The 138,259-nt window shown below is 50.3% G+C and overlaps 6 protein-coding genes and 1 long non-coding RNA gene across 19 annotated transcripts in view; 4 read left to right on the forward strand and 3 right to left on the reverse strand.

The window, feature by feature from the left end:
- Nucleotides 1-10,110: 10,110 nt before the first annotated feature.
- On the forward strand, nt 10,111-18,210 carry LOC109553171 (G patch domain-containing protein 4). Of its 4 annotated transcripts, none has more exons than XM_019953142.2 (9): nt 10,111-10,227; nt 11,187-11,265; nt 13,394-13,530; nt 13,983-14,056; nt 14,164-14,256; nt 14,351-14,437; nt 16,118-16,209; nt 16,439-16,489; nt 17,010-18,210. In XM_019953142.2, the coding sequence occupies exons 1-9, from the start codon at nt 10,197-10,199 to the stop codon at nt 17,761-17,763; spliced, it is 1,398 nt and encodes a 465-aa protein (XP_019808701.2). In that variant the 5' UTR covers nt 10,111-10,196; the 3' UTR covers nt 17,764-18,210. The 4 variants fall into 4 exon arrangements, with proteins under 4 accessions (XP_019808701.2, XP_070640805.1, XP_070640817.1 ...); XM_070784704.1 differs by having other exon boundaries at nt 13,421-13,530; XM_070784716.1 differs by lacking the exon at nt 11,187-11,265 and having other exon boundaries at nt 10,184-10,227.
- NAXE (NAD(P)HX epimerase) lies at nt 14,754-21,029 on the reverse strand. 2 transcript variants are annotated; one of them, XM_070784736.1, is made up of 7 exons: nt 20,803-21,029; nt 20,560-20,668; nt 20,299-20,409; nt 20,107-20,220; nt 19,188-19,335; nt 18,642-18,850; nt 14,754-16,465 (listed from the first exon to the last, which is right to left on the reverse strand). In XM_070784736.1, exons 1-6 carry the CDS (start codon nt 20,982-20,984, stop codon nt 18,648-18,650), a joined length of 867 nt encoding a protein of 288 aa, XP_070640837.1. In that variant the 5' UTR covers nt 20,985-21,029; the 3' UTR covers nt 14,754-16,465; nt 18,642-18,647. The 2 variants fall into 2 exon arrangements, with proteins under 2 accessions (XP_070640837.1, XP_019808714.2); XM_019953155.2 differs by lacking the exon at nt 14,754-16,465 and adding an exon at nt 18,096-18,328.
- Nucleotides 21,030-24,741: 3,712 nt separating this feature from the next.
- TTC24 (tetratricopeptide repeat domain 24) lies at nt 24,742-34,554 on the reverse strand. 6 transcript variants are annotated; one of them, XM_070784754.1, is made up of 11 exons: nt 34,135-34,554; nt 31,621-32,330; nt 31,228-31,410; nt 30,502-30,630; nt 30,254-30,366; nt 29,816-29,914; nt 27,011-27,108; nt 26,777-26,874; nt 26,081-26,177; nt 25,759-25,914; nt 24,742-25,658 (listed from the first exon to the last, which is right to left on the reverse strand). In XM_070784754.1, exons 2-11 carry the CDS (start codon nt 32,324-32,326, stop codon nt 25,577-25,579), a joined length of 1,761 nt encoding a protein of 586 aa, XP_070640855.1. In that variant the 5' UTR covers nt 32,327-32,330; nt 34,135-34,554; the 3' UTR covers nt 24,742-25,576. The 6 variants fall into 6 exon arrangements, with proteins under 6 accessions (XP_070640855.1, XP_070640859.1, XP_070640852.1 ...); XM_070784758.1 differs by having other exon boundaries at nt 30,502-30,573; nt 31,228-31,431; nt 34,135-34,548; XM_070784751.1 differs by having other exon boundaries at nt 29,816-29,911; nt 31,228-31,431; nt 34,135-34,547.
- Nucleotides 34,555-36,879: 2,325 nt separating this feature from the next.
- Nucleotides 36,880-76,266, forward strand: IQGAP3 (IQ motif containing GTPase activating protein 3). The gene is made up of 38 exons (XM_070784780.1): nt 36,880-37,017; nt 39,237-39,324; nt 43,113-43,269; nt 43,905-43,982; nt 45,249-45,325; nt 46,076-46,143; nt 46,234-46,347; nt 46,588-46,766; nt 47,220-47,298; nt 47,855-48,018; nt 48,750-48,837; nt 50,405-50,568; nt 52,014-52,171; nt 53,819-53,940; nt 54,043-54,206; nt 55,531-55,621; nt 56,737-56,904; nt 56,998-57,137; nt 57,246-57,416; nt 60,790-60,873; nt 61,038-61,109; nt 61,211-61,280; nt 64,087-64,295; nt 65,008-65,160; nt 65,454-65,617; nt 65,951-66,175; nt 67,025-67,165; nt 68,601-68,685; nt 69,112-69,344; nt 69,708-69,840; nt 69,942-70,044; nt 70,618-70,744; nt 71,985-72,072; nt 72,835-73,047; nt 73,493-73,659; nt 73,952-74,053; nt 74,464-74,572; nt 75,241-76,266. Exons 1-38 carry the CDS (start codon nt 36,981-36,983, stop codon nt 75,352-75,354), a joined length of 4,899 nt encoding a protein of 1,632 aa, XP_070640881.1. The 5' UTR covers nt 36,880-36,980; the 3' UTR covers nt 75,355-76,266.
- A 5,616-nt stretch (nt 76,267-81,882) lies between these two features.
- Nucleotides 81,883-82,423, forward strand: LOC109556986 (large ribosomal subunit protein uL15-like). Its single transcript, XM_070784789.1, has one exon. The coding sequence runs from the start codon at nt 81,927-81,929 to the stop codon at nt 82,371-82,373; it is 447 nt and encodes a 148-aa protein (XP_070640890.1). The 5' UTR covers nt 81,883-81,926; the 3' UTR covers nt 82,374-82,423.
- A 13,697-nt stretch (nt 82,424-96,120) lies between these two features.
- On the reverse strand, nt 96,121-100,749 carry LOC139181414 (uncharacterized). The gene is made up of 2 exons (XR_011565380.1): nt 100,642-100,749; nt 96,121-96,772 (listed from the first exon to the last, which is right to left on the reverse strand). It is a non-coding gene; the product is annotated as an uncharacterized lncRNA (long non-coding RNA).
- A 5,917-nt stretch (nt 100,750-106,666) lies between these two features.
- MEF2D (myocyte enhancer factor 2D) overlaps nt 106,667-138,259 on the forward strand; it is a 33,025-nt gene continuing 1,432 nt past the window's right edge. The window contains exons 1-12 of one of the 4 annotated variants that reach the window (XM_070784816.1): nt 106,667-106,978; nt 123,290-123,481; nt 124,094-124,297; nt 125,858-125,992; nt 126,834-127,044; nt 127,256-127,312; nt 128,870-129,060; nt 129,555-129,575; nt 130,745-130,874; nt 134,484-134,703; nt 135,162-135,468; nt 135,800-138,259. The exon at nt 135,800-138,259 is cut by the window's right edge and continues 1,432 nt beyond it. In XM_070784816.1, coding sequence (XP_070640917.1) covers nt 123,428-123,481; nt 124,094-124,297; nt 125,858-125,992; nt 126,834-127,044; nt 127,256-127,312; nt 128,870-129,060; nt 129,555-129,575; nt 130,745-130,874; nt 134,484-134,703; nt 135,162-135,468; nt 135,800-135,811 — 1,542 coding nt within the window. In that variant the 5' untranslated portion in view covers nt 106,667-106,978; nt 123,290-123,427 and the 3' untranslated portion in view covers nt 135,812-138,259. Of the gene's footprint in view, nt 106,979-123,289; nt 123,482-124,093; nt 124,298-125,664; nt 125,803-125,857; nt 125,993-126,833; nt 127,045-127,255; nt 127,313-128,869; nt 129,061-129,554; nt 129,576-130,744; nt 130,875-134,483; nt 134,704-135,161; nt 135,469-135,799 lie in introns of all 4 variants that reach the window. The other 3 variants (XM_070784809.1, XM_070784834.1, XM_070784827.1) reach the window with 3 other exon arrangements.

Here is a 138,259-nt window from a genome sequence, read left to right on the forward strand (position 1 = left end):
TTCTTGGCACCTCTTCTTAATCTCTTCTAGTTCTGTTAGGTCCTTACCATTTCTGTCCTTTATCATATCCATTATTGCATGATATGTGACTGTGTGGATCACAACAAACTGTGGACAATTCTTAAGATATGGTTTACCAGATAGCCTTACCAGTCTCCTGAGAAATTTATATGCAGATCAAGAAGTAACGGTTTGAACCTTACATGGAACAACGGGCTGGTTTAAAATTGGGACAGGAGTACGACAAAGCTGTATATTGTCACCCTGCTTATTTAACTTCTATGCAGAGTACATCATGTGAAATGCTGGGCTGGTTGAATCACAAGCTGGAATCAAGACTGCTGGAAGAAATATCAACAACCACAGAAATGCAGATGATGCCACTCTAATGGAAGAAAGTGAAGAGGAACTAAACAGCCTCTTGATGAGGATAAAAGAGGAGAGTGAAAAAGCTGGTTTAAAACTCAACATTCAAAAAACGAAGATCATGGCATCTGTTCCCATCATTTCATGGCAAATAGAAGGGGGAAGTGGTGACAGATTTCATTTTCTTGAGCTCTGAAGTCACTGCTAACATTGACTGCAGCCATGAAATTAAGACACTTGCCCCTTGGAAGAAAAGCTATGACAAACCTAGACAGCATATCAAAAAGCAAAGACATTGCTTTGTGACAAAGGTCCATATAGTCAAAGTTATGGTTTTCCCAGTTGTCATATACAGATGTGAGAGTTGGACCATAAAGAAGGCTGAGCAATACTTTTGAGTTGTGTGGTGCTGGAGAAGACTCTTGAGAGTCCCTCAGACTGCAAGGAGATCAAACCAATCAATCCTAAGTGAAATCAAGCCTGAATATTCATTGGAAGGACTGACACTAAAGCTGAAGCTCCAATACTTTGGCCACCTGATATGAAGAGCCAGCTCATTGGAAATGACCCTGATGCTGGGAAAGACTGAGGGCAGGAAAACGGGATGACAGAGGATAAGATGGTTGGATGGCATCATAGACTCAATGGACATGAGTTTGAACAAACTCCAGGAGATAATGAAGGACAGGGAAGCCTGGTGTGCTGCAGTCCATGCGGTCACAAAGTATCAAACACAACTGAGCGACTGAACAACAACAAAGCCATATATAAAATAAAGAGCCAGTGGAAATTTGCTGTGTGATGCAGGGAGCTCAACCCGGTGCTCTGTGACAGCTTAAAGGGGTGGGATGGGGCGGGAGGTGGGAAGGAGGTTCAGGAGGATGGGGACATGTGTATACTTACAGCTGATTCATGTTGATGTATGGCAGAAATCAATACAACATTGTAAAGCAATTATCCTCCAATTAAAAATAAATAAATTTTAAAAAGTGAAGCCAGAATAAGTCACAGAATAATAATTTTTAAATTGGAGGACCACTTTTTATTGCTTTCTTAAAAACTGATCCCACAATGAGGCTCCTAATTGCAGGCAATTTAACAAACATAAAAACATTTAAAAAGGAAAATCCCTCTTAATCCTACCATGCAGAAAGAATTAAATTTTTACATTTTGTTGTCTGTCCTTCCAGATTTTCAAGGCATTTTTGTTTCTTAAGGCATCTGGTCCCATCACTTCATGGGAAATAGATGGGGAAACAGTGGAAACAATGTCAGACTTTATTTTGGGGGCTCCAAAATCACTGCAGATGGTGATTGCAGCCATGAAATTAAAAGATGCTTACTCCTTGGAAGGAAAGTTGTGACCAACCTAGACAGCATATTGAAAAGCCGAGATATTACTTTGCCAACAAAAGTCCATCTAGTCAAGGCTATGGTTTTTCCAGTGGTCATGTATGGATGTGAGAGTTGGACTGTGAAGAAATCTGAGCACCGAAGAATTGATGCTTTTGAACTGTGGTGTTGGAGAAGACTCTTGAGAGTCCCTTGGACTGCAAGGAGATCCAACCAATCCATCTTAAAGGAGATCAGTCCTGGGTGTTCATTGGAAGGACTGATGCTGAAGCTGAAACTCCAATACTTTGGCCACCTCATTCGAAGAGTTGACCCATTGGAAAAGACTCTGATGCTGGGAGGGATTGGGGGCAAGAGGAGAAGGGGACGACAGAGGATGAGATGGCTGGATGGCATCACCGATTCGATGGACATGAGTTTGGGTGAACTCCAGGAGATGGTGATGGACAGGGAGGCCTGGCGTGCTGCGATTCATGGGGTCGCAAAGAGTCGGACACGACTGAGCGACTGAACTGAACTGTTTTGACTTTTTTCATGATTTAATATGCAATACATCACATAGCCAGCAGGTGGCGGGAGAAGGCTGCATTACCCACTGACAGGCCCTGCAGAGCGAGGGACTCCGCACTCAGCTGGCGTCCTGGGCCCTGATGGAAAATCACCATTTGTTTAAGGCGGAGAACATTCTGAAATGGGAATGCTACAGCAGGGACTTTAAAGTTCTGGGGGCGTCTACCAGACTCAGAGCGCCCTTCAGACTCTTGCTTGCCAAAGCTTAGCTAAGCTTCAGTTCAGAGGGAGAGTTCCAGTTTCTCAAGAGTGTTTTCCTTCTTGATATATGCGGCAGCAGTGTCAAAGGAATGAGGTGTTTCTCTTTTCAGCTCAGTCCTTTTTCCTACCTCTGCTCCCACTCATGTTGGTGTCTTTCATACTTCCCCCGTTCAGAAAATTTTCCATGACATTTTTACTGAAATTTTTCCATTTCATTTTTTAAATATAAAAAGCAACCCAAGTTGGAAGTATCTGCTGTCTTGAAAACTTTAATCCTCTAAGCTGACTCTATAAGGGGCAGCAAGCACTACAGAGGAAAGAAGACCTCTTCGGTGGTTCTCCCCTCACCCATTCTCCCCACCCCCGACCACAACCAGCATGGACAGGCTCTGGGGTGTTCAGGCCCCTTCACAGGGGACACTGAGGCCAGGGAGAGTTAGAGACGAGAAGTATAGGGACCGTGATGCCAGACTTAGAGAAAGGTCTTGATCCAGACCGGAGAGAAGCATGGGACCAAGGAGCAGTGGCAGTGATGATTCAAAGAGAAATAAATGTTTGTTAAGCAGAACACACACTAAACTGCGTCAAAGAACAACCCCCTGTGGCTGAGACCATTCGATTTCCTTTTTCTGTGCTGAATGGCCCTCAGGTTACTGCTAAGTCGCTTCAGTCGTGTCCGACTCTGTGCGACCCCTTAGACGGCAGCCCACGAGGCTCCCCCGTCCCTGGGATTCTCCAGGCAAGAACACTGGAGTGGGTTGCCATTTCCTTCTCCAATGCATGAAAGTGAAAAGTGAAAGGGAAGTCGCTCAGTCGTGTCCGACTCTTAGCGACCCCATGGACTGCAGCCTACCAGGCTCCTCTGTCCATCGGATTCTCCAGGCAAGAGTATTGGAGTGGGGTGCCATTGCCTTCTCATTGCCCTCAGGTTATCTACTTACAAATGGGGAAGATTGTGTACAACATGGGATTAGGCTGAAAATCAAATATATTAATGTTTGTGAAAATATTTCAAACTGTAAACCACTGTTTTAAATGAAATCCACTATTTTTAAATAGCAGAGCACTCTACACAAGAAATTGTATTATTTTTATTGTTATAAATTCCAAATGGTTAATGGAATAGGAAAATTAGAAACTGCCTAGGCCTGAAGATTAGGAAATACTATCAGCCTAAAGAAAAACTCTAAGAGACAGACAGAAAAATAATATTATGTTAGGGAATTCCCTGGTGGTCCAGTGGTTAGGACTCCTCGCTTTCTCTACTGGAGGACTTCTGGTTTCAATCCCTGGTGGGAGAAATAACATCCCGAAAGCCTTGCAGCACAGTCAAAGCGCACACACACACACACACATTATACTAGATAAACATTGTCAATATTTGTGATACAAACTTTTTAAAAATCCCCATACTGTAGTTGCAACCACAAGTTCTTTTCTCTTCCCTCAATCTTGCAGTTCAGTAATAGAACAAATAAATAAATGAGAAGAGGTAGAGGAAAATGTTATATAAGTTTATGCACCAAAGGTATTTGTTAGCAGAGTATGATTTTTATGACATTGGGCAGACTTAGAGTAAAGAAAAATAACCTAATACCTAGTTTTTAGGATTTCATTCTGCTCCAGAAATTTAGAAAGGAATTCAAGTGTTGGTCATCTCAGGGCCACACTTACCTCCTCTTGAAGATCCCCCTGTTACCAATCATGAAAAAAGTGAAAATGTAAGTTGCTCAGTTGTGTCCAACTCTTTCGATCCCATGGACAGTAGCCTGCCAGGCTCCTCTGTCCATGGAATTCTGCAGGCAAGAATATTGGAGTGGGTAGCCATTCCCTCCTCCAATGATATTTCTCCTTATTTTCATACCAAGTTTATTAGCACCAAGGAACTCTGATTTGTATCCATTTGCTGTTTTAAAGTCATTTTTCCTGATAAAATAGGTTAATTATAGTAAAACTAAAATTCAGAAAAAAGTTATAAAGAAAGGGACACACCCACAGCTCTTTCATCTCAGAATGACTGCCTATAACATGTTAGCATTCTTCTCTTGTTCTTTTACTGTATATATGAATTTTTAAAAGATAATTCACATAACATCAAATTTACCCTTTTAAAGTGTACAATTCAGTGAGTTTTAGTATTGTCCCAAGTTTAACCATCACCATTGATTCCAGAACATGTCATCAACCCCAAAAGAAACCCTGTATCTGTTAGTGGTCACTCCATTTTCCTCTTCCCAATTGACCTATGTCAATGGATTTGCCTACTCAGACAAAGGCACGTAAATGGAATTAAACAGTATGTGGCCTTTTCTGTCTGGTGTCTTTCACTTAGTATATTTTCCTAGTTTATCCATGTTGTAGAATGTAGCAACACCCTATTCCTTTTGATGACTGAATGATATTCCACTGTGAATTTACCATATTTTGTTTATCTGTTCATCAGTTGAGAGACATTTGGATTTTTTCCACTTTTAAACTATTATTATAAATAGTGCTTCTATGAACATCTGTGTACAGGTTTTGTACAGACATATGTCTCCAGTTCTCTTGGGTGTATACTTAAAAGCGGGATTGCTGGATCATGCAGTAATTCTACATTTAACGTTGGAGGAACTTTCAAACTGTTTCCCAAGGCAGTTGCACCGTATTACCTCTCCACCAGCAGTGTATGAGGGTTCCAATTTCTTCACATCCTCACCAACACTTGTTATTGCTTATTTTAAAAATGACAATTACCCAGGACTTCCCTGATGATCTAGTAGTTAAGACCCTGTGCTCCCAAGGCAGGGGGCACAGGTTCAGCCCTTGGTTGGGGAACGAAGATCCCACATGCCTCATGGCCAAAATACCAAAACATAAAACAGAAGGAATACTGCAGAAAATTCAGTAAAGATTTTAAAGATGGTCCACATTTTTTTTTTTAAAGTCTTAAATTACAATTATCCGAGCATGTGTGAAATGACACCGCATCGTGGTTTTCACTTGTCTTTCTCTGATAACTAGTGATGTTGGGCATCTTTTCACGAGCTTATTAGCCATTTGCCAATCTTCTTTGGAGAAATGTGTATCCAAATCTTTTACCCATTTTTAAATTTACAAGTATTTTCTTCCATTCTGTAGAGAAATTTTTTACTTTCTTTCTTTCTTTCTTTTTTCTTCCAGCTGCACTGCAACACTTGCAGGTTCTTACTTCCCTGACCAGGGATTGAACCCCAGGCCATGGTGGGATCCTAAGCCCTAGGCCACTGGGGAAACTCCTTCTTTTTACTTCTTTATGGTGTCTTTCGGAGCACAAATGTTTTAACTCTGATGAAGTCCAATTTATCTGTTTTTTTCTTTGGTTACTTGTACCTTTGGATTTATATCTAAGAAACTATTGTTTAATCCAAAGTTATGAAAATTTACATCTGCACTTGAAGAGTTTTAGAGGTTTCACTCTAACTGTAGGTTTTTGATTCATTTTGAGTTAATTTTTGCACATGAAGTGAGGTAGGGGTCCATCTTCATTTTTTGGCATGTGGCTATCCCATTGTCTTAGTACCATTTGTTGAAAAGACTTTTCTCTCCTCATTAAATCGTCTCTGCATTCTTGTGGAAAATTAATTGTGTGTAAATGTATGGATTTATTTCTGGACCCTCATTTCTATTCTGTTGATCTTTATATCAAGCCTGTGCCAGAACCACAGTCTTGATGATTATAACTTTGTCGTAAGTTTGGAAATTAGGAAGTGTTAGTCCTTCAACTTTGCTCATTTTCAAGAAAAAGGATCCCTGGCATTTCCACTTGAATTTTCAGATCAACTTGTCGAGTGATGCAAAAATCTGACTAGGATTTTGATAGAGATTGTGCTGAATCTGTAGACCAATTTGGAGAGTCAGTTTAGTTCAGTTCAGTTCAGCCGCTCAGTTGACCCATGAATCGCAGCACACCAGGCCTCCCTGTCCATCACCAACTCCCGGAGTTCACTCAAACTCATGTCCATCGAGTCGGTGATGCCATCCAGCCATCTCATCCTCTGTCGTCCCCTTCTCCTCCTGCCCCCAATCCCTCCCAGCATCAGAGTCTTTTCCAATGAGTCAACTCTTCACATGAGGTGGCCAAAGTACTGGAGTTTCAGCTTCAGCATCATTCCTTCCAAAGAAATCCCAGGGCTGATCTCCTTCAGAATGGACTGGTTGGATCTCCTTGCAGTCCAAGGGACTCTCAAGAGTCTTCTCCAACACCACAGTTCAAAAGCATCAATTCTTCGGTGCTCAGATTTCTTCACAGTCCAACTCTCACATCCATACATGACCACAGGAAAAACCATAGCCTTGACTAGACGAACCTTTGTTGGCCAAGTAATTTGGAGAGTACTGTGATCTTATTAAGTCTGACAATCCATAAACACAGGTATTTTTCCATTTATGTAGGTCTTCTTTTGCTTCTTTCAATGCCATTTTGGAATTTTCAGTGTATAATTATTGTATTTTTTTTTGCTATATTTTGTAAATTACTAAGTGTTTTATTTATTTTTGATGCCATAGTCGATTAATTTTTTTAACATAGATGGCTCTTACTATTTAGGGACCAATTTGTACCTGCTTTTTTCACTTCAATCATATCATAGACGTTTCCCCCAAATTATTAAGAATCCTTCTTCAAATTCATTTTTTAAGACTATGTATTAGGGCACTGTATAGTTCCACTCTTTGAGCAAACTCTGGGAGATAGTGAAGGATGGGGAACCTGGTGTGCTGCAGTTCAAGGGGTCACAGAATCAAACATGACTCAGTGACTGGGCAGTAAGCAAGAGTGGTCTCACTGTAAGTTATTTAGCCATTCTCCTGTTGCGGAATATTTAGGTTCTTTACATTCCCCCCCCCCCCCATTTTATAAATATTCCTGTAATAAATATTTCTGCTGATCTTTATATGTCTGCATTTCAGATTATTTTCTTATAAGTAGTCATGGCCCCTTCCACTACGAAAGAACACAGCAAGAAGTTGCCAGATATGAATCAGGAAAAGGGCCCTCACCAGAAGGTCATCAACCTGGTGTCTTGATCTTGGACTTCCCAGCATTCAGAACTGGGAGGGGCCAAGACGGAGGAGTAGAAAGACCCCGAGCTTACCTTATAAATAGTCATGTATTCTTGCTTTCTCATAATGGCTTTTATTTTGTACAACTCTTGTGAGAAGTTTGAACCCCCTGAAATTTCAAACTCCTGGAGGCCCATTTCTTCTTTGGCAACCTCACATAGCCCCCAGGGACAGGCCTGCAGGGGCCCTGACTTCTCCTCTTACCCCGTCAGCACTGTGTTCCGACCTTGCCACAGCTCTCATCACTCACTGACATTAATTCATGGTAACTTGTTACACCCCCACATGATCAAGAAGCCCAACAGAACTAGGGCTGGACCTTTAGTCCCTGGTCTATAGAAGACCCTTAATAAATGTTTATCAACTGAGTGAGCCAGGCAGAGCAGGAGTTCAAGTTCCTAGGCCAGACTCGGAATCTCGAGTCAACAAGTTATGTTGTTGTTGTTGCTGTTCAGTTGCTCCGACTGAACAAGTCGTCCCCAACTCTTTGCGACCCCATGGACCACAGCACGCCAGGCTTCCCTGTCCTTCATTATCTCCTGGAGTTTGTTCAAACTCATGTCCATCAAGTAGATGATACTGTCCACCATTTCGTTCTCTGTTGCCCCCTTCTCCTCCTGCCCTCAATCTTTCCCAGCATCAGGGTCTTTTCCAAGAGTTGGTTCTTCTCATCAGGTGGCCAAAGTACTGGAGCTTAAGTTTCAGCATTAGTCCTTCTAATGAATATTCAGGGTTGATTTCCTTTAGGATTGACTGGGGACCCTCAAGAGTCTTCTCCAACACCACAGTTTGAAAGCATCAATTCTTTGGTACTCAGCTTTCTTTATAGTCCAACTCTCACATCCATACATGACTACTGGAAAAACCATAGCTTTGAGTATATAGACCTTTACAGGAAAGCGATGTCTCTGCTTTTTAATATGCAGTCTAGTTTTGTCATAGCTTTTCTTCCAAGTAGCAAGTGTCTTTTAATTTCATGGCTGCAGTCATTGTTTGCAGTGATTTTGGAGTCCAAGAAAATGAAGTCTGTCACTGCTTCCATTTTTCCTCCCCCATCTATTTGCCATTAACTGATGGGACTGGATGCCATGATCTTAGTTTTCTGAATGTTCAATTCAACAAATTATGGCCATTAGGTTTTCAGAATGGCCAACAAAGAGTATACTGAACAGAAATTGTGGGCTGAAAAGGGCCCTTGCCCTATTCATGAGTGTTCAAACTTCTTTTATGACCACAGTATAATATGTAATATTAGATAGACAGGGGAGATAGAGTGAGGAAATGGTGGAAATTGAAACCCTATCTATGGAATTTTCTCAGTGGCTCTTGAGACACTACAATAAAACCAAGTTTGTAAAGATGATTGCACTAGTCCAACATTCTAATTTTATGGACCAGGGAAAGGTTGCTCTTGAGCAGGAAAAGGACTCAGATCTGACTGCCATTCACGAAATGTTCCTCTATTGAATCCAACCTCTGAACAGTATGTTTGAAGCATTCCACATCACTTACGAAAGCATCTAAAAGCCCACTAACCAAGATCCATTGTTTAAGGTATTGTTCCCATGTAGCATATTTTAAAAGTAAAATTAATTTCATGTAAAAAAAAAAACTTACTGGAATGAGGTAGTATGACATACTGAGCAATTGTGACAAAGCTTGAGTGAAATGGCAGCTTTTCTCTTTGAAGATCCTGGGGGGGGGGGGGGGGGGCGGGGGGGGGGGGCGCTAAGTTACCGTAAATATTGATATAGGGACGCAAATAAGGGAAAACTTTTCCCTTCAGATTTTAGTTCCTGGGTGGCTCAGTGGTCCCTAAGAACATTGTGGGGATGAGAGGATGTGCAACCTCTCTTGCTGACTTCTTTGCAATATGTTCTTTCCCTCTCCTGCTCAATGGATTCTCATACTTACAAGCCAAGTCTGAACTCCTCAACCTATCATGCATTCGGGATTTTGCCTCTCCAGTCCCACTCGAGCTTCCAACTTTGCTTGGGCTAGACAAAGTGCTCCTCGAAGTCAGGACTCGTCTCTTATGCATTTTTGTATCACCAGTACCAAAGAACAGGTCCTGGCACACAGTGGTGAATCAAAATGTGTTTGATGAACTTATTGAAACCTCTTACCTCTAGGATTTTATTTAAAAAAAAAAAAAAAAAAAAAAAAAACCACACAAAAAACTGTCCCCGTAGGCTGAGTATTCATCCCCTGAATTATTAATCACCTCAGAGGTACTACCTCCTTCTCTGCCTCCACGAACCTCTCAGGCCACTCTCAATGCTTTCACCTAAATTTTTCCTTTCTCGTATTTGTGCCTGGGACTAGTCAATGTCGGACCCAAAGCTATTCTCCGAACCCCAACAAAGCCAGGTAGGACTGAAGTCCCTTAGCTGCTCAGGGCCTGCTGGGAGGCAATAAGTAGAATACCACTCGAATCTCCAGAAATGGGCTCGCTCTGGGGCGGAGTTTCTATGGCAACCATATGGCTAGCCGGCCTCTCCGAAATAGTTTCTCTGGGAACCACAGAGACACAGTTCCAGCGTGCATCTCTATGGTTTCCACAGCCTAGAAGGGTCGAAACAGCACTTCCGGGAAGATGGCTGCGCACAAGTCACGTTTGTCACATGTTTCTGCGGAGAGGACCTCGCAATGACGGTAAGGGGCTACAGTCCCCCGAATGGTGACTGTCATAGCCCGGGCTCAGGGGCAAATGTGACAGAAAGGGAATAGTTCTACTCAAGTGAAGCTGCGGTCGGAGGGCTGGAGTTTTAACCTCCACAGGAAGGAACCCTAGGAAAAGGAGCCAGCTCTTAAGAACCTCTGTAAGAATGGTAGCCCAGGGCCCCTTCTCCAGAAAACTCACGTTGACTGGAAAGAAGACAGTTCCTGAAAATGTGCTCCCAGCCTTCGCAAAGACTGCGGAGCACAGCCTGAGATCTAGCTTCTGTCCACAGTTACCTGTTCTAGGTCGGTTAAGGAAATTCCTACATGTGTCATTCAGTTCAACAATTAAGGACTGAACGCATTCAGGAGCTGCATTAAGTGCATCAGGGATTGCAGAATAAGACTAAGCATAGGCTGTGGTATATAATATAATTTCGAATTAATGCGACAAGGCATAGGCTGTGGTAAGTCTTAGAGTTGAAAGCGTAAATGGCTATGAACCTGTGTGTAGTGATTGAGAACACCAGTTCTGGAGTGCCTGAGATCCTAGATCTGCTACTTAACCAGCTATTTGATTTGTGCAGGTAGCTAAACTTCTCAGTGCCATTTCTTCAGTTGTAAGTTACAGTAAAAACACCTTCGAATTCGCTGGTGGTCCAGTGGCTGGGACTCTGCACCTTCACTGCAGAGGGCTAGAGTTCAGTCCGTGGTTGGGGAACTAAGATCCTGCAAGGAACCTGGGGCAGCCAAAACAAAAACCCAAAACACCTCCCTGTGGGGTTGTTGGAAGGATTAAATGAGATAATATGCGTGAAACAGCAACATGCTGGCACTGAGTAAATGCATGTTAGTTGTTTTTGTTATAATAGATCAGAAATAACTTATGAGAAGAGGCAGAGTTTTGAAATGTCCTTAAAGCCCTCAGTGTTTGAATTTTATTTCTCTTGCAGTATCAAGAAGCAGGATAGGGCAATTTCTTCACTCAATGCTTCTCTGTTGGGACTCTCAGGGTGAAAGTTATGTTTTCAGGTAATCATCCTTCAAAGTAGAAGTGTGAACAGAAATGTGAGTCACCCTAAATTTGCTACTTTTCATATCTAACCAGACTAGTCATCATTCTTAAGCTTAATATGTAATGTTTAGGAGGGGTAGGTAACTTAACGATGTGTCTGATTTTTTTACTAGCGTACTTAGTAAACCTTCTTAAACACAAATGAAAATTTTAGCTTTCAAAGTCCTCACTTGGGGACGCTAGAGGATTACTCCAGTAGTGCCGTTGTTGTTGTTCAGTTGCTAAGTTGTGTCTGACTCTCTGCAACCCCATGGACTGTAACCCAACAGGTTCCTCTGTCCATGGGATTTTCTAGGCAAGAATACTGGAGTGGGTTGCCATTTCCTTCTCCAAGGGATCTTCCCAGACAAGGGAGCAAACCTGCGTCTCTTGTATTGGCAATCTGATTCTTTACCACTGAGCCATCAGGGAAGCCCCAGTTTTGCCATTAATCAACTTTTAAAATGGTTCTGCAATGCCTCTAATAAGTGATCTTAATACAAAAGTTAACTTTAGTAACTCAAAGCAGCAGTGATTGTCTTAGTTTTGAATGTCTGTGTAATAAACCATCTTAACCATTTCAAGGCAGATTTTGATATATAAGTTCAGTTCAGTTCAGTCGCTCAGTCGTGTCTGACTCTTTGTGACCCCATGAACTGAAGCACTCTAGGCACCAACTCCCCGCGTCCACCCAAACCCATGTCCATTGTGTCGGTGATGCCATCCAACCATCTCATCCTCTGTCCTCTCCTTCTCCTCTGGCCCTCAATCTTTCCCAGCATCAGGGTCTTTTCAAATGAGTCAGCTCTCCGCATCAGGTGGGTTCAGCTTCAACATCGGTCCCTCCAATGATGGCATTGGATAATGGCATTGCGGAGTCCAAAAAGGAGGAACACCTGAATGACTATGAAGAAATGCAGCTACAGTGGGTCCTTGAACAGCATGAGTTTGAACTGCATGGGTCCACTTAAATGTGGATTTTTTTCAATAAATACTACAGTAGTACCATTGTGGTTAGTTGAATCCTGGCATGTGGAAGGCTGAGTGTAGAATTTGGGTTTTGGTATCAATGGCAGGTCCTAAAACAAGTCCCCCGCTGATAACTAAGGGATGACTGTAGCTGGGAATGTAATAGAAGCAGGGCTACTCTACAGTCATGCATCCTGGGCTCATATTTCTAGCTGCATCTCTTACCAGCTGTATAAGAAGCCAGGCAAGAAACCGAGATTTTATTTTTCTCCTCTATAAAATAAGGATAATATCTGTCTTACAGAACTGTCAGGGTTAAATGAGACAGTATAATAGTATGTGTAATCCTCCTGTTAAATATAAGAGCACCTTTCCAAGCTGGACAGTTTCAAAAAGGGTGCTCCAACAAGACGGAAAGACCGTGGTGGTGAAGCCCCCACACCAAGTAAGAGGACAGTGTAAATGCTGGGCACAGGTATAGGATACAGGCTCTATTAAGCACTGCTGTCTTATAACTGGAGGAGGAGATGGCAACCCACTCCAGTAGTCTTGCTGGGAGAACCCCATGGACAGAGGAACCTGGCGGGCTACAGACCAAAGGGTCACAAAGAATCACACAGCTGAGCACAGACAGACATCACTCAGGTTAACAAACATCTCATTGCTTTGCTTTGTTTTTAACATGGTAATAAATCATGGGAGATGTTGTCAGGTAGCGGTAAAGAGTGGGAATTCTGCAGACCAGCTGCCTGAGTTTGAATTCTACGTGCATCAGCTGTGTGACCTTGAGCAAGTCACCTAACCTCTTTAGGCTTTAGTTTCCTCATTTGTACAAAAGGGTAGTAATACTTTCCTGAATGCAAAGTTTAGGAAATCTTCCTGGACTGGGACGATTACATGAAATGATCCGTGCAAAGCTTAGCAAAGCGTGTGGTGCGCTCTCCATAAATTTAGGTATTATCGTTAATATTGGTCCTCCTTGACTTTCAGCATGTTGACCTCTCAGTGGTCAGGGAGCTCCCTAAGGACCAGACCTCCCAGCTTGGTCTCTGCTTCAGCTCCAGGAAAGAATTCTTCTAAGAGCAGTCAGGACGGATTTGGTACATGATTTGAGCACTTTCTCCTCTGCTCTTAAAGGGATGACAGTGACTGCTTCTTCTCCAGTGAGAGCCTGAAGATAGTGACTTTTCTCACCATGAGTATCACCCCCGAGGTCAAGAGTCGGGGGATGAAGTTTGCTGAGGAGCAGTTGCTAAAGCATGGATGGACTCAAGGTGATTCCCGTGGGGCCCCTTCCACATCCCCCAACTCCCTCACTACCCTGTGCCCAGGGGAGAGGCATTATCCTGGATTAACCTCTATGTAGTCTGTTCAACGGAAGAGGAAAAGTTAAAGAGAAAATTTGCAGAAGAAAATTGCTGACATTTCCAGAAAAGGGAAGAAATATGACTGTGGATAGTGAGAAGGAAGTGGCTGAGAGAACTGGGAATGGGAAAGAGATGACCTCTGTCCTGAGAGAATTATGGGAAAAGAGAGTTTGGGCTCAAAGACATGCAGACCGTATGGAGAGGTACTAGAAAGAGTGAACTGGGAGGGTTTCTGAGAGGGACAGGGCACGCCCAATGCTAGGTGTGTGGAATGACAAGGAGTGGCATGTGCCAGGGTTGCTTTGTGAGGGCTTAGGGCAGGCAGTGGAATAAGCCAGGTCATTCGCTGTCTTCTGCAGGCAAAGGCCTGGGCCGGAAGGAGAATGGTATCACCCAGGCCCTCAGGGTGACGCTGAAGCAGGACACTTATGGGGTAAGACTGGACAGACTGCGGGAGGTCAGTGGGGATGGGAGATGGGGGCCTTGAAAATAGGATGAGGGAGGGGAATGACAAGCCCTGAGTTCACATTTCTCTGGCAGGTGGGACACGACCCTGCCAAGGAGTTCACAAATCACTGGTGGAATGATCTGTTCAACAAGACTGCAGCCAACTTGGTGGTGGAAACTCGGCAGGTATAAGCTCTAATAGTAGGCATGTAAAACATGAGGGCCTGGGACACGTCGGGGTGAGGGTGACGTGGCATCCACTCACACATACTTCCCCCAGGACGGAGTACAGATAAGACGCCTATCTAAGGAGACCACCCGCCAGGATCATGCCAAGCCCAACTTGCTGTATCAGAAGTTTGTGAAGGTATTAGAGGCTGGGGGTGAGAGGGCTCACCCTTTCCCCTTCCCTGGTCTCTTGGGGTCTGAACAATTGCCTTGCATGCCCTACCTGTTCTCAGGACTGTCCTAAGTGGGGTCCTGTGACTAACCTCGCTGTTGCTGACCCAGACTGCCCAGATCCTCAGCAAGAATTGAAATCTTCAGGCTGCATGGATCCCTGCCATCTGCTGAGGGGGCTGAAACAGGGAGTGGGAGGTGGGGGACAGTCAGGAGCTGCCAGAGGAGAGCAGGGCGGGGACATCTATTTCAAAGGACTTAGAAGCCAGAGGAGACCTGAGAGATTATTGGACCCATTGTCTTTTATTTTGCAGATGTGGCCAGAAGGGGGCAGGTGGCTCACTGAAGAGCCCACAGGTGGCTAGTAACAATAAAAACCTGTTCTAGCCAAGGACTAGAACCCAGGTGTTCAGACTTCCCTTTTCTGGCGTGCCAATGGAAGGGAGCTGACATTTAACCATCTTCCATTACCTGCTTAAGGGCTCTGCATGTTATCCAGCAGATCTCTCCCATTCATCCTGTGGCCATCTTCAGCCCCAGTTCAGTCCATCATCTCCTGCATGATTTCTTTCACAGCCTCATAACTAGCTAGGCTCCTCACTGTAGTCTCAATCCCCATGCCAATCAGTTCATCCTCCACAAAGCATCCAGAGTGTTCTTTGTAAAACACAAGTTTCACTGTGTCACTGGCTCCTCCTTGACCTAGGATGACACAGTCTACAGGTGTCAGACTGACTCGGATGGCCCTTCAGGCCTTGTCCTCGCCTTCTTCCCTAGCCTGTTTCTTGCCACTTCTCAGGACCTCTATCTACGCTTTAGCCAGATTGATTCTGAATCTTTTTCAGGTACCATGTTTTTTCACCTTCAAATTTTTGCATATGCTCCCTCTGTCTGGGACATTCTGCTTCCTTTACCTGCTGACCTTTTCCTTGTCTTTCAAAGCCAAGTTAGTTGTAGGAACTATTCCCCAAACCCTGAAGCCTGAGTCAGGTACCCCTCCTCTGGCAGAGATAATTGTTGTTCCGTCACTGAGTCACGTCTGACTCTTTGGGGACACTACGGACTGTAGTCCGCCAGTATTTTCTTCATAGTTGCCTACGTTCTGCCACATCTCCTTCCCTGTTAAGCACGTAGGATCTATGTTGGCTGCACCCATTTCATTCTTATTCCACTCTGTATCCCTAGCCTTTTAATCCATAGTAGGTTCTTAACCTGGTTAAATAAAGAACTGTGCATAGGTATTGGGGCAGGGTCAGGGGGCGCACAGGTTGTGAAAAGAACCGTCTTTATTGTCTGTTGCTAGAACCATGAGATGACCGCCAGGGGGCACTTGTCCCACTGTGAAGACCTGATGACCCAAGCACTTGTCCCTCCCTTCTCCTTGTTTTGCCCACTAGCTAGCTGGCTGTGGGCCAGGGAGCCAGGACTGCGCCTGCCCCACCCATTCCCAACTGCAGCCCACTTCCTGCCCAAGTTGACATATGCAGGTTGGCACACCTCTCTGGAGGTCTGTAAGGAATGACGTCGGGGGCTGACAGATTTGTGCCTCTGGCTACTTGAGATGGTGGTTGGGAGTGGTTTCCAGAGGGGAGTGGGATGACGGTGGTGTTGAGTGGGCCTTGTCCATCCCCACAATTCCTCCTTCTAGACGGCCACACTGACTTCAAGTGGGGAGAAGCCAGACAAGGACTGGGAAAGCTGCAGTGATGACGACAGCCAGGAGCCCAAGCCTCCAAATGTGTGAGACTTCTTTCTAGTGCTGGGGCATATGGGAGGAGATGCCTTCAAATCTCAGAAGAAAGGACCAGTATAACGCTTGACTGTGGTCTTCTTGGTGGGTGGAACTGTTGTACTAATCTTTGGCACTTCCAGGTTCTAAATAGGAACTCACTGGTGAATGTTTTAGAGGGAAGGAGAGGTCAAGCCTTTCCACCACTTGTAATTCCTGATTCCCACCCCTCTCCAACAGTCTGACCGATGAGATGCTGCTCCAGGCCTGTGAGGGACGAACAGCACACAAGTAAGTAGTGGTTGGCTTCTTGGGCTCCCTTCTGTTCTCCCCATCACAAGCCCACCATTGAGGGTGGCCTGTGCCACTCTTCACCCCAGAGGAAATGATTCCTACTCTTTGCCCATTTCTGAAGCTGCCTGAAGATAGGTAGCTCCTCCTTACCAACTTTGCCTGATTAGGGAAAGATTAGGCCTCTTTTCCCTGATAGCCTCCCTCTGACTTGCTGCTACTGCTGCTGCTAAGTCGCCTCAGTCGTGTCCGACTCTGTGTGACCCCATAGACGGCAGCCCACCAGGCTCCCCCGTCCCTGGGATTCTTCAGGCAAGAACACTGGAGTGGGTTGCCATCTCCTTCTCCAATGCATGAAAGTGAAAAAATAAAGTGAAGTTGCTCAGTCGTGTCTGACTCCTAGCAACCCCATGGACTGCAGCCCACCAGGCCCCTCCGTCCATGGGATTTTCCAGGCAAGAGTACTGGAGTGGGTTGCCATTGCCTTCTCCCCCTCTGACTTGGGCCCCATCTATTTCAGGGCTGCCCGTCTTGGGATCACAATGAAAGCTAAGCTTGCTCGCTTAGAGGCCCAGGAGCAGGCCTTCCTGGCTCGGCTCAAAGGCCAGGACCCTGGGGTCCCTCAACTGCAGTCTGAGAGCAAGTCCCCCAAAAAAAAGAAAAAGAAAAGGAAGCAGAGAGAGGAGGAAGAGCCTACAACAACTGAAAGGAGTGCAGAAAAGTACTCAGAACACACTGACGAGAGCATCAGAAAAAGCAAGAAGAAGAAAAGACGGCATCAAGAAGAAAGAGTCACAGATGAGAGAGAGGGCACAGCCACAGAAAATGAGGAAGAGACCATAAGAACAGGTGGGCTTGGGGAATTGAAAAACAGAGAGCACGTCGACCGGTCCTTCAGGAAAAAGAAGAGGAGGGGGCAGCACCATGAAGAGGAGAAGGCGGAGCTGGCGGTCTTAGATAATGAGGGAGGCAAGGTGGCTGTCAGTGGAGTTGGGACAGAGGAAGCAGAGAGGAGAGTATACACTCACCCATGTGGCAGAAGCAAGAAGAGGCGGCAGCATGAGGAAGAAGACTTGAACACAGAGGATGAAGAAGTTGAAGAGGCTCTCGTAGATAGTGGGACCAGAGAAGCAGAAAGCAGATCGTGCAGTGATCAGAAAAGGGGGAGAAGCAAGAAGAAAAGACGGCAGTATCAGGAGGAGGAAGTCTTGGATGGACCTGGAGTCAACACTGCGCAGAAAGCAAAAAAGAAGAAACAGAAGAAGAGAGACTGAAGGCCAGGCCACGGCGGGGCCCAACTGATGCCCCTCCAGGAGCTGAGGCCTCAGGGGCCTGAGCTGACGCAGTCTTAGGCACCCTCTCAGCGAGGAGTCCCTCCTGAGGAGGAATCAGCTGCGGAACAGCAGTCCGCTGAGAGGAGAGTGGTAGTGCCGTGTCTGAGTCAAGGGAGAGGCAAGTCCCCCTTACAGCATCTAACCCAGAGATGGTACACTCAGGCACCTGCAGGGGCCAGGCAGCTAAGGGACCAGGATACGGGGAGCTGTGGCAATGGGAATGCAGACATCTGAAGAGACATCTTGGCTAAAAGAAGCTGAAAATGTAGATCTATGGAAAATATACTGACTTGTTATTTTGAAGGCTAAGAAAAACATGTAAATTCAGCCCATAGATTGCCAGTTTCTAACTATACAAAATTGAATAAACATCAGCTTGGTCTTCTAGCCTGTAGATAAGTTGTGACTGTCATCTCCATTCTCAGCCCGGGAAGGTCTTGAATACAAACTAGTTTCCTTAGAGGCCTCTGAAGAAATTCCTTCTAAGTCTGGTAGTCTTGCTATGCTGTTAAGTGAAAAGAGAGAGTTCACAGAACCTCACTCAGCTCCCTGTCTGCATCCCTAATAAGAACTCTGTGCATGTAAAGGACGCATACCTCAGCTGGGAGCCTTTTTCAGCATCTTAAAATCAACTGTCATTGCCCCCAAATGCCATAGAAACCTCTCATGCATATTGTTCTCCCAGAGAGAGTACACCATCTCTCCAGAGTTGCTCTCTGGCTGTGCCATCTCTTAACCGTTATTGTCAGAAGAGCTCCTAGGACTCCACAGTTCTGGGAGAGAGGCACTAAGTCTTTATTGAAAAGAATGCCCCCCACCTTCTCTCACTGCAGACGATAGACACATTCCGTGTCAGGGTAGGGTGGTAGGTTCAGCTGGTACTTCTTTTCCAGAGCAGGTGGCACGAAGCGACCCCCCAGGTAGTGGTAACGACCAGTAAACTGGGTTGCAGACTTTTTGGGTGCTGTCAGGGAGATGAGCAAGTCTGGCTGGATCCCTCCAGAGCTTCCCTTCTCCACGTCCCATCCTGAAAAGGTGGTGGTAGTCAGAGCAGAAGGGACCAAGATGTCCAGTCCCCTTCCACACCTTGCTCTGGTCTAATCTTAAAGGAGTGGGAAGCCCCCTGGGTCACCCCATGAGGAAATCATGTCCTTGGAGCTGCACATACTCCTGGGCTCTGGTCTCACAGTCAACATATAAAGGGCATTCCTAAACTCTTTGTTCCTCAGCCATACTTTGGCTCTGTTCTGCACCTCTAGACTCTGAAATCAGAAACCTTGAATCAGAAACAAGAACTCCTAGGTACCTACCTACCTCAAGACAGGGCAGGGCCCTGATCCCCCCAACCTCCTTGAACCCAGCACCTGATGGAATGTCGATGCTTGCAATGGGCACAGTGAGTCCATTCAGGACACTCAGGATGCTGCGGAATGGCTCCCGAACCTCACCCGTGAAGCTGAAGCCAAAGATGGCATCCACCACCAGCTCATACAGTTCATCAATCAGCATCGGCTGTGGTAGAGCAGGAGAAGGAGATGTCACAGCTAGCAGCTTCATAAAGAACCCTTAACAGAAAAGGGCTGTCCTCTGTACCCAAAGGCCATAGGCACAGGGAGAATTTTTAATCTCATTCTAATGGCATTCTGAGGCCTGGAGTTCAGTGCAAGTCACTGATTGAGGCCAAGCTGAGTCCAGTCACATTTTCCGCTCTGAGTGTCTGCCAACCACTGGAGAGGCTACAGTGTAGGACAGCCTGAGACCTGGAGTCAGGAGGGACAGGCTCTGGCCTTGCCTCTGCTGTGAACTGATGTGTGACTTTGGACAAATCACTTAACCTTCCTTTGCACCTCAGTCTCTTCATCTGTAAAACGTGCTAAGGAACTTTAAAACGTTCTCAAGTTACCCACTCCTAAATCCATCATCTGAAGAAAGGGTTTAGGATAAGGATAAGGTAGTCACTTCAGTTCCCAAGAGGGGCACATAATGTATTTACCACATGCTAGGGGAAGAGGAATTGGCTACAGTGTGAAAAGAGTGACCAGGGGAGATTAAGGGGAAATAAAGCTTTATTTATTTCCCCCGGCAACTCATAAATGGAGCACACCTTATGACACCAATTCCATTCAGGTAGCATACTTTAAGCACCTGTGTCAGGCACTCTCCCTGCCCTCTAAGAGTTAATCTAGAGAGGAAGAGTCCTAAGTGAGCTCAGCCTGGAAAGGTGAGGGAAGAGCAGGATGCAGGCAGCAGTACTGAGGAGGGCAGTGAACAGGAGCCACCTACCTCTGGGGGCATTTCACCAAGGAAGGGGATGTCCATTTTCTGGCACTGCGTCACCAGTGCAGTGAAAAGTGGCTTGTTAGGCCTTTTAGGGTAATAGATGGTTGGCTGGTAGCCCTATGAGGAAAGGAAGGGGGTTAAGTCAAGCCCAGGTCTTGGAAACCTCTCCCCCACAGCCCTTCCCTGCGTACTCACAAAGAGTTTGAGGTGTCGAGCACAGACCAGGCCATCTCCTCCGTTATTCCCAGGGCCACAGATGACCAGGACGGTAGGGGGGCTCCTGGACAAGGACGTGGGGGGATATGCCTGAAGGCAGAGTCAAAGGGGATTCAGAGGGGACTCTGGGCAGTGACAGACCAGGCTTGGCCTGGCCGTCCCTCCCCTCACTTCGTTGTGCCTAGGCCAGGGGAGCTTGTACAATGGCTTGCCCCAAAGGTCGAGAGTTGTGCCACTGACCTTGGCAATGGCTGTGGCACAGCTCAGACCGGCCAGCTCCATAAGTTGGTCCACGCTGAACTGGTACTCATTAAACAGCTCCTGGTCCACGGCTTGGGCCTCCTCCTGGCTGAGGAAACCCACGGCCTGAGTCGCCACCCCTCAGGTGCTCCCTCGCGCGGGCGGCGCTGCCGCCCCAGGTCCCGCCCCCTTGGGTTCCACCCAAGTCCTACGCCCCGCTTGCCCGCTCAGAACCTCGCCTACCTCAGGTACTTCACTGCTGAACTCGCCATGACTTCTGAGTCCCCGCGGCCACCCGAGATCAGTCGCTGCGGTACCCACCAGGTGGCTCCTGCGCGACAGGTGCCGGCCTGGACTCTGACGCGTGACAGGCGCGAGCCTGCAACCAGCAGCCCGAGCCCCAGAAGCGCCCGCAAACCGGACATCCAGCTAGCCAGGAGGGAGCCCTCCGACCCGCCCGGCGCATGCGCAGCACTTAGCCCTGCCCCCGAGGGGCCGGGCCCGCACTCTCCCTTGCCGGAAGTGGTCCTAGGACTGGCAACTCCGCCGCTTCTCCTCGTGTTACCGTGTGCGCCAACGCCCGGGTGCCTTCCCACCCCGGCCCCGCCTCCGTCAGGGCGTCCGGTCTTACGGTCTGGGTCCCTGCCCATCGCCGAAGCATTTTCATATTGCCTCACAAATGACCCGAAGTGCTTTGCTCTCAAGCGCCCGTCGGTATTAATTCGTCATTTCTTCATGTTTTTGTGTAGCAGTTCTGTTACTGCTAAGCTGTACAGCACAGCAGTTAACCCGGGTTCCTGCCCTACCACTTACTGAGTGAACTTGGCTCTCCAGATTTGTTGCCTGTCTATAAAATGGGATACGAGTACATATGGGGCTGTATTCCATGCAAAGCCGTAGACAGCGTCAGGCACATAGGGCTCAATAAGTGAATGTTCTTATTAACACTACTAAGCGTTTCATATAACTTGGGACCCCTCTCCCCACTCAATTAGCCTCGCCTATCTCTGCTTACCTGGCTTCCCAGGTAAAGAACCAGGTAAAGAATGCAGGAGAAGTAAGAGAGGCGAATTGGATCCCTGGATGGGGAAGATCTCCTGGAGAAGGAAATGGCAACCTACTCCAGTATTCTTGAATCCCACGGACAGAGGAGCCTGGCAGGCCACAGTCCATGGGGTCACAGAGTCAGACACGACTTAGCGACTAAACAACAACAGGATCGAGGGGGGTGTTTTTATGCTAGTTTATTCTTTTTCTGTAACATGAATTCCATTCCTGGCTAGTTTACTGAGAAAAGCAAAAATCCCTCCTACTTTAAAAGAAAAAGTTATTTATTTCGGCTATGCTGAGTCTTCATTGCTGAGTCTGAATAAGGGTTTTTCCTTATTCACAGCGGGGGGCTGGGGCGGGGGGGCTACTCTAGTTGGACTTTTCATTGCAGTTGCTTCTCTCGTTTCAGAGTCCGGGCTTTAGGGCACTCAGGCTTCAGTGGTTTGCGGTTCCTGGGCTCAGTAGTTGCGGTTCCCCAGCTCTAGAGCACAGGCTCAGTAGTTTCGGCACGTGGGCTGAGTTACTCTGCGGCATGTGGGATCTTTCTGGACCAGGGATCGAACCCATGTCTTCTGCATTGGCAGGCAGATTCTTTACCACTGAGCCTCAAGAGAAGCCAGAACCCCTCTTACTTTTAAGTATTCCTCTGATGCTGTGTAGTGAGTGCTGTGCTCAGTCGTGTCTGACTCTGCAACCCCATGGATTGTAGCCCACCAGGCTCCTCTGTCAATGGGATTTTTCAGGCAAGAATACTGGAATGGGAGGCCATTTTCCTTCTCCAGGGGATCTTCCCAACCCAGGGATCGAACCAGTATCTCCTGTGTCTCCTGCATCACAAGCAGATTATTTAGTTATCCACTGAGCCATCTGGGAAGCCCATTCCTCTGATAGTCTCCTTTTTTTATTATAAGAGGCTTATGATCGTCTATGGGTTGTACCTTGCCTTCATCTATGTTTATTTTACATGTCTGATGTGGAAAATTGAATGTATCAGACTGTGATTGTGGTGGAAAATTGCTTTGGTTAGACTATGTTTGTGGTTTACTCATTCTTGTTTTTTAGTTTATTCATCTTAATTGAAATAGAGTTTACATTATAATTGCATAATCTTATCTAAGACTTCACTAATTTTGTTTTATAGCTTCACCAGTATATAAGTAGCTTCACTTTTATATATTAGTCATGACTTAGTGACTGAACAACAAGACTCCCTACAGGCCTACTTGAGAAAATTGGTCAATTCTGAAGATTCATTTCCAAAACACAATGTGAAGAATGTGTCTTTGACATAGATAACACTTTGAGTATATGTACCCAGTGCTGACGTGAGTTTTCTCATTTTATCCTTACAACAACTGTTATTATCCCTATTTTACAGATGAGGAAGTGAGAGTGTTAGTCACTCAGTAGTGTCCGATTCTTTGCAACCCCATGGACTGTAGCCGGCCAGGTTCCTCTGTCCATGGAATTCTCCAGGCAAGAATATTGGAATAGGTGCCATTCCCCTCCCCAGGGCATCTTCCTGACCCAGGAATTAAGCCTGGGTCTCCTGCACTGAAGGCGGATTAGGAAACTGAGGCTCAAAGATGTTGAATGATATGTCCAATGATACACTGATAGCTGTCAGTGGAGATAGGACCCAAGCAGCTTGACCTAAAGTCTGAAGTCTTAAGCATTATTCTATGCTTAAATGCCTCTCCAAATGCAGAGCTATATATCTGAAGCTATATATCTGAAGTCAGCAGTTATTAACTGCTGACTTCATTCAGATGAGATGTAACTATAAAATAATAACACAAAATATATCCCACCATACACACTTAGAATTTATGAAACAACCAATGAAGGCTATCTTCAGGAAGGCAGTGCCCAACCTACTCCCCTTGCTGCCTTTCACATTTTGGAGTGTACTCTAGAAAATGCTTTCAGAATCAATTTAAGAAGGGCATGTCGGGCTTCCCTGGTGCTCAGTGGTAAAGAATCTATCTCCAGTGCGGGAGACCCAGGTTCAATCCCTGGTCTGGGAAGATTCCACGTGCAGAGGAGCAACTAAGTCCGTGTGCCACAACTACTGAGCCTGTGCTCTAGAGCCCAGGGGCTGCAACTACCGAAGCCCATGTGCCTAGACAACCCGTGCTCTGCGCCAAGAGGAGAATCCATTGCCATAAGAAGCCTGAGTACCACAACTAGAGCGTAGCCCCTGCTCACCGCAACTAGAGAAAAGCCTGTGCAGCAATGAAGACCCAGCACAGTAAAAAAATAAATGAAAAATTTTTAAAGAAAGGGGGCATGAGGATTGAGTATTTGCTAAGTTCCAGATGCTCTGCCTATATTATGTAATTTGATCCTGTCTATCCTACGATGTATTTTTGTCCTTATGTTATAGATGAGAAGTTGAGTAGCAGAGGGAAGTTAAGTAATTTCCCTAAGGTAATATAGCTATAAAATGGTAGAGCCAGTGATGCTTGATCCTGACAGTGTGGCAGATGCTGCTACGTGTCCCTCAAAATCATTCTCCTTTCTTCTTTCTTCTTTCTTCATTTAAAGGCAGTTTGATTGGCTTTGTTACAGTCATGTAATCTACATCTCAGTCAAGACATCTCCAATGCCTGACAAGATAATAAGCTCCATTGAGATAAGGAAGATTAACAAAACCTGGTTTTGTGCCTGAAACCTAGTAGGTCCTCTATCTACAAGTATTTTAATGAATCCGTAAAATCTCACTGTGAAGTAATTCACAGTGCAGTAGAATGCCTCTTATCTGACACGACTGGGACTAGATTATTTTATTTCAACAAACGTTCATTTGCCATCTGTCAAAGTGTGACAGGGTCTTGCCTTTGAAGATAAGAACAAAGATTGTAGTTATCCATCTTCTTTCTTGCATAAACTTCACCACTTACATATCACCTAACAGTTTGAAGTTTGCTTCCTTAAGGTGGAACAAAAAATTGATGGTATATTTAAAGCAATCTGAGTGCAAAATTCACCTAGATTTTTATGATTTCCCCCAATTTGTAATAGTCTCTCCACTCATATCTAATTCAACAGCAGTTTTTAAAGTCACTCACCTGAATTGTGTCTTCTCAAGAGTCAACTTAGTTGTCATAGAAACAGCTTGTTTCCACACTCTTAGTTCATCAGTTTAATTACGAACAACAATAACACATACAATTGGAATAAACACATTTGGTATCAAACACGAACAACTGTTGGTAAGCAATGGCTTAAGTGGGGGAGTTGAACTGCACAGCATCCTACAAGGTACTCACTGCCTAGGTATGAATCTCAGCTTCACTTACTAGTTGTGTGACCTGGCAGGTAGACCACTTAACCTTTGTGCCTACTTTTCCTCACGTGTGAAAGGGGATTCATCTGCTGTGAGGATTAAAGGAGAAGACACTTGTGAAGCACTTACAACAGGGTGTGGCATGTGCCAAGTTAGCAATGTTACAAAATACTGTTGTTGCAGCAGCAGCAGTAAAGCTGCTAGAGGCCCGAGGGGCCCCGCAGCCAGCATCTGCTTTTATTTTGTGGAGGAAGAGGAGTACATAAAAAGCTCCGTTAAGGTGTATCTTCTGTAGCATGAGATACACATTTCCCATATGAGAAAATGGAGTCAGTGACCCTAAAGTGTCTTAAACAAGATGTCATGCTTTTAAGAACTGGCAAGGCCAGATTGTGAGGTTTGATGCCAAAAAGACAGGGGAGAAATGTACCATCCATTTTCCTTTTTTCTTTTCCCTATTGAATCCAAAAATCCCAATGAGAAGCACCCAGAACGCCTTGGTGCCAAGACTGGCAAGCCCTCGTGCAGCCTGCTCGGGGGCCTACTTGCAGACATTGCATTCCATGCCCATGCAGTGCTCACCAGAAATGACGGGGAAGGGGTTCAGCCCTAGAAGTCCCTGAAGTGTGCATGTTGGGAGGGTACTGCAGAGGCCATGCTGTGGCTAGCCGGGGATGGTCACATGATTATGCAGAAGCCAGACTCCATGGATCTCCTCTGAGGGTTCCTGCCAGGGGGTTCCCTGGGCTGTTTGAATGACCTGAAGGAGGCAGAGAGGGGCTTGCCAGTGAGAGTGACTAGGGAGAGAAGAGAAGGGAGCTTGCTCTGGCTCCAACTTCTGTAACCCTTTCTGGCCCTACCTCTGCTGGTGGGCTCCAGGGCAGTGGGGAGTATGCTTAAGCCATGCGTTCCCCCATTCAGCAGGATTCTCCCTTTCACCGAGGCCTACACTCAGGCCATGCAGGAGGCGGGGGACACTCCGGACCTCCAGAGCTGGGTGAAGGTTATGCAGACTGCTAAAGGGCAAAGTCAGAGAGGCTCAAAGCACCATGTCCCCAAGCAACAGACCACCTCTTCCCCCAACTTTAAGTGATCATGTTCCATCAAAGTCATCCAAATTCACATCCTCTCCTACTTCTTTTATCCATTCTCCAGGCTTCATCCCTCCTCCCAGGTACCTACCTATTGCCACGGGGCACGTTGGGTACCAGAAGGCCAGGGTTCTCCATTCTGAGGGGGCCTTGGCCTCCAAATGAGAGATGGGCCTTGGGTCTTGGGTCTGGATGGAGAGACAAACACATTCATCACGGGCCTCGCTGCCCCAAGAACCATCACGGAGGGAAAGAGACATCTTTGGGAGAAGAACCAGGAGGGTGGGTGTCAGGGGATGTTTTGGTCACTGTATGCAGAGGATACCCCTGTATAGGGCAGGTGCTTAGCAAACTTGGACTGACTGGATGGGAATGATTCACCAGTGTGCCTGGTGCCTGGAAGAAAACACACTGAAAAGAAGACATCAGTGAATTCAAGTCACCAAGAAGCAAGGAACTCTGTCCTCAGAGTGCAAAGCCTTTGGGGGAAGAGCCTAGTAAGCCAAGGTGAGAAAAGCATCCAGTGCCTGGCATGTGGTAGGTGTGGAAACCTTGGTGCTCCAAGATACAGAGTTCTAGATGTTAGAAAAGCCTCAGGAGCAGGTGAGAAGAGGCAGATTCAGGAAAGGGTTTAGGCAAAATGGTCCAGGGCCTTGAGAGAGGAGCAGAAAGCGGGGAGGGCTGGTCCTGGCCTTGGGAATACAACGAGTGGGAGGGTGGGGTAAAGGAAGTAAGAGCACTCGCATTTGGGGGGCGGCGATGCTAGAAGCAGCTTCCTTAGACTCACCCTCCAGCCTTGGTGCCCGAGATGTGGGAACATTCGCGGATTCTTCCTCTTTCCCCTCGTGGTCTTCCTCTAACTCATCTTCCCACCCACCAGAAGATCTGTAGAGGCAGGAAACAGGGGGCAGAGTGGTACTCTGGCCAGCTCCCTTCCTACCCACTGTGCCAGGCTGTGACACCTCCCAACACACCCCTGAGACCACATCCATCCCTGAGGCTCTGCTTCCGCCCTGCTTACCTATGCTGCACTCCTGATGTGCCCCTGCCTACCCTGGCTGGGGTCCCTTCCACCAGGCCGCCTCCACCTGGAGCCAGGGATCTCTCTGGAGCTGAGGTCTAGGAATAAAGAGGGGTAAATGGGATCAGTTTGAGAAAAATGGCTATCCCAGCTGTGGTTGTGGTGTGAATGTACGTTCCTTCCACACACAATGGCCCCAGAGAGACAGAGAAGTGCTAGAGACAGCTGGGCTGTGCCTTGTGTCTAAGGATGAAACTACAGGGCAAGGCCCTTTGTTCTGTTAAGGTCCCCAGGAGTAACTCTCAAGTTAGAACTCAAGCTCATGGACTATCAGACCCAGCCAGAGCTTGATGACCACCTCATCCTTCCTGGGGCCTCCAGGGACAAAGTCATAGAAAGCTGGTGGCCAACTTTGGATAGAACCCAGGTTTTCTGATGCCTAATCCAGTCAACTGCTTATACCAAGATAATTTTACCTGCAAACTATAAATATGATATCCTAGTCTTTCAAATAAGAGAGGACATGGATGAAAAAGTGCAAGTGTTAATCACTCAGTTGTGTCCAACTCTTTGCAATCCCATGGACTGTAGCCCACTAGGTTCCTTTGTCCATGGAATTCTCCAGGCAAGAATACTGGAGTGGGTAGCCATTTCCTTCTCTAGGGGATCTTCCCAAGAGAGGACATCAGTTCAGTTCAGTCACTAAGTCGTATCTGACTCTTTGAGACCCCATGGACTGCAGCACACCAGGCTTCCCTGTCCATCACCAACTCCTGGAGCTTACTCAAACTCATGTCCATCAAGTCCGTGATGCCATCCAACCATCTCATCCTCTGTCGTCCCCTTCTCCTCCTTCCTTCAATCTTTCCCAGCATCAGGGTATTTTCCAATGAGTCAGTTCTTCGCATCAGGTGGCCAAGTATTGGAGCTTCAGCTTTAGCATCAATCCTTCCAATGACTATTCAGGACTGATTTCCTTTAGGATTGACTGGTTGGATCTCCTTGCAGTCCAAGGGACTCTCAAGAGTCTTTCTTCTCCAACACCACAGTTCAAAAGCATCAATTCTTCAGCGCTCAGCTTTCTTTATAGTCCAACTCTCACATCCATACATAACTACTGGAAAAACCATAGCTTTGGCTAGACAGACCTTTGTCAGCAAAGTAACATCTCTGTTCTTTAAAATGCTGTCTAGGTTGGTCATAATTTTTCTTCCAAGGAGCAAGCATCTTTTAATTTCATGGCTGCAGTCACCATCTGCAGTGATTTTGGAGCCCAAGAAAATAAAGTCTCTCACTGTTTCCATTGTTTCTCCATCTATTTGCCATGGAGTGATGGGACCAGATGATCTTAGTTTTTTGAATGTTGAGTTTTAAGTCAGTTTTTTCACTCTTCTCTTTCACTTTCATCAAAAGGCTCTTTAGTTCCTCTTCACTTTCTGCCATAAGGGTGGTGTCATCTGTGTATCTGAAGTTATTGATATTTATCCCAGCAATCTTGATTCCAGCTTGTGCTTCATCCAGCCTGGCATTTCGCATGATGTATTCTGCACAGAAGTCAAATAAGCAGAGTGACAATATACAGCCTTGACGTAACCCTTTCCCAATTTGGAACCAGTCTGTTGTTCCATGTCCGGTTCTAACTGTTGCTTCTTGATCTGCATACAGATTTCTCAGAAGGCAAGTAAGGTGGTCTGGTATTCCCATCTCTTGAAGAATTTTCCACAGTTTGTTGTGATCGACACAGTCAAAGGCTTTGGCGTAATCAATAAAGCAAAAGTGGATGTTTTTCTGGAACTCTCTTGCTTTTTTGATGATCCAGTGGATGTTGGCAATTTGATCTCTGGTTCCTCTGCCTTTTCTAAATCCAGCTTGAACATCTAGAAGTTCATGCACTGCTGAAGCCTGGCTTGGAGAATTTTGAGCATTACTTTGCTGGCATGTGAGATGAGTGCAATCGTGTGGTGGAGACATAAAACCCAGCAAATAAATATAACAAATATTCAACCATAATTTCAATTCCTTGGGTAAGTAGGTTGCCTGAGAAATCTCAAAGTGTGAGGGAAGAGGCAGTTAAAGAGACATTGACCTGTTGAGAGAGGATGGGAGGTAGACAGGGAGGGAGGAGGAGTTCAGAGAAGGAGGCGCACGGGTAGAGACCCACAGAGAACTGTCCCCTAGAGAATGAGAGGAGAGAGAGCACATCCTTGGAGCACTGCTCCCATCCTGTGGCTCTTTGGGGAACTGCAGCTAGAGACAAAACCACGTCCTGCAGGTCTGGCTCAGTTACCTTTGATGGTGTGCATGCATACAAGTGTGCTCAGTCATGTCTGACTCTTTGGGATTCGATGGACTGTAGCCCACCAGGCTCCTTCTGTCCATGGGATTATCCCAGCAAGAATACTGAATGGGTTGCTATTTTCTCCTCCAAGGGATCTTCCAAACCCAGGGATGGAACCTGTGTCTCATGGGGCTCCTGCATTGGTAGGTGGATTGCTTACCACTGAGCCACCTGGGAAGCCCCATCTTCAATGGGGCCTTTGGCCTTCACCCACTGGGCTAGTTACCAATCAGCCAAAGCCCTAGCACAGCCCTGGTGTTGGGGACGTGCCACAATCCCCCACCCACCTCCCCACCCCCAGGTGGCCTCTGGAAAGTGGTATGTGCCCCACACGTAGGCCCTGGGGCAGATGAACACAGATGAGCAGTCAAGTGCAGCATCCTTGACATCAGCTCCACTTATCACCACCCCTTTCTCCGGGTAACCTCCCCCCCACCCACTACTGCTTGTCTCAGGTGTCATCTCACCAGGGTGTGAGTCGGAAGCAGTCCACCCCGGGCCAAGTGGGTCCTTATGGCATCTGTCAGCTTGGCCACCAGCCGCTCTCGCACAGAATCTGACTCCTTCTGGGGAGAGAGTGGATAATGGGGTAGTGGGAAAAGCCTGGGCTTCAGGACCGGGGAGGAAATAGAAGAGGAGGAGGGGAGGGGCCTTTGTCTCTTCTCTTCTCTAGCCCATCCCCATGCCTTTGCCAGCATCCTGCCACCGCCTACCCAGAACCATGGACAGAGGTGGGTTCTTCCTCACAATAGTGTCCCAGGACCCAGCACACTGTGTGCTCAGTGCACATTTGGTGGGTGAATGGATGGTGGGGAGAGACAGGAATATTAGCTGGAGAAAGCATGTCAGGAGAGCAACTGGAGGGCTATTGGGAAACAGTTCGATTCTGGGATGGAGGGTCTCACCGGACTCCGGGCCAGCGCTTCCTTATAGTACTTCAGAGCCTGGTCATGCTGTCCCAGTCTGGCTGCAGCAGCCCCCAGACCCTCACAGGCCTGCCACTGCCCCTTCACGTCCCCTGGGGAAGACAGTCTGAGAAGTCCTCCCCTGGCTCCCAACCCCACCAACCTTCCCCTCTAGAGGTCCTCCCACCAGCCCCAAGGATCCTCAGGCTTTGCCCCACCCCAAGCCGCCTGCAAGCCGCTCCCCTCACCAGTGTCCCGGGCAGCCTGCAGAGCATGTAGGTAGTTGTCTCTGGCGGCCTTGTGGTCTCCCAGCTGGCTCACTGCAAATGCCAGGCTGCCAAAGCTCCAACCCTGCTCCCTCCGCTGCCCCACAGAGCCTGGGGACAGAGCCCACCCCATCCTAAGAGAGGACTTGGCCTGCTGGGGCATCAGAACCCTGCCCCCCAACGAGGAAGGGAGGGTTGCCAGGAGTCCTGGTGTGCAACCCTGGCACACCTCTAGAGGCACCATGAAGGCTTGAACCCTTGAAACCCAGCCTGAGTTTTGGTCTGAATGCCTCCCCAGGCTACTCTGAGCCACATAAAAACCCAGGGAGGCAGGCAAGGCAGGTATTAATAGCTTCATTTTTATACACGTGCAACCTGAAGCTCAGAAAGTGAAGGTAATGTGCTGAAAGTCACACAATCATTTAGAAGAAGAGCTGGGCTCCATTTCAGGCCTCCCCTTCCAGCTAGGTTCTTCTCTCTGCCCATTGCTGCCTTCCCAACCCCAGGCTTCAGCCTCTGGGCCCATAACCCTCTGTCCTGCCTGGCTATACCACCCCCACTCTCTCTTCCCTGGTTCTGGACTTCCCAGTCTAATTAGTTCTAAAGTATAACCACAATTAGCTCTAGAGTTCCAGCCTTGGGGCCCCAGCTGGAACCCCCCTCTTAGCCCCTCGGTCTCAGTCTCACTCCCCAGCCCCTGGTACCCACCGTGCAGGTCGGCAGCCTTCTGGTGGAGCTCCCGGGCTTCCTGATAGTTGCCGAGGGCATTGTGGACCATCCCAAGGTTCCTTAGCACCGTGGCCTCCTCTCCTGGCTCCCGGCACAGGGGCAGGGCTTGCAGGAAGGCCTCTACTGCTAGCGGGAACAGCTGGAGCTGGGAGTAGCCCAGGCCTAGATCGTTATAGAGTTGCCCTAGAGGGCATGGCCAAGGTCACTGGCCAGATGCTGCTGAAGCTGTACTGGTGCAGCCTCTGTCCCACTCTCCCAGGGTTCTCCCAGCCCCTCCCAGCCCTCAGAAAGGCCTCTGCTTCCACCCCATGTCTCAGAGTATCACCCGGTCAGAAATCCCCCAGATCCCACACCTCAGCCCCAAGGCCTCACCCAGCAGTCCCCGCTCAGTGCTTCTCTCAGCAAGCCTCCGACTTTCCTCCAGCACCTGCATGACTTCACCCGCCCCATGCTGCCCGCTCTTCAGCATACACCCCGCTGCAGCCCCCAATGTCAGGGCTGCAGCCTGGGGCTGCCCTGCTTGGGCATAGGCCCGGCTCGCTTCTTGCAGGCAGTGGGCTGCTAGCCCAGGCTGTCCCAGAGCTCGGTAGCAGGCTCCCATTTTTGCCTGGGCTTGTCCCTGGTCACCTAGTGGCTGGTAGTGGCACAGGGCCTTGTGGTACCAGGCCAAAGCTTGAGGCAGGTCACCCAGGGCATGGTAGGCCAAAGCCACATTGAAACACTGGTCGCCATGACACCCGCCCTGGGCCGTCTCTTGAGGTTGAGCACGTAGGAGCAGCTCAAGGCCTCTGGCTGGGTCCCCAGTCTCCACGTAGGCAGCCCCCAGGTTGAAGGCACAGGCCCGGAGAACAGGGGTGTCTCTGGTTTGTGGTGACTTGGAAGCCAGGAGGAAGGCCCTCTGGAAGCTGGTCAAGGCCTCATGGTTCCAGCCAGCCAATAGGGCCCTGTGGCCAGCCCTGGTGAGGGCTTGGATGGTGGCCTCTTGCTGAGGCCACTTTCTTTTCTTCTTTTTCTTCTTGGAGCTTGAGGACAAGAGTGAGGGTTCTTGGGGGGTATCCTCAGTGTTGAGGGAAGACATAGTGCTGACAATAGGGAGCAGAGGGGTCAGTATGTTATCTTTGGTCTTCCAAAGGACCACTGTCCCTCTATAGCAATTCAGCTCTACTTCTGCCCTGGTGTGACCCTCAGGGTTTCAAGGACTTCTCTCTGCCATCTCACTTTGCTCCACCTATCCCATTGGACACCACATCAACTCTCACTCCAATGTCCTGACTAATTGCTCATCCTCCAAGACTCATTTTAAGACAAGGAGGGGGCAGGGCACAGTCTTTAAAAAAGTGACTTAGCCTGAGGACACAACATAAACTGATTAGAACCAACTGGGTCCAAGATGGCGGACTCAACTTCCACTTGACCTTGAGCCTCAGTATATCTCAATGTAACACACCCTGGGTGCCATGATGGTTCTAAGGATGACCACAAAATGTCAAAAAGTGGGTGTGGCCCAATTCCTTGAAATCCCCACCCCTTTTCCAAAACAACTGGAATACTCCTCCCAATCATTAGCCTGTGTAATCACCTCAATACTAACAATACCCACCAAGAGCCTATGTAAAAATTGACAACCCCACACACTCTGTCTATGGAGTGTTTCTTCCCTGAATAAACCTTCTTTCTCTTTACTATGGCTCAACATTGAATTCTTTCCTGCATGAGGCTAAGAACACATACTTGGCATCCACCCCAAGGACTCGGACCTGGGATGTGACCATCCTCTCTCGAACCACTCTCTTTCTTGCAACAATTTCAAGTAACAGCTTCCTTCAGAAAGGCCCTCCCCTCAACCAACTGGGTCCTTCTTCTGTACTCCCATAGTGCTTATCTGTCCTTAGGTCTTTTATGGCATTTTTCACACCGGGTTAGGGTCGTTGACTTTCTTGACCATTTCCCCTAAGAGATTTGGAGCAACTTGAATGTTCTAAAACAGTAGATTCTCAAAATATGTTTCCCGAATGAGACGAAAAAGTTGTGGAGATGGATGGTGGTGAAGGCTGCACAAAAATGGGAGTATACTTAATGCTGCTGAACTGTAAGCTTAGAAAAGGTTTAAAATGGTGAATTTCATGTTATATATAGATTTTTGCCACAATAAAAAAGGTATACTGAATGAATAAATGAATGGATGAACGAACAGAGCACATACAGGGCCTCTGCTCCACCATCTCCTTCACTTGGTGCATCCGAAGACATCCACTCATAATCTACATACTCCTGCTGTCTAATCTCAAGGTAGAGTTCAAGTCAGTTCGACAAAAGCTCAGTGCACTCCTGCTGTATGCCAGGAGCCATACAAGGCACTAGGGGCACAAAGCTGACTAGGCCATGTAATTGGCGACGAGCCAACTTTCAGGATCAAGGCTTCTGTGTCTCCGTTTACTGCCTACTCCCTATCTCAAGGGGAACCTCTCTCCCCGCTACCTCCTTGACTTTCTGTCTGCTTGCTAGTTTTGGTCGCCTAACTTCCTGCTGTTGTCTCCGGGGCACTATTAAACCCAAATATATTTCTCGCGTCAGCATGTGTTTCTCGTTAGTATCTCTCCCCAAGAAAGGCAAAGCCTTTTTCCTGAATTCTTCTCCCAAGAGATGGGAAAAGGAGTGGAAAAGGCCCAAGAGCTCAGTTCTCAGTCCCTCCCATTTTCTTCTTCTTCCCTGCTGCTTTTTTTTTTTTTTTAGGAGAAGCAAGCAAAGGTGATACATTCTCTTTTTAAAGAAACTACCCCTGCTCCTAAGAGCACCCAGAAATTCTGTCTCTTTGAGGCCCTCCTTCCTGGGCATTCCTGGCTACCCCCACACCAGATCTTGGGGCCCCAGGCACAGGCGCCTTACCTTCTTTGATCTTCTCTGTAGCTGACTTTCTGGAATGGTCCCTCTGGCTAGGATTACCTCTCTCAGCTCTTAGCTCAGAGCCCCTGGGGTTACCAGACAACCAGGTACCGCCCTCAATGCCTAGGGAATTCTTTGATTGACAGCTCAAATATCCTATCTTAGTGCTGAACTCTGCTGGTGCTTGGGCACAGAATACCTGGATTTCTTTGCCCTTCCTGCCTCACCTCTCCCCACTCTTGCAGACACATGCTTCAAGTCCTTCACTTCAAGCAAGAATCAAAGCAGCAAGGGCTTGTTGCTAGTTATAGCTTCAAAGATCATCTATCACATTCCCTCATTTCACAGAGGAAGGGACCTCAGAAGAGCAGGTGTGCCTGAGGTCACAAAGCAGTCATGAGGCTGAGATTAGAGCCCAGGTTTTCTGATTCTGGGCTAACTAGCCTAAGGTCCTTTCCACTAACCGTGATTGCAAGTTTTAATGAGGCGTGGGTTGTCCCAGCAATGAACCCTTTCACACACACACGAACACACTCATACACTGTGCTTCTGTGTGGTAGTTTTACATTTGGGAAGAGGGTGAAAAGTTGATGGTCAGGAAAAGCCTGGAGATCAGAGGAGCCTCTCTGCCCCCGGACTCCTTTTCCCAGCTCCACTGATCTGCAACCTCCAGGTTCTGCTTAATGAGAGAACAGAAGGACCCAGGAAAACCAGCACCTCCTGCCCTAACTCACCAAGGGTGGCCTGCATCAGAAAGCAAATGTCCTCATTTATCTAGGAGAAAGGCCTCTTTTAAGTAGAGAGGCCATGGCCAGAAACACAATTATAAGGAAGTAGTTGGGCTCACCTGCATTTGCCAGGCAGACTTGGTTGAATGCCTGCTGTGTGCAAGCCTAGTGCTGTGTGCCACAGATAGTGCCCATGCCCGAGGTGGGCTCTCCTAGCTGCCTGCGGCTTCTGCCCATGGGCTGGGCCTTCAGGATGCTACCACAGCATAACCAGAGTCAAATATGCTGCTCAGTCTGTTGCTCACTGAGCAGCCTCTCTTAAAGGAATAAAAATGATTTGGGAAGGGGGAAGGGACTGACACTGATCTCACCAAGGTTCCAATGACCTCTTAATAATCTAGTGATCATTTCTGGATCATTTTTCTTGTTTGATTCCCTGCTGTATCTGACATATCCTTGCAAATCTCTGCTTACATGGGTCCATGAGCCACTGTGTCCTGGCTGTCTTTCTCCTGTGCTGACAACTCCTTCTCCATCTCCTTTGCTTGCCTTCTGTCCACTTTTTTTTTTTTTTAATTTTTATTTATTTGGCAACAGGTCTCAGTTGTGGCATGCAGGATCTTCAATCTTTGTTGTGGCATGTGGGACCTTTCGTCGCAATATGCAGACTCTTTAGTTGCAGCATGTGGGATCTAGTTCCTTGACCAGGGATGGAAGCCCTGTGCCCCTACTTTGAGAGCATGAAGTCTTAGCCACTGGACCACCAGGCTGTCCACCTCTAAAATACCAGTGTTTCCCAACACTCCGCCCTTTGCTCCTTTCTTATTTTACATACTCTTCCTCAAACACTTACTTCATCCAGTCGTCTGAATTTTTTTAACTGAAGTATCATTTATTTCTAAACCTATGTTAGTTTCAGGTATACAGCATTGTGATTCAGTATTTTTGCAGATTATTACCTATTATGTGCTGTGCTTAGCGGCTCAGTCATGTCTGACTCTTTGAGATCCTTTGGACTGTAGCCCACCAGGCTCCTCTATCCATGGGGATTCTCCAGGCAAGAATACTGGAGTGGGTTATGCCTCTTCCAGGGGATGTATCCTATTATAGGCTATTATAAGATATTGGGTATAATTTCCTGTGCTATACAGTAAATCCTTGTTGCTTTTCTATTTTATGTATAGTAGTTTATATCTGTTTCTCTCATACACTTAATTTGTCCCTCTCCTCTTTGGTAACCACAAGTCTGTTTTCCGTGTCTGTCAGTCTGTTTCTTCTTTGTATATACATTCATGTATTATTTTTTATATTCCACATATAAGTGATATCATATAGTTTTTGCCTTTTTCTATTTGACTTATTTCACAAAGCATTATTATTTCACTGCTCTTAACAACAGCAATTATCTGCTCCCTCTGTGTATCACTGACCTCTGAGTTACTTGATTATGTGTTTATCACTCAAGCAAGTTTCTTTAGGGCATTAGCTGTGTTTGTTTATCTCTACATTGGGCTTCCCTGGTGGTGCTAGTGGTAAAGAACCCGTCTGCCAATGCAGGAGACATAAAAGATGCAGGTTAGATCCCTGGGTCGGGAAGATTCCCTGGAGGAGGGCATGACAACCACTCTAGTATTTCTGCCTGGAGAATCCCATGGACAGAGGAGCCTGGCGGGCTACAGTCCATAGGGTTGCAAACAGTTGGACACGACTAAAGCGACTTAGCGCGCACGCATCTCTGCATCTGCACCACGTTGATCAGCGCATAGCACAAAATAGGCCCTCAAATTAGCTAGACCAAAGAACACTATAGGAACGGGAGTGAGGTTAATGCGACTATTAGGGGGAAATGAAAGTGGCAGGGACAGGAGCAGAGGCTACTCGAAATAAGACGATTTAGCAGCGAAGAAGCCCTGGAGAAATAGCGACCCAAAGTACCACAAGAAGGGTCCTCCCAGCCTTGAGGGGTATCCTTCCTTCTACCTGGTGTCACGCCTCCGAAACCTGGTACTACAAATCCCAGAGCCCCCTGCGGCATAGACCGGAAGTATCCTGTCCGCCTGTGGCAACGGTGAGGGGCGGTGGCTGGGCGGCGGGAGATTCAAACCTGGAAGAAGGAGGAACATGGAGCGGAGAGGAGCGGGCCCAGGCCGGGCGATCTGTGAGTGCTAGTAGGGGCCGAGTAGGATCCGGTTGTGGTGCCCCTGGTTGGGGACACGGCAGTCCTGGGAGAGATTGGGGCTGGGGCTGGGCGCGGTACCCGCTGGACAAGGGGCGGCCGGACTGTGTTCATTGGAGAGGGAGCACCCAGTTCGGACTCTGGCGGGCAGGAGTAAAGCTGTGAGCTGCGAAATGCTCTGACTTCTGTGTCGCGTTTCAAAGCTTACAAAGAGTTTTCTCCCTTATTCCCAAATTCTGGGGCTCCGGGGCTGGGAGAATGTAGGTGGTCTGGTTGGCTCCTTAAAAATTCAGCAGTTCATACTTGCCAAGCACTGTCAGGGGACGAAACGCCTAACAAGACATGAGGGACTTCCCTGACTTTTTGGTGCTTCTTTGAGATAATGCCTCTTAAACTTTATGGTGTCTGTTCTATCCCAGAGCGTTAGCAACAGTAGGTCTCAACTTGTGTCCATAATCTTCATTTATACAGGCACCACTGGGCTTCTTCCATAACCCCACCTAATTGTGATGCAGGTAGTCCATGTACCACACTTTCAAAACACTGCTTTAGAGTGGGGTCGGAAAAATGGAAGTGCAGAAAGGTTTTCATCTGACCTGAGTGAAAGCAAAATCTTCTACTCCTTTCCCTTCTTCTCCATTTGGATTCAAAAAGCAAAGTCCATGTCTACCAATCAGTTGAAAGAAAGCTAGTTTCAGACCTGAAAAGAACAGGAAAACTGATTTTTTTTTTTAAGACTCTGTGTATGTACAAAGTCCCGCCCATCTCTCACAGTCCTCAGTTCATAATTCTGGAATGATGTCATTCACTTACTGGTTTATTTTCCATGCTTAGTAACCAACACTTGTTCCTTGTACACCCCCTCAGAGGAACTGGTGGATTTCCTGCTGTTGGCCAGTGCTTTCAAATCTGAACATGGAGGGGTGTGTGTGTGTTTTAACTTGCTTAACTGCCAATTCAAAGAAGCCCTGCCCCTCCCCCAAGTCATATCATAGGATAAGCGATATAAGGAAAAGAGATAAAGAGTCGGAATGGCATTAAGTGCTGAGTCAGAGACAGATTTGCTAAACTCTCTTTTCAAGTTCTCTGACGTTATTTTCTTGGTGTGTATATGTAGCTTTCTCTCATTTTGTCTGGTTTTGTATTGTCTTCCCTAAGGAGACTGACGGATGGGAGAGAAGAGTTAGGGGAGGGATAAAAGGAGGTTGTGGCTAAGGCAGAATATGAATGCGGCCTCATTTAAGGGATTTCCTGTTCTTGAGTTTGGGAGTCAAATTATTGTCTGCATTTTATTTAGCTTGGAGATTATTTTCTTCCTCAGGTGACCTATAGCAAAAGGTTACACCTTTGTAATCTTTTAAAATTCTCTGTCATTCCATTTAATCCCAAGTTGAGTGGCTTTTTTTTCACATGGTACTCTCTGTTGAGTTGCTTTTCCTTCCTTTCTGCTTGGATTTCCCTGGTGGCTAAGATGGTAAAGAATCCACTTGCAAAGCAGGAGACCTGAGTTCAATCCCTGGGTGGGATCCCAGGGATCCCCTGGAGAAGGGAATGGCTACCCACTCCAGTGTTCTTGCCTGGAAAATCCCATGAACAGAGGAGCTGGCGGGCTACAGTCCCTGGGGGTCAAAAAGAGTCAGACAGGACTGAGCAGCTAAATAACAACTTCTTGAGAGTAGGGGTCCACTAGTCTAGCGCGACATACAGGAGGTATTGAATGAATGAATGGTTGCTGATTGATGCATCTTAGCTGGTTCTGTTAACCTAGTCTCTGGGAGAGTACATGAGGAGGATGACAGAAGTCCAGTTCTTGGAGAACTCAGAGCCTAATTAGGGATAAAATGAGGAGCTAAGTTCCCAGCCAAGGAGGGATCTGGACATCCCTGAAAGGAGGTAACTGAGGGAAGGGCTATGAAGTTTCGGGAAGGAGGAGGTCTGGAAGATGGCTGGAGAGGAACATGGCTGGAAAGGGAAGGAATGCCTCCAAGTAGAGGAAGGATCCTCCCTCTAACAGGGTGCTGACTAGGATATTTTTACTGAATGGTAGCAGAAGAATGGTAGCTCCCAGGAGCCAGTGTCCTAGGAATAGGGGGACAGGCATGTGGGAGCTGCCACCAGTCTCTGAGCAGAGTTGCCTAAGAAAATCTACTAAGAAGAACCTGGCTATGGCCCTCTGTCTAATGCTCCCTTTGACTCCTCAGATGAACGCCTCACAGCGGAGGAAATGGATGAGCAGAGGCGGCAGAACATCGCCTACCAATACCTGTGCCGGCTGGAGGAAGCCAAGCGGTGAGCAGAGGGGCTGCCTCTTTCTGGCCTCTTTTTCCCATCTTGCGCACCCCAGGCATCTGCCCCCAAAGCAAACGGAAAAAGACAAGAGTCCATTCTGTGGGAAAGGGAGAGTTGAAATAGCAGCTTTTATTTTTTTAAAGACTTTATAGAGCCTATTTAGGTTCACAGCAAAATTAAGATAAAGATGCAGAGATTTTTCATATATCCCCTTCCTAGTAACACACATAGCCTCCCCACCATCAACATCCCCCTCAAGAGTAGTACATTTGTTACAATTGATGAACCTACTTTGACACATAATCTCTCAAAGCCCATAGTTTGCCTTAGAGTTCACTCTTTGAATTGTAGGCGTTCTATGAGTTTGAACAAATGTATAATGACATGTATCCTTCCATAATTATAGTATTAGTTTCACTGCCCAGAAAGTCTCTGTTTCACGTATTCACCCCCTCTCTCCCACCCCACCCCCAATTCCTGGCACTGACTCATCTTTTTACTGTCTCCATAGTTTTGCCTTTTCCAGAATTTTACTTACCTGGAATAATGCAATATGTAGCCTTTTAGGATCGATTTCTTTTTACTTAGTAATATACATCTAAGTTTCCTCCATGTCTTTTCATGGTCTCATAGCTCATTCGTTACTAGTGCTGAATAATATTCCATTATCTAGATGTACCACAGTTTATTAATCCATTCACCTATTGAAGGTCATCTTGGTTGCTTCTAAGTTTTGACAGTATGTTTTGCAGATGTAGGTTTTCAACTCCTTTGGTTAAATACCAAAGAGCACAATGGCTGGATCACATGGTAAAAGTACATTAACCACCAAATGGCTTCCCGAAGTGGCTTCCCATCAGTGAATGAGAGTTCCTGTTGTTCCATTGCCTCAGCAGCACTGATGTCAGTGTTCCAGACTTTGACCATTCTAATAGGTGCATATTGGTATCTCATCATTGGTTTAATTTGCATTTCCCTGATGACATATGATGTGCAGCATCTCTTCAGATTATTTGCCATATGTTTATTTTCTTTGTATATCTTTCTTTCTTTTCTTTTTTCTTACGAGAGGAGAATAAAGTTTATTAGAGTGGGAGATGCTGTTAGAACAGCAGGTTGGCTCAAGGGAGAGCCAAACCTGTACATTTTTCTTGGTGAGGTGTCTGTTAAGATCTTTATCCCATTTTTCAGTCAGGTTGTTTGTTTTCTTACTGTTGAGTTTTAAGAGTTTTTGTATATCTTGGGTAACAATCTTTTATCAGATATGTCTTTTTTTAAAATACGAATTTAATTTAATTTATTTATTTTTGGCTATGGGATCTTAATTTCCTGACCAGGGATTAAACCTGGGCCCTGTCAGTGAAAGCACCAAGTCTTAATCACTGAACCTCCAGGAAATTTCCTCAGATGTGTCTTTTGTAAATGTTTTCTTTTGCAAATATTTTATCCCAATCTGTGACTGTCATATTATTTTCTTGACATTGCCTTTTGTCGAGCAGAAGGTTTTAATTTTAGTGAAATTTAGCTTATTATTTCTTTCAAGGACTGTGCCTCTGGTGTTGTATCTAAAAAGTCATTGCCATACCCAAGGTCATCTAGGTTTCCTCCTATGTTGACTTCTAGGATATTTATTACAGTTTTGCATTTTACTTTGGAGTGGATGCTCCATTTTGAGTTGATTTTTGTGCAGAGTGTAAGGTCTGTGTCTAGATTCATTTTCTGCATGTGGATATCTAGTTATTCCAGCGCCATTTGTTGAAAAGAATGTCTTTGCTCCTTTGTCAAAGATCGAGTGACTGTATTTACAGGGGTTCTGTTCGGTTCCACTCATCTATTTGTCTGTTCATTCAGCAGTACTGTACTGTCTTGATTACTGTGGCTAAGTCAGGTGGTGTTAGTATTCCAACTTGTTGTTGTTCTTCAATATCATGTTGGCTAGTGTGGGTGTTTTGTCTCTCCATGTAAACTTTAAGAGTCTCATGCTCTACCAACTAAGCTAGCTGGGCGCACCTTTTGTGAACTTTAGAAATGTTGTATGGACAGCCACAAAATAACTTGCTGAGATTTTTATTAGGATTGAATTGACTTATAGCTCAAGTTGGGAGGAACTAACGTCTTGACAATATTGAATCTTCCTATCCATGAATATGGAATGTTTCTCCATTTATTTAGTTCTTTGATTTCATCATCAGTTTTATAGATTTCCTTATGTAGATTTATACCTAATTTCATTTGGAAGGGGGTGCTAATATAAACAGTATTGTGTTTTTAATTTCAAATTCCACTTGCTCACTGCTGGTATATAGGAAAGCAGTGGAATTTTATATATTAACCTGGTCTCCTACAACCTTGCTATAATCACTTATTATCTCCAGGAGTTTTTTGGTGTCATGCTTTCAGATTTTCTGCAAAGACGAGTGTGCCATCTGTGAACAAATACAACATCACATCCTTTTATCCCTCTTATATACTTTAATATATATCTCTGTATATGGACATTTGCCTTCATAACCACAATGCCATTATAATATCTACCTAAGTTATCCATTAATCCTTGATCAACACTCAGGCCATTTTCAAATTTTCTTGATTGCCTAAAAAATCACATATTTTTACACTTGACTTATCCAGTTAAGGATCTGAAAGAATTCATATATTACATTTGGTTATTATGTCCTATTAAGTCTTCTTTCATCTAAAACAGCTCACCTCCCCTTTTCAGTTCTTTATGTCACTGACTTGTTGAAGAAACAAAGTCATTTGTCTTTTAGAACATCCTACATTCTGGCTTTTTCTATTCATTTCCTGTCTCACTCAACTTGTTCCACTCTACCCCATATTTCCTATGAATGGATGTTGGCTCTAAAGGAAGGATAAATGCTTAATTTTTTCCTTTCAATCAGTAGTGTAATTTTAATGTTCTCCCAAAAAGTAGGTAGGATGGGGTAGATAGGAAATCAGGTGTCTGTGGTAGAGAAAGCATAAAATGAAGTGTGACTTGCTCTTTCTTTGAAAACAGATACTTTCCTATAGATCCCAAAATGTGGAGGAGGAGCCCACATATTGGGCCTCTCAGATGGGAGCCCTTATTCTCTCCCTTATATACTCATCAACCATAATAATACTTAATATTTACATTCAAGGTGTTTTCACATTCATTATCTCATTTAATCATGGCAGCTGCCCGCTGAAGTGGGAAGTACAGGTGGTATCTTCATTTTGCAGATTATGCAACTGGAGGCTCAGAGACGTGAATTTGGGAGAGGGTGTGGAAAGCAGGTCTTCTGATTCCTTTTTGTCTGTTTGTGCTGCTCCCCTTGCTTCAATCCTACTCCCCTCTTCATCATCAAAACCATCAAAACTGGGTTTTGAGCTGTGTAGACATGACCTTTGTGTGCCTGGGTTCTGAGAACATGCAGAATAAGAGAAGTGAGCAGGTTTGGTTCAGCACTCAAATGCATAACCAGACTGAGTGAGAGGTTATATCATGTAACAGGTAAGAGACTGTTTAAGCCTCACTGAAGATGGGCAGCTTCAGTATCTGTCATGGAAGATATATGGGGCAGATGGGGGCTGAGGACTGGCCAATCCAGGTGTTTGAGGCAGCTTGGAAGACTGTGGAAACAGCCAGGCAGTGGGCAGAGGTGGGTGTTGGGGGCAGGGCAGGAGCAGGAGTCAGGAGAGAGCGAGAGGCTGCTTAAAGGGAGCGAGGGAGGGAGGAAGGTCCTGGGATTGGATGTAGTGCTGTGGCCTGCCCGAGCGGGTCACAACTACTCTCATGCTCTCAGCTGGATGGAGGCCTGCCTGAAGGAGGAGCTGCCTTCCCCGGTGGAGCTGGAGGAGAGCCTCCGGAACGGAGTGCTGCTGGCCAAGCTGGGCCACTGTTTCGCACCCTCTGTGGTTCCCTTGAAGAAGATCTATGATGCGGAGCAGCTGCGGTACCAGGTGGGGAGCAGAGGTCTCTACCCTCTACATTCTTCCTCTCAAACTCCCTCTTCTCAAAGCTGTTAGAGTGGGATGACCATACAATTTATTGTCCAGACCTGGTTACTGTTGAGGATGAAAAGGATGCTATTAATCTTTGCACTAGAACAACAGGTTTCAATGGGTATCTGCCAGCCAGGCAATGTGTATCACCCTTAACAGGCATTTGCTAGGTGGGTTTTGAGAGGCCCTAATATGAGAACCTCCAAGCAGGCTTTTCTACCTACAGTCTACACGCAGAGGCTGTGGGCTCTACTACCTTGAAGGTACTTCCAGGGCACGCTTCCCCTTCCCTGTGTTCTAGCCAGCCCAGCCTGCCTCTCCTTCCCATCCCAGCTCTGGACTCCCCTTTTCTCGGAAGCCATACTAGCTTGCTAATCCCATCCCTGTGCCATCCTTCCCAAATGCCCCGCTGGGGCATCCATACCTGGTGGTTTCTGTCTGTCTGTGTGTCTCCATCCTGGGGGCATGGGAAATCCATAGGGCAGGGTCCTCTGCCCTCACCCCTTGAATCTTCAAATTCCGGTCTGGACTCTACCCATAGCAAACCCCAAGAACTGTGGAAATAGATTCTCTTCTCTTTCCTTCCCTTTCAGGCAACTGGCTTGCATTTCCGTCACACGGACAACATCAACTTTTGGCTGTCTGCAATAGCCCACATCGGTCTGCCTTCGGTAACACTGGGCCTTAAGATTGGGGTTCATCTTTGCTCTTTACCAGTACCCCCACCATACACATGCTTTATCTCCCTGGGACCCTTCAGTATTCATCTCCATGTGTCTTTGAACCTTGTTACTTGGTCTCTGCCTCTGTTTCCCTGTGGGTATGTCAAGTGAAGGGAGGTGGAGGCTCCCTGGCCCAGGATGCATTGTTCCCATTAGTCAGTGAGGCCCCTGTATAATGCAGGAGGTGGGCCTTGTGTTGACGGGCTGTCTTTCCACCAGAATTTCATAGTTTGAAGTGAGGACGCACCACACTCCTAGGTGACAGGCTTGGAAGCCTGGGCCAGGACCCCAGCTGGACACATGCCGTGTGTCCTCCGGCTCTTTGACTCCCGGTCTGTCTCTCACCTGTAAAATGGGGATAGTGATCCCTCCCTATCTACCATACAAGGTTGTTAGGAAGATCACATGATCTGTTTGATCTCTTTTTGTAGATTGTAAAGACTATACATATTAAGGCATGGTAAGACTATGCTGTGTTTTTCTGCACTATAGGAGAGAACTATAAGACAAGGAAGTGGCAGTTAAGAAAGAAGCTTTAGTGAGAGGCAGAAACAATAGAAACATGTGTCCTTGATGAGGCTAGAATGCTTTTAAGTCCCAAGATTTGGTCCTTTCTTATGTATCTAAGGTAACCGAGATGTATTGAGGTTAAAGCTCATTACTGTCATCAGGTGGCATGGGAAATCATGCCAGGGGTGACTTAGCTCTTAGAGGGGTCCCCACTGGTTAGAGACCTCTGGCTTGGACACAGTGATGGCACATCCTGATCCTGTGTGGTCCTTGGCAGTGTGTGTCTCACTTGGCCCTTTTTGGGGTCATGGCCAGCTCCCAGCATGCCGCCTCTGGTGAGAGTCCAAGGTGAGGGATAGAGGCTGGCTGTGTCTGTAGGATGAATGGAGGCACCTATTTCTCCTGGAGCATGTGGCCTGCATCCTGTAGACTTGATAGTCTCGTCTGATGTTGGGTTAATGTTTGGTTTGGCTGTGTGTCTGTGGCTGGGCCTCAGCTGGAGTGTGTCCCAGTGCCTTTCTTTTACACTGAGTATGTGGATGAGTGCTGGCTGTAAAGAGTTGGGGAAATTGACCCAGAAGCCCCAGGCAACAAAGGAACACGCATCCCAGGTCAGATAGGAAGACCCATTCCTCAGCCTCTCTTTCCATATCTGGTGCTGCTTAGAAGTCTCCAGTGGCAGTAATTGGGTGGTTTCCCCTCCAGACCTTCTTCCCAGAGACCACGGACATTTATGACAAGAAGAACATGCCACGGGTGGTCTACTGCATCCATGCACTCAGGTGAGAGACCATGACTTTATCATCTGGGTTCCATGGGTGGATGCAACCAAGAGCCAACAGCAACAGACACCGACACAGGAAGGACGGAGGGTGGACCACGGGGAGCACTCCTCAGACTGACATTTTCCATCTACCTAGTTTTGTTTAGATTTGTGTGTGTGCTGGAGGGCACCTTTACGTGTGACCTCTGTGGGTGAAGGGAAAGGGCAGGCAGCGAAGAGTCTTCAGCTTGTGACTAGGGTGCAGAGAAGTCCGATTAGGATGTATCAGGAGGGTCACATGCTGTCACAGTCAGTGTGAAGAGAGACGGCTGTTTAGTCCTGCTTACAGCCAGCCATCAGCAACCAGTTGGCTAAGTCACAGAAAGTGATTGACCTGTTTCTGTGTCCACCACGTCATCTCCTCCTGGCTTCATTTCCCGCATCCTTTCACGTGGCCATGCCTTAGCTCAGTGGGTCTCTGCTTGCTATGCCCTTTGCATCCTACATCTCCATCCAATGACCTGCTGCTGCAATGTGTCCTTCTCTGTAAAGCCTTCCCATTCCCCACAGACCTCCTATAGCATCTTACTTATCTGCTCCAGCATTGCCTTGGGCCGACTTACATTGCCTATCTCCCTGTAAATGGGGGATGAGTTGTGGGCAGGTGCTGAATGGTCTTCATCTCTAAATTCCCGTAGTATCTCCTGCAAACCTATTCTAGGCAGCCTGTCAAAATGAATAGGCCCCAATGCCTTCCATTCTTTCCCAGTCTCTTCCTCTTCCGGCTGGGATTGGCTCCTCAGATACATGATCTATATGGGAAGGTGAAATTCACAGGTAAGCCCATCTCCTCCCCCAACCTCCACAGTCTGGGTGGGGTCTTGGGGGTTTGGGGCCTGATGAAGGGCACCTGTCCTATCATTGCAGCTGAGGAACTCAGCAACATGGCCTCTGAACTGGCTAAGTATGACCTCCAGCTGCCTGCCTTCAGCAAGATCGGGGGCATCCTGGCCAATGAACTCTCAGTGGATGAGGCTGCAGGTAGAGATCAGGCTCACCTGTTGGTGTCACTCAGTGGGTATGGGAGGACTCTGAGTCTTATGCCCCCACATAAACTTTGGTTACCTCTCATCATAGGCAGGGCCATATGATGGCTACCTGACTTGCCTGGCCTCATGGATAGAAAAAAGGGTAATGTCAGAGTGGTCTGCAGCTGATTATGCTGTAGCTGGACTGGGGTTTGCTCTGGCCTCCTGACCTTGTTTTCATGTCCCCTCCTAGTCCATGCGGCTGTTCTTGCCATCAATGAGGCAGTGGAGCGAGGGGTGGTCAGAGACACCCTGGCGGCCTTGCAGAATCCCAATGCTCTGCTGGAGAATCTTCGAGAGCCTCTGGCAGCCATCTACCAGGAGCTTCTGGCTCAGGCCAAGATGGAAAAGGCTGCCAACGCTAGGAACCGCGTAAGGAGACTTGGCTGGCAAGGGCCAAAAAGCTGGGTGGCCTGGAAAGTCTCTAGTGAAACCAGGACTCCTGTCTGTCCTGTCTCTGAGTAAAGTTGCCTGGAGAAACTAACTTGTCAGTTACTATAGAGAAATAGGAGAGGAACTGAGGAGAATGATAAGAATTCAGAAGAGACAATGGGGGAAAAGGTTCTGGGGCAGGGCTAAGAGATTGGAATGTAGAACTGGATGAGACTGGACTGGAGATTCCCAAGGTTAGTTCAGCTTAACTGTGTTAGTACTGGCTGGCGGGGGGAGGGGGTTAGGTCACACAATTTCCCCAGATTCCTTCTAACCAGACTGATCTTTGGCTTTGAGAAGACCCCCAGAAGTCCAAATAGTTATACAGGGAGGGAGGAGTAAGAAAGATTGAACTGGTTTTCCCAGGTTCCCCTCTCAATGTATTTTTTGCAGAATGATGGAGAAAGCCAGGACATCTATGACTGCTACCTAACTCAAGCAGAAATCCAAGGCAACATCAACCATGTCAATGGTAAGAGGGACAGGCCAGGACAGGTTTGAGGGATTAGCCCCCACCCAGGGAGTTTTGAGGTTAGCTTCTCTCAGGCCAGAAGGCCCATGACCTCACTTGGGTCAACCTTTATTTCAAAGTCAAGGCTATATGTGTTCTTTACATCTGTCAGTGTCTGGAGAAGCAATCTCTGTCAAGGGGGCTTCTGTTTGAATGGAGAGCCATGGAGAGGACAGAGACAAAGGGGAAGGCCGTTCAGCCCTTGGTGCTGGGGGCAGTTGGTCTGGGGTCCTTCAAGAAGAGAGTTTGGAGGATGGATGAATGGGGATGGGGGATCAGGGCAGGAGAGGCTGCTTGAAGGCCCAGGATGGAGTCTGTACCTGCCTGTTTGGGTAAGGGTATCCTCAGGTTCTGGAGTGATGAGCTGGGAAGACCATGAGGATCAAGCTAAAGAATTTAGGCTGGGTCCTAGGAGCCCAGGGGGCAGGGGTGGAGGTAACCCTGGGCAGAAAAGAAGTGGGCTGAGCTGGGAATGACGAGGGGTTGGCTTTCCATTATGGAGTCTTGGTCTTTTCAGTCCATGGGGCCCTAGAAGTTGTTGATGATGCCCTGGAAAGACAGAGCCCCGAGGCCTTGCTTGAGGCTCTTCAAGACCCTGTCCTGACCCTGCAAGGAGTGAGGAGAGACTTTGCGGACTGGTACCTGGAACAGCTGAGCTCAGACAGAGAGCAGAAAGCGCAGGTCAGGCTCTATGACTTGCTACCTTCTCTATCTGACTATGGGATGGTGGAGAGCCTCACCACTGTCAATTCTTTGTATCTAGTACGTGCTGACTACATGCTGTGTGTGTGTGTTAGTCGCTCAGTTGTGTCCAATTGTTTGCAACCCCATGGACTGTAGCCAGGTTCCTCTATTCATGACATTTCCCAGTCAAGAGTACTGGAGTGGGTAGCCATTCCCTTCTCCAGGGTATCTTTTCCCACCTATGAATCGAACCCAGATCTCCTGCATTGCAGGCAGATTTTTTACCATCTGAGCCACCAGGGAAGCCTATTTAAATGGTTAAATTACCCCAGAGTCTAATGGACCAGATTGGTCAGCTTCTGCCCTCTGAGCATCTCTCATACTGACCAGGGGGCCCCGGGGAGCATCCTGATAGGCAGTGATATGCTCCGCCATTGCTGAGTTGAGGCTTCAAGTTAGCAATCTTATTTTCAATGCTGTTGACTTTCTCCCAGACACTATATTTGTGTTGCCTGTGTTGTTACTTCCGATGTTTGCTGGGTAAGAAAAAGCCAGAGGTTAGAGATGAGTTCCTAGGGCTGGGCGGGCCAGGCTAGTCTGCCAAAAGAGGGGGGAGGTGGGCTTGAGGGTAGGTGACTGGGTGGACCTGGGGTGCTCACTGGCTGCTCCTGAAGCACATTCACGGCCCCAGGAGGACTCTCTTCTACTGCATCTCTTCCCTCTTCCAGGAGCTGGGCCTGATGGAGCTTCTGGAAAAGGAGGAGGTCCAAGCTGGTGTGGCTGCTGCCAACATAAAGGGTGATCAGGAACAAGCCAGTAAGTCACCTCCAGGCTGAGACCTGGTCTGGCTGTATCCCTGGTTCTTGGAAGAGTGTAATTCCTTGGCTGGCTTCTGTACAGAGCAGTGCAGACTGCTGCTCCATTTCCCAGCTGCCACCTAGTATGCCCTATTCTTGGCTCCCTAGAGGGATGCTACAGTTAAATTCATTAAGGCCTTGGAGATAATGACAGTCAGTTCTGCACCAGGCTGAACTCCTGGGGCAGGCAGTTTCCTTGTAAGCACTTGCCCTGTATTTTGACCGTTTCAACCTGCTTGGGTTCCTTTGGCTTCCAAAATATAGTGATGGCCCAGATGAGAGAGAAACTCGTGATGCAGCTAAGTTTCCCTTAAAATTATGCTATACAGATAGAATTCTTCAGTAAAAGAATGTGAGTTAGTGATTGTCTCCCTCCCAGGGGATCAACCTGGAGAGCAAGCATGAAGGAAAACAGAGCCCCAAGCGTCCTGCAGAGGCCTGTGGTCACCATACCTGGCGCGAATGCTTGCCTCTGTCTGGACTTGCTCGGTCACCTTTCACCTTTGTCTGGCAGGCTCTGTGGAGCCCCCAGGTCACTCTTGGCTAATGGTCTGCTTATCACTCAGTTCTTTCCTCGTGCCAGAGTAATCTGACAAATCTGATCTGATCTTCTTTGTTGCGCACCTTCAGACCTTCACGGGTTCTTCCATATTTCTCCAAGACTTGAGTCCCTTTTCCTCCTCCTCCTGGTATGTGAGACCTTCCGAATATCTCTCCGACCCTTCTCTTCACATCCCACCAGCCTAGCCGGGTCAGACGACTTATTCTTGCTTGATGGCCCCAGCCTTGCCCACTGCCAGGCCTCTGTCCTCTAGATTACAGTTCCCCCACATTGTCACCGGTGGAAACCAGATGAAAATGTCCCGCAGAGCTGCCTCACAGCTTCCTCCTCTGTGAAATCGTCCTCCTCTCTCCCCTGAAGTCTCCCCTCCCCTGCACTGCCAGGGTACTAGTGGGGAAAGGAAATACCTTTCATAGCCGTGACAGCAATGCCATGTAGTAATTCTTTATCCTTATTTTTTTCCAGTAGATTTTGTGCTCCTTGATGGCAATGCCCATATCTGCCTGGCATTTTATAAGCCCCAGCATTTGAAAACTAAAACTACATTGATGCACCATGGCCCCTTTGCAGCCCAAATGGCTCCACCTTTAAGCTGGTTCCCTATTCCTGTGCCCTGTCATCAAGATTTGGTCTCTGGAGGTTGACCAACCTCATCTTAGCTGCGCCCCATAACCTCCTGTCAGTCTTGCGCTCACCACCTTAGGAACTCACCTCAGCTATGACAGCCACTCCTTGTTACCTGCTGAGCTACTCCACTTCTAGGCCTGACAAATTGCTTCTTCCAGAACCTCTTCTCAAAGCGACCCAGCCCCTTTTCCTCCTGAACATTTAGAAATACATTTGGAACCTAGCAGAGGTTCAAAGCTATTTCCACTCAGAGATTGCCAGCAGAATCTATTTAGCTAGGAGAATGGAAATGGCACTGGATGCCCAGCCTCCACGGCCTCTCTCTCCTCCCCTGCAGTGCTCCGGGCTGTGCAGAGGATCAACAAAGCTATCCGGAGGGGAGTGGCAGCTGACACTGTGAAGGAGCTGATGTGCCCAGAAGCCCAGCTGCCTCCAGTGTACCCCTTTGCCTCGGCTGTGTACCAGCAGGAGCTGGCAGTGCTCCAGCAGCAGCAGCAGGGGGTAAGCCCTAGAAGTGAGGGTCCAGCTCTCGGGTTCCCAAGCAGCTGGAGGGATCAGAGCAGTCAGTCCAGAGCACCCATGAGAGCACTGTTAAATGCTGGCAAGTGACTAGGGGTGGGAGGGGGGCTGCCATCCTTGCCATCCTGGGTACATTATAATAGCAAATACCTTTGAGCAAACGCTGCTTTAAACACTCATTTAATGCTAAAAGAACCCTATAGGATAAGTAGTATTTACATTTTAGAGATGAAGAAACAGATGCTGAGGTTAAGTAATTTGTCCCAAATGGCTATAGCTGGCAGTGCTGGGAGTGCATGCAAAGCCGAGTATACTTGAAGCCTATGCTTTTTACCACTCTGCTATCCCGCCTCCCCTCGTCCATACAGCTTCTCTGATGGTGAAGTGATAGGGCCTTCCCAGCCTGCTGGAGAAGTTAGAACACATCCGAGGGTCCAAGCAGAGACAGGGAGGGAGGTGTAGATGATGCGAATGAAGACAGTTTCACAGTAGGAGAATGGAGGGGGCAGAGCTTGGGGTAAATCTGGGAAGTCTTCTTGGAAGAGAGGAGACTCAACAGAGAATTCTCCCCACAGCTGGCATTTACAGAGCCTCAAGTCCAGGCACAGCACATGGGAAGGGGCTGGTCTCAGTGAATGTGAGGAAGTCTATGACAAGGAAGCAAAAAATAAGTCCTAAGAAGTAAGATATAGCCACTAATGTGGACTTTAGAGCCAGACCGCCTGAGTTAAATTTCAGCTCTGCTACTTCCCAGCTATGTGACCTTGAGCCAACTATTTACCTCCTCTGCCCCTCGATTCATGTATAAAATCAGAACAATAATATGTTTATCTCATAGGATTGTTGTAAGGATTAAATGAGTTAACATCTGTGCTTAGAAATGAGCCTGGCCTGAAAGTTTTAGCCATTATTATTATTAATTATTTGCAGCATTCTGTTTGTAGAAGACAGGAAGGGTGCTCCAGACAGGGCCAAGCACAGGGTGAAGACCCGGCAGGAAAGGGGCCCTTTGGTGTGTGGTATAGCACAGAGGGGCCTACTTTCTCTTCCTCTCTGTGTGCCCAGGGCTGAGTGCAGTTCTTAGTGTGTGGTAGGGACCAGTAGAACTCACTGGTTGAGTGTGGGCTCTGGTGTCTGGCAGTTAGGTTTAACTTATATTACTTAACTATGGTCTCATCTGTGAAATGGGGATATCAATGGTACTTACTTTTTTGGCTTGTTAGAAAAATTAAGTGATAGTGTGCGCTAAGTACTTATACATTGAATATGTAGTAAGCATTATTAAGTTTAATTATTAGTGAGTGGATTAGGCCGTAGGGGTTTTGAGATGTAGACTCTGGGATGTGGGAGAGGCTTGGGGGCAGGAGGGCAGCTGGGCCCCCAGCCCTTCACCAGCCCGTGGAGACTCAGCCCTCCCTGTGTTGCAGGAGCTGGCCCAGGAGGAGCTCTTTGTGGCTGTGGAGATGCTCTCAGCTGTGGTCCTGATCAACCGGGCTCTGGAAGCCAAGGATGCTAGTGGCTTCTGGAGCAGTCTGGTGAACCCTGCCACGGGCCTGGCCGAGGTGGACAGGGAGAACGCTCAGCGGTAAGAAAGGTGTAGCAGCATGCTGAGGGAGGGGATGGGTGATGGAGAGAGTGTAGCCAAGACCCCAAGTTCTTGTGCTCGGAGGCTAGCCTTCTGCATGATGTCCTGTTTCTGGGCCCAGGCCCGGTCTCTGGGTCTTTTTGCAGTTCCCTGACCTGTGTTTCTTCTGGGAATGGTTGGGTTCACAGTCATTCCCCTTCCCTCCATTTATTTAATCTTTCATTGCTAATGTTTGAGTACCTACTCACGTGCCAGATACTAATCTAGGTGCTGGGACAATAGCGAACAAAACACAGATTCTGCTGTCATCTGACTTTGTGCTAGCAGAGGAAGAGAGGCAAAAAACAAATACGTTAAATGATAAGGAGAGCTATGGTGATAAATGGGCTTCCCTGGTGGCTCAGTCGGTAAAGAATCCTCCTGTAATTGGGGAGACCTGGGTTTGATCCCTGGGTTGGGAAGATCTCCTGGAGGAGGGCATAGCAACCCGCTCCAGTATTTTTGCCTGGAGAATCCCATGGACAGAGGAGCCTGGTGGGCTGCAGTTCATGAGGTCGCAAAAAGTCAGACAACTAAGCGACTAAGCACAGCATACAGGGTGATAAATAAAACAGGGCAGAGAGGATAAAGGATGTGGGCCTGGTAAGCGTGGTTTGTGTCTGCTACATGGCATGGTTATAGACGGCCTCTTTGGTAAGAGTGTCATTTTGAGGGAGACCTAAATGGCATACGTGATTGCCATGAGCTAGCTGTAGCACAGACTCTGAAAAAGAAGAGTGCTTGGTGTGTTCACAGAACACTGGGAGACCATGAGTTGGGGTGGAAGGAGGGGAGGAGAATAATGGGAGGTGAAGTCTCAGATACCTGACCATGTAGGCCTCTGGCTTTTACTCCAGGTGAGGAGGAAGCCATGGGAGGGATCTGAGTGATGAGGGAGGTGATGCAATCTACTTTTAACAGGATCGCTCTGGCTGCTGTGCCAAGAATCTCGACTATAGGTTAAAAGGGAAAAGTAAGGAGACCTGTTAAATGTCAGAGTAATGCAGGCACAAGATGATGGAGGCTTGGCCTAGGGCCACGGTAGTGGAGGTGGTGAAAAGGAGCCATATTTTGGATATATTCTGAAAGCTGAACTGACAGGATTTGGTTATGTGGTGGATATGGAGTATGAGAGAGAGTCATGTGTGACCTCAAGATTTTTGGCCTGGGAAGTTGGAGTGGATATTTACCAAGATGGAGAAGACTGTGGAAGATGCAGAGCAAGTGGGGGAATCAGGAGTTAAGATGTGAGTTCAACATGAGGTGAGTGTCAGACATTCATGTGGAGATGCTGAGCAGGCAGCTGGCATTCATGAATGGGTTGCAGGTGTACTTTGGGGAGTCATTAGCACATGGTGCATCAAGCCATGAGGTTAGGTGAGATCACTTAGAATGTGAGCATGGAGAGAGAAAGGCTTGAAGACTGAGTCTTGGGGTGCTCTGTGCTTAGAGGTGAAGGAGGAACTGGCAGAGGAGACTCAGAAAGGACAGCCTGTGAGGTTGATGTGATGTCCTGGAGGTCAAGCGTGGAAAAGTCCAGAAGTTTCCCCTGACCTCTGGCTGATGATGCACACGCTCTCCCCTCATCCTCACTCACCTGGCTGCCAGGTACTTTGATGCTCTGGTGAAGCTGCGACAGATATGTGGAGTGGATGGGGCCTTCCTGAGCTGGAATGACCTACAGGCTGCAGTGAGCCAGGTCAACGCCCAGGTCCAGGAAGAGACTGATCGTGAGTGGAGTCCAGGACAGGGGGATGACGGCCCAACTCGGACAGCCCCGTCCTTTAGCCATAAGCCTGTGCCCTCCGCCCACCTCCATCTCCCTTTCCCAGAGATCCTTGCGGTCAGCCTCATCAATGAGGCTCTGGACCAGGACAACCCTGAGAAGACCCTCTCCTCCCTTCTGCTTCCTGCTGCCAGCCTGGATGATATCAGCCTTCCCGTTGCCCCTCGGTACCATCTCCTCCTCATGGCGGCCAAAAGGCGAAAGGCCCAGGTGAGGTTTGGGCTGGCTGGGTTGGTCACAAGCACAGGAAGAATATCGCCTGTGCGTAGAGCTGTGCCCAGTATGCACCCTGGGAAAGCCAGTCTGATGGACATGGTCCCTTCTGGGGGTGGGAGGCAGGGGGCTTCTGATCTGGCCTTGGGGAAGAAGGGCAGAGGTCCAGTTGACAGCACAGAGTGGCCTGTGGGCACCTTGTGTGTGGGAAGAGCACAGGTCTGGGGGGCTGAGAACCCAGGCTGCATTCCCTGCTCTGACGCTCAGTGGCCATGTGACTTACAGCAAATCCCTAACGTCCCTGAGCTCTCCTTATACACTATGTAAAACACTACATGCCCTGGTCCTATCTCCCCACTGGAATGGGGGTAGAAACCAAGTGAGCTGACGGATGTGGCAGGGTTTTGAGCCTGTAATGCCCAGAGTCGGTGGCAGCATAGAGAGTGGCTGAGGGCTACTAGTCCTGAGCCACACTAGCTGAGTTTGGATCCTGGCATCTGACCCTGCACATGTTACTCACCATCTCTGGGCCTCAGTTTCCTCACCTACAAGCTTGTTATAATCATAAACTTACCTCAGAGATACAAGGTTTAAGTGAAATAATAAGGCAGGGACACCAGCTAATGTTGATCGAGTTCTCACCCTGTGCCAAATATTGTCTTATGTGCTTTACAAATGTTAGTTCATAAGTGCTTTAGAACACTGCCTGGAACACCAGGGCTCAATAAAATGTTAGTTCAGAAAGTTCCTCTATGAATGAGGAGAGTGGGGAGGGAGCGGATTCTGGGGTTGGGGTTGGGTAAATCTAGGGAGGGAACAAGCCTGACAGCGAGGTGCGCACAGGCTACCTTGACCTGTGGGCAGAGAAGCCTGGGGAGGAAGGGGAAGGTGGAGGTCAGGGTCAGCACTGGCCTGAGAAGCTGTGCGTTGAGGCATAAGGGAACAGGGAGGAGGAGTGGGGAGAGCCCGTCACCCTCCGACGTGGGCTCTCCCTGGACATGGCTGAGGCACAAGGGCAGGAAAGGGAACTATTGAGAGCGTGGTGGATGCTGAAGGTTTCAGAGGGTTCTGGGGTGCTACGGCCCAGCCGAGTTGACACATGGCCTGAAAGCAGGGTGGGGAAGAACCCTGTGAGCCTGGCAGCAATCCAAGGGAGCCACATGGCTGTGCCCATGCAGGGTTGGCAGAGGGGCACAGAGACTGCTTATCCCTGTGGCTCCCCAAGTCAGCCTGCAGTTTGGCTCCCCTGGGCACCTGGGCTTGGGAACCTGGGGAGACCAGCCTGAGCTCTCATCATATCCCATTGTTCTCAATTTATCAGGTGACAGGGGATCCTGAAGCTGTGCTGTGGCTGGAAGAGATCCGCCAGGAAGTGGTTAGAGCCAACCAGGATACAGATGCAGCTCAGAGAAGTAAACGGGCCGGGGTGGAGGTGGGGGGCAGTACTGGAGGGGAGAGGGTTTGGGGGAGGTGAGGAGATGTGGGCTCTGTGGGAGCCTAGACAGTCAGGTAGCCTCCCCAGTCACCTCCTTCTCCATTTCAACTGATTTGGGGAGGCAGGCCAGAAAGAGAACAGGAGGGCTGCTGCTTTGACCATAGGATGGATTTCCTAGCAGTCAGCTGGCCAGGAAATCCTCTGGAGTCGAGAGCCCCTGGTCCACCCACTGCCTCCTTCTATGCCTTCCTGTGTGTGCTTTCCTCCTGCAGCGTGAGCATGTGAAACAGGTGGGGGCCAAAAACTCATCCCATTTTCTACTGATAGCTTGAGTTTGGGTTTCAACAGTTAGCTCTGGTTAGAGAATGTTTAGTCTTGAAGTTGGCAAAGAGGGGTTGGATTTGAGGAAAAGTAAAGGCCGAGTCAGCACAGACACTGGCCTTCTTGTGTGGGATGCTGATGATGTTAGTTCTCAGTGTCTGGAATCCATCTGTATGTCTGTTAGTGACTGGAAGGCAAGGGCTACATCAGTTCCCCCCACTTCTTGGACTTTATTCTCCTCCTGTGAAATTGTCCTGTGGTGTCTCTGACCATGTCTTGCCCCAGAACTTCTGTACAAGCCTTCCTTTTACCAAGCCCTAGTCCAGCCCTGCGTTCCCTGGTGGCTCAGTGGTAAAGAATCCGCCTGTCAGTACAGGGGACACAGGTCTGATCCCTGGGTTGGGAAAATCCCCTGGAGGAGGAAATGGCAACCCACTCTAGTATTCTTACCTTGGAAATTCCATAGACAGAGGAGCTGGATAGGCTACAGTCCATGGGGTTGCAAAAGAGTCAGACATGACTAGTGACTAAACAACAGCCCAGCCCTACACTGCTTTCTTCCAGGAAGCCTTCCTTGACTGCTACCTTTCCCTTTAAGCACAGCTGCATGCTGCTTCTTTTCATCTGTCCATCCTGGGATGTCCTTGTCCCTTCCATCACACAGCGTGATTTTGAGTCCTCCTTCTCTGGATTCCTTCACAATAGACAGGACAGAGCCTGTGGAAGGGGCTCAAGGAAAAGTCGACCACTTCCTCTCTATACCCTTGTTAGTGGCTCTTGGTGTGGCTGCCATCAATCAAGCCATCAAGGAGGGCAAGGCAGCCCAGACAGAACGGGTATTAAGGAACCCTTCCGTGGGCCTCCGAGGAGTGGTTCCCGACTGTGCCGATGGCTACCAGCGGCTCCTGGAAGATGCCATGGCAAAGAAGCAGCGCCCAGGTAGTGGCCTCACCTTGCCTCTCCCCTTCTTGGCCGGCCCCAGCTACCTCTCACCACCTCTGAGCCTTCTTTGCCTATTTGGCTTCTGCTTAGGAGATACAGCACTCTGGGTTCAACATGCCATGAAGGATGGCACTGCCTACTACTTTCACCTGCAGACCTTCCAGGGGACCTGGGAGCGACCCCCTGGCTGCCACCTCAACACCTCCCACCTAACTTGGAAGGAGATCCAGGTTGGTGGAGCCCCTGTGAGAGAGGGGGCTCGTGGTTGGGAGGTTTCCTGTGGGAGAGGCTCCCACCCACCAGGACACCACAGGCCCTCTCTTCTTCCACTTCTGCAGTCAGCTGTCACCAAGGTCACCACTGCCCATGACCGCCAGCAGCTCTGGAAGGCCAACGTGGGCTTCATCATCCGGCTCCAGGCCCGCCTCCGCGGCTTCCTGGTCCGGCAGAAGTTTGCGAAACATTCCCACTTTCTGAGGACCTGGCTTCCAGCAGTTGTCAAGATCCAGGTAGCGGACTCTGCCCTTCTGAGGTGGCACAGCTGGGCTTCCCTGAAGTTCAGAGGTTCCTCCTGCTGCTTCTTTGCTGAGTGGAGTTGGGGAGATCTTTTGGCCTCTGTGCAGTAGTAGTAAGGGATGGATGCTGGAGCCCAGACTCCTTGGGTTTGAATCCCCTCTCCACCATGTTAACTAATTACTCACTCTCTCCCAGTTTCCTCATCTGAAAACTAGTCATCTGAAAGTTGTAGCACCCCTCTTTAGGGTGTTATGAGGTGATATCTAAAGTACATTTAAACAGTACCTGGCAGATAGGCAAGAACACAGGCAAATGCTAGTTACTGTTGTCCTCATCATCACCATCCAGAGGGTATGAGAGCTGCTTTTTAGCTTCCCCACAGAGAGAGCGGAACAAGATTTAGCATGACATCAGGGTTTAGACACCAGGAGGACTAGAAAGGAGTAGTGAAGAGGTGGTAGTGGTGATTGTTAAACAGAAAAGGGATGGAATCCCTTGGGGAAAGAACTTCTACCTTTCTCTCCAGCCAGCCCTTTCCATTTTTATTCTTCCACCCTTTGGGTGGTTCAGTGTGGCCTCTGAGACCGACCCATAAGTCACTCAGGCACGAGGCGTTGGGCTGAGGTGCTTTCCAAGCCAGGAACAGTGGGAGCTGAGCAAACAGAGGCCTCCTCAGGCAGACATGCTCTGGAGGGTCTCATGGCAAGGTGGGCAGTGTAAAGAGACTTTATTTAATGAACACCTCCAAATGCCCAGTATCTGCAAAGGATACCACTTGGCACTGGGCAAGGGTGAGAGATGGTGTGTGAGACACAGATGCGTGCTCACGTGTCTTCCATTGCAGGAACTGGAATACAGTGGGTGTTAGATGTTGTGATAGTGGGGACACACAAATAATAGCAGAGAACCCTGAGGGAGCCAGAGGCACAGAGACGGGCAAATGCCCTCGATGGTGATATGGAATACGTGGTCACTGAGCGTGCAGGCTTTAGGTCCTGAGGCTGCAGTTTGCGTTTTGGTCCTGTTACTTATGGGCGCCTACCGAGCCCTTGCCAGCCCTCGGTTTCCTTATTCATATGGTGCTTGCCTCATGCTGGTTGTGAGGGTAAAGCAGGAAAATTACATGTAGCACTTAGTGTGGGGACATGCTCTATTGGTGAAAGCCGTTATGAGATGTTAAATTTGGGGGCATTGATCCCAGAACTCAGAACCTTAGCCATCAGCATTTAGTGTCTCAATCAATCCTCCTGAACACAGCCTGGAATTTCACACCAGCTAAGGAGCAGAGAAGCCACACCAACAGTGGGAGAGGGGACAGAGTCAGAAAGTGAGTTCACCACCCATCCTAGAGCTGTGCTGACTCTGGCCTGGGTCTGGGAGGCAGAGAAGGGAGAGGGGGTCGGAACCCCAGGCCACCTGCCCTCCAGCTAGGGAGAGTGAGAGTCAGAAACGAAGCAGCTTGGGTATCCTGAGAGCTCTAACCCTGGCCAGGACTCCAGTCAGGGTCAAAATTCTCACCAATCCAGACTGAGAGGCTTTCTCTCTTGAAGGAGAAGCCATGTGGGGATGGGTGGGTGGTAAAAGCAGAGAGGAGACCCCTCCGCCTTTTCCTATAACAACTAACAGTGTGTCAGGCAGTACCTGGAGTGGGAGGGGAAGGGGTGCTGAGAAGGGACATAGACTTGGGGCTCCCTGGCCTCTAGGCTCCAAAATAGACAGCTGGTACCATGGGACCAAGCTGCCTGTTTTATATCTTTCCCAACAGAAGGACGGTGTGAGTCTTAGGTGGAAAGCCTGCCCAGGAGAGTTGGCTTTAGGAAAGGCTGGAAGAGCAGTTGGCTGAAAGGGGGTGCTCTTTTAAAAAATGTTTTGGCTGTGCCATGTGGCATCTGGGATCTTTGTTCCTCGACCAGAGATTGAACACATACCCCCTGCACTGGAAGCACAGAGTCTTAACCACGGGACCACCAGGGAAGTCCCTGAAAGTCAATGCACTTAACACACTAAACCATGACATCTTCAGCGGCAGAGTGTCCTCCAGGGTCTGAGTGCCCAGGAGAAGTTTAATATGTGCCCTAAAAGACAGGTATCAGTAGGTAGAGATAGGGCTGGGGTAAGGGCATAGAAAGACAAAGGTTCGGGGCAGCAGATCATAAAGCATGTTTGAAAGAAAGTGAAATGTCTGAGGTGGCTAGACTTCTTAAGGATGTAGGAACCAGTAGACAGTCAGACAGGAGTGTGGGATCAGATGGTTGAGATGTCCTGGAAACTGGGGCTATGAGAAGCATGATCCAAGTAGTGTTTTAGGAAAATTCACACAAGCTTGGGGTGAAGGGGGAAAGGCCCACAGGAAGGACACCAAAACAGAAGGGAGTCATGGGATTTGTGTCTTAGAGACCAAAGCGGGTGTGATTATTAAGGAGAGGGTCATTTAGACACCTTTGCAGCAGACTAGTCAGCGAGGAAAGGCCATCAGCCTGACAGCTGAATTACTAGGGACCTTGGAGGGAAGATTTGCTCAGAGCTGAGGTTCAGAGCTAAGTGGTAGAGTTGTAAAGAGAAGTGTGAGTTATGAGAACATAAATGACCCGCTGCCCAGAGGGCCGTTGGCAGAGATGGTGGGCACACAGCTCTGTGCCTGCACACACCTTCCAGCCATTGCACCATGCACGTCTCCAGACTTTGGATTGTGTGATGGTGTGTGGGTAGTTTTTTTTTTAATATGTATCTGTTTGGCTACATTGGATCTTAATTGCAGCACGCAGGATCTTCGCTGTGTCACGCAAGGTCTTTCATTGCGGATCACAGACTCTCCAGTTGTAGCACGAAGGCTTAGTTGCTCCATGGCATGTGAGATGTTAGTTGCCTGACCAGGGATCAAACCCACATTCCCTGCATTCCAAGGCAAATTCTTAACTACTGGACTACCAGGGAAGTCCTGGGTAGTGGTTTTATGGGTGGATGAGTATGTTGTAGGGGATATGGTACATGCTGTGGTGAAGTCGGTAAGTGTATGCTTTACTAATATCTTTTAAGCTTGTGTCTTAACTCTTGTTTCTGTGAGGAGGTGTTGGTTATAAATGTATGTTTGATTGCATAGTGCATGCGTCAGAGTTTGTGTGCGTGAGTATGTGTTTGCTGGGTCCAGGGAGTGTGGCAGAGGGCCTGAGTGGCTACATGCAGATGTTTTGTCTTCCCCATGAAGTTGGCAGTTCTTTGAGGACAGAGCCAAATTTGCCTCTCCACTCTCCTTTCCTGCCTCCCCACCACCCTTTTCTGGAGAGTCCAGAACGAAGCTTTTCCCACAAGCTTTTCAGGGCCATCGGGACCAGCTGGGGTCATCTTTCTCCCCCTTCTGATCTGCAGGCTCATTGGCGTGGTTACAGACAGCGCAAGATTTACCTGAAACGGTTGCAGTATTTAAAAGCGAACACAAATGCCGTAATCAAGGTAGCTCCCATGATTTGGGTGGGTTTCTGGCTCTCTTAAAGGACCCTCTGAAAGCCATTTGTAGTCTTCTCACCTCCCATGACCTCTGGAGAGGGCTGAATTGGCCTGGGTCTAAGGGTGGGCCCTGAGCCTGGAGCTCTGAGTCAGTCTGTCTCTGCCCCCAGATCCAGGCTTGGGCCCGGATGTGGGCAGCTCGGAGGCGATACCGGAAGCGTCTGGGCTACTTCCAGAAGAATGTGAGTGTCATTCTGCTTCCCTTGTCCCCATACCCCACCTTTATACATGAGACCAGGGCAGGGGCCACCAACAGTCCTTTTTCCATCTGCATTCATGACAGGTTAACTCCATTGTGAAGATCCAGGCATTTTTCCGAGCCAGAAAAGCCCGGGATGACTACAGGATGTTAGGTAAAGTGCCTGGTTTCCCTCCTCTGTCTGTGCAAGTGACTGTCCTTGTGAGCTTCCTGGCTTTCAACAGTGAACGAGGCAGAAAGCCATACCACCCCGTAAACAGGGGCCTTGGAGAAGTGGTCTGACCTTCCTGAGCCTTTCTCTCACCAACAGCTAATGCCTACAACCTTGAGCATGCACCATAGGACCCAAAGTGGGCTGAGGAGTGAGGAGGTGTGCTCCTGCCTTTGCCAATCCGCCAGTTTGGTGGGAATGATAGGAGTCCCCTGAGAGTCAGGCAGGTCTAGGTATCCCTCCTGGAGCCACACAGCAGGTTAGGGGAAGGTACTAGTGCAGGAATGTGGGACAGGGCTGGTGACAAAAGCCCCCCGCCCCACCCCAGCAACAGATAACCTCATCACAGGAAAAGTCCCTCAAACCAGCTACTGTCTGTACCAGGCTTTGATTTTCTTCCTCTTACTATGACACAAGTTAAAAAAGCAAAAAAAAAAAAAAAGAGAGAGAGAGAGAGAAGGGGAAAGGGAAGGAAAAAGGGAAGGAAAGGCTCTTTTCCCTACAGTTCCAGCCTTCCCCCTCTTTGCCCTCTTCCCTGACCCATGACTCTAACCCCATTAGTGGCCCAACCCACAGGAAGGCAGACCTGGAGTCCTTTCTGCGGTCCTGGGGAACTTGAGGGGGTTCCATCTTCCTGCCCCATGTTTCCCAATAGTTGAACATCTCCCTAAAGGCTTACAGAGGTCCTTCAGAGCCCTCTTGATTCCTGTGTTAAAGCCCAGAAACCCAGCCTTGGAAGTCTGCCTCCTTTTGGTGAAGTGGACTAGTGGTCCATCTCCAGGTTGGCCCAGCCCTGGGTTTCCTGAAGAGGTGGGCCCCTTTCCTTCCTGGGCCCGAGACCACGCTTCTGGGCTTCAAGGTTGAGTACAGTGTCCAGGAATCGTCTCCTTCACCTCTTCAGTCCCTCTTCCTACCCTGTCCTGTGGCAGGGGTGCCCCTGCCCCTCTCTGACCAGAGAAACTCAGCCCATTTGCTTCTGGGCAACTAGCTGCTTTTCCCTCCTTACCTCTCCCCAGCTTGGCCATTTCTGTTTTCTTTCTTGCTGTTACATTAACACCAGTGCCCTGGGGCATCCTTTATCTTCTTTTTCTTCCTTAGTTTATAGTTTTTTTCTGGAAGAATTTGTTTTTTCCCTGGTGTGTCTCCCAACTTCATTAGTCCCACTCCACGTAGGGAACTGCCACTTACTAGCCATGTGGCCCTAGGCAAGTTGCTGAATTTCTTTATTGCCTCCACCTTCTCACTTATAAAATGGAGATAAGGATCAGGTCGAGTTGTTGTGAGGATCAAATGAGTTAAGTGCTGGATCTTGTTGAATCCAAGATGCCATCAGTTGTCTTTGGTTCCATGACTCTTCACTCCTCAAAGATCTGTCCTCTAATTGTGCAGTAGCCAAATTAGTTTATTAAACCTTGTGATCTTATCACTCTCCTTCTTAAAACATGTCAGGATGCCTCACCGCCCTGGGGATAAAGTCCAGCCTCCTAAGTGCAGCTTCTGAAACTCTCCGACCCAGCCTCTCCTGCAGCTCTGGCCTCACTAGCCCCCGCCCTGTCCACCCCCCCCACCTGCACCCTCCACTCCATGCTCCAGACACGGCCTTTGGTGGCACACTTTTACTTCCCCAAAGGCCCCCATGCTTGCCCCTCTCAGAGCACTAAACCATACTGTAGTGAGTTGTTTAATTGTCTGCTTCCTTTACTGAATAGCCTTTAAGGACCAGGCCTAGTTTTGTTCATCTTCCATAACTGACCCTTTTATTTCTTACTAGCTGTGTAGCCTAGGGCAAGTTACTTACTTTCTCTGTGCCTGAGTGATCTCATCAGTAAGTTACAGTGTATAAAGTATGTAAAGCACTTAGAGCAGTTTCTGTTCCATAGTGAAAATTATATGTCTTCAGTTCAGTCAGTTCAGTTCAGCCGCTCAGTCATGTCCAATTCTTTGCGACTCCCATGGACTGCAGCACGCCAGGCCTCCCAGTCCATCACCAACTCCCAGAGTTTACCCAAACTCATGTCCATTGAGTTGGTGACGCCATCCAACTATCTCATCCTCTGTCATCCTCTTCTCCTCCTGCCTTCAGTCTTTCCCAGCATCAGAATCTTTTCCAATGAGTCAGTTCTTTTCATCAGGGGGCCAAAGTATTGGAATTTCAGCTTCAGCATCAGTCCTTCCAATAAATATTCAGGATATTTCTTGTTATTCCCTGTAGCTCAGCCCTGAGACTCTTCTTTGCTCAAATGCTCATTCCAAAAGAGATTCAAGGAGAATCCATCTAGCTCTGATCTCCCTATATTATAAAACCCATTGTTGTATGAGGGTCAGGCAGGGCCGCGTGGAGGCTGTTAGGTGGAAGTAGACTCGGGATGAAGGATGAGTAAGTCGACCTGGCACGAGGTGGGAATGAATCAGAATGGGGGGGCCCTAGGGGATCATCAGAAGCTGCTAGGGCTCTGACTTTAGGGCGGGATGACACTGAGATAGGCCCAGGTTAGGGGGAACACAGGCAGAGGAAAGCAGCTTTTGTGTCATCCCTGGTTATAAGACAAGGAGTTCAGAGACAGGACTGGCTGGGAGGCTGCCCACTGCCCTCCAGCTGCAGGCAGAACCATTAGAAAAGAACTGGAGTTGGGTACCTGCTGGCTTCAAGCAACATGGACACTGAGGGTGGGGTTACTGGGGAAGAGGGCGGCGAGGAGGTGTCTGGTGAGGACATGTCTAATCCTGGCACCTCATCTCTTCCTGCCAGTCCACACACCCCACCCCCCACTCAGTGTGGTACGCAGATTTGTCCACCTCTTGAATCAAAGCCAGGAGGACTTCTTGGCTGAGGCAGAGCTGCTGAAGCTCCAGGAGGAGGTGGTCAGGAAGATCCGGTCCAATCAGCAGCTGGAACAGGACCTCAATCTCATGGATATTAAGATTGGCCTGCTGGTGAAGAATCGAATTACCCTGCAGGTGAGGGGCCCACCCGAAATCTAGCTAGTGGCCTCTGGAGAGGTGATGCTGGCCATTCTCTGGTTGCTAATCAGATATTTTCTAAATATCTAGATTTTATCATCTGGTTCAGTTCCTTGTTCCAGCAGTCCTCTGCCCTTCTAGTCATTTGTTGGGGGCACATGACATAATGGAAAGAGCACTGGACATAAAACTGTAATGCCCGGCTCTGCTGACTCCTAGTGATGGAGGTTAAACAACCAACTGGAGGCTGGTTGTTTAACTTCTCAGTCTGTTTCCTCATTAGTAAAGTGGGAATAATGAGAGTGCTCACCAGGGCAGATGTGAAAATAGATATGAGAGCTCCTTAACCTGTCAGTTACCATACATATATGCTGTGATGAGGCAGAAGTGATGCAGCAGTATCTCCACCTCAACTCTGTACAACAGGCTAATGAGAAGTCAGAGCAGAAATGGACAGACCTGGCGCCTCAGTCCCGCAACCCAGCTCTCTTTGGAGACTCACCTGGTGAGAGCAGAGGTGCCAGGTGGAGTCTCAGGACAGCAGGAGGCCCTTCCTCATCCTAGAACCATTTGTCTCCCCCTGGCTCATGGCTTGAATACCTTGCACAGCAGAAAGCCCAGGCTCTTCAAAGCACTGACTCTAGACCATATGTTCTGTGCTCTGTGCTGGCCTGGATGGGTTGTATCACCTGCTCTCCTGTCCCGGCAGGAAGTGGTCTCCCACTGCAAGAAGCTGACCAAGAAGAATAAGGAACAGCTGTCGGATATGATGGTTCTGGATAAGCAGAAGGGATTAAAGTCTCTGAGCAAAGAGAAACGGCAGAAGCTAGAAGCTTACCAACACCTCTTCTACCTGCTCCAGGTGAGCAGAGGGCTTTGGGAGGAGACATCTCTATTCTCTCCTGAGGGCCTGGGACCTGAGGCCTTCATGTCTAAGCCCTCACCTGCGTACCAGGAGTCCTTTCCTGCCATCCTAACATCTTGTACCCAGGGAAAGAGACTGCCTCCTTTCATTTGTCTGGAATGTTCCTAGGACCCTTGAGAAAGTATAGCAGTGCTCTCTATTCCTAGTTCCAGTCAGCAAAGCCTTTCTTTATCTGATCACTAGTCCTTGAGGTACATTATCAGCCATTCCTATCTCCCCATTGCTTTCAGACTCAACCCAGCTACCTGGCCAAGCTGATCTTTCAGATGCCTCAGAACAAAACCACCAAATTCATGGAGTCAGTGATTTTCAGTCTGTACAACTATGCCTCCAACAGCCGAGAGGCCTATCTCTTGCTCCAGCTGTTCAAGGCAGCACTCCAGGAGGAGATCAAGTAGGTTTTCCAGAAGCAAAAAGAATGGGAAGAGAAGGGGTTAAAAAATGCCACTGTTGGCTCCTTCACAAGGTGACAATTTATTGAGGTTTGAAGGTAGAAATGGACTCAGAAGACCTCTTTTTTCTGCCTCCCAGGGAGGCAGGGCATCTCTTGGGACAGCCTGGGGGGAGGACATGTGCTGACATGTTAACATCACAGCTGAGACAGACCTAGCAGGACTGTCCTTAAGAGGAGGGATGCCAGCACAGGCTTTAAAGAAAATCTCAAAAGGAAAAGCAGCTCTTCTATACCAAGGCAGGAGACCAGCTTCAATAACCTCCTAATCCACAGGTCAAAGGTGGAGCAGCCCCAGGATATGGTGACAGGCAACCCGACTGTGGTGAGGCTGGTGGTGAGATTCTATCGGAACGGACGGGGGCAGAGTGCCCTCCGGGAGATCCTGGGCAAGGTGATCCAGGACGTGCTGGAGGACAAGATGCTCAGTGTCCACACAGACCCTGTCCACCTCTACAAGAGCTGGATCAACCAGACTGAGGCCCAGACAGGGCAGCGCAGGTGGGCAGATGGGCAGAGGGAGAGCTCTCTTTGATCAGCTTGGTCTTGGGCCTCACTGGGGAAGCTTGAGTGCGCTTTGAAGGTGGCATATAAATGAGCTTGCTGATTTATGTAAATATGACACCAGCCCTATAGGATGAAATAAGGTAGCCTTTTAGACCCCCTCTGGTAATTAACATGGAACTGATGTAAATGACACCGGACCTGGTGCGCTTAACATAGAGTGAGCCCAGATGAATATGCAAATGTGTATAATTGCTGTGTCAGTGCTTGCAAATGATTTGTCAGATATACTGGGAGTTGGGATCGGACTCCTTATTGATAGGCATATAGCTGAATATTCAGATTTATAGATGAATAGGCAAATGAGGTAGTGGAAGAAATACATTGGCCTTCTAGATTGGAGGCATTAACTGAGGTGCATAGGTACTAGGGAGATGGAGCCACAGAGGAGAGTAGGCAGTGCTAGTGGCTTCTCTGGATGGCGCACAGGCATCCAGGTGGGGGGACGGCAAGGCCCTGGCCCAGCCTTCAGCATCCCCACAACTACCAGAGACTTGCAGGGCAGCCCTGGTCTCCTCTGGTTCCCCCTGGGATCTTTCCACAGACCCCAGGCCCTCTATTTCCTCCTACACTCTTCCACCTCCCCATAGGTGCTTCATCTCTTCTTCCACCCACATCACTCTAGTCCTCTCTGAGTCCTTTCTCTTATTCTGGCCTAAACCCTGGGCTGCCCTCAGCATGTATGTATGAGATCTTGTAGTGAGATAAGTTTAAGGGGTGGAGCCTCAGGGAGGGGAGGCCTTGGGAGGGGTTTCTGGCTGATAGTTTGTCTCTCTCTGCCCACAGCCACCTCCCCTATGATGTCACCCCAGAGCAGGCTTTGAGCCACCCTGAAGTCCAAAGACGGCTGGACATCTCCCTCCGCAACCTCCTCACCGTGACTGATAAGTTTCTTGCAGCCATCATGTCATCTGTGGACCAAATTCCGTATGTGCAACAGCCTAGGCATGGATCTCCGGAGGGCTCGGGCATGGTGGGGAGAGCAGAGCAGTCCTGAAGGGTGGCAGGAAGGAAGGGAAACTGGGCTGGGGGTGCTCACGGGCTTCCAAGAGGTGGGTGGAGAAGGTGTGAAGCCCCTGCTAGAGACTTGTGCGGGATTATAGCACACACGGATCTAGTGGGCAGTCAAGACATCCCTGGGCCAGAGAAAGTTACCTCAAGTGATTATGGGGACATATGATTGTCTGAATGTAAGTGGTGGAAAATATAAAATTCTTCAGTCTATAAAGTCAAAAATAAGAAAACTTCACACCAGTAAAGCACATTATAAAAGTCTTTTCCTTTCTTAAAATTTAGTCAATAATTATTTTCTGAAAAGCAAATGATTGAAAATATTGACAAGGTGGGTCTCCTCTAGATCTTCACTCATCCAACCAGCCTTCCTGGTGCTCAGTGGTGCCCGGGGCAAGGTGGGGATGCGGGAGAGGGGAGCCCACAGAGCTCATGTCCCTGCTCCCCAGACCTGGAAGACTGGATTAAGGATTTACAGTTAGGATTCAGAAAAGATTGTCCTAGGACTGATAAAGGAAAGCACACAGTGAGCTGTGAACTTCTCTCCCTGGTACCCCAGGAGGAGGCAATAGCTTTTTAAAGTATTTAATTAAATTTTTAGGTGGCACATCCATAATAGGAATAATAATAATAAGGTCCCAGGGATCAAACCCAGGTCTCCCACCTTGCAGGCAGATTCTTTACCATCTGAGCCACCAGGGAGGCCGTTTGAATTGCACTCTACCATTACTTTCACAAAAATAATTTTACTTGATCCTCACAGAAGCCCTAGGAGATAGAGAGGGCAAGAATGAGCAGTCCCATTTTCCAGACCAGGAAACAAACTTGTAAGGGGAGTGCAATAGCCTGAGCTGACATCTCTGGTTAGTGGTGGATTCAGGACCAGATGCTTCTACTCCAGTTCATTGTCCTCCTGGGCCTGCCTCTAGCCCAGACCAGGCCCGCACAGATGCTCTGTGATAACAGAGCCTCCCGGGCTGTCCTGGGATGGGGTTCTGGCTGTAGGTGTCAGACACCTAACATACAGGCTCAAGGTGCTTCTGTGGGGAAGGCAGGATGGACACTGGGATCTGGGGTGTCCCCAGGAGAGACTAAAGGGGGCCAAAGAAGAGGCTCTGGAGACAGGCTGGAGGCTCCAGGAGAGCTGGCTGGGCCCTGGTCCTGGGTGCTGACACAAGGGCATGAGGGAGGGACAAGGCCCAGAGATGTTTGGAGGAAGCCGCAGGGAGCTGGCTGTGGGAAGTGGAGGGTCAGTTCTGGTGTGGCTATGCCCAGGGAAGGAGAGGCGGGCACTCAGGCCCTCGCGCTGGGATGGGGGTAGGGCCATAGTGCACCTATTGCCTGGCCCCAGGTACGGGATGCGATACGTGGCCAAGGTCCTGAAGACAACTCTGGCAGAGAAGTTCCCCGACGCCACAGAGAGCGAGATCCATAAGGCAAGTGTTGTCGCCCATCCCCACCCTGAGAGCTCTGCTTTGCCCTGATGGTGGCTGTGAACCCCCAGAATGAGACCAAAGCACCAAAAAAAAACACCTATGCTATAAAAAGCCAAGAAGGCGAATATTCTCCACCCCGTCAGTCAAGCCTGGCTCACCAGCAGGGCTCAGGTGGCAGGTGGGAAGGCATCCAGGACAGCAGTTCCCAGTACACAACCCTGGGCTTGTCAGGGCGGGTTCTAGTCCCAGCTATGGCTAACGTTTGCTGCGTGACCTGAGCAAGTTGCTGCTCTGCTCTGGGTCTGTTTTCTATACAAGGATGGGATTGACCCAGGGGCTCCTTCCAATCAGCTGAGCTGAGAGAACGGGGCTGGGGCTATGGAGGTGGGCCACAGGCGCTTCTACGACAGTCTCCTCTGCCCGCAGGTGGTGGGGAACCTCCTATACTACCGCTTCCTGAACCCGGCTGTGGTGGCCCCCGACGCCTTCGACATCGTGGCCCTGGCAGCAGGTGGCGCGCTGGCGGCCCCCCAGCGCCACGCCCTGGGGGCTGTGGCTCAGGTCCTGCAGCACGCTGCGGCCGGCAAGGCCTTCTCCAGGGAGAGCCAGCACCTGCGCGTCTTGAATGACTATCTGGAAGAGACGCACCTCAAGTTCAGGTCTTGGCCCCGGCTTCCTGTTCCTCTCTGTTTCCTTTTTCTCCTCCTCTTCCCATCTTCTTTTCACAGACCACTTCCTTTCACGCACAACTTACTTTCTCAAATCCGTGAGGGAGGGAGGCGGGGAGGATCGTTAGTGGGCTGGAGGATAGATTGTTGGAGGGACTCCCAGTGAAGAGGAGAGAGGGCTATAGAGGGAAGCTGGTTTGAGGGGGCCACTGGCAGAGGTGAGGCAGCGGACGGGGGCAGAGAGGCAGAGTTGGCTGAGCAGTCCCCGGCAAGGCGGGAGAAAGGCTGATGGACACAGAACGTGAGGGGCGTGCTGGACCACCCCACCCTTACATGCTTTCCCTCTGGAGCTAGGAGGTTCATCTGCCGAGCCTGCCAGGTGCTGGAGCCAGAGGAGCGTTTTGCAATGGATGAGTACTCGGACATGGTGGCTGTGGCCAAACCCATGGTGTACATCACCATGGGGGAGCTCGTCAACACGCACAGGGTGAGGGCCTGTGCAAGGTTGGGGCAATGGGTGGGTGGGCTGGCCCTGGAAGGAAGGCGTGGCTCAAACTCTGTGTCTCCTTTACTCCCCCCATCCTGCAGCTGTTGCTGGAACACCAGGACTGGATCGCCCCTGATCACCGAGACCCCCTGCACGAGCTCCTGGAGGACCTTGGGGAGCTGCCCACTGTCCCTGACCTCATCGGTGCGTGCCCTCCTTGACACTGGGGCGGGCGGTGGGGCCTGCAGGAGGGGCGGGTCGGCAGGTGAGCAGGGCCTTGGAACGTGCCCTCTCGAGTTTTTGTTCAGTCTGGGACATGTGCCAGGAGGCTGGCTACACACTCCCTCTTTCCCTCTGGTCCTGAGATGGACACAGACTGATGGAACCCTGTACCATCATATAAATGTGATGTTAAATCACATGAGATAGGACAGAGGGATAATGGCCTGTTTTGGGTCCCAAAATGCATCTCTGTTGAGGGTAGATTTCAAGAGCTGTGAAATGGAAGGAAGTTGGCTTCCAGAGGCAGAAGGGCAGGGCAGGGCGGGGGACAGATAGAAGAAAGCCAGGAAGAGCTCCTGGCCTAGAGAGGCACAGCCGCAAAGACACGAGGGTTAGCTATGCGGGTGACAGCCCTTCTGTTGGTGCTCAGGGCCTGAGGGTACAGGGTGGTCAGAGGGACAGAGTGGGAAGAGGCAGAGGGGCACGTGGAGCAGCATGTTCACCATGGCCCCATCTGTGCGTGTGCTAATCTCTCTCCTTCCTCACCTGCCTCAGGGGAGAATGTAGCTATGGATGGGAACGTGGATCTGAGCAAGCTAGAAGTGTCCCTGACTCTCACCAACAAGTTTGAAGGACTGGAGACAGACGCTGATGACACCAACAGCCAGAGCCTGCTCCTGAGGTGGGAGCACAGCCTTGGCCCCCTAGGACTCCCCGGGCCAGCAAGCTGGCTGCTCTGGAGTGGCCATCCCACCTTCCTCCCAGACTCTCTTACCCTCCAGAAGTTCTCCCCCAAGCCTAACTGGCCTTCCCCTTCCTGCGGCCTCAGCTGTTTTCCTTCTGGCGGCCTCAGCTTTTGGCTCCGCGTTGTGGCCGAAGGCAAAGGACTAGTTGGGACATTGGCAGCATGGTTATTTGCGTGTTGTTGTGCTGTCTACCAAGTGCTTGCTTTTTTTATTGTTTGTTTATTTATCTGGCTGTGCCAGATCTTAGCTGCACCATGCAAAATCTTCGTGGCATGTGGGATCTTTAGCTGTGGCGTGCGAGATCTAGTTCCCCGACCAGGGATTGAACCTGGTCCCCCTGCATTGGGAGCACAAAGTCTTAGCCACTGCACCATCAGGGAGGTCCCCCAAATGCTTTCTTACACTTCATTTAATGTAAGGGACAACCAATGAGGTAGATGATGGTTTCCCTGCCTTCCAGTGGAGGAAAGAAACTCAAGCTAAGTGACTTGCCTGAAGTCCCACAGCCAGGAGGTGAAGGAACTCGTGTTCTAATCAATCCCCTGGCCTTGTGAACCGTGGTCAGGAGATGGGTGTGGACCTCTTCATCCCCAAGTCTGCAAATGTGATGCAGGACCCCCAGCAGGCCTGGGCTGGTCATCTAGGCAAGAGAGGAGCCAGGTCACCACTTTGACCCCCCTGCCAACAAGACGGCCTCTCCACTCATCCATTCACTGAATAAACCAATGAGCTGGGTGTTCAGCTCTGTCTTGCCACGGAAGGCCTCACAGCGGGGCCAGGCTAGAGGCCAACACATGTCAGAGGACACCGAGAGGGAGGCAGGCATCGGGTGCTTGAGAGCTCAGAGGGGCCCCTGGATGGGAAAGCGTTTCACAGAGGAGGAACTGCATCCTTCAGCCAAAGGACCCAAAAGAAGGCCATCTGTGGGAGGCGCTGTAGGCAGAGGACACAGAGGCATAAGAGAGTACAGTGTGTTCAGACGTGGTGGTTCGGTGTCACAGGCCATCGGTCCCCCTGGGTCTTCCTCCTCGTTACGTCCTCTCTTTCCTTACCTCCAGCCATGCCGGGCAGCCATCATGCAGGGCAGGGCTACTTACTGGCAGCTCCCTCGCCAGCCCCAGTCCAGACCCTCCCCCGTCCTTCACCTCTTCCCCCATCGCTCCCCTCCTTCTGCAGCACCAAGCAGATGCTGGCTGACATCATGCAGTTCCACTCGGGAGACTCCCTCCAGGATATCCTATCCCTTTCAGCTTCCAGGGAGGAGGTGAGTGGCATCCTGGCTGCCAGGTCCTGTCTCGTCCACCCCACTCCAGCATGGCTGGCTCCTTTCCTGGGGCCCTGCCCACAGTCGGCTCCAAGCAGACACCTTGCTCACCAGTCATGCGAGCTCTGGAGGGCTGAGGCCTCTGCCCTTAACCCCAAGAGACCCTCAGGCTGCAGAGTCCTAAGACTGCAGCTCCTCCCTACTCTCCACTGAAACAAGAGTGAGTCCTGCAGGAAAACCAGTCCTGCTGCAGCCCTGCTGTCAGTGGGAGGGGGGGTCGGGGGTGCAGAGAGGCAGACTGGGCAGACTCCCTTGAAGAGCACCAAGGAGCTGGCGCTCAGCATAGGGAATGGGCCGCTTGAGGGCCTGAAGGCAGGAGAAGGTGGTTAAGTGTGGGAGGCCAGGGGCAAGCTGGACCAGCTGGATCACAGGCTTAGCCAGGGTCTTCCCAGAGCACAGGTGGGGACAGCCAGTATAGGCCTGACCCAAAACATGAGACAGAAGGAGGGAGATGCCCCCAGGTCCCCTGGAGCCATCACAAATCTCCACCGTTGGGGAGTCGCAGCCAGTGTCCACCGGACTTTTTATGCCGTCCTTCTGCTGGGTCTCCTGGGCCACTCGTCCTCTGTCCTGGCCCACAGGGCCCTTCAGTGTCTATGAAGTTGTACACTGTGATGTTCTTCACCACCCCTAGTGTGGGGACCCATGGATGGGGCAGCATGTCAGCACCCGCTAGACCCCTCTAGCCTCTCTGTCCCCCAGGAAGCAGCCCACAAGCGGCTGATGTGCCGACGCCAGGCCTGTGAAGCCCAGACCCCGGAGCCGCTGCGACGACACCGCTCACTGACGGCCCACTCCCTCCTGCCGCTGGCAGAGAAACAGCGGCGTGTCCTGCGGAACCTGCGCCGACTCGAGGGCCTGGGGTTGGTCAGTGCCAGGGATGGCTACCAGGGGCTGGTGGACGAACTGGCCAAGGTAATGGTCTGGAGGGAGGGAGAGATTGTATGTGTGTGTAAACATGTTCATAGTGTTGACACTTCAAGGGCAGGCCTCTCCCTGGGAAGTGCCCACCCAAGATTGTCACCAGCCAGGGGAAGGCCAAGCGACCTCCAAGGGCCCTTTTGAAGGAAAGGTCTCAAAATTAGTCAGGGAAGGGAGTATTCTTAAAATGCTCTTTTACTAAAAAGCAAGCTTTGATCCTGTTACTGCTCAGTAGGAGGGAGGCCCTGAAACATCCTTTGAGGGTTTGGGGTGGGGTCCTTGAGGTTGTTCGCCTCCTAGAGAAACTGCCTTGAAGTCTTCCTCTTCCGGCTTGTCCTGAAGATCCTCACAGTAAGTTGTTCTTGGGCCTGAGTCAGGCCCTGAGGCTCTCCTGCCAGGAAGGGTCGACTCACCCCTGCCTTGGTCCCCCCACCCCCAGGACATCCGCAACCAGCGCAAGCACCGGCAACGGAGGAAAGCAGAGCTGCTGAAGCTCCAGGCCACGCTCCAGGGCCTGAGCACTAAGACCACCTTTTATGAGGAGCAGGGCGACTACTACAGTCAGTACATCCGGGCCTGCCTGGACCACCTGGCCCCCAGCTCCAAGTAGGTGCTCCCTTCCTGCAGTCTGAAGGTGACCGGTGACCTCTCCTCTCACCCATGTCGACCTTTGCCCCACTGTTTACCAGCTTTGGAACAGACATCTTCCCCCAGCACAGCGTGGTCCCTTCCCGACACTGTCTTTGAGTCTCCCTCGTAAAGTCTTGGGCTCTAGTGTCTTCCACCAGTGAGAAGTCTTCCTCAGGCTCTAATTTCCTTCTACCAGCCACCAAGAGAATTAGTGTCTTTGGTGTTGAAGAGTTTGTTAAATGAACTGTCTGGGCCTTTTCTTCATCAGGAGTTCTGGGAAAGGGAAGAAGCAGGTATCTCTCCACTACACGGCTGCCCAGCTCCTGGAGAAGGGTGTCTTGGTGGAAATTGAAGATCTTCCCACCTCTCAGTATGTGTCTTTGGAGGGCAGAATGTCAGGCCCTAACCTGGGAGGCGGATGGGGGAACTCTGGGCTGGGCACTGGGTGGGAGGGAAGAAGCGTGGTCCCTGCCCTGAAGGAGCTGTTACGTTGGGGAAGACAGGCAGCTCCAGACAGAGAGCGAAGGGCAGTGGGCGTGGCCTGGCACAGTTCTAGACACCCCAAGGCACAGGATGCTGGGAAAGCATCCTGGAAGAGAAAACAGCCAGAGCAAAGGGCTGAGGTGTGCTGAGCAGAAGTAGAATCGGAAGGAGGAAAAGAGAGAAGGGGCGCAACACAAGGGAAGCCTGGCTCTGGGTGGTGCACAGTGCTGCCTGGGTTGAGCAGCCCTGCGTGGAAGAGTCAGGTGTGGCCCCTGTTTTGAATCCTATTCTTGATAGTTTCAGAAATGTGATCTTTGACATCACCCCTGGAGAGGAGGCGGGAAGGTTTGAAGTAAACGCCAAGTTCCTGGGTGTGGACATGGAACGGTTTCAGCTCCACTACCAGGTGAGGGGACACTCCCGTGAGCCCTCCAGATACCCGGCGGGCTTTAGGTGCTAGCCTGAAGACGGAAGGCCGGCCTGGCTTCCCTGGGCCTTGGACGGTATCAGCTTTGTTCCCTATCCAGTCTACATTGTCTGTTCCTGAAGACAAGAGTGATGGTCTGTGTAGTCCAAGCCTCCCCCGTGCCCTGACACAGACCTCACAGCCAAGCAACAGGAGAGTGGAGTGGGCTGGCGGTGTCAGAGCAGATTAATACTTGACGCCCTATCCCATGTCAGGGGCTTTACACATTACCTCATTTAATCCTCTCCAAAGCTCTCCAGCATTATGCCTGTTTTATAGGCTCTGAGGCTAAAAGGTTAAGAAGCTGGCCTAAGTCATAGGCCAGTGTTCAGGAAAGCAGTGATTTTAAATCCAAATCTTGCCGCTCTGCTACTTTGCCTTTTAAATGATTTCAAGCCCTGGCTCTGCTTGAGCTGATATTTGGTCAGGTCACTGCACCTGTCTCTTAGTCGTGGTTTCCTCATCCGTGAAGGGGGTTTCCATGCCCGCTTCGGCGGCCAGTGCCACTGGATGACTGTGGATGGCTCCAAGATGTTAGTGTTTTGTAGACTCTGTGGGCCACGGTGAGCCCCTCCAACTCTCCTCCCTGCCCCTTCCCTCCCTCCTAGGACCTCCTGCAGCTCCAGTACGAGGGTGTGGCTGTCATGAAACTCTTCAACAAGGCCAAGGTCAACGTCAACCTTCTCATTTTCCTTCTCAACAAGAAATTCTTGCGGAAGTGACTGAGGCAGGCGGTGCTCCCCAAGCCCTTCTTACCTCACTGGATGCTTTTCTGAACACTAACGCACTGCTCCACTTTCCTGCAGACACCCAGAACTCAGGCCCAGGCAAGGCTCAAGGAGTCTCGCCCTTTCCCCAGCTGGGAGGAGTCTGGCTCCCTGGCCCACAGGCAGGGTCTCTAATTGGCTTCAGTCTGGCCATGTGGCTTATAAGCCACAGAATCCCATGATTTTCTAGCCTGATGGGAAGGACTGAACTCAGGACCTGCCCTGCGAAGGCTACTGCTCTAGTGTCTGCTGCTGCCCTCCCTGTACGACAAACACTGTCCCAGCGGCCTGATTCCTGCTGCCTCCCTTCTCTCTGCAGGCCCAAGCCAGGGCTGGCTCCCTGTCCCACCCCACTTCAGCAGCAGCTTATGTTCTGTCCTGCTGAGGCCCAGGCCACTCTGCTGCAGCGACGCCTCCCACCCTCCCACCCCTGACCCTCACCCCCGGGTGGACAGCGCTTGTTAATGCCCACTCGGCCTTGTGACACACGGTGGCCTGGGCCAGATGACCCTCCATTAACCTCAAATCTCACTCTCTTGTTTACAGTCTGTTTTACATGTGGGTCACCAGGGTATTTATTCTCTCCTGTGCAACCTTAATCATGGTTTTTATTCTTTCTTCCTGAGCTCAGAGAAAGAGTTCCCATCTCCCTATTCAAATTAATACTCATGCCAATCTTTTATACCTTGTATATAAAGTCACCTTGGGTCCCTCGTGTTTAAAATCTCATTATTTCAGCCTCATACGGTACAAAAAGCAGTCTTTCCCTTTTCTCTCTCACCCAACAGGATTCTTGCATCTGAGAGCTAACTTCCTGTCCTTGTGGCCCCTCTGATTTCACTTTAATATAAACAGCTGTTACCTCTGCATCTGTTGTTAACGCCTTATTTCATCTCCTGCAGAGCAGGCCCCTGAGTTCTGGGATAAATCCGCCCTGGTGAGCGGGGGAGTCTTTCCTGCAGCGCCCCCCTCACCTTTCTGCAGGCGTCTGCTGTGGACCCTGCCTACCTGAGCTCATTGGTTCTTAATGAGATGTGGTGTTTATTCCTCTCTTCCCTCCCCCAGGGGACAGAAAGGAGGAAGAAATGCTTAGATTTCGATTCCATTTTTATTGGCCACTCTGAAGACTAAAGCCAAGAGGAGGGGAAACCAGTCCAGGCTCTACTCCACTCGTTTTGCACACATTTGCAGCAGGTTCTTTGCCTGAGCCACAGCTTCTTGGTATCGTGGGCTCTACACTCTGACCCAAATCCCCTGTCCAGGAGGAAAGCCCCCACTCTTTTCCCCCTGGGTTTCAGGAAGTTGGGAGGAGGGGACAGTCTAGATGGACACCTATCCTGCCCTCGGAACTCCCGGGCAGCTCCTGCTGGGCAGGCACACACGGGTCTGCGCAGTGCAGCCTGTCTCCCTGCACCCCTTTCCATTCTGTCGCTCAGGATCTGTCTTGCTGTCACATTCAGTATCAGTCACACCCTCCCCCCGTCGCTTAACATGCCACAGCAAAGACTTCAAGTACCGCCTCGCTCTGGGTGACAGTGACATGTACCAGTGGATCCAAGTTTCCACACATGATCGGTCATCATTAAAAGACTTAGATTCACCAAATGATTCCAACACTATCCCCCTGTGATGCTCCCCCACAATCATAGGATCTCCGCCACATACACCAGGTATAGAAAAGTCCCAATGGCTACTGTGCTTGTGGGATATTTACACACGCGCAGTACTCACAACAACTACAAAGGGAAGCAGTCACCATTTTCATTCAATAGATGATGAAACTGCAGTTCAAAGGGTCAGATAACTGCACAAAGCTCCACCGCTATAAGGGGAAGAAAATCTTTAAACTCAGGTCCATCTGCTCGGATTTATATTCCCCTGTTCTTTTCTCTTCTCTGAAACATTGCCACTTCCATCACCCCACACTCGCATGCCACTCTTGTCTTTCAAGCCCACCCCACTCCACCCTGGTGCTGGTCCCTGAGGCGCTTCAGGTCCTCTTTTCCTAACTATTGGTGCCCAGTCTGAGATACAGGCACTTAGTTCCAATGGGTGGGACTAGATACCAGTACAACCTCTTCAGTGGACAATTTCGCAACATCAGAAATGACAAGAGCAGGGACTTCTCTGGTGGTCCAGTGGCTAAGACTCTGTGCTCCCAGTGCAGGAGGCCTGGGTTTGATCCCTAGTCAGAGAATTAGATCCTGCATGCTGCAATTAAGACCTGGTGCAGCCAAATAAATAAATATTTTAAATAGATGCATATTTAAGTGCAGGGTACCAGGACAATTCAATGGGGAAAGAGTAGTCTTTTCAACACATGGTGCCGGGACGCTGGATATCCACATTCAAAAGAATGAAGTTGGACCTGTACCTCACACCATAAACAAAAATTAAAACATCACAGACCTAGATATAAAAGCGAAAACTATAAAACTCGTAGAAGAAGCATAGATATAAATTTTCATGACTTTGGATTTGGCAGTGGCTTCTTTAGATACTGAAAGCACAAGCCACAAAAGTAGATAAATTGAACTTCATCAAAATTCAAAACTCTTGTGCTTCAAAGGACATCTTCAAGGAAATTAAAAAAAACAACCCACAAAAGTGGGAGATGTTTTCAAATCATATATCTGACAAAGGATTTATATCTGCAATGTATAAAGAACTCTTACACAACTCAAAAAGATAGCCCAATTAAATGGGCAAAGAATTTGAAAAGCCATTTCTCCAAAGAAGATATATGGATGGCTAATAAGCACATGAAGTGATGCTCAGGGCTCCCCTGGTGGTCCAGTGGTTAAGAATCTGCCTGCCAATAAACGTGGGTTCGATCCCTGGTCTGGAAAGATCCCACATGCCCTGAGGCGACTAAGCTCCTGGACCACAATTACTGAGCCTGTGCTCCATGACAAGAGAAGCCACTGCAGTGAGAGGCCCAGGCACTGCAACTAGAGCAGCCCCTGCTCGCAAGAGAGGAGAGAGCCCCCGTGCAACAGCGAAGCTCCAGCACACCCAAAAACAAATAAAATCTTTGTATTAAAAAAAGACTGTAAAGTTCCAAGATGATTAGAAAAAATGATATCCAACATCATTAGTCATTAGAAAAATGCAAATCAAAATCATAAGATACCACTTCACCCCCACTAGGATAGCTAAAGTACAATAGGGAATAACAAGTGTTGGTGAGGCTGTGGAGAAATTACAAGTCATGTATTGCTAAGGAGGCTATAAAATAGTGGAGCCACTTCGGAAAACAATTTGGCAGTTCCTTGCTAAACACAGAGTTACCATATGAGTCAGCAATTTCACTCCTAGGTATAAATCCCAAGAAAATTGAGAGCATATGTCTGCACAAAAATCTGTATACAAATGTTTATAGCATCATGATTCTTAATAGCCAAAAAGTGGAAATAATCCCATTGCTCATCAGCTAACAAGTGGATAAACAAAAGGCGATATATCCACACAATGGAATATTCAGCCATCAGAAGGAAATACTGATATAAGCTACAATGGAAGAACCTTGAAAACATGCTAAGTGAAAGTCAAACATAGGCTTCCCTGGTGGCTCAGTGGTAAAGAATCTGCCTGCCAATGTGGGAGACTCCAGTTTGATCCCTGGTCCAGGAAGATTCCACATGCTGTGGGGGCACCTAAGTTTATGCAGCACAACTACTGAGCCCACGCCCTAGAGCCCAAGAGCCCCAACCCCTGAAGCCCTTGTGCTGCACCCACTGAAGCTCGTGTGCTAGAGCCCCTGCTCTGCGACAAAAGAAGCCACTGCAAGGACTGGCCCACACGCTGCAACTGGAGGGTAGCCCTGCTCGCCACAACTAGGGAAGGTCCACGTGCAGCAATGAAGATCCTGCACAGGCAAAAATAATTACATTTTTTTAAAAGAAGGAAAACAAGAAACGGTGAGCTAGATCTGAGTGTACTGATGTAAAAAGCTGTCAATGGTACATATGTTATTTGGAATGAGACATGAGAAACGTGGTAGTGGTCCACCTTTGGGGAGTAGGAAGTATCTTTCTGTGCTGTTATTACAGTGAGCTTATCCTAGTCTTATAGAAAAGAAGGCCAGCACACACTATGCGTCTAGAACTGAGGGGTGAGCAACACAGAGGAGTGGCGTGGCCCTTGTTCTAGAGCAGTGATGCTCCAACTAGGTGCTACAGCCTGTGCCTGGTCAGTACTAGGACACATGCAGAAATCGACAGCAAGCACTTAGAAACTCACAGCTTGCAGTTTGACCCGTGATTCTAATGATAAAAAACTGAGATTATATTTTATAGGTCTCTTCATTTCATTTTTCTAGTAACTAGGTTTTTTCGTATTTCACGAAAATATTAGTCGATAACAGATTGAAAATTTTAAGGAGTTGCCCTTTACTACAGACTGTTTGAGAAGAACTGTTCTACAGGGCATACTTCTAGTCAACTGACATAGAATGCATTAGCACTGATGAATTAAACCAGAGGGACTGAATGGAGTAGCTGAGTTCACACTATATATGCAATTTTGGATTTTGCTATATTCTTTGAGCCATGAAAAACATTCTCCATTTCTTTAAAATTTCTTCAAAACATTATGTAGGCCATATAGTTCATGTATTTAACATTCCTACAATATCAGTTAGTTTTCCATTATCAATAACATATAATTCTGCAATGAATATTTTTGAGTTCAGTTCAGTCACTCAGTCGTGTCCGACTCTTTGCAACCCATGAACCACAGAACGCCAGGCCTCCCTGTCCGTGATCAATTGCCAGAGTCCACCCAAACCCATGTGCACTGAGTCACTGATGCCATCCAACCATCTCATCCTCTGTCGTCCCCTTCTCCTCCTGCCCTCAATCTTTCCCAGCATCAGGGTCTTTTCAAATGAGTCAGCTCTTTGCATCAGGTGGCCAAAGTACTGCAGTTTCAACTTCAACATCAGACCTTCCAATGAATACCCAGGACTGATCTCCTTTAGGATGGACTGGTTGGATCTCCTTGCAGTCCAAGGGACTCTCAAGGGTCTTCTCCAACACCACAGTTCAAAAGCATCAATTCTTCGGCACTCAGCTTTCTTTATAGCTCAACTCTCACATCCATAAATGACGACTGGAAAAACCATAGCCTTGACTAGATGGACCTTTGTGGACAAAGTAATGTCTCTGCTTTTTAATATGCTATCTAGGTTGGTCATCGGAGAAGGCAATGGCACCCCACTCCAGTACTCCTGCCTGAAAATCCCATGGACGGAGGAGCCTGGTAGGCTGCAGTCCATGGGGTCGCTAAGAGTTGGACATGACTGAGCGACTTCACTTTCACTTTTCACTTTCATGCATTGGAGAAGGAAATGGCAACCCGATCCAGTGTTCTTGCCTGGAGAATCCCAGGGACGGGGGAGCCTGGTGGGCTGCTGTCTATGGGGTCGCATAGAGTCGGACATGACTGAAGTGACTTAGCAGCAGCAGCAGCAGCAGGTTGGTCATAACTTACCTTCCAAGGAGTAAGCGTCTCTTAATTTCATGGCTGCAATCACCATCTGCAGTAATTTTTGGAGCCCTCAAAAACAAAGTCTGATACTGTTTCCCCATCTATCTGCCATGAAGCAATGGGACTGGATGCCATGATCTTAGTTTTCTGAATGTTGAGTTTTAAGCCAACTTTCTCACTCTCCTCTTTCACTTTCATCAAGAGACTCTTCAATTCCTCCTCACTTTCTGCCATAAGGGTGGTGTCATCTGCATATCTGAGGTTATTGATATTTCTCCCGGCAATCTTGATTCCAGCTTGTGCTTCTTCCAGTCCAGCATTTCTCATGATGTACTCTGCATAGAAGTTAAATAAACAGGGTGACAATATACAGCCTTGACGAACTCCTTTTCCTATTTGGAACCAGTCTGTTGTTCCACATCCAGTTCTAACTGTTGCTTCCTGACCTGCATACAAATTTCTCAAGAGGCAGATCAGGTGGTCTGGTATTCCCATCTCTTTCAGAATTTTCCACAGTTTATTGTGATCCACACAGTCAAAGGCTTCGGCATAGTCAATAAAGCAGAAATACATGTTTTTCTGTAACTCTCTTGCTTTTTCCATGATCCAGAGGATGTTGGCAATTTGATCTCTGGTTCCTCTGCCTTTTCTAAAACCAGCTTGAACATCAGGCAGTTCACGGTTCACGTATTGCTGAAGCCTGGCTTGGAGAATTTTGAGCATTACTTTACTAGCATGTGAGATGAGTGCAATTGTGCGGTAGTTTGAGCCTTCTTTGGCATTGCCTTTCTTTGGGGTTGGAATGAAAACGGACCTTTTCCAGTCCTGTGGCCACTGCTGAGTTTTCCAAATGTGCTGCCATATTGAGTGCAGCACTTTCACAGCATCATCTTTCAGGATTTGAAATAGCTCCACTGGAGTGTGATCACCTCCACTAGCTTTGTTCGTAGTGATACTTTCTAAGGCCCACTTGACTTCACATTCCAGGATGTTTTTGAATATGAGATTTTTATTGCTCTTTCGTCTAGGCCGCCGACATGCCATCCAGACTAAGGAAGACCCGGAAACTTAGGGGCCACGTGAGCCACGGCCACGGCCGCATCGGCAAACACCGGAAACACCCCGGAGGCCGAGGTAATGCTGGTGGCATGCATCATCACAGGATCAACTTCGACAAATATCACCCAGGATACTTTGGGAAAGTTGGTATGAGGCATTACCACTTAAAGAGGAACCAGAGTTTCTGCCCGACTGTCAACCTTGACAAATTGTGGACCTTGGTTAGTGAGCAGACACAAGTAAATGCTGCCAAGAACAAGACAGGAGCTGCTCCTATCATTGATGTGGTGCGATCAGGTTACTACGAAGTTCTGGGCAAAGGAAAGCTCCCAAAGCAGCCTGTCATCGTGAAGGCCAAATTCTTCAGCAGAAGAGCTGAGGAGAAGACTAAGGGTGTAGGTGGGGCTTGTGTCCTGGTGGCTTGAAGCCACATGCTGGGAAATTCATTAAATGTTAAGTGCTTTTCTAAAAAAAAAAAAAAAAAAAGATTTTTATTTATATTTCTAAATATCTCCCTAGAATACTAGGACAGAAATTGCTAGATCAAAGATTATGAACATTTTTAAAAATTAGGTTTTTCTATATTATAATACATATTCATTGTAGAAAATTTCAGTTCAGTTCAGCTGCTCAGTCGTGTCCGACTCTTTGCTGCCACATAGACTGCAGCACGCCAGGCTTCCCTGTCCATCACCAACTCCCGGAGCTTACTCAAACTCATGTCCATCGAGTCCGGGATGCCATCCAACCATCTCATCCTCTGTCTTCCCCTTCTCCTCCTGCACCCAATCCCTCCCAGCATCAGGGTCTTTTTCAATGAGTCAGTTCTTCGCATCAGGTGGCCAAAGTATTGGAGCTTCAGCTTCAGCATCAGTCCTTTCAATGAATATTCAGGATTGATTTCCTTTATAATTGACTGTTTTGATCTCCTTGCACTCCAGGGACTCTCAGGAGTCTTCTCCAACACCACAGTTCAAGTGCGTCATTTCTTCCGCACTCAGTTTTCTTTACGGTCCAACTCTCACATCCATACATGACTACTGGAAAAACCATAGCTTTGGCTAGATGGACCTTTGTTAGCAAAGTAATGTCTCTGCTTTTTAATATGCTGTCTAGGTTGGTCATAGCTTTACTTCCAAGGAGCAAGTGTCTTTTAATTTCATGGCTGCAGTCACCATCTGCAGTATTTTGGAGCCCAAGAAAATAGTCTCTCACTATTTCCATTGTTTCCCAATTTATTTGCCATGAAGTGATGGGACCAGATGCCATGACCTTAGTTTTTTGAATGTTGAGTTTTAAGCCAGCTTTTTCTCTCTCCTCTTCCACTTTCATCAAGAGGTTCTTTAGTTCTTCTTTCATTTCTGCCATAAGGGTGGTGTCATGTGCGTATCTGAAGTTATTGATGTTTCTCCCAGCAAACTTAATTCCAGCTTGTGCTTCATCCAGCCCCTGCATTTCGAATGATGTTCTCTGCATAGAAGTTAAATAAGCAGAGTGACAATATACAGCCTTGACGTACTCCTTTCCCAATTTGGAACCAGTCTTTTGTTCCATGTCCAGTTCTAACTGTTGCTTCTTGACCTGCATACAGATTTCTCAGGAGGCAGGTAAGGTAGTCTGGTATTCCCATCTCTTAAAGAATTTTTCATAGTTTGTTGTGATCCACACAGTCAAAGGCTTTGGCTTTTAGTCAATAAAGCAGAAGTAGATGTTTTTCTCTAGTCTTTCCCATTCTGTTGTTTTCCTCTATTTCTTTGCATTGATCGCTGAGGAAGGCTTTCTTATCTCTCCTTGCTATTCTTTGGAACTCTGCATTCAGATGCTTATATATTTCCTTTTCTCCTTTGCTTTTCGCTTCTCTTCTTTTCTCCACTATTTGTAAGGCCTCCCAAGACAGCCATTTTACTTTTTTGTGTTTCTTTTCCATGGGGATGGTCTTGATCCCTGTCTCCTGTACAATGTCACGAACCTCCATCCATAGTTCATCAGGCACTGTATCTAGCAGATCTAGACCCTTAAATCTATTTCTCACTTCCACTGAATAAGGGATTTGATTTAGGTCATACCTGAATGGTCTAGTGGTTTTCCCTACTTCCTTCAATTTAAGTCTGAATTTGGCAGTAAGGAGCTCATGATCTGAGCCACAGTCAGCTCCTTTCATTCCAATCCCAAAGAAAGGCAATGCCAAAGAATGCTCAAACTACTGCATAATTGCACTCATCTCACACGCTAGTAAAGTAATGCTCAAAAATCTCCAAGCCAGGCTTCAGTAGTACGTGAACCGTGAACTTCCAGATGTTCAAGCTGGTTTTAGAAAAGGCAGAGGAATCAGAGATCAAATTGTCAACAACTGCTGGATCATCAAAAAAAGCAAGAGAGTTCCAGAAAAATATTTATTTCTACTTTATTGACTATGCCAAAGCCTTTGACTGTGTGGACCACAATAAACTGTGGAAAACTCTGAAGGAGATGGGAATACCAGACTACCTGACCTGCCTCTTGAGAAACCTATATGCAGGTCAGGAAGCAACAGTTAGAACTGGACATGGAACAACAGACTGGTTCCAAATGGGAAAAGGAGTACGTCAAGGCTGTCACCCTGCTTCAGATCAGACCAGATTAGATCAGTCACTCAGTCGTGTCCAACTCTTTGCGACCCCATGAATCGCAGCACGCCAGGCCTCCCTGTCCATCACCAACTCCCGGAGTTCACTCAGACTCATGTCCATCGAGTCAGTGATGCCATCCAGCCATCTCATCCTCTGTTGTCCCCTTCTCCTCCTGCCCCCAATCCCTCCCAGCATCAGAGTCTTTTCCAATGAGTCAACTCTTCTCAGGAGGTGGCCAAAGTACTGGAGTTTCAGCTTTAGCATCATTCCTTCCAAAGAGATCCCAGGGCTGATCTCCTTTAGAAGGGACTGGTTGGATCTCCTTGCAGTCCAAGGGACTCTCAAGAGTCTTCTCCAACACCACACTTCAAAAGCAACAATTCTTCGGCACTCAGCCTTCTTCACAGTCCAACTCTCACATCCATACATGACCACAGGAAAAACCATAGCCTTGACTAGATGGACCTTTGTTTGGCAAAGTAATGTCTCTGCTTTTTAATATGCTATCTAGGTTAGTCATAACTTTCCTTCCAAGGAATAAGCGTCTTTTAATTTCATGGCTGCAGTCACCATCTGCAGTGATTTCGGAGCCCAGAAAAATAAAGTCTAACACTGTTTCCGCTGTTTCCCCATCTATTTGCCATGAAGTGATGGGACCGGATGCCATGATCTTCATTTTCTGAATGTTGAGCTTTAAGCCAACTTTTTCACTCTCCACTTTCACTTTCATCAAGAGGCTTTTGAGTTCCTCTTCACTTTCTGCCGTAAGGGTGGTATCCTCTGCATATCTGAGGTTATTGATATTTCTCCCAGCAATCTTGATTCCAGCTTGTGCTTCTTCCAGCTCAGCGTTACTCATGATGTACTCTGCATAGAAGTTAAATAAACAGGGTGACAATATACAGCCTTGACGAACTCCTTTTCCTATTTGGAACCAGTCTGTTGTTCCACATCCAGTTCTAACTGTTGCTTCCTGACCTGCATACAAATTTCTCAAGAGGCAGATCAGGTGGTCTGGTATTCCCATCTCTTTCAGAATTTTCCACAGTTTATTGTGATCCACACAGTCAAAGGCTTCGGCATAGTCAATAAAGCAGAAATACATGTTTTTCTGTAACTCTCTTGCTTTTTCCATGATCCAGCGGATGTTGGCAATTTGATCTCTGGTTCCTCTGCCTTTTCTAAAACCAGCTTGAACATCAGGAAGTTCATGGTTCACATATTTAACTTCTATGCAGAGTACATCATGAGTAACGCTGAGCTGGAAGAAGCACAAGCTGGAATCAAGATTGCCGGGAGAAATATCAATAACCTCAGATATGCAGATGACACCACCCTTATGGCAGAAAATGAAGAGGAACTAAAAAGCCTCTTGATGAAAGTGAAAGAGGAGAGTGAGAAAGTTGGCTTTAAAGCTCAACATTCAAAAAAAAAAAAAAAAAAAGCTCAACATTCAGAAAACTAAGATCATGGCATCCGGTCCCATCACTTCATGGGAAATAGATGGGGAAACAGTGGAAATAGTGTCAGACTTTATTTTTTTGTGCTCCAAAATCACTGCAGATGGTGATTGCAGCCATGAAATTAAAAGACGCTTACTCCTTGGAAGGAAAGTTATGACCAACCTAGACAGCATATTAAAAAGCAGAGACATTACTTTGCCAACAAAGGTCCATCTAGTCAAGGCTATGGTTTTTCCAGTCGTCATTTATGGATGTGAGCGTTGGACTGTGAAGAAAGCTGAGTGCCGAAGAATTGATGCTTTTGAAGTGTGGTGTTGGAGAAGACTCTTGAGAGTCCCTTGGACTGCAAGGAGATCCAACCAGTCCATTCTAAAAGAAATCAGTATTGGGTGTTCATTGGAAGGACTGATGCTGAGGCTGAAACTCCAGTACTTCGGCCACCTCCTGAGAAGAGTTGACTCATTGGAAAAGACTCTGATGCTGGGAGGGATTGGGGGCAGGAGGAGAAGGGGACGACAGAGGATGAGATGGCTGGATGGCATCACCGACTCAATGGACATGAGTTTGAGTGAACTCCGGGAGTTGGTAATGGACAGGGAGGCTTGTCGTGCTGCGATTCATGTGGTTGCAAAGAGTTGGACGTGACTGAGCGACTGAATTGAACTGAACTGAAGATGTTTTTCTGGAACTATCTTGCTTTTTTGATGATCCAACGGGTGTTGGCAATTTGATCTCTGGTTCCCTTGCCTTTTCTAAATCCAGCTTGAACAACTGGAAGTTCATGGTTCACGTACTGTTGAAGCCTGCCTTGCAGAATTTTGAGCATTACTTAGCCAGCGTGTGAGATGAGTGCATTTGTGTAGTTTGAACATTCTTTGGCACTGCGTTTCTTTGGGATTGGAATGAAAACTGACCTCTTCTAGTCCTGTGGCCAGTGCTGAGTTTTCCAAATTTGTTGGCCTATTGAATGCAGCACTTTCACAGCATCATCTTTTAGGATTTGCAAAAGCTCAACTGGAATTCCATCACCTCCACTAGCTTTGTTCGTAGTGATGCTTCCTAAGGCCCACTTGACTTCGCATTCCAGGCTGTCTGGCTCTAGGTGAGTGATCACACCATCGTGGTTACCTGGGTTATGAAAATCTTTTTTTATATAGTTCTTCTGGAAAATTTAGAAAATATTTACAAGGCAAAAAACAAAGGGGGGCTTCCTTGGTGGTCCAGTGGTTAAGAGTCCTCCTTGCAAAGTAGGGGACACTAGTTCAGTCCTTGGTCTGAGAGGATCCCACATGCCACAGAGCAACTGAGCCCATGCACCTCAACTACTGAACCCACTGCGCCCACGTGCCGTGACTACTGAAGCCGGCCCCTGGAGCCTGTGCTCCCCAGAAAAGAAGCCATCACAGTCAGAAGCTGGCACACTGCGCCTGGAGAGTAGCCCCTGGGCTGCGACTATAGAAAGAGCAACGACAAAGACCCACCAGAGACAAAAAATAAAATAAATACATAAATCTTTTTTAAAAAGAAAAAAAGGTTAAAATAATTCATGATACCATCACTAAATGATAGCTACTTGTAACATTTTGATGCATCATATTTGTAATTAGAATCACACTATGCATCTTATTTCATTAACTGCTTGTTCCATTTAACACTGTAAACATATCACCATATTAAACGGGATATACCCTAATTTACTTAATCTACCCACTATTAAATAACCATTTAGAGGGTTAAGTTTTGATATATAAAAGAATGCTATGTTGCAAATTCCTTGTAGGGGGCTCTGTTGACATTGTTCTCTCTGGGTCTTTTTTTTCCTTTTTTTAGTATCTTAGTTACCTCACCAAGGATCAAACCTGTGTCCCCTGCAGTGGAAACACAGAGTCTTAACTAGTGGACTAGCACAGAAGTCCTGGATCTTTTCCTTTAGTGAATTGATCCTCCCTTCCTCCAAATGACTGATGGGGTTAATGATTTGCAGAATCTGCCTCCCACTGACCAGGACACTGGACTCCAGGTTCTAGAATAGACACAGACTCTCTTCCCGTCTGCCATGAGAATTTGAATTCTGAGGGCGGCACCCAGGAAGGGAAGCCAGTGGTAGCTGAGTCACCAGCTGGCAGCACGGTAAAGAGACAGCCACCAGTTTCTGGCACTGAGATCCCCAGAAGGGTCAGCATGTCACCTTTCCCAGCACAAGTCACCTAACCCCTTACAACCCTGAGTGCCCCTCAGCATCTCCCAGCCAATCCCTGCTTGCTCAAGTTCTTCAGTGCCATGTTTTATTATTTACAAAGATTCCTTCCTGATTCATCTTAGTACCTAATCTTTATGCCTGGATTTATGTTCTCAGACTATATTCCTAGAAAAAAAGATGCCGTGTTGAAGGGTAGGCACTTTTTGTATGTGACCTAACGACTTCCAGAAAATCAGTATCAGTTAACACAGAAAGGGGGCACAGAACGTGAGAGCAAACTGGTGCAGCTTGCTGGGGCCAGGAGTCCTGGGTCCAGCATGAAGCCCAGCATGACTTGCCAGTCAACCTAAACCTGCCCTCACGGGACTGTGAGACCCCTCAGTTGCCTTTCTACCACCATCAGTGCAGCATAGGTGGCCCCTTCCTCTGCAAGGAACACACATTTAAAAAATACAGGTTGCCAAGACTTCCCTGGTGGTCCAAGGGTTAAGAATCTGCCTTGCAATGCAGGGGATGCGGGTTCGAACCCTGGTTGGGGAACTCAGATCCCCACATGCCTCCCAGCAACTAAGCCTGTGTGCTTCAACCTGAGGGAAACAAATAAATAAAAGAACTTAAAAAAATAAATGAAAATAAAAAATACAGATTTCCAAATGCAGTGTGGTACCCTGGACTGGATCCGGGAATAGAAAATAAGACATTAATGGGAAAACTGGTGAAACTGAATAAAGTCTAGAGTTCAGTTAATAATAATATGTTAATATTGGTTTCTTAGTTTTAACAAATGTACCATAGCAATGTAAACGGTTAACCGTAGGGATAGACAGGAACTCTCTGTACTGCTTCTGCAACTTTTCTGTACATTTAAAACTATTCCAAAATTAAAAGTTTATTTAAAACTGTATCACACCAATTTAGAGTCCCACTAAGAGGGCATAGAAATGTTAGTCTTACCACAACCTTGCCAACAGCAAGTATTTTTAAAAATTCAGTCTTTCAGCAAATATTTATTAAGTACCGTCTATGTGCCAGGCACTATCCTAGGTTCTCGGGACATCTTTAAACAAAGCAGACATAGATTGATGCCCTCATGGTGTTGACATTGTAGCAAAAAAGACAGATATTTTGGTCTGTTAGAAGCAAAAAGTACTTTGAACAAGGATTTACTGTATAGCACAGGGAGCTATACTCGGTTGCTTGTCATAAAATATAATGGAAAAGAATTGAAAAAAGAATATACATATATAAAACCGAGTAATTTGCTGTACATCTGAAACTAACAAAATACGTAAATCAGCTATACTTGTTAAAAAAAAAAAAAGAAGTAAGGACTTCCCTGGTGGTCCAGTGACTAGAACTCCAAGTTCCCAACGTAGGGGGCTCAGGTTTGATCCCTGGTCAGGGAACTAGATCTCACATCATAACTGAGGGTTCGCAAGCTGCAACCAAGATTGAAGGTCCCACATGCTGCAAATAAGACCCAGCACACTTCAAATAAATAAATTAAATTAAATAGATATTTTTTTTAGAAAAGAGAGAAAAAGAAGTAATTCTACTTTGGAAAAAGTAGAATAAGGAGCAACACAGGTGAAGAGAGAATAAGGGGTGGGCTACGATTTTCAACAGGGTGATCTAGAGAGGCTTCATTGAGGAGGTGACGTCACAGCAATGACCTGAAGGAGGTGAAGAGGTGAGCCATGCGGATGGCTGGAGGAAGGGTCTGAGAGATACAGTGGAAGGACGGATCGCATATGGCCTTGTTGGGGGCTGTACAAGATGTGACAGCGACCAAGCTCACCCCAATCCTCAACTCCTCTGCTGCATTCCCCAGCCCCTTGCAGCTAGACGGGACTGTAAGAACAGTTTGGACCGATGAAACATGAGTGGACGTGTAATGTGTCACTTCCAGGTTGAGGCAATAAAAATCCCACATGTGATTCTCTGGTCTTTCTTTCCCTCATTTTCCACTATCTGCAGTCCAGATAGTGCCGCGACAAGATGCTAGAGCCTTCATCAGCCTGGATCACTCTTGAGTGACTGCATAGAGCAGAACCTCCCCCTACTAACTAACCAGTGTCATGAGCTGAGTCACCAGTTGGTGGCAACCTGGAGAGATAGCCGGGCGCAGGCACCGAGACTCATTATGTTAAGCTACTGAGATTGGGGGAGTAGTCGTCACTGCACCACATCTTAGCCCGTCTGGCCTGACATGGAAGGACTTGGCTTTGGGTTAACTGACTCCATTGTTTCTTTAGAAATTCAAGCATGATTGTTCAGTCTTCATTTCTTTGATAATTACTGAATATGGCTTTTGAACTATGGTGTTGGAAAAGACTCTTGAGAGTCCCTGGAGTGAAAGGAGATCAAACCAGTCAATTCTAAAGGAAATCAATCCTGAATATTCATTGAAAGGACTGATGCTGAAGCTGAAGTTCCAATACTTTGGCCACCTGATGCGAAGAACTGACTCATTGAAAAAGACCCTGATGCTGGGAAAGACTGAAGGTAGGAGGAGAAGGGGAAGACAGAGGATGAGATGGTTGGATGGCATCATAAACTCGAGAGACATGAGTTTGAGCAAACTTCGGGAGATGGTGAAGGACAGGGAAGCCTGGCGTGCTGCAGTCCATGGGGTCACAAAGAGTCAGACATGACTGAGCAGATTGTATCTTCTAACATGGGCATAACAAATTCTCCCATCCCCCGTGCTCTTCTTACCATGGCATTGACACTCCACCCATTGAGAGGTGGCCTCTGTGTTCCCTTACCTTCAAGGGGCAGGCCTAGCACTACACTGAAGATGAAGCTTCGTGACGTCTAAATCTAGGTCATAACAAATGCTATGCCTTGCATCCTGTCTCGATGGAACATCTGCTCATGGAAGCCCACTGCCATGTTGTGAGGAAGCTGAGGTGACCCAGAGGAGTCAGGCGAGCGTGTTCCAGTTCACGCTCCCAGAGGAGGTCCTAGCTGACAACTACACGCGTGAGGAGGCCTTTGGGAGTACTCCTGCCACTGTCTGTCTGCAACCTCATGAGAGACCCTAGGACAGAACTGCTGGGCTGAGCTCAGTCAAGCCCAGGACCATATGACGGTGATGAGGAGGAGGAGGAGGAGGAAGTTTTAAGCCATTAAGATTTTTTTTTTTTTTTTTCAGATTATTGAATGAACTTAATCCATGTAGGATATTTGAAAGAATGCCTGACACATAATATGCCTCCAATAAATGTTACAAAAATTACCTGAAATTTCACCTCTCAGAGAAAATTACAATTAAGATTCTGGTAAATGTCCTTTCCAGGAAACACAGCAGTTTACTTCTTCAATTGTGTATACAAATGAGACCAAACTCTACATGATGTTCTGAAACAAATGAAACTCAGTCTCTGTATACACACATCCCATCAGTTCTGCTTCTCTGGAGAATCCTGACTAATACAGTTTATTAGGTTGCTCAGCTCAAATGTTTATTGACTTTCTGTATTTATTTTCTTTTTATCTTTCCTTTCTCTCCTCTTTTTTCAAAAACATTTTATTGGAATATAGTTGCTTTACAATGTGGCATTAGTTTCCACTGTACAGAGAAGTGAATCAGCTATACATACACACATATTCCCTCTTTTTTGGATTTTCTTCTCATTTAGGTCACCGCAGAAAATTGAGTAGAGTTCTTTGTGCTAAACAGTAGGTTCTCATTAGTTATCTATTTTATACTTAGCAGTGGTGTATATGTCAGTCTCAGTCTCCCACTTCATCGCAGCCCCCTTTCCTCCCTTGGTGTCCATAATTTGCTCTACAAGCCACTAAGTTGTTTTGAAAATGTTTATTTATTTGGCTCTGCTGGGTCTTATTGTAGCACGTGAGATCTTCGATCCTTGTTGCAGCATGGAAGCAGCTGGAGCATGTGGGATCTAGTTCCCCGACTAGGGGTCAAACCTGGGCCCTCTGCATTTGAGGCACAGGCTCTTAGCCACTGGACCACCAGGGAAGTCCCTCAAAGCCACTAAGTTTCAAGGTGGTCTGTTATATAGCAATAGATAACTACAAGAGTGAGGCTGAACATTTTCATTATTCTTACCTAATATATTGAAGTGTTTTTACACAAAGATACCAAGCCCGCCTTTTCCCTTTCCAGATAACCATTGAAAAAGGATGAGGCAATGGATGAAACGACCAGAGATGTCCCTCAGAATGGACTCAGAACAAAAATGTTCTCAGAATAGCTATTCAATTAACACACATAGGTACTCAATAAATACTTGTTAAATTAATAATCTTATCCATAGAAGGTGTGGAGATATTGGTCGAAGGGTAAAGACCTAGTAATAAGAGGAATAAATCTTGGATCTAATGTATAGCATGGTGACTATATTTAACAACACTGTATTCTTATACCTGAGAGTTGCTAGGAGACTTTTCTCCTAGCAAAGACGGAGAAAAGTGTCTGTTTTTTCTCACAAAACACACACACACACAAATGATAATTATGTGAGGTTGTTGGTGGCATTAACTAAACTTATTGGATAATCATTTTTCAATACATAATTATCAAATCATCACACTGTACACCTTAAACTTATACAATATTATATGTCATTATAGCTCAATAAAGAGAATAATAATAATAACCATATTTCTGTATCTTGTTTAAATATATTATAATCAATCTAATTCAGTGTTTTCATGAAATTCAGATGCATTATACAGCATTCCCTAGAAATACCAAACTGTTAAATAATTTTATTTTAAAAGGCTTACAGCAAAGTTTTACTTTTTCCTTCTCTTTAGTTTCCTTTAAACGAATAAAATAATGTGTATTGCATGGATGCTCAGTCACTCAGTCGTGTCTGACTCTTTTCAACCCTATGGATTGTAACCTACCAGATTCCTCTGACCATGAGATTCTCCAGGCAAGAATACTGGAGTGGGCAGGAGATGCCAGAGCCTCGGGTTTGATGCTGGGTCAGGAAGATCCCCTGGCGAAGAAAATGGCAACCCACTCCAGTATTCTTGCCTGGGAAATCCCATGGACAGGGGAGCCTGGTGGGCTACAGTCCATGGGGTCGCAGAGAGGTGGACAAGACTTAGTGACTAAACAACAAGCATGATACGCGTGAAGGTAAGCTAAAATATATTTGCATCCCATTTTCCCTAGAGATAAGGTTTACTGATAGTTTGGTATGGATTCTTCCAGATCTTCTTTCTATATATTTGCATTCCTGGATATGAACTTTTTGTGGCAGAATGTATTTTCCAAAAATGGCCGTGACAACATTTCCCATCCCACGTGCTCTTTCAAAACCTTGACACACCCCATCAGGCGGAGGTTCTGTCCTCCACACCCCATCAGGCGGGGGTTCTGTCCTCCACACCCCATCAGGCGGGGGTTCTGTCCTCCACACCCCATCAGGCGGGGGTTCTGTCCTCCACACCCCATCAGGCGGGGGTTCTGTCCTCTGTCCGCCTGAGCACGCCTCTCTGCCTGCCTCACTAAAGTGTGACAAAAGTGATGTGAGCTGACACCAAGGCTTGTCATAAGAAACAGTATTGACTCCCCTTGGCTGTCTGTGTTAGGACACATACTTCCAAAGCTGTAAGCCACACTGTAAGAAGTCTGGCTACCCTGAAGCCCCCATGCCAGGGAGATCACAAAGACAGACTAGAACCCCACCTCCTTGAATGTTCCCACCCCCGGTGCCAGACAGGTGAGGAAGCTTTCAAGTTAACCCCTGTCAGAGTGGGACAGCGTGAGACCTGAATGAAAAAGCCACTAACCATTGGGTAATTGATTAATATATATATACACCTATACATGCTTATTTGCATAAATGACCTGCTATTACATAGATGTCTCTGAGACTTGTTATTTTTTTTTTTTTTACTTTTAACTGAAGGATAATTGCTTTACAGTATCATGCTGGTTTCTGCTAATATCAACATGAATCCACCACAGGTATACGTATGACCCCTCCCTCTTGAACTTCTCCCCCACTTCCCTCCCCATCCCCATGCCTCTAGGCTGTTACAGAGCCCCGGTTGAGTTTCCTGAGTCATATACCAAATTCCCATTGGTTATCTATTTACATATGGTAATGTATGTTTCTTTGTTACTCAGTATATCTCACCCTCTCCTTCCTCCCCTGCCACCATAAGTGAGACTTGTCTTTTGTGGGATCTTAGTTCCCCAACCAGGGATCCACTGAAGCTGTGCCCCCTGCAATGGAAGGGCAGAGTCTTAACCACTGGACCACCAGGGAGGTCCAAGGTTTGCTTTTTGCACTGAGCAATTTCTGAGACTGTTGTGTGTCAGTGGGCTCAGATCCACTCAATATTTTGTAAGGCTGTGCAGTATTCCATAGCATAGATATTGCATAACAGAGCACAGAGAATTTTCAAACATCTTTAGCTGTGTCCTCCCTTATGGCAGAAAGTGAAGAGGAACTAAAAAGCCTCTTGATGAAAGTGAAAGAGGAGAGTGGAAAAAGTTGGCTTAAAGCTCAACATTCAGAAAACTAAGATCATGGCATCTGGTCCCATCACTTCATGGGAAATAGATGGGGAAACAGTGGAAACAGTGTCAGACTTTATTTTGGGGGGCTCCAAAATCACTGTAGATGGTGATTGCAGCCATGAATTAAAAGACACTTACTCATTGGAAGGAAAGTTATGACCAACTTAGATAGCACATTCAAAAGCAGAGACATTACTTTGCCAACAAAGGTCCGTCTAGTCAAGGCTATGGTTTTTCCAGTGGTCATGTATGGATGTGAGAGTTGGACTGTGAAGAAAGCTGAGCGCTGAAGAACAGATGCTTTTGAACTGTGGTGTTGGAGAAGACTCTTGAGAGTCCCTTGGGCTGCAAGGAGATCCAACCAGTCCATTCTAAAGGAGATCAGTCCTGGGTGTTCTTTGGAAGGACTGATGCTAAAGCTGAAACTCCAATATTTTGGTCACTTCATGTGAAGAGTTGACTCATTGAAAAAGACTCTGATACTGGGAGGGATGGGAGGCAGGAGGAGAAGGGAACGACAGAGGATGAGATGGCTGGATGGCATCACCGACTCGATGAACATGAGTTTGGGTGAACTCCGGGAGTTGGTGATGGACAGGGAGGTCGCAAAGAGTCATTCATGGGGTCCCACTGACCCCATTCATGGGGTCCCCATTCATGGGGTTGCAAAGAGTCAGACACAACTGAGCGACTGAACTGAACTGAACTGCCTCTTCAAAGGAAAAGACTTCCTGGAAACTCACGGTTTAAAACAAGTCAAATAAGCTGCTGGTCCAAGCCAGTGCCTCTCCTCACTAACCTCCATACAGGGAGAGGCCTCTGAAGAGACTCCTAGCTTTAGATGACATTTACAAATCAATCACCTTGTAGAGGGTCTAAGGACAGGTCAAGCTGTGCTTGTCTATCTATTTGTTTTGTTTTGCTTTAATTTATATTGGAGTATAGTTGATCCAGGCTTCCCGGGTAGCTCAGCGGGTAAAGAATCTTCCTGCAATGCAGGAGAGCCCAGTTTGACTCCTGGGTCAGGAAGATCCCCTGAAGGGACAGGCTACTCACTCCAGTATTCTTGGGCTTCTCTGGTGGCTCAGATGGTAAAGAATCTGCCTACAATGAGGGAGACCTGGGTTCAATCCCTGGGTTGGGAAGACCCCCTGGAGAAGGAAATGGCAACCCACTCCAGTATTCTTGCTTGGAGAATATCCCATGCACAGAGGAGCTTGGCAGGCTACAGTCCATGGGGGCCCAAAGAGTTGGACACCACTAAGCACAGCATAACTTTGATTAGCACAGCAAAATGCTGTTAGTTTCAAGTGTACAACAAATGAATCAGTTATACACACACATATATCCACTTTTTTTTTTTAGATTCCTTTCCCATACAGGCATGTGTTGTTTTTTAGTTTGTTTGTTTTTTAATTCTCTCCCTCTCTTTTTAAGGTACAATGGACATATAACATTGTATTAGTTTCAGGTGTACAACATAATGATGATTCAATATTTGTATATATTGTGAAATGACCAGCACAATCCACGATCGCAATGTAGTTCCAATTTTCTCTTGTGAAGTTTTTTGCAGTCTTGAACGTACATTCGAATCACCCCTGAAATCTTGTTAAAATGAACGCTGTGATGAGTAGTTCTGGAGTGGGCTGACCTTCTCAGCAGTGCTGAGCGTCTTCCAGGTGATGCCCGTGCCCACTGAGTCAGGGGTTACCAAACCTCAGCTAGCTCCTGATGACCCCTGCTTTCCTTGCTCACCTTCCAAAATGGTGTGGGGGTGGGGTTCAGGCCTGGAGTTTTGAAAACTGATCTTTCCCTCCTCCTAAAGACTGGAAGCTCCTATTTTCACCTCCAGTCTTTGCTTCCCTTCTGTTCTCCAGGATTCTTCACAGACCGGGGAAAATGCTACCACAACCATCTGTGCAAGGTCCCTCGATGCTGAACTTCATGGGGTGGAGACCAGAAGTCACTGAATGAATGGGCTATAGATGTGATTCTCACTTTTCCAGAACTTCAGTGCTTTCATTTCCACTTTAAATATCTGATTTAGGAGAGAAATGGGTAGAGAATGGGTGTTGGGAATTGTGTTCCCTCTGTCATCTGTCATCATTATTCCGTCTGTTCCAGTAGAGGACTCTTTTTTGGCCCTTTCTTGACACTTTTGCTCTAAACATGACCTTCCTCCACCCTGCCATGAGAGAGAGAGAGAGAAACCTCTGCCATGCTTTGAGCATCCTGGTACTATACCAACAGATTTGCACCACTCTGGCATCTGGGCTCAGTTACACACGATCCTCTCCTTCTGTAGGGGATGGAAGGAGAGGGACTTGGTAGCAAGGCACATTTACATTACTTATTGTAATATTTGCAGTAGTTTATGAGTATCACCCTCACATCATCACTGAGGAAACTGAAGCTCAAAGAGGGTCAGTGACTCATCTAAGGCCACACTGCTAGAAATGACTAGCTGGGATTGGATCTCAGATCTGCCTGACTCAGCCTTCTCCCCAGGTTTTCTCCCCAGAAATCTGAGCAATTCCGAGGTCCCTGTGTGACCATGCTGGGTCTCTCAGTGCGCTTTTCTTCCTCATTAGCAGCTGCAGCACTGAATTCATGAGAGTCCAGTTCCAATTACCCACCGAGGTCTCCCCTCTGTGTGGAGTCCTGGGCCCCTCCAGTGTTCCTTCTTTTGGAAACAGTGAAACCATTTTCTCTCTGACCCTTGACTCGCCACAGATGGGCCTGGGTTGGAATCCCACAGCCACCTCTCGGACAAATATGCACACATTCCTTCAACTCTCTGAGCTTCAGTTTCATCCTCTGTAAAATAAGGATGATAATTGTATGTCAGCTGAGCTATTGTAGGGTGATGAGAAGAGGGCATCTAATGCCTTCCAGAGTGCCTTGCATCAGGCAGGAATGAAAACAAAACAAAGCTTATACCTTTTCTATCCTTGATTTTTAAACTTTTTCATGGATAAGGACTAAGACAGCCTCTTATTGGCCCCTGAGTCTCCCTAGCAACACAGCCTTCCTGGGGCAAGTGGGGAGTGTGTGAGATGAAGCGATTTCCCAGCTCTTACTGAGAGCGGGGGTGGCGGGCATGGGGGAGTGGATATTTGGGGGTAGGGGGGCTGTCTTCCCAGGGGGAGCAGTGGTAAAGAATCTGCCTGCCAATTCAGGAGATGCAGGAGACATGGGTTTGATCTCTAGGTTGGGAAAATCCCCTGGAGGAGGGCATGGCAATCCACTCGAGTATTCTTGCCTGGAGAATCCCATAGACAGGGGAGCCTGGCGGGCTACAGTCCATGGGGTCGCAAAGAGTCAGACACAGAACACAACAATAATAAATAATAACAGAGCAAGAGGGGGCTGAAGCACACCCTGTTCCCTATGGAATTTGGGGACCATACCCGGACAGACCTCCAGAAGTTATTAACCAGTATGTGCAACATGTGTGAGTGGAGGGCAAGGGGGAGAACCAGAGTTTGGCAAGACACCAGCAGGCAGGCTGGCACTCCAGAGGGGCTGCTGAGCATGAGCCACCATGGTGCCCACCCCCTGTCACTTCCCCAGTGCCCTGTCACAGGTGCTCAATAAACAATTGTTAAAGGAAGGTGCTCTCTGGGGACAGGGGCTGGCTGAGCCGATGGAGGAAGCGGTGATGGCCCTGAGTCCACACTGCATGAAGGCCTGAGCTACTTCCTGACAGACTTGTTAGAGGTGCGGGTGAATGAGCGACAGGGCTCATAGGAGAAAGAGTATACTCTTTCCTATTGATGGTTGCTTCTGTCAAACTCCAGCCCACCTGAAAACAAATTTTAAGTAACAGAATGGAAATAATGAAATACAGTGGAGATCTTCAGTTTTGAGAACAGTTTGGAGATCTTCAGTTTTCCAGAACGAGTGAGCGACCCCCACTACCACACTGCCTCTCCTTTATGGAGCCTCCATCAGACTTGGGAGGCCAACACAAGGTCAACCAGACTCTCCATTCCAACTCCTGCCAAATTTCTACCCTCTGGCCTATGCATTTCTGCAGAAACTCCTTTAAGCGGATGGGGCATTTGACCCCTTCTGTCACCTGATGAAAAATGCTTAACCTGGTCTTTTGTCCCCTCGCTCGCATCCCCACCGCTGACTGCTCTCAAGAGATAGTCTGAGGAGTATATCACAGACAAGTGCACATACAGTCACAGCACCCTGGAGAAGGACCACACACTTACATACTCATTAACATGTGGATTGACAAGTACCTCTCTCCTCTGTAACCCATGAGGAGAGGGAGCCTTGAGTCTCGGCCACTCTGTTCCCTTACTGTCTCCCTGCCTGCCCTGCCCCCTACAAACGGTGCCAGGGCCCCCTCCTATGCTGCCAGGTACACAGCCTCTAGTTGCTTAGCAACGGCGTGCCTCTCCTCCCTGTCTCAGCAACCTCTCCATAGCTTTAGTATCAGCCACAGCAGGGAGAGCCAGGCTGGACCTGACAGGAGCTGCTGCTGCTGCTAGGGAATGTGTGGGGAAAAGTCCCCAAATAGGCCCAGGTTCTTTTTTAACATTTATGTTCCACACTGACTCTCAGAAAGTCCTGCCACCCTCCCTTGTCCCCAACTTCTGCCAGGCCGCTGATTCCCCCTCCCAACTGGACATCTCACCCCACTGCTGTGCTCTCTCTGCCCTGGGTCTCTGGATCTGTCCCATGTGATCTGTTCCTCTTTTGAGGTTCAAGGCCCCTGGTAATTCCTTGTAATCCTGTAACTCCATGTCCACAGGTGTCTATCTCTGGGGTCTCTGTGGTTGTCCCAGGCTCTCTTTAGGCCCCTCCTGCTTAGAATGAGTAACTGTCTGTCTCCCCTTCACTAACACTTATCCCCTCACTCCCCACCTCCAAAAACTGATCACTGTGATGACCCCATGTTGCCTTAGCAACCATGACCACACCCCTTGTTTCTACCTTTTCAGGAAAAGTCTGTGGTGGGAGGTGCCTCACAGAAATGACCCCCAGGCTTTCTGCACTCAGCCAGCCCCCACTTCAGGTTCAATGGAAACTGACATTGAACTTCTGGCTAACCAGAAGAGGACTGGCTCCAGAAAAGCAAGTCCTCTCTGCTGCTCTCCCTCCATCTCATCAGCTATAATGTCAGAGTCCCAGAGAGAAGCTCTTGCAGAGGCTCAGCACCTGCAGTGGGCAGGAACCCGCCCACCCAGAACAGTGCTGCCTAGCGCTGCCCCAGCTGACAAGAGTGCCTTCCTAGGGCATGGCGACGATCCCCCTGTCTGTGTCACCTGGCCTGATCTCTTTACCTACCCCATCTCCCTCAGTCCCCGAGGCTCGGGTCTGACGATATCATCTGTGGATTAAAAACCAGGACTAGGGAGCAGTCAGCAAAGAGATGGCTGAGAAAATACTTCCAGAGTAAAGGAAGATGGGGTGGAGCCCAGCTCCTAGGCAGGGTTGGGTTGGAGGGATGCTGAAATGAGGGCATGAGAGAGATTTAGGGAGGGAGGCCTGGATTCTGCCTTCTAGCAGAGGAAGCCAGCAAACAGCAGATGGAACTTTCAGGCAGGAGGCCGGACCGAGTGACCTCACCCAAACCCTGTGGTCTGCTGCTATTGCAACCTGGCGAGTCTCCCAGCTCTCCTGGGTCCCCAAGTGGGAGAGCTTTTTATAGTTCACTCCCCAACTTGGGTTTGAATAATTAAACAAGATGGACAGAAATAGAAGCCGGACAGCTAAGGCGGGTTATTTTCGGGTTTTCTAGAACACAGAGTGCTCCTGGGCGGCACCCCACCCCTGTAGGGGGTGGAGCCAGCATGACGGCGATGGGAGATTCCTGTGGGGGAAACCCACCCGCATCCCCCAGGGTTCCTTGGGGTGACAGGTTTGCTGTCAGCCAGAGGAGGGTCTCACCGCTTCTTCCTGGTCTTCAAGGAAGGAGAGGGCTCTCTCAGCCTTCTGCTCATAGCTCCACCCCTGGCAGGAAGTCCCTTCTGTTGTCTGTCAGCCCTTCTACTTCAGAGATGGTGACAGATATTGAAAATCAGATCGATAAGCAGCTTCAAGACAGACTGAATCAGGAGGAGGTGGCTACAGCTCCTCTGGCCAAGAAGCTGGAATCAGGTGATAGGAGGTTTTGTGTCCCTCTCCACCCCCACTCCCCATATATCTGTTGGGAAGCCGTGGTTGGGGGGAGGGGGATGAGGACTGGCGTGGAGGATGGGAGGCAGAGCAGGAGAGAAGAATTGAGGGTGTATGTTGGCGGACGGGGTGGCGAACTAGGCTCCAGAGAAGAAAAGACCAAAGCTGGATTAGTGTCAGGGCTGAGAAACTCTGAAGGGGCAAGAAGCTCTCCTCTTCTAGCTCCCTGGTGTCCTGTGTTCCTGGCATATACTCAGCCTGGGTTTGCTGGGACAGAGCTTTAGCAGCTGAGCTGGGGATGGGGAGCGGTGGGGAGGGCCCCCTCAGTTCTCCATTGCAGACCAATCATTTGTGGCTTGTTTGCATAATACTTTTGGTTCAACCGCAGAGATTAGGGCCTCACCCCAACTCTACCCTGAGGCTTTAAAAACCTGGGGCACAGAGGGGGCACTTGTCATGTTTTCTCCCTTTAGATAACAATTTCAGGGGTGGGTTTGGAGGTCAGATTTCAGGAAATACTGAAATACTCATTCATTCGTGTTTATTCATTCAACAAACATTTCAAAAGCACAACTCGAAGTCTTGCCTTGTGTTGGTGCTGGGAATAAATTAGTATGGCAAGCTCCTTACTCTCAATTAGCCTGAAGTTTAGTAGGGAAGATGGCCATCTTAAAACCTACTCTCCACCATTTTTGAGCGCTTACTATGAATTAGATACCATACAGGAACTTCGCAGAAATTGTCCCATTTAATCCTTATAACAAGTCTGTGGTCTAAGCAGCATTCGCCCCCATTTGACAGTTAGTAGAACCGAGAAGAGATCTGTCCAAAGTCACAAAGCTTGTAAACGGAATTGGAACCTGTGTGCACGTGATTCCAAGTTCTGTGCTCTTAACCAGTGCCGTTGTGGTGGCTAACACAGGAAAGAAAGATGTAAGTTCATTAAATGCCGTGGATATTCAAAAGAGAGCGAGACTGTCTTTAGCTTTGGGTATGTGCTATGCGTGGTTGGGTGGAGCAATCAGGGAAAGATGTGTTTTTGCCCTGTACTTCATTCATTCTACAAATTCTTAAACTGAGTATCTACATACTCCGTCCTTTGCTCTTGGTGCCGAGGATCCTGAAGTGACCGAAGTCCTTGCGCTGTGGATATGCTCTTCAGGGACAGAAGAAAGGCTGAAGTTATAATTGGGCAAATCGTAAAGCCAAGTTGCCTTTACCCTCAGAGTTGTTCTGTTCTCTCCCAGGGACAAATACCCAAATTTCTGGGTAATCTAGAGGAAAGACCCGGCCGTCCTACTCTGGGAAGTCCTTCCTAACGTCTATCCTGCATTTCTTTCTGTTCCAATAGATTTCCCCACCTCGCATTTCATTTCTCTTTTTCAAGGCCAAACCTCACAGCAGTAACCCGGCAGGACGAAAGCGTCTGGCCCTTTAAGGCCACCTTCTTCCCCCCACGTGCCGTCTGGTTGGGCTGGCGACGCTGACGCACGCGTGACGTCAATGGCAGCTGGCGGAGTCTGGGCACGAGGAGCGAAGTTGGGATGGGGGTGGAGGGGCGAAACCCAGAGGGCGGTTTATTTGCATTTAAAGGGGCCACTCCAGGGTTGGCGCTCAAGGCTTTAAAGATTCGTGTATTTGGAAAACTTTCCGTCTTGCGCTAGGGGACAAGAAAAAGGCGTGGTACAGCTAAAATCTGTCGTGACTAGACTTTGCGATGTCGATTATGTCCTTCCGCGGAAAGGGCGAAATAGTCCCTCGGTGCCGGGACTGGAACCACGTGACCTGGAGGGGGCGGTTGGGGGGTGGGGAGAGGGAAAAAGGGAGGAGCTGGGGAGTCGACTGTCAGGCTTGGTTTCAGCTGCCCCCACCCCCACATCCTGCCCACCCTCCTGCAGCTGCCACCACATCCTGCCCAGCCGGGGGCAGGGAACTCGTGTTGGGGGGCACTGACCCAGGACCCGGCTTAGGCACCCCGTCCCTGCCCCCTTCAGTTCCAGGGTGGGGCATCTGCCCTTTGCCCCGGGCCTGGCCCCAGGCACCCTGGCTCTGAGCTTGGGGGACAGCTCTGCCAACAGTCTTGGACTCCTCTCTGCCTGACTCCTCTTCGCGCCCTACCCCCAGCTCAGAATGGGACTTGTTCGGTCCCAGATCAGAGCCCCATCCCTGGCCTAGCACAGTTATCAATAGACAAATAGAGGTGTTCAATAAAGTTTTTTGTAATCGTAACTCAGTTACACAGCTACAAACACATAAAGAAATTCATGCAACAGAATGCTGAGTGCATACCATGCCAGCCCCTACAAAGCTCAAAGTTGAGTTAAACTGCTGCCCTCAAGGAGCTCAAAATTAGCGAAAGACAGTAAATTAGAAACCAAGAATGCCAGTACAATGAATGCATTGTGTACTGATGAGGTAGATACAAAGAATACAGTATACAGAAGAACAGGAAAACAAAAGTTCTCATGGAAAATGTGTACACAGAAGAATCACCAGTATATTACGTGTGCTGATGGCACAAGCAAGGTGGAAGATGTGGGGAGAGATTGGGGGCCTTTGTTGGGATTACTGGAAAACTGGGAGGAAGAATGATCAGCCCAATGGAAAGGATGACATGGATGGAGGTGAGGATGGAGATTGTCCAGATGGCTGTGGAGAAGGCAAGAGGGGTTAACCAAACAGCCAGACCGAGGCTGAAACGGTGGTAATGGCGTCCCAGAGTTCCATAGTCAGGACAACAGTCAGGAGAGCAGCAGCCCTTGTGGATTAGGCAGACCTTTCCAAATTAAGTTGTACAGGGGTGTTTGGGGAAGCACGAAGCAAGGGAGCTGCTGAGGTCCCTTTGCCATACAAATAGATGAAGATGATACTGTACAGAGGAGTTTACACACTTTTTAGAACCTTGGTGGGCATTTGTCTAACTCCTAGGGGATTTTATGGCAACATTAGGTGACTTTTCTCTAAGAAAGATGAGTTGGTAAAGGGAGAGAAAGATAAGGGAGACCCAGGCGTCTGAGCCTGTCTAGGCATTTTTCACCTAGTGCATCCTGGGATGGGTCGTCCAGAGGCTAGAAGAAAAAGATATAGTGAGTCATTTTCCGGAAGTCTTTGTTATAGTCTAATTTGCAGCAGTACTCCCTAGATCCTTTCTTAGTTCTCCATGGAAATCAAGACCTCATGTTTGTTACTTTTCCTTTCCTATGAAGTTCTCTCTATAAATAAGTGTATATGTAAATCCTATTCCACTTGTAATGTCAGCCTGTTCTACTCTTTCCTACTCTGTTTTCTACTGGATTATCATTTCAGCGTCTCAGGGTCCAGGATACTCCATCTCCTCTGCTGAGCTTATACCTCCCTTCCTTTCTCTCTCCTGCTCTTCCTGGCCCTTTATCAAACCCTCCCAGGTGACTCACCTACCTTCCTTCCTCATTCCTTTGTTAAGGACCCAACATTCCAAGGCAGGGAGGACCAGCTGGCCAATCACAGCCCTGACAAGCCAGCCTCGGGCTTGAGATTGGCTGAGCTGCGGCTGGCGGGAGGCTCACCACGCAGATATATAGGATATTGTGGAGGGGGCTTCTGGGAATCAGCTCTGGGAAAGAATTTGTACCGGGATCGTTGATGTTTTGGGAGAGAATCCTTCAACTAGAGCTGGGGCCAGAGGGGTCTTCAGCTGGGAGAGCCTCGAAACTGAAGCAGGCTGATTGACCCAGCTCTCTTGGTCTCCTGGGACCTGGTTGCCCCCTCCCCACTTTAATTTTTTCCTGTGATCTGGGACCCAGTAGTCTGAAGGCTTAGTTCCCAGGCCCGTCCCTAAAAAGTCTTTTCTAGCAGCCCTGGATCTCTCCAGTCTCAACATTCTGCTTTCCCGACGTCGGAAACAGCCGGAAAATAAACACCCTGATGACTAAACGGTTTCTCCAGCTAGAGCCTGGGGAAGCACTAAAAATAGAGGCCACAAGTGAGGGGAGGTTCCCCAGTTGAGGGGTGGGGGGGTGGGGGGGCACTTTCCCATCGTGCTATTGCCACAGCCCCAAACCTGGCACAAGGCTCTGTTCTTCTCAGAGTCCTTGGGGACCAGGCAGATGGGCTCCCCCTGCTTACCCTGAGGTCCTTCAGGTAAGCCAGCTGTGCCTGATAGGGAAGACAGACATCTTCTGGTGCTGGGGCCCCAACTCCTAAATCTAATGGGGAACTAAGAAGCCACTTTTGGGGTCAAAGTGGGACAGTTTAAATCAGGTTTCCAGAAGGAGCGGTCAGGTGGAAGAGACAGAAACCAAGGCCAAGGAAATAGCCTGCTGGCTTCCTGTCTTAAAACATAGACAAGCCTCCAACCTATTTGCAAAGCAATTCCACTGAACTTGCCTCCTCCGAGGCTCCTGTGGGATAATGGGCCTAACGGGGTCTTGCCCTTGAGTTTATTATAAAGCAGCATGGGCTATCATTCAAAGCAATCTACTTGTATGAACTAATTTAATCTTCACACCAACTTATGAGTTAGGTACTATTATCATCATCTCTATTTTACCCATGGGGTACAGGGAAGTTAAGTAATGTGCCTGTGTTCCAGTTAATAAATGGTGGAATAAGGATTTGAACCAAGATAGCTTGACTCCCCCAAAGTTGATGCCTCTAATCACCATAACATGCAGCCCCTTTCAGGGATATATTTGTCTTAGCAACCCTTAACCTAGAATTGACTCTTTGTCCAGTAAATCAGACCCAGTAGAAATCAGAGTATGTGAAGAACTGAGTGCCCTTCTGTTCTGCAAGGTTCTTTGAGATCTAAGCCAGATTCCATCATTTCGTCAAGCTCAAGGTAGGAAGCTGACATTGGAGTAACGGGGAGTAAGTCTGACAGGGTCAGTTGTCCAGTACACATGGCACCCACACTCCTGTTGCAAGGCAGGAGAGGATTCACCACACCCTGGAGCAAACAGGAATTATAAACTTTTTAAAACAGCTACTACTGCTTCTTTAATAAGATGCTTTTGGGCGTTTCCTGTGCTGGGGGAAATTAAGGTCACACCCCTTTAAATTGCCCCCTCGGCTGTAAGTGCTCTGGGGCCGCAGGCACCCGGGATTAGGTCACCCAGGAACTATGAGCTGTCGCTTTAAATTGCTGGGCGTCAGCCGAGCCGGGTCCCGGGAAGGGAGGGGGCCTGTCACAGGTAGAGGGAGCAAACGAGCTCCCCAGGTAACCCCCTAGAAATGCACCTGTCTCTTTAAGTGGGGCTTCGGCACACCCTAAGTGAGAGAGATGGAATTTTCTCAACACCTAGCATCTACCCTAAATTTATCTACTAAGACTCCCACCTCCAACTCTCTCGGAGCTTGGGGGTTGGGGGAGTTGTCGATATAGCTTGAGAGCATGGGAGAGTATACGCGGAGTCCGCTGAACCTCCCCGGAAAGGACCTCCTCAAGCGCATGGTGGCAGCAGTGCTAGGCAGCCGTCCCGCCGGCTAAAGCCGGCACCACGGGCACGGGCTGATCCCTTTAGAGGCCTCTGGGTCTTGCCCCCCCACTTTGTCTTGCTCTGTCGCTTCCTCCCTCCCTCCCTCCCGGCAGGCGGAGGGATCTGCCGCTGCCGGCGCCGCAGCCTAGCTTGGAAGGGCGGTGGGGTGGGGGCCGACCCTGCCCGGCCCGGCCGGCCCGAGGGAAGCGAGGGGCGGGGCCGCGTCTCCGGGACCGCCCCTACTCCGGCCCCGCCCCTCCGCCCCCACGGGTTCCTCCCATTGGCCCCCCCGCCTGTCCATCACCCCCGTTCCCCCACCCCTCAAGCTAGGCTGAGCTGTGCCTACGTCGGCCTCGACTCCCGGGGGCTGGAGGAGTTACCTTTGGAGCCTGAAAGGAGGAAGGAAGCAAAATATCAACAACAGCCGAGGCGGCTCGGGCGGTCGGCTCCGGTCCCCCGTCTGCCTGCCCGCCCGCGCGCCCACGACGGGGGCCCAGGCCCCCCGGCGCCGCCCAGGGCCCGCGCGGACGCCGTCCTCACTAATTATTCCCCCTGCCCGGAGCTGCGGCTTCCAGGTGCTGAAGAGCCCCGGGACTAGGGGCGAGAGCTACCCCCTCCCAGCCGTGACATCCTCCCTTCCCCCAGCGGGGCCGGTGAGTAAAGAAAAATAATGCGCCTGCCGCTTTAAGAGGCCCCCTCCCCCACCCCGTCCTGAGGTTGGGGTGGAGGGTGGTCTAGACCGTCCCCCTGAGAGGTGGGATGGGGTGGCCTCCTGGGCTGGGAGGAACTCGCGGAGCGGGCTCTTTTCGTGTGGCGTTGGTGGGAGATTACATGGGGGACTGTTTGGGTGAGGGAGTCGGCTGACGGGGACAAGTAGAGTGGGCTGTAATTCCCTTGGGTGTTGGGATCGGGGTGGGGACGGACGGCTTGGGGGCGCGCCGGTCTGTTGGTGTCCCGGGGTTACGGCGGACCCCCCAGTGGTCTGGGAAGGGGCGCCATCCTCAGAAGGGGTCTCCGGTGACAGCCAGGAGCGACTGACATTTTAACAGCCGGCCCTCCCTCCCTCTCCCTCCTCGCGCCGCCTGTTCCCTCCTCCTTGGCCCGAAATGGTGCAGAAGGGGGCCTGGGAGGGCGGCGGGAGGGTGGGGGCGGGGGGAGCCGCAGCTGTTTGGGAAGCGGGGGAGGGAGGGGGGATGTTGTTCAGATGACACCAGGGTGGTGGGTTGGGGTGTGTGAGTGTTAGTGTGTGTGTGTGTGTGTCCGGGGCCCGGGCTTGCCCGGTGCCTGTGGAGTTGGGACGCGGAGTCACCGCGGAGGTGGCCAGGCAGGGCTTTTCCTTGGGACCTCCTCGCCCTCTCCTCCCGAGACCCCTGATCTGGTTTGTCAGTAGACCCAACTGGAGAACCCCCGGCCAGAAGTTTGCAGCTGTTCAACATCTGGGCGAGAGTTCTCCAGTCGCTTTCTTCACCTATGGCAGGCTGAGCTGGGCTGGGAGTGGGGGGTCTAGTGAGTGTTGGGGGGCTTTTGGGGACGGAGAGCCAAGGAGACTGAGATGCATCTAGTCTTTTACTCCAGTGCCAGCCCCTTTCCTGTCTGGTTTGGTCTTACAGGCAGGGTCTCCTTTCCCCTAGTGATTCAAGCTAATCTCTCAAAGGCCTCCTGAGGTCTCTCCCTAATGAAAGGAGGGCTCCTGAGTGTGGGCACCCTTGGAACCACTGACTTAGGTTATCCCAGGTTTGTCCTTTGAGTGGGAGGCTTTCTCTGCCTCTTTTTAAGCAGCTCATTGTTGGTGGGTTGGGGGAGGGTACAGTGGGTGGATCCTGTGTCCCCCTTTTCAGTGCCCAGCCCCCTTTTGAGGTCTCTGTAGCCTTGGTTTCTTTGGTTTGGGTGAGTGGTCCTCCCCACCCCTTCCCCCCATTCCCTCTGTGGGTCTTCTAGGCAATTCAGGGCCCAGCCTGGACTATGGGAAGTTTAACGTCTGGGGCGGTGACCTTGGGCTGCTCTGGCCTCCAGATAGCAGGGGAGCCCAGGCCAGCAGGAGATTGGGTGTTTTGAAGTTAGGGAGCTGTCCACCTCCCACTCCCCTCCAAACCCCCAACAGGGAAGTCTTAGTAGTCAAGGAGAGTGTTGAAAAAAGCACATGTCAGTGTTCACAGATGTCCACCCTCCTGTGGCCGCCGGGTCACACCCGCCCCAGGACTTAGCCTGGCTGTCCCAGCTCCCACGGCATGCCTGGGAATGAATTTCCTTCCTGTGGTTTCCCAGTGTGTTGGGCAGAAGATGGGGGTGGGGTGGGATCAGTGTGAAGGTGGCTGAGTACCCGTTTGTATAGAGTGACTGGGGAATCACTGGAGTTCATGTGTAAGTCTTTCCCCACTTTGCCCAGCAGACATATGGACCCTTGGGTCTCAGTGGTCATACTCTCTTTGTTGTAACTTCCATGCCACCCCTCTCCCAACACTACCAGTAGGTGTTTGTAAATTTGTGTGTGTGTACATTTGTAAAGGGAAGGGTTTCTGATTTCTCTGTGGGAATGGGGAGCTTTTACTTACACTCCTTTAGAGGCCAGAGAGGTTGTTTTTTAAATCTGAGGTCACACAGCAAGTCTGTGTCAGTGCCTTAGTCCAGCCACCACTCTCAGGCATGGCTTCATAGCAGGGAGAGACCTCAGGAAGGAGGACTCGGTCCTTCCCCTTGGAGGCCCTGGTCCAAGGGGAGAAGCAGGGCCCTGGTAACGGGGCATGGGCATGGGAGGTTCTGTCTGCTGTACCCAGTGCCTGGAACACAGTAGTGGAGGACTTGGGAGTGTGACGGGGGTGCCCGTTCCCCCCTACTCTGTACCCGCTGTCCCTGTGCTGGAGGAGCCTGGGCTTCCCCGCTCTGCCTCTCTTGGCTCCTGGCTCTTCTCATAGGCTGGGAGATATGATCGTCTTTCTGGCTGCTTGTTACATAATCTCTCCAGAAGGTGTTTTTGTGTGTGTGTGTTTTTTTTTAATCTTTCCTGGGTTTTTCCTGGGAGGTGTGATGAGGGGAGAAGGCAGAGGGTAGGCTCTTGAGGTTGGGGCTGGAGAACCGACAGTCAGGAGGCTGGAGGAGGCCTCCTGGCCTCCAAGAAGGACAGGAAAGAAGAGGCCTTGGGGTTAGGCCCTCACTGATTGTGGCCTAGCCCCTCCTCCTCCCCGACTCTGCCCTGGGAACGTCTCTGTGCTGTGGATTTTCCTGGCCCTTGTGCCCCCAGAGAGGCCTGCCTCTCTACTCCTCCTGTCAACCGTCTTCTGGCCAGCCAGGCCCCCACCCTCCCCGTTTGGCTTTGGCCCAGGCTCTCAGTGCTCGCCCTGGCCTAGTGTGGATGGGACCCTGTGTTGGACACTTTGCCTCCCACTTGTGTGCCTCTGTGGGCGGGAGGCGCCAGAAACGAATGGGTGGGCCCAGCATTTCTCCCCTAGCTGTGTTGAGAGCCAGGCCTCTTGCCTCCGTGTCTCTCTAGTCCAGAGCATGGTGGCCTTACTGGAGAAGGGGACTTGGGGGGGATGGGTAATGGAGACCTCAGCTCTTGGGAACAAGTCATAGCTGGTGTTCACCTGGGTTCTGGAAGTGGGTCTGAGGATCAGACCTGGCCCTCGAACCTCAGCTCAGGTTCTGGGTCTTGAGGCACTATGCTGACAGGCGTGCCCCACCCCTTGGGATCAGGGCTGGGGCTCTCCAGGCTCTCAAGCCAACTGGTTTGAGGCAATTATCTGCCTTTTAGAGGGAAGGAAGAGATGGTGGCGGGGCCAGCGTAGCCTTAGCATCACTGTAATCGCTAGTGGCTTTTACAAGCCAGTCATGGGGCAGGAGTCCGGCCAGCCATCTGTCCTTCGGTCCCAGTTTGGTGACTTACTCATGGGGTGAGGGGGAGGCGTCGGTCGCAGGTAGTTCTCTTCTGGGAGCTGAACCCCTTTCTCTGTGGCGGTTGATGTCCCTGTCTGCCCACAACTTCAGCAGGCAGAATGGAGCTTAGACTTCAGGAAGGACTTAACAGTGGAGGTGGACGAGGGAGAGAGAGCGCGCTCCAGCTTGGCCGGAGAAAGACGGATCTCAGAGTACTTTCTTCTCCAGTGGCTCTTGGTGGCTCTGCTGAAAGGCCTTGAACTTTGGCCTAGTGTGGATGGTGCTATTTGGCTCCTGGAGTATTTATCTTCTCTTCTCCCTCGCTGTCTGGGACTGCAAGTATCCTGAGGAGAGTTTGTCCTGGACTTGTGGGATGGCTCGCCTTTGGGCCCCTTTCCCCTGGCAAGGGCGGGTGAGTGGGGTCCTGTGGAAACCAGCATGCCCGGGTACATCTGGCAGGTCCATAGCGTTTAGTGGCACACGTGCATGGAGGTGTGCAGCACATACATACGGTGTGTCCACACCCTGGAGCCACTGCGTCCTGTGGGGGTGGGGGCACTGAAAGGCAAAGATAATTAGAAGATCAGAGACTGGAAACAGGGTGAGGGGACTGGAGGCAAGAAGGCAGAGGCGTGGAGAACCCTAAAGAGAGGAGTGTTGAAGGGAGCTCGAGGAATTGAGTCTAGAGCTAGAGCATGGTGTGTGAGTTGGGGAGGCCTGGCTGACTTCCATCACTGCCCTTTGCCCACCACTCCATCCCCGCCACCATCTGTCCCTCTGTGGCCCTGGCTCAGCCTGCCTTGGCCCCTCATGCTACCCGCATGTCTTTGGGTGAGTCCACTTTGCAGATGTACAGGAGTTTCACCTAGCTTTGTGGTGAGCAGAGCACCTGGGTCTTTGGGTGGTTTGTCACTGGTCTCCGTCGCACTCCCCACTCACCCAGATAAACAAGGCCAGTCCGAGGTATCAAGGTTACATCTGAGCCCTCAGGCATCTCGGGGCTGACCCCTAGCCTGGGCGATCCCCAGGGCCCTTTGCATCTGATTTTCCCTTTTCTTGAGGCCGTGTCCACAAGCTCCCCTTCCTGGGAGCCTAGCCATGCTTGTGGCTGATCCTCTCTAGGGTGGAGGTGGGCCATGCGTTCACTGACTCTGCACGAGATCCTGAGAGCTTGGGACTGGGGGATGACAGTTGCGCCTCCTGTCTGGTCTCTCTCCCCTCTGTTGTAGGCTGGGAGGAGAGGGACTTGTCTGGAGCTCTGGCCTGTTGCTGGCCTCACCCAGGCGGGACCATATTTACTCACTTAAACTCACCCTCCCAGCCTCCCAGGAGGCTCCAGGCTCTAGGCCTGGTCACTGACCTTGGCTTGGTGCTCTGGCCACTCCCTGAGGAGTTAGAAAGGCCCAGGAAGCATATAGAGAGGGAGCTTGTTTTGCTCCGCGGTCATGAGCACTTTACCCTCAGGCAGTACCCCACTCACCGTGTTTTCCAATATGCTTTGGAGACCAAAAACTAAAACTTTTGAGATCCCTGGGGACTGGAGGAAGGAAACCTCCATTTATTGTGTCCCTGTGTGCCAAGCTCTGTGCTAGGCATGGAAACGTAGGAAGATTCATTTATTTCTCATACACTATTTCATTTGTTTTTTCCTTTGTAATTAGGGAGACTGAGTAAGAGATTTAAGTGACTTGCTCAAGTTTTCCTAGTTAGGAGTTGCTAAGGGTTTTTGTCTAAGATTAAGGGAAGGATCATGCCCACAGGAAGGGCAGTGGAAAGGAAGGCCCAGGGAGACCTGGGGGTAAAAGGAAGATACACTGAAGGGAAGGACCAACTCAGTAGGATTCCCCGACAGGAAGGCAGAGGATTAGGGTCTGGTGGCAGGTTGGGGGTGGGGCGGGGCATGCTTTGGTTCCCTGAGAAGGTCTTCTGATTGACTGTCATGGGGTAAGGTTCCCAAAGCACGGATATGTAAGCAGGAACAGGTGACACTCAGACTCCTCCTGGGTACTGGTTAGTACCCTCTAAAGCTGCCATATGAGATGACTGAGGATCAGGAAAGATTTGAGCCACAAGAGTCCTGGGCTTGTGCGAAGGGTGAGAGGCATGGCTGACTTGAGCCTGATGGTAGGGAATCTGCCCCGGAAGGAATGTGCTGTTGCTCCCAGGAAGGGAGACCCTGCCTGCTCTCACTCCAAGCTGTGCAGGGAAGCGCTGTGCCCACCAGTCAGCCCACCTCTGCCTCTTACTCCTGGTGACCTTGGGCAAGTCCCTGCCCATCTCTGAGTTGGTTTACATATCTATGAAACAGAGATGCCTCCCCTGGGGAAAAAAAAGGTTAAAAGGTTCCATGGGAAAATTTGTGGTACTCAACACAGTGCTTGGAAAGTGGCTGTATCCTTTCTTCCAGACATCAGCTCCAGCCTGGCCCTGGACTTGGCTGCTAAGACCATGGTCCTGAAGGTGGGGCAGGGGCGCACTGTGTCCCAGGCAGGAACTTGATGTGAGGGGGGCTGAGGAGGGCCTCGAGAAGACCCAGGGGTGGGCTTGGGAAGCTGAGCCCACCTCTGCTCTCCCCATCCAGACATCTCCTTGTCTCAGAACTGTCCCCTCCTCATTTCACCCCAGAGTGTTAGCAGATCCCTCTGGCTGCTTACTTATCTCTCATGATTTCCCTGCCCCCACCCCTGCCAGCAAATACTTGGGATTGAGGGTTGGGAGAACGAGGAGGAGTAAGAGAGAGCTGATGCTCAGACCTCAAGGGAAGACCGACAGCAGGAGTGGGTGTGGGTGGGGAGAGGAGGGTTGGTCTCTTTGTGGAGTCTCCCCGCTCCAGCTGGATCAAGTAGCACGGAGGCAAGGGGATGGGGCAGATGACCTCAACCTTTAGAGCCTGTGTGTATTGACGGTTGGGGGCAGACCTGGAGGGAGGGCTGCTTTGGAGAGTGTTGCCTCAGGCCTTCCCAGTCACATCTCTGGGCCGCTGAGCCCCTTCCCTCCACCCCCCACAGCTGCCTGCCCCTCTCTGCTGACTGCCCTGTGCATACCCCATGGTGGCCTGTGAGGCCCAGGCTGACTGGGTGGGGACAGGTGTCCTGGCCCAGCTGTTCCCTCTTGTCTCCCCCACCTGTCAGCCCAGAGGGTGGGGAGCTGAAGGGAGCAGAGAGGAGGAACCTCTTGGCCTCCTCACCTGCTCGCTGGGGTGGGGCCCTGGTTGTAAAGTGTAGCAGAAGGATTGAGAGCAGACGATAGACTGGACTTCCTCCTTAGACGGAGGGTAGCTCTTGATGATAGAAGTGGCAGAGAAAGCTGGGTACACAGGGATCCTCACTGTTAGTAATCAGAGGGGTCTTTGTACAATATCTTCAAGAAAGGGTGAGAAACTGCATATCGGTGAAGGGCGTGGATCAAATTTGGGGGCAAGTGTTTGCATAGATCTGTGCAGGTACTTTCCCCCCACCACTCCCCCCCACCACTGTCTGCCCGTGGGGCTGGGGGGTGCTCCATCTGGCTGGGCATCTTAACCTCACCTGGCACCTTTCCTGAAAGCAGCAAGCTAATCCTGTAAGAGCTGCCTGGCTGGCCGCCTCGGCAGGCCCACGCAGCCGCACTGCCTGCCCTCCCTTGCCAGGGGCTTAGAGGACTGTCCTTCGAGTCAGAAGGAGATCCAGCTGCCACCCGGAGCGGCCCCTTTAAATCCTCGGTGGCTTCCCGAGGTCATGATGTCTCTAGGAGGATTTGCTCTCCCTGATTGGATTGGCCTCTTTGGGGTGGGGGTGCTGGCGGTAATAGTAGGTGAACACTTTGCATTCTCCTCCACTGCCTTCCCTTCCATTGGAATTGGTGCTGTCCAGTGTGAGGGCTCAGCCTCAGGCCCCTCCCTGTCATGTCCCAGCAGTGAGGACATGCAATCCCTTCACCTGCTTCAGCCTGAGCAGCCGTGCCCCGTTCTGTGGATGGGGAAAAAAGGACCCTGCTGCTTTAAACAAGGAAACAAACCACTGCCGTGGAAGAGAGTGCCCTTCTGAGACTGTACTGCCTGCTTTTCCCCACTTTTTTCTCTTCAGTTTGCTCTTCCTTTGGCCAGGGGCCCACACCTCATAGTTTTCCCAAGCCCTCATTTCCATGGGCAGTCCCTCTCCTGATCTAACCATCAGCCCACCTGCTGCAATGGCAGGCAGCCTAGACCCAGCACTGGTGGCATTAAGCTCACCCCAACGGCTCTCAAGCTGACCCGCCCCCAAGGCCCCAGCTGCCACTTTCACTTCTGTCTCCTGAGACCCCAGAGGGAAGTTGGGTGGGGAGGTGGAAGGTGACACACTAACCGTCCCAACCGCCCCACCTCCTCAGCCAAGGCTTCGCTGGCCGGGCCCCCGGCCACCACTCTGATGGAGATGAGTGGAGTGAGCTTAGGTTGCCAGGGAAGGGTTGGCTGCAGTGGGAGGCATGGTGGTTAGATAGCAGGAAGAACTTCCTGGGATAGGAGACCATTGCTTGACTTCATTCTTTCAGGGGGTATGGCTGGAAGCGTAGGTATTATAACTGGACGAACAGAGGTCAGTTTGACCTCTTCAAGGTAGGCAAGGGATCAGCTGTCTTCTAGCTCCCGTGGTTGGACTATAATGCTGTGGCCATCATCCCCTCCCAAGAGTTACCAGCTGCCCATGCTTGGTCGAGTAACGTCTAACAAAGCAAATTTTAGCCCCAGAGATGACTGAGTTCACAGACAGCCCTGGGAAGTCCTCTCTGTAGTCTTCACATCTGTCTTGCACACTGCACTAGGCTGTTTCCTCTCACTTTGCACTCTTGAGAGTGGAATTTAGACATGGAGACAGAAATAGAAGTAAAGGACGGTCCACCCCTAGCCTACCGCTGCCCCAGCCTTGTCACTAAAGAGGGGACTAGGGCTTTTCTCCGGAGGACCCCCAGGCCGTTGTGGAAAGATCACACTTCACCTCATGAATCTTGTAAAATTCCTCCAGCTCCAGTGTTCAGTTGCTCCTCGTAATTACACCTTCTCCCCTCTCATCCCTTCCTGGACAGGGGGCCTAGACAAGAGGGGAGGACCCTGTTGGATTGAGAGCTCTAGACGGTACCACTGGATCAAGTGAGGGATGTTTTCTGGAGAAGGATGAGATGGGAGACCTGAGGTGCCAAGAACTCCACCTGGGGTCCCTGAGTGCCTAGGGATGCTGGGTTGGGGTGTCCCAGGCCCTGGAGTGGGAAGTAGAAGTTGATGGAATAAGATCAGATACACTATGCAAATGCCCATGCAGATGAGCAGTAGTGAGTCATTACTGATCAGCCTGCTAGCTAGAGCATGAAGCGAGGCTCCAGCTCGGCTTCCAGAGCTGGCCCCCCTAATGACCATGACAGCGACCTTGGGTCAGTCACTGCTCTAACCGGAAGCAGGTGCCCCAGCCCTGGGTCGGATAGCATTCTGTGTGTGTGAGGGGATTTGTTTGGCAGAACCTCTGCCTCCGGGGCCCGTGTGCCCCGCCTGGCACCTGCCCTCACCTACCATGAGCCTCTTGTCAAGCCTTGGCCATCTGTTGTGGAGGTTGTCGTTCCGAAAGCACCCCCTCTTCGTCAGGCCTGTGCCTCCTCTCCTGGCCTCCACGTTGCCCTCCCCTCCTAAGCTGGAGGACGGCACGTAAGCGGGCCACCTCCACTGTCACCTCTCCATGGTGTCATGAGAGTCCTGATCTCCCTTTCTTTTTGGGGTTCTATAAAGAGCATAGGAACAGAATGTCTAGGCTGGAAGGGCACTAGGGTACCTGGTCCATGCCACCTTCCCATTGTACTGGCCAGGGGAGGGGGGTGAACCCTGGAGGGGGCAATGACTTATTCAGGTTCACACAGTGAGTTAGGGCCAGGGCAGGGACTTGAACCCAAGCACCCAGAATCCCTACCCACAGTCCCAGTATTTCCCTGGGCTGTTCACTGCCCTTCCTCACCTCTCCCTTTTCTACGAGGACTCCATCTCCTGTTACCACTTCCCCCGTCCCCCCCTCCCCCCAGTTATTTCTGAGGTCAGCAGTGTGGCTCCCAAACCTGCTAGGGACTAGGGTGGGTCCTGGGAGCCAGCCCAGAGGCCACTAATGGAAGGCCAGAGCTGGGTGGGAAGTGCTAGAGGTTGGGGGTGGGGGTCGGCAGCTGCCTCTTTAGGGAGCCATTGGGCCTCTGAGCTGCTACAGGAAGGATGAGAGCTAGACTACAGGAAGGACAAGCTGGGGTGGGGAAGCAGTGGAGGAGGCTCAGGAGACAGACCCTCACGAGAGAGGCATCTCCTGGGCAGAGAACAGGATGACCCATCCCAGGAGACTTGCCAAGGAGAAGAGGGCGGGAAGCCCAGGGTGGAGAGTTGTCCAGCGGAAGCTGGAGGGAGGGCCTCTAGCCCTGCTCTCCACGCTGGGTGCTCCTCTTGGCAGGTCAATTCCTGTGCCTTCAACTGGGGCTGCAGTGCCTGCCTCCACTTAGGGCGCCTGGGACCTAAGACACCGCCCCCCCGCCCCCCGCCCCTGCTGCCCCAGGTCCAGCTTTCTTGGACTGGTCCTTCTCTCCCTCCCCCCAACCCGACAGCCCGCCCCCAGGTCCCCTGTCGGTGAGTTAAAATTAGCTCAGTGCCCAGACTAAAAATAGCCCCTGCCCAGCCCTGAGGCTGCTGGGCTGGGGGAGGGGAGTTCCCGAGGGAGGGGACGATGGTGGGAACCAGGGGTTTGGGGAGTGAGCCTGCCAAACAGTACGTTGAAGAGAGGAGGAGGAGGATGGGGATGGGTCCGGCCTGTGCCTTTGAGAGCAGACCCTAGAACTCTAGGGCAAGTGCGTGGGAGGGGGCAGAGAGAATGGAGAGCAGAGAGGAGCCAGGGAGCAGTGGGTGGGGAGCTGGCTGGGCGTGTGAGAATTGGACTGTGCAGGGTCAGGGAGAGGGGCCCTGCCTCGGCCCAGACTTTGAGGGGAGGGGAATGCCCCCAACTCAAGGACTAGTATAGCGTTTGTGAAGAAAGGGCTCTGCATCCCCCTGAGGCTGCAAACCCCAGGACTCCTGCCTGGGCCCCACCTGTCAGTGGTCCCTGAGCTCGCCTTCCCACCCATCTTCCAGAGCCCCCACCCAGCCTGTGTCTGTGCTTAGAGAGAGTGGCTTGGAAGGTTGTGAGCCCTGGAGTGGGGCAGGAATAGAGGCAGTGCCCAGGGTGTTGAGAGGGCTCCTGGGCCTTACTTACGCTTACCTCCATCCACCCGCTCTCACAGCCTGCCTGCCCTCAAGCCTGGACCTAGCCAGAGCCCCAAGAGCCAAGATGCTCTGTCCCAGGCCAGGTCTGGGCCCAGTCCTGGCCCCTGAAGGTCTCCCTGGCTCTCCCTGCCCTGCCCTTGTCTGTCTCTTGGCGGGACTGCAGGTTTTTGGGGCGGGGATGGAGTCCTGTGGAGTTATGCCCCATGCCCAGCCTCCATCAGGGCGCTGCAAGCAGTTGTTGAACCTGCCTCTCGTTCTCTACCCGCCTCTCTCTGAATCTTTGTCTCTGGTCTCCTGCCTCTCGCTTTCTCCTCTGGCTCTCTCTGTCTCTGTCCACCTCTGCCCCTCACTCTGCCTTCCTCTTGGACTCTACTTCTTTTTCTGTGTCTCTTTTCCTGCGTCTGTGCGTCTGTCCCCCTTTGCTACCCCCCTCTGTGTCTGGCTCACCCACGCCTCCTCCCTTGTTAGTGAGCAGGCTGCTTGAGGCCGCCTGACTGTGGGGGTGACAGGTGGATTGGATTGTCACCCCCTCCCCCAGCGCCTGCTGCTTATTTCATGCCCTGCAGCCCAGCCACAGGGAAGGGGCGGGAGGAGGGATGACAGCTGTCTCCAGCGCCTCTTGCCTTCCCCTCCAGTCCACAGCCTGCAGCCCTGAGCAGCCTGGGAGGAAGGGATGAAGGGCCTGCTTAATGAGAGTTGCCTTTCTCACTGTGGAAGAGCAGGGGTTTGAAGCCCGTTGCTCTGTGACGGGGGCTGCTCACTCAGCCTCTCTGGGCAGCTGCTCCATTTTGACTTGCGCTGGTGTGGCAGCTCTGAAAGCGGATGCTCTGCAGTGCCTCCGAGCCTCTGGGCCACTGGGACAGAGGATGGATCTGGGTGGAAGGGGAGCGGGGAGGTAGGTGGTCCCCTGACAGCAACAGGAGAGAGGAGGTGGGGGTTACCTTTGGAAGGTGCCTGTCCCGCAGCTCTCCCAGGAATGGCAGCCCTGCTGCAACGGCAGCTCCGAGAGGCTGCCCTGACCGCTCCCCCCACTCCTCCAGCTGGCCCCAGGCCACCCTCACACAGGAACTGAGATAGCATCATTCTGAAACCCGAGAATGGTTTGAATATTGCTCAGGTACCAAGAGGTGTTACATTGGGGGAGGCAGGGGCCTGTTACTTCTCCCATGCCCCCTCCAAACCAAGACCCCCTTTAGGGTACACTTTATGTATTATTTGTAGCTCCTTTGCTTGTCAGTACAACCCACATGTTCTTGTTGGGTCTGTGGCCCAGCAGAGAAAACTGGTCGTCCGTGGGGTCCTCCTGGAACCCCACCGTGTCTGGTCCCCTCACTCAGCCTCTCCTCCTTGTCAAGAGTGTTGTGAGAGAAGCCTCCTGGCCTCTTTGCACTCCACTAGCAAAGGCTTCTCTGCAGCCACCCTTCTCCACAGTGGGTCCTCGCCTGCCTCCCTGGGGCTCAGCTCAGCTGCCATCCCCCTCGTCCTACACTCCTTCTGTCTCTGTGGGGTGAGGCCCTCTCTCTGTCTGCTCCCACTTACCCCCCAGTCCTGTCCTCCCAGCACTACCCAGAGTAGGTGAATCAGAGTCAGCTGGAGCCTTTGAGGGGGGACTTTCAGTGACAGCTGCCAGCCCGAGTCATAGCTGTGGCCTGAGGTCAGGAATGATTCGGCCCTGGGGCCATCAGAGCAGAAAGGCCATCCTGGACAGCCCCCTGTCTGCATAGCAGCTCTTCACCCTCCCAAGCCTTTGGCCTCCAGGAGAAGCAGCCAAAAGCCAGTCATCTGGGAGAGCTTCCTGGAGGAGGAGTGACTAGCGAGGGGAAGAGGAGTGGGGCTGGGCCCAGCGAGGAAGAAAAGGCTCACATCTGCATAACAGATGCTCAGGCCTCCGGCTCCTGGCAGTTGGTTAGGTAATTAGGCAGAGGGCTAATTAAGGAGATCCAGGTGTTCATTAAAATTTCCCTAATTGGCTAGGAGGGAAGCTTGGACAAGGTAGGCTTCCATACCTTGGATAGGGTCAGTTTAGGGTTCATCATGCCCACCCAGGCCCCAGCCAGCCCTTTTACCAAAGTAAGGGCTGAGTTCATTTTCTTGCCCCCAAGCTTTCCAAGACTCTGCAGCAACAGAGAATGGATGGATAGCAGAAGGGGAAAGGATACAGACTGAGCCTGCTTTATGGGAGCCTCCTGGTGAGATAGGAAGAAGGACTGCCCGTGGAAGGGGCATCTTCTCCTTGGGCAGTTAGCACAGAGGTGAGAGTGGTAATAGGAAGGGGCCACGGGAACCTGGAGTCATGAAAGTGCTTTGGGGCCTTGGCAGGGACTGAGGGTGGCTGAGGCCTGGCCTGTTTACCTGGCTCTCCTCTGTCAGCCAAGGCTCAGTGGGCCTCAGTGCCTTCCCTGTCTTCTCAGTCCTGTTCCCTCTTGCATCCCGGCTCCCCCAGCATGAGGCGGGGGTGGGGGGGGCGGTGTAGGAGATCAGCCAGGGAGCTGGTTGCCAGGCGACAGTTGCCTGAGCAACCCCATCCTCTCCATCTCCATGTGCTCAGGGCTGCTCCTTAGAAGACTTCAGAGTCTCACCCTCTGTACCAACCAACCTGAGGGTAGGGAGGGTTGAGGACTGAAGTGGCAGGAGTGGTTGGAGGGTAGATGGTGTCCAAATAGGCAGGCTATTGGTGCAGCTGGGAGAGGAAGAGTTGTGTTTCCACAGAGCACAGAGTGAGGGGAGCTGGTCCTGCAGCAGGACTAACAGAAGTTAGACCCCAGGACGAACTTCTCACAGGGTCATGGCAATAAAACAGCCCTTCCTTCTTTTCAACAGACATCTCTAGAGCTCCTCTTCACAGGGGATAGAGTGGTGAAGAATATAGACGTGGTTCCTGCCCTCATAAAGCTTCAGTCCTATAGGGGAGCCAGGCAATAAACAGAAGCACGGAATGATGATTATTTACATTCATGATAGGGTTCCCTGGTGGCTCAGCTGGTGAAGACTCTGCTTGCAATGTGGGAGACCCCAGTTTGATCCCTGGGTCAAGATCTGCTGGAGAAGGGATAGGCTACCCACTGCAGCATTCTTGGGCTTCCCTGGTGGGTCAGCTGGTAAAGGATCTGCCTGCAATGGGGAAGACCTGGGTTCCATCCCTGGGTTGGGAAGATCCCCTGGAGGAGGGAACGGCTCCTTACTCCAGTGTTCTGGCCTGGAGAATTCCATGGACTGTATAGTCCATGGGGTCGCAAAGAGTCGTACACGACTGAGCGACTTTTACACACACACACAAACACACATATTCACGATAAGTGCTAAAAAGAAAAGATTAGAATACTACGAAAGTCAGTAATTTGGGGAGGATCTAAGGAAAGAAGTTAGATTGTAGGAATGACTTTTCTGAGGATCATGAGAGCAAAGAGAGCATGGGCCATAAGCTGAAAGTGGTTATATCTCAGCAAAAATTTGCTGGTGAACAAAAGGTGACAAGAATGAGGTAGTAAAAGTAGGAGAGAGGGACAGGTGGTGCTATAAGCCAGAGGAGGGTTATTGTGACTGCATTACCAGTCTGGATTGGGGTTTTCAAGGCTAGATCAGAGAATCCTGTTTTAAAAGCCCTCTTCTCGAATAGTTAAATTTTAGGAAAGCCCTCCCTTGCCCTCAGTATTTCACTGCCAAGCCCATACCACTGAAACTCTGGAAAATACAGCCTTTGGGTTGCACTGGAAGGCAGAGGAGCCGAAATCCTTGAAGTAGAGCCTTTACAGTGTTTGGCAGAGGTTGGGGTCACAGGCAAGGGATGGGATGGCTGGAGCTGGTTCTGGGTCCAGATGTCGGCTCAGCCAGCTCAGGGTTGACTGGGCTGTTGTTGGTGATGTCCTAGGGCATGCGTGAAGGTGGACAGTAGAAGGCCCAGGGTCCATGGGGCACCCTGAGGGTAGGAAAGCGGGGAGAAGTGTTTGGGGATTTCTCCCTGGGAAGAGAGAGGGAGAAGTGGAGGGTCCCTCCTGGAGTAGAGAGAGAGCTACATTGTTTTCCAGAGATACCTGGACTCAGCAGAAGTGCTCTTCCCAGCTAACTGAGCTAGGGAAGGCCTGAGGGAAAGTCCTGGTAGTGGGAGAGAGTGGGGAGGGATATTCCTGGCTCCTTCCAAGTCCACAGAGTCCCTGCCGGCCCTCTCTGCGCCCCTCTGTGGCCAAGGCAGAACTTCGGCATCTGCCGTGGAACCCAGGGGGCCACAGTTGATTGGATATGTAAAGGCTCCAGAGAAACTCAGCAACCACTGAAATGGGGGCTGGGGAGGGGGTTCCAGTGACACCTCTGTCCGAGTTGGGTGGGGGAGGTGAGAGCCCACCCCCCTGGACACTGGTGGGCTCTCCCGCAGGGACTCTGCGGAAAGGGGAACTCTCGAGGAGGGCTGGCATGTGGCCGGGACTCCTCCCAGGACCCTTTCAGAGTGGCTTTGGGAGGTATGGGCCCCCTGCCACCGTCCCTCACTAATCCATCTCTGGAATCAGAGCTGGAAGGGCCCTGGGGTCATCTTGTGCCTCCATCCTGGGCCCTTCCTGCTCCCCCACCCCCACCCCAGCCGCCTGGCTTGTTAGAGCACTGTCCACCCCGAGCATGCTCCTTTTCTGGCTCGAGCGTGGCTGCCATCTCTGTGCCTCCGTCCATCCCGTTACCTCATGTTGTTCAGTGTGGGGCTCCGTTTCCCCTCCTGGCTCTGGAACTGGAGTTCTTCGAGCAGCGGGCCGTGATGGGTTTGTAGGTGTCCTGAGATGGGGGTCCCTCTACCTGGTGCCTGTGTCCCCTGGCTGCCAGCAGCCTCTTTCCTGTATGGCACTGATCTTATATTTTATCTGCTGCTCGGAGTTGAGCAAGGTTGGGGGGCACTACTCTTAGTCTGAACTTGGGCTCTAGACATGGCTCATTCCTCTAGAGCAGGAGTGTGCAAACTATGACCCATGGGCCAAATCTGGCCATGCCGCCTGTTCTTAAAAATCTAGTTTTACTGGGGGCACAGCCACACTCATTCCTTTAATTGTGTTGTCCACAGCTGCATTCACGCTGCAGTGGCAGAGTTGAGTAGTGTATGGCCTGCGAAGCCTGAAATACTTACGATTTAGCTTTTTAAAGAAAAAATTCACAGACCTCTGGTCTAGAGGGTTTGTTTGTTTGTTTAAAGCAGCAGAATCCTTTCTTCAAGCCTGAAATTTAGGCCAAGGCCCACTGAGTAGAACAGATTGGTGTCCAGGAGCCCTGGTTGAAGGGAGAGAGGGCTTCTTCAGCCTGAGCCCTACTCTGGATCTGCAGGCTCCAGGGCTCCAAGTCAGGTGTGAGACCCACTGCTCTGGACCTGCACTGGTATGTTCTTGAGCCAGGGGCGCAGACACACTGGTATTCTGGTAGCAGGTACCCCGTGTGAGCTGTTCACACTCTTGGAGTGTGTTCACTCGGCCCATTCTCTGCACCAGGCTCCGTATGGGAACCGCCATCCTCGGCCAGTGGGGCAGCCGGGGAGCCCAGGTGTCTCTGCTCTGGGTGAGCTCTGGGAAGAAAGAGGGCCTGAGGCATTCTCTAGGACCCAGACCCTTGGAAGTCAAGGAGCTTCCTGAGTGTATTCTGTCTGACCTGAAGCCTGAGGGCAGCTGTGATGGTGTGGGGAAAGCCTTTAGCAGAGTCCTGGGCCTGAGTGAATTCTAGCTTGTGCTTGGCTGTAGCGTGCCATCACCTCTTCACCACCATCTCCTCGGTTTGTGGATGGGGCTCAGATGCTGCCAGCCTCTCACAGGGGTGCTGTGAGCCTGGTCGGTGTGCCCAGGGAGCTGGGCTGCAGGTAGCCACGGCTGACAGTCCTCTTGTAACCCTCCCCACCCAGGAGGCTGTGCAGAAGGTGTCCTGCAGACCATGAACTGAGCGCTGGTCCAAGACCGTTCATGAGCACAGTGTAAGGTGTGCCGAGACCCGCCACCCAGCAATCCCCTCCCTTTCCTGGCACTGAGGATCCCCAGAAAAGATGGGGAGGAAAAAGATTCAGATCCAGCGAATCACCGATGAGCGGAACCGACAGGTGAGGGGATCCTGGAGCCCCACAGAGTGGTTGTGGATAGGGAGTTGGCCTCTGCCTCCAATCCTTCTAGCCACTCCAAGAAGGCTTCCTGGAATAAGGGGGCTCTGGAGTCTATTATGGAAGGGCAAGGGCTGAGTTGGGAGAAGAGGAACCCCCATCTCCCTGCATCTCTTAGGAGTCTTGAGTCCTAGAACCCTAGGGCTCACCGCTGCTGCGGCCAGGCAGACCTGCGTCCCTCCCACGTTCAGCGTGCAGGCCTCAGAACATGCCCAGGCACTTCCCCTTTCACAGGGTGAATCCCTCCCCTCCTCCTATCCCAAAGGAAGAGCCTGGAAGCTCTTGTTTTCTCCTTCCCTAACCTCTTCGTAGCCTCCATCCCAGAGGTGTGGAGTTCTGTCCATCTGACTTCTTTGCCTTCAGTGAATTGGCTCCAGGCTGTGTCTTGGCCATGTTTTGGCAGAGAGGTGCTGACCTGTTCCTTCCCCAGACAGGGGCTCCTAAGAACAGGGCTGTGTTACCCTGAGGCAGGGGCTATGTCCAGCTGCCTGTGGGTGGAACTTCTGGGCAGCCCTTGACTGAGCCACACCTGGCTGCCCACCCACCCATCTACAGGTGACGTTCACCAAGCGGAAGTTCGGGCTGATGAAGAAGGCGTACGAGCTGAGCGTGCTCTGTGACTGCGAGATCGCGCTCATCATCTTCAACCACTCCAACAAGCTGTTCCAGTACGCCAGCACGGACATGGACAAGGTGCTGCTCAAGTACACGGAGTACAACGAGCCCCATGAGAGCCGCACCAACGCCGACATCATCGAGGTGGGCCGCGCGCAGACCCCGCCCCCGCCTGGAGCTGCACACCCCACGCCCACGCACACACACGTGTACACCTGCCCCGTGAAGCCCCCTCACCCATGTGCACACGCATATAAACCCACATCCTCTCACACAAACCCCGGGCCCGAGAAGGAAGGAGGGCAGCAAGGTAGCTGTCAGCTGGGGCTGCCCACTCAGCCCACGCCCACCCAGCACTGTCTGAGCCATTTTCTTCTCATCTGTCAGGTATAACATGACATCTCTGCTCTGTCTTCTCTCAGATTCTCTCTCTCTTTTTTCTTCCTTCTCCATCTTTTGATGTGCTCCTGCATCTGACTCTTTCTTTCTCTGTCTCGTTCTTTGTTTCCATCTCTCCTGCTCTGTCTTTGTCCCTTTGTGGGTCCCCGTGGCTCTGTTTTCTGTTTCAGAGAGCGCCGACCTGATGAACCATTAAAGGACATGGGCTTTGGAATCCAGCTCTGGCCTTTTACGGGCTGTGTGGCCTTGGGCAGGTGGTTTAGCTTCCACAAGCCTTGGTGCCCACCCCCATGAAATGGGGCCAGTGCCTGCTTTGAAGAGTGTTGTGAATTGAATGAGGCAGCCCAGTGTCTGCTTCTCTCACTGGGAGTTCAGGACCTGTGCCGATGAAGAGGGCGCCTGGGAAGCCACAGGCCTGCCTTCTGGGAGCAAGACTTGATTTCAACAGATAGGGAGGAAATTCCTTTATTTTTATATTAGAGAAAACAGATTTACTCTAGACTAGAAAGTAAAATTTACATTCATTTCCAAGACAAAACAAGTATCTGTGAAGATGTTCTGAGCGTGGAGAGGGCGGCCTGGGGGTCTCCTCTAGATGCACCAGGCGTGTGTGCCCTGCTCTGTATGAATGCACGAGAAAAGCATGAGCCTTTGGTCAGGGACAACGCACAAGGTGGTGCATGCTAGGAACTCAGTAAATGCAAGGAACGATTTTGCCTTTCTCCCTCTTATTCTTCTCCCTTTCTGTCTCAGTCTCTACTTCTCTCTTCCGTTCTTTTTTTAAATAGAGCCCAGGGGTGGAGTCAGGCAGTCAGCCCTAGAGCTGCCTTCTCCTGAGGACCTTCTGTGCCTCTGGCCAGCTCGCCTAAGGCTGCACAGGCACCAGCGGCTCAGGGCTGGCCCCTCAACCCATCCCCCAGAAATGCCCCGCCCTGCCACCAACCACAGAGCCACACGGTGCCCCAGGAGGGGTGGGCCACCGTGAGGGGAGGGGGCTGAGAACCCTGAGGTGGGGAGACAGTAGGGGAGTCTTGGGGAGGGGCTGGAAGGAGCGCCAGAGGGCAGGCAGGGGAGGACCCTCACCCCTGCTGACGGTGGTGGTGCGGTTACAGACCCTGAGGAAGAAGGGCTTCAACGGCTGCGACAGCCCGGAGCCCGACGGGGAGGACTCGCTGGAACAGAGCCCCCTGCTGGAGGACAAGTACCGGCGCGCCAGCGAGGAGCTGGACGGGCTCTTCCGGCGCTACGGGGTGAGCCCCACTCACTCTCTCTCTGTTGGCCCCCCTCCCGGCCCCTTCCCCCCAGGCGCTGCACAAGAAGCACAGGGAATGTGAGAGCCCTGAGGTGGACGAGGTGTTTGCCCTGACCCCCCAGACGGAGGAGAAATATAAAAAGATAGACGAGGAATTTGATAAAATGATGCAGAGTTATAGACTGGCCGTGAGTAGTCGCATGGAGGAGCGCCTCCCTGTGGTGCATGGTGTGGCTTTGCGCCCCGCCCCGGCCCTCCGCGGCCTCTGGTGGATGTTCTGCTCTGAGCCGCGTGGGGCTGTTGGTGACCACTGAGGACCCTCTGACCTTGGTTGTGATAAACCCGTGACCCTTGTCATGGAGCATAAGCTGGGAGAGTCCTGGAGTGTCCCCCTCACCAGCAAGAAGTGTGTAGATGGACTGAAATCCTTAGATGACTAGAAAGTAGAGAATGTGCTTTTTGTCCAGATCTGTTTTGGGGAGAGGCCCCTCTCAGCCTGCTCTGACACCCCAGCCCAAGATACTCAGTTGCACTGTTGAGGGGAGGCAGAGACTGCTGAAGGGGAAGAAAGTGAGGTGGGTGAACACCCTCTATAGCAGGCGGGCGGATGAGAGACGACTAGTGAGGTGACGCCCCGACCCATGCGCTCGGCCTTAACAGCTCTGTGTGTGAGTTGGAGTCTATACTCAGGGCCTCTAACCTGCTCTCTGTGTGTCCTGCCTGGCTGAGGACTAACCCACCTCCGCTAGGGGGGTTCTAGGTGTCCCGGGTCCATCTGCAGTGAGTAGAGTCTTCTTCTCATTCTCTGGGCCAGAACTGGATCCCAAAGCACTCCAGCCTGCGTCCTTCCTTGGTGGGAGGGGCAGGCATGATTCCAGGGGGGCCCAGAGCAGAGAGATCGAGCTGCTGCTGGCCACAGGACACACAGCCCAGAGACTATAGAGAAGCCCCGGCCTGCCCTCCCAGGCAGAGTGGGTCCAGGCTAAGGGGTCACCCTGGCCTGACCCTGCCTCTCCTTCTTCTGTCTAGTCAGCTGTCCCGGCCCCCAACTTTGCCATGCCTGTCACGGTGCCCGTGTCCAGTCAGAGCTCCCTGCAGTTCAGCAATCCCAGCGGCTCCCTGGCCACCCCTTCCCTGGTGACGTCGTCCCTCACGGACCCACGGCTCCTGTCCCCCCAGCAGCCAGCACTGCAGAGGAGCAGCGTGTCTCCCGGCCTGCCCCAGCGGCCAGCCAGTGCAGGTGAGTGAGCCGACAGGCTGGGGGAGGCGGCAGTGAGGTGTGAGGACGTGCGGACTCTGTCTCCACAGCGACTGTCCCACGTCCCCCACTGCAGCGCTGTCCCATGTGCGGGGCTCCCGAGGGAAGGGGCTGCAACTCCTCTCCCTGTTCAGTTCCCAGGCCTCCCCCTGGAAGGGGGCATCCTGTCAGCTCATGGTTCTTTTTCCTGCAGGGGCCATGCTGGGGGGAGACCTCAGCAGTGCTAACGGAGCCTGCCCCAGCCCTGTTGGTGAGTAAAGCTGCTCTTCTGTCTGGGAGTGGGCCAGAGTCTGCCTGCTCAGTGGCTTCAGGTGTCCAGGGACCAGGAGGGACCTAGGTCAGACGAGAGAAAGATCGCAGAACCTGAGTTGGTGGTATACAGAGTCTGAGGACTTTTAAGCCCCTGGATTTTTTTGTCTGTAGCAGTGATTGGTGCGGATGATCAACAAAGACGTAGGCTTAGGGAATTCTGGGCAAACTGAGAACTCACCAACATTTCCAGTGGGAGGAGAGGTTCCAGGGTCTTCCAGTTGAGTTAGGGGTGTCTGGTTGGGGTCTGGAGGACACGAATATCTGACATTGCCGACGATAGAGGCATGGACTCACATACACTCTCACACACAGATATTCTCACTCGTATGGGAATATCCAGACAATAGATGTGTACTTGTGAGCACACATCTATGAACCACAGAAGAAAGGCTGCTCCCTCCGTGCGTACCCCCACCCCCACCCCCAGCAGCTGACAGCCCCTCCTGCCTGTGCCGTTGTCCGCTGGTGACTGTGACTTCGAATGTCACCATTGACGTCACCCTGACATTCCTGCCATTCCCGGAGTGATCCGGGAATTGGGATGGAGGCAGCCACACACTTCCAGGGAAGCAGTGTGCTCTCAGGAGACAGAGCAAGGTGACACTTCTGATTGTGGTCACTCCCACATCTCTGGGATTTAGAATTCCCCAGGCGCCATGTACTACTACCTCCTTGGCAGTAGCTATATACGGGGCGTGAAATGGGTGAATACCCCTCCCCCGCAAAGGAAGGGCCAGAGAAATGTCTGCAGACCTTAAGGAACAATGATCCTTGTAGACCCTCAAGCACAGCAGTAGAAAGTGGTTGTGTGGCTCTGGACACATCACACCTCTGCCAAGCGGGCTTTGTTTGTGCTTCTGTAAATGTGGTTAATGATACGTGTCCTGTCCGTCTTGCAGGGTTAGTGTGAGGATTAAATACGCTGAGATGTATGTGAAGGCCCTGTGTTGGTTATGGAGCGTGGAACAAGTGTAAAAGATGGTTATTCTGCTTATTACCAGTCTAATTATGGGGGCAGCTATGTCACCAGTCCGCTAGTTCCAGTAACACCACCACGACAAGTTCATGGTGCGTCTTTCCTGGCATTCCCAGCTCAAGGCAAGGGGAGCAGTCTGAATATTGATTTGATCTTGTGACCAGGATCCTCACTGAGTCTTAGCTTTCAGGCTGCCACCTTTGCACAACCTGTGTCTTTATGGGCCTGGTTGGGGGCAAGTGGTAGACTTCCTGTCATCGGTGACCAGCTCCTACCACCTAGCCCCATCACATCTAGCTTGGAGTCATGGGGATGAACCTGATGATTGAGGAGTAAGGAGTGTTCTCCCCCTATTGCCAAGACAAGGTCGTTTTAGGGGAAAATTAGAGAACTCAGGCCCTACTCAAAACCTGAGCATGATTCTGAGAAGTTCTGGGTGACAGGCGTTCTGGAACAGCTAATAAGGATAAGTGGTAGGTCCATGTTTTTCCTTTTACCCCTTTTTTTTCACCTCTCCAGGAAATGGCTATGTCAGTGCTCGGGCTTCCCCTGGCCTCCTCCCCGTGGCCAACGGCAACAGCCTAAACAAGGTCATCCCTGCCAAGTCTCCACCCCCACCCGCCCACAGCGCCCAGCTTGGAGCCCCCAGCCGCAAGCCTGACCTAAGGGTCATCACTTCCCAGGGAGGAAAGGGGTTAATGCATCACTTGGTGAGTGGGGTGTTTGGACCAAGGGCAGGGGCTGAGGAATGGGAGAGTGGGGAGGGAGGACAAAGCTGACCTCCAGTGGAAGAGATGAAAGTTAACCAGCAGCCAGGGCTTCCCGAGAGAATGTGGAATCGTGGCTTTTTATGAGCTCTTCCTCCCAAAGGGCCTTACGAGAGGTTGGAACACAGAATTACCAGCCTCACAGGAGGTGAAACGGGACACAAGGTGGGAGAGAAGGTTCCCTGGTGATAACAGGGGGATGAGAGGAGGACTTGCCCTTACAGCAGAGGGACGCGGGTTAGCCTGTGAGGATTTCCTCACTGGTGGGCTCTGGGAGATAGCACCTTCGGAGATCAGTGAAGAGCTCTGTCATTCTGGGCCAGAGAGCTGCCCTGCTCTGATGCAGAGGTAGATGGGATGGCCATGGGGGCAGGGGTGTGAGGGAAGGGCAAAGGCCAGAGACTGAACCATCCCCTTGGTTTTATTTCTGCTCCCAGACTGAGGACCATTTAGATCTGGTAAGTGAGGCTGTGAGGTGTTTGCTGTGGCTTTGAATCCCGGGCAAGCCCGTTGCTCTGTGGCCCCAGCATGGAGTGCTGTGTGTGCCCTGTCCTTGTACCTGTGTGTGCGCGTGGTGCTCGGTTAGCTGCCAGGAGTTGTGCTTAGTGCCAGGTGGGATACAGAAGTGAATGGGGTGGGGGCAAGGGGTCACACGTGCACGTGTGTGTACCTGAGTGTCTGTGGACATCTTCCTGTGATGTTGCTTTTGTGCAGACTCATCTCTGCGTGTGTGTGCACATGTGCGCGAGAGGGGAGCGGGCGTGCCCCAGGCCTCAGAGGCCCCATCTTGTTGTGTCCAGCATGCCTGCATTAGGCCCCTGCCCTCTGACTCTACTCAGGCCCACCCAGGACAGGGCCCTCCAGCGGAGTGCCAGCCAGACAGGAAAATTGGCTTTCTGGGGAAGCTGAGGCCAGGCAAGGCCAGAGTTGTCCTTGGCTGTGGGTTTCCCTGCCTCCCCCATCTCCGTGTGCTCCTTCCTGCATACAGCCCGTCTTACAGGCACTCAGAGGCGCACACAGCCACTCTTTCTCTCTCTCACGCACACACACGTACATACTCACCCTCAGCCGGAGTGGGGCGGGGGCTCCTCCCCCCCCCGCCCATCTCCCTGACGGGAGGCCAGAGAGGCTGGAAAAGGCAGGCAGGCTTTGGCGGCCAACACGGCGGCAGTTTCGGCCCCACTGTGGAGTTGGAATAAACAAGTGACTCAGCGGCAGATGGAGCTGACAGCCCCACACACGTGCGTGCGTACACGCAGGCACACGCCACGCCAGGCCCCGCGTTCCCTTCACACATGCCAGCGCGCTTCGAGCAGGCTGTGTGCTGCAGTGTGGCGGACGGAGGGGCCAGCCAGGAGGAGAGTGGGGGTGGCGCCCCGGCTGGTGCTGGGGCTACAGGGCACCTTCCCCTTTGCACATGTGTAGGTGGGAGTACATCTGTGTGTGCACGTTTCTGTCTGTGGATTTCAGCATCTCTGTATGCATCTGTGTGTGTGTGTATCTCTGGGGCCTCCATGTTGAGGCATCCCACCTGGGCCTTGAGTTGCCCAGGTGGGCTTTGGAGTGGGGGGCCTGGGTAAAGCAGCCCACACATCTGCCACCTCTGACAGACTGTTTTCTCTTGCAGAACAATGCCCAGCGCCTCGGGGTCTCCCAGTCCACCCACTCGCTCACCACCCCAGTGGTTTCCGTGGCAACACCGAGTTTACTCAGCCAGGGCCTCCCCTTCTCTTCCATGCCCACTGCCTACAATACAGGTGAGTGTCCATGTTACATGTAGCCGGGTGCTGTTGACCTCGGGGCAGGGGTGGGACCACAGAGGAAACACAACGTATTCTCTGGGGGCTGCCCCAATCTGAGGAAGGTGTTGATTTGGGGGAGTCCCCAGGAAGTGGTACCCCGTTCCAGTATTCTTGCCTGGAAATCCCATGGACAGAGGAGCCTGGTGGGCTGTATAGTCCCTGGGGTCGCAGAGCTGGACATGAATGAGCACACACACAGCACACTGCCTAATTAAGGGTGCCAGGTTTAGCAGATAGCAGCATCAGATGCCACTCACACGGTGCTGGTGTTCCTGGAACTGTCTCTAAGACATAGTTACAGAAGAATTATTCATTGTTTTCGTCGGAAAAATCAAATTTAAGTGAGTGTGAGTATCCCTTATTTTTACATAGGATCTGATGGAGATGGAGAGCCCTGTCCTTGGGCAGCTCCCATCTGAGGTGGGCTGAGCAGCTGGGTGACTCAGGCTGACCAGGTCGGGGAGTGGGGAGGGAAGCATGTCCAGGTCCGGAAGGAGGAGGATGAAGAAATGAGAGAGAGGGAGGCGGTGGAGGCCCAAGAGGAAGCATGGTTAGGAAGGTGTACCCAGCTTCCTGGGGAAGCCAAGTAGGGACTCTAGGGCAAGGTGGAGGAGGAAGAAGCGGGCTCTAACCCTGATGTTGGCTTGGTGGAATGATGATGGGGGAAGGGAGGAGGAAGTCCCATGAAGGTGGGGGAGGGGATCTGAAGTCTGATGAAGGTGGGGGAGGGGATCTGAAGGTGACGTGTCACTTGGTGACATGAGGGAGGCCTCTGGGTAGAAGAATTCAGAAAGGACACCCAGTGCTTGGACTGTCTTGGGTCCCCAGGGCTGTCCCGGCCTCTGTCACCCACTCACACCCTCCCAGGAACAGTCTGTGACGGAACATCCTAGCCTGCATTCCAAGCTGCTGTGTCAAGAAGGACTTCCCAGTGCAGAAATGCCTTGTCACCTTGCTTCATAGCATCTGTGTGGCTGTGACCCTGGTCTGTTTTTCTCACTGAGGCGAGCCTCTTATGTTCCCCAGCTTCTCTCAGCTGTGAGTGACTTGCATCAGGGCTGTTCTGCAGTGAAATCAGACTAGACCAGAGACCGCTAAACTTCTCCCCACTCTCCAAGCCCCCATTCCAGAGTTGAATCATGCTAGGTAGGTCCCAGACACCAGTACAGAGAGCCACAGAATCCCACCTCTTCCCTGTGTGTAGAAATCAGAACCCAGCCCTGTGTGTAGGAAAGGCCCTTAGGGCAGGTGAAAGAGCTGGAGGGACTGCCCCATGTTGAGGGGCAGACCTGGCATGTGTGCTGGGGGTCCAGAGTGTATCACCGGGTGTTTGTGCAGCCCGTTGTCCCTTGCACGTGCTCCTGTGTGTGCACTCCTGAGTTGTCGTGTCCTTGGGCAGCTTTAGAGAGGACTGCTTCAGATGGCTGCACCCTTGGAGCCCAGCAGGAGTTCTCCCCAGTGAGTTGCGGGTGGACGGGGTCTCTGAGGCCCTTTTGGCCCTGGCAGCCTGGGTGGTTGGTAGAGGGCAGCGCTCAGGAGCTGCTGTTGACTGGAGAATCCCATGGTGGTGGTTTCCTGCCGTCTTCTCAGGTCCTTCACCGGTCTCTGTGGAGCAGGAGGGAGGTTAGTCGGTGTCCGTGAACCTGGGACAGACATTCAGCAAAGCCAGACTTTAGACTCTATTTGTCAGGCTGGTGAGAAAGGAGATTCTGACCCTGGGCTGCCCTCGGAGCCCTGCTGGGAAGTGTTTGGGCTTTCTCACATCCTCTGGAAAACCAGGGGCTCCAGTTCCTCCTGCTGCAGGAGTAGTTAAGTAGATCTCAGTCTAAACAGCAGGTGTTTTCAGGTGACCCTCTGTATACAAACAGAACCCCAGTGAACACGTTGCTGTTTAGTTGTTCACTGTTTACAGTCCCTGGCCCCCGTCCAAACTCCAGCTGGGGGTGATATGCCTCTGGAAATACCACGGGTAAGGGACAGGCCTGGCCCCTTGTTGACACTGGCTGCAGAGGTCTGGCTGTGGTCCTTCTAAGAGCAGACCAAGGGGCCGGTGGGGAGTCAAATCTGTAGGTAGACAGGGCGGGAGTGTGGTGGGAAAGTGCAGGAGTGGGGGTTGAGTCCCTACCAGTCACTGGCTGGGGGCGTCGGGCAAGGCACCGCGCTCCTCAGAGTTGGTGTCCTTGTTTCTGAAATGAACGTTGTAAAGAGTTGGTCCTCCGGGCTCCTGTCTGCCCTTGGTCTGCCTTTTAAATTTAAGTGTCTCAACACTCCTGGCTAACACTGTTGTAAGACCAGAGGCAAGCATAGACCATCTATAGAGTGAGATTCAAAGATAATAAAGAAGCCTGGGGTCTTGTCTGAGCTCTGCCATTGGTTTTCACTGTGACCTGGGGAGAGTTCCTCAAACTTGAGGCTGCAGTTACCTTGTTGGTGAGTGAATAATAACAGCAGGTGAATCCTGTGAATATTTACTATGTGCCAGACACCGTTCTCTAAGCTTCATATGCATTAACTCACTCAGTCCTCAAAGCAGCTGTGTGAGGCAGGCAGGTTTATTGCCTCCAGTTTACAGACAGAATGAGTTCACCAAAGTCACATGGCCTGTGAGTGGAGGTGGCCAGGAAGTCTGACCCCATGGCTCGCATCCTGCTCCTATCTGTTCCATTACACAGATAATCCTGTCTTCCCCGCTCCAGAGGCTGCAGCAGACAGCCCCTCAGGTGGTGTGGCAGGGGGCCGGCTGGTCGGCACGTCCTCCCCACCACAGCACAGTGCTGTCGGCCCTGTTCCTCAGGGGAGACATTTTCTAAACAGTCCCAAACAGGCTGCGGCATGAAATACAACAGGGCTGTGTAAATTGTGAAACATTTCACGGTTCTGTTTGTTCTGTGACAGTGCAAACATCACAGTTTCTTCACTGAGACAGGCATTTTGGAAAACAAGACGCGCCACCTCATGGGGAAATCACCAGACCCCGGGCGGTTGTCCCGCAGGCCCGTTTCCCTCACAGGCCCTCCTGGGCAGCAGAGGTGCGTGCACTTGAGTTTGTGGGCGCAGCAGCTGGAACCCTTGCTGCCACCTGTCCTGTGTGTTGGGCTTGAGGAATGGTGGTTCCAGTCTTTCGTTTCAGAGGCGCCACTCACCTAGCCTTTCCCTCGACTCCCCTCTGTCCCAGAAAGGCACTTGGAACTTGGCAGTCGAAGAGATGACAGTTAGACATATATTAGACTTTCCCTACCTACCTTTTTCCCCTTCTTTTTAAAAACTGGCATTCTAAAAGTGATACCTACACATGGCTGGGGGAAAAAAAAGTTCAACACTTGTTTTAAAAAACCACCTCTCTTTTACATCCTGTTAAAAAGCAACACCTCGTGGTTAAGATTTGCGTTTCTTTGAGTGCCGTCTTCACTGAGTTCAGATGGGCTGATTTAATTATTCACAGCTATCATTAACAGCTCCCCCCACCTTGATAGAACTGGAGGCGGCTCCCCAGGGCGTGGGAGCCTCTATTCTCTTTCCCACAGTGGGAAGCTCCCCCTCACTTTCCTCCCTTACCCTGTACAGATTACCAGTTGACCAGTGCAGAGCTCTCCTCCTTACCAGCCTTCAGTTCACCTGGGGGGCTGTCGCTCAGCAACGTCACTGCCTGGCAGCAGCCGCAGCAGCCACCCCAGCCGCAGCCTCCGCAGCAGCCGCAGCCGCAGCCACCCCAGCCACCCCAGCAGCCACAACAGCCACCTCAGCAGCAGCCCCACCTGGTCCCTGTGTCTCTCAGCAACCTAATGTGAGTCCTGGGGGCCGCCCTGCCGGTGTCCATGGCGGGAGAGTGACGGGCGGGAAGAGGAGAGGCCTTCAGAGATCTGAAATCCCTTCAGGGTTGTTGTCAGTGGACAGCATGCGAGCCACTAAGTGGCAGGCCTGGCATCCCTGGTGTGGGCCTGGGAGACCCACCTGAGCCTCTCCCCTAGCCAGCCCAGGGGTGGGGGGCCCCCAAGGCTGCAGAAGATGACATAGGTTAGAAAGAAAACTAACACGGTTTATCTTCTTCTTTTCCCTCCTCGGCGCCACCCCCGGCCGCCCTGCCTTTCTGGTCTCTTTCTCCATACACCTGTCCCCAACCCAACCCCACCTCCCATCTTCTCATTCTCTGTCCTTTCTCTGTCTTGTGACCTCCCCTCACTTTTTCTGTCACTCATGTCCTCTCTTCTGTCCCCTGCACTCCTGCCCATTGCCTATCTCCAGCCCGGGCAGCCCCTTGCCCCACGTGGGTGCCGCCCTCACAGTCACCACCCACCCCCACATCAGCATCAAGTCGGAACCAGTGTCCCCCAGCCGTGAGCGCAGCCCTGCGCCTCCGCCTCCAGCTGTGTTTCCGGCTACCCGCCCTGAGCCTGGCGACGCTCTCAGCAGCCCGGCTGGGGGCTCCTACGAGACGGGGGACCGGGATGATGGACGGGGGGACTTCGGGCCCACACTGGGCCTGCTGCGCCCAGCCCCAGAGCCTGAGGCTGAGGGCTCAGCTGTGAAGAGGATGCGACTCGACACCTGGGTACTGTAGCGTCGCCCCTCCTGTCTGCCGTTGTCTGCTCCACCCAGGGACTGCCCCATAAGCCCCCCAGCCTGTCTCGTCTCCCACCCACAAGGCCTTGTGGCCAGCTAGCCCTTCCGTCAGCCCTCACAGGGCAGGACTGGCACCCTTTTCCCCCGCCAGAGGCCCATCTCCCCTGCCTCCAGCATCAGTCCTGCTGCTTGATGACTTCCCCCTCAGAGCTGGCCCTGCCACCAGAGTCCTGGCCCTACTGGGAGAGGGGCGTGGGGGCACAGAGCCTGTAGTCTGGGCCACGCCCTCACACCCCCTTCTCCATCTCCTCTCTTCACAGACATTAAAGTGACGATCCCCACTCCCCTCCTCTCCGCCTCCCTGATGAAGAGTTGACAATCTCACCGCCCACCCCTCCCTGTCCTGGGCTCCTCCTGCTCGACCCCCCACTTCCTTTCTTGTGCTCCGTGTCCTGTTGACGGTTACATTTGTGTATAATTATTATATTATTATTATTATTATTATATTTTTTTTAATTTGGATTCTCGCTTTGGAGAGGGGATGCACCCATCCCCTCTTTCTGCACCCCCCGCCATTTTCACTGGCTGGGAGGGGCTCTTTTTTGCGGGAAGGGGGGGACACTTTGCACGTTGTACACATATGCTGCAGGAGGGGGTGGGGGGCCCGACAGGCCTTGGGAAAGGACAGGCGCCGAGCCCTGCATGCGGAGCCCTCCCACCCCATCCCCCAGATAGAGGGAAATAACCAAAAAAACTACCAAACAACAAAAACCCCTTACAATAGACTGAGACCCAGAGTCGGCTCAATGAGTGGTGGTGTGTTTTAGGGGGAAGAGGAGGCAGAGGTTCTGAAAAGGGTCTCTGCCTCCGGGCTGTTCTTGTGGCCACGGGCCCATGGGGCAGAATACCCAGGCCTGGGCCCCAAACGCCCCTGTGCACGCGCACGCACACTCTCCCATTCTTGTGTGAGCTGCGCCTCCAAGGTGTGGAGGTGCTGGCCTAGCGAGCACTGGGGCTGGAAGGCTGCCTGGGAATCCGGGGCTGTCGGGGAGGGGGTTGAGCTGGGGCCCCCTGTGAAGCACAGTAGGAGAGAGACAGAGCCATGAGGAGAGAGCTGAGGAGGGGCCGAGGGGCTGGGGCAGGGGGTGAGTTGGGCCCCCTCCCTTCCCCAGCGTTTTCTCTAAGATATACAGTGCAATAGCTCCCCGTCCCTCAGCTGACACCAGCCCAGCAAAGCTGGCCACGAAGTGCAGGGCGAACCGGGAGAGGGAGGTGGCTCCGCAGGAGACGCCTCAGGCACCCTGGGGTCCTTGCATCCAGGGACTAGAGTGAGTGAGGGGACTCGCTCTTCCTTGCACGTACACATCCCCAGGGGAGTGGACCTGGGGTGGTGTGCGAGGCTGGGAGAGGGAACAGAGGAGGCCCGAAGAAGGCCTGCCTCCCTTCTTTCCTCCTTGCCCCTCTCCTGCCCGCCTCCCAGCTCCTTCCGCTCCTGGCCCCCCTCCCCTGCTCTTGGCGCCCTCATTGTCTCGCTACCTCCTGCCCCACCACCCCCAGGCCGCATCCCACCTTCCCTCTTGGCTACTGTAATTGTAAATAGCAACCTTTGGAAAACGTTAGCAGTGTAACAGTCCAGGAAACTGTTTTTTTGTTGTTGTTGTATTGATATGAAATGAGATTCTATTTTTGTCAAAGTATATTGTAATAATAATGACTCAAACGGCCCGTACTGTACAGACGAGATTCTTCTGCTGTTGTTCTTGCTCCCCTCCCTTCCCCCCAAGTCCACCCTCTCTGCTGCCTCCCCAGTGGGGGCGGCCAAAACGTGGGGTCCAGGGACCTCAGGCTGGATCACAGATCAAACTGGAGGGGGCAGGCCCCCGGCCCGCAACCCACCACCACCCCCTGCCCTCCAGGGCCTGGCCTGGGGTGACGTGGGCAGGCAGACTGGGGCCTGCCCCACTCCTTCACAGAAGCCCAGCTCCTCTGCCCAAGGGCTGCAGTGCTCCCTTGGGGTTTCATCCCGATGAGAAAGTAGAGTTAGACAAGGCCTGGTTGGTTGTGTGGTAGGTGAGTCTCTGCCTGCCTCTGCGATCCAGCCGCTTGCAGTATTCCGACACTTGATGCAGGGAAGGAAACAGAAGCAGAGGGGTTCGTGTGACCGCACAGGTACCTGAGTGTGTTTATGAGGGCACCTGGTATTTATGTGTCTGAGTGTACCTTTGTATTTATGTGTGTGTGTATGATTGCATGGGTGTGCCTTTGTGTCTCTGAGCCCGTCTGGGCATGTATGTGAGTCTCCGTGTGAATTGAGCTCTGAGGGCGCACGCGCGTGCCTGTGTTTGTGTATGTGCACGTGTGTGCCTGAGTGTGTGTTTACAGAGGGACAGATGGCTCTTGCAGCCATACAGCCCTGGCTTCCTGCTCTGTGACCCTCCTTCCTGAGCCCCACTCTCTTTTCTCTGCTCCATCACCTGTTCCCACCCTCAACTCTAATGTTTGTACTTCAGTTCGGGGGGATCTGGCATTGGCCCTCTTCGCTTCTCCCTGTTGCCCTACCTCTCCTGCAGCTCCACGCACAATTATCCACCCAGTGCCCACACCTCTATGCACAGGTCCCTCTCCTGGAGTCCCCGCTTCCCCCCACCCCCATCCTGCTCTTAGGATGACACTCAAGTTCTTCTTCCTCTCTGAAGCTTTTTCCGTGCTGGGGCAGTCATTCTTCCTTACAGCTTACCTGCCCCCCCAGCCCCTGCCAGCTGGGCACGCACACAGCATGC

Source organism: Bos indicus, chromosome 3 (assembly GCF_029378745.1).
Source record: "Bos indicus isolate NIAB-ARS_2022 breed Sahiwal x Tharparkar chromosome 3, NIAB-ARS_B.indTharparkar_mat_pri_1.0, whole genome shotgun sequence".
Lineage (NCBI taxonomy): Eukaryota > Metazoa > Chordata > Mammalia > Artiodactyla > Bovidae > Bos > Bos indicus.

Bases quoted from the DNA above. Each gene is read 5' to 3' on its own strand.
- LOC109553171 (XM_019953142.2), top strand. From the start codon at position 10,197: ATGTTTCTGCGGAGAGGACCTCGCAATGACG. The intron at 14,257-14,350 runs GTATAAGCTCTA...TACTTCCCCCAG, and splicing joins TGGTGGTGGAAACTCGGCAG to GACGGAGTACAGATAAGACG. The intron at 16,490-17,009 runs GTAAGTAGTGGT...CATCTATTTCAG, and splicing joins GAGGGACGAACAGCACACAA to GGCTGCCCGTCTTGGGATCA.
- NAXE (XM_070784736.1), bottom strand. From the start codon at position 20,984: ATGTCCGGTTTGCGGGCGCTTCTGGGGCTCGGGCTGCTGGTTGCAGGC. The intron at 20,669-20,802 runs GTAGGCGAGGTT...GGGTTTCCTCAG, and splicing joins TCAGCAGTGAAGTACCTGAG to CCAGGAGGAGGCCCAAGCCG. The intron at 19,336-20,106 runs GTAGGTGGCTCC...GCTCTACCACAG, and splicing joins TTGGTGAAATGCCCCCAGAG to CCGATGCTGATTGATGAACT.
- TTC24 (XM_070784745.1), bottom strand. From the start codon at position 32,326: ATGTCTTCCCTCAACACTGAGGATACCCCCCAAGAACCCTCACTCTTG. The intron at 30,367-30,501 runs GTGAGGGGAGCG...TGTCTTCCCCAG, and splicing joins GCAGGCTGCCCGGGACACTG to GGGACGTGAAGGGGCAGTGG. The intron at 25,915-26,080 runs GTAGGTACCTGG...TTTGCCCTTTAG, and splicing joins AACGTGCCCCGTGGCAATAG to CAGTCTGCATAACCTTCACC.
- IQGAP3 (XM_070784780.1), top strand. From the start codon at position 36,981: ATGGAGCGGAGAGGAGCGGGCCCAGGCCGGGCGATCT. The intron at 45,326-46,075 runs GTGAGAGACCAT...ATTCTTTCCCAG, and splicing joins TACTGCATCCATGCACTCAG to TCTCTTCCTCTTCCGGCTGG. The intron at 69,345-69,707 runs GTCTTGGCCCCG...CTCTGGAGCTAG, and splicing joins GAGACGCACCTCAAGTTCAG to GAGGTTCATCTGCCGAGCCT.
- LOC109556986 (XM_070784789.1), top strand. From the start codon at position 81,927: ATGCCATCCAGACTAAGGAAGACCCGGAAACTTAGGGGCCACGTGAGC.